The 144,179-nt window shown below is 37.6% G+C and overlaps 5 protein-coding genes across 10 annotated transcripts; 1 reads left to right on the top strand and 4 right to left on the bottom strand.

Moving 5' to 3' along the window:
- The first annotated feature begins 18,498 nt into the window (after window positions 1-18,498).
- On the top strand, window positions 18,499-37,928 carry hectd2 (HECT domain containing 2). 2 transcript variants are annotated; one of them, XM_048179479.1, is made up of 21 exons: window positions 18,499-19,098; window positions 19,767-19,896; window positions 20,714-20,852; window positions 20,937-21,039; window positions 21,866-21,955; window positions 22,096-22,160; window positions 22,271-22,316; window positions 24,068-24,177; window positions 24,556-24,704; window positions 24,831-24,954; window positions 25,708-25,804; window positions 26,193-26,300; window positions 26,588-26,720; window positions 27,164-27,252; window positions 30,867-31,025; window positions 33,226-33,300; window positions 33,430-33,517; window positions 33,634-33,740; window positions 36,615-36,730; window positions 36,819-36,962; window positions 37,046-37,928. In XM_048179479.1, exons 1-21 carry the CDS (start codon window positions 19,021-19,023, stop codon window positions 37,164-37,166), a joined length of 2,271 nt encoding a protein of 756 aa, XP_048035436.1. In that variant the 5' UTR covers window positions 18,499-19,020; the 3' UTR covers window positions 37,167-37,928. The 2 variants fall into 2 exon arrangements, with proteins under 2 accessions (XP_048035436.1, XP_048035437.1); XM_048179480.1 differs by having other exon boundaries at window positions 18,500-19,098; window positions 19,770-19,896.
- A 20,302-nt stretch (window positions 37,929-58,230) lies between these two features.
- On the bottom strand, window positions 58,231-62,229 carry ppp1r3cb (protein phosphatase 1, regulatory subunit 3Cb). Its single transcript, XM_048179488.1, has 2 exons — window positions 61,957-62,229; window positions 58,231-60,808 (listed from the first exon to the last, which is right to left on the bottom strand). Exons 1-2 carry the CDS (start codon window positions 61,968-61,970, stop codon window positions 59,869-59,871), a joined length of 954 nt encoding a protein of 317 aa, XP_048035445.1. The 5' UTR covers window positions 61,971-62,229; the 3' UTR covers window positions 58,231-59,868.
- Window positions 62,230-65,334: 3,105 nt separating this feature from the next.
- Window positions 65,335-87,110, bottom strand: mpp3b (MAGUK p55 scaffold protein 3b). Of its 5 annotated transcripts, none has more exons than XM_048179482.1 (20): window positions 86,854-87,110; window positions 82,013-82,139; window positions 81,452-81,570; window positions 81,299-81,376; window positions 79,704-79,784; window positions 77,593-77,730; window positions 77,343-77,424; window positions 74,754-74,839; window positions 74,563-74,637; window positions 74,276-74,472; window positions 74,012-74,076; window positions 73,278-73,298; window positions 72,651-72,692; window positions 70,973-71,044; window positions 70,500-70,661; window positions 70,327-70,407; window positions 69,981-70,074; window positions 68,772-68,880; window positions 66,394-66,522; window positions 65,335-66,290 (listed from the first exon to the last, which is right to left on the bottom strand). In XM_048179482.1, exons 2-20 carry the CDS (start codon window positions 82,035-82,037, stop codon window positions 66,111-66,113), a joined length of 1,836 nt encoding a protein of 611 aa, XP_048035439.1. In that variant the 5' UTR covers window positions 82,038-82,139; window positions 86,854-87,110; the 3' UTR covers window positions 65,335-66,110. The 5 variants fall into 5 exon arrangements, with proteins under 5 accessions (XP_048035439.1, XP_048035442.1, XP_048035440.1 ...); XM_048179485.1 differs by having other exon boundaries at window positions 70,973-71,038; XM_048179483.1 differs by lacking the exon at window positions 86,854-87,110 and adding an exon at window positions 86,663-86,847.
- Window positions 87,111-89,554: 2,444 nt separating this feature from the next.
- Window positions 89,555-134,776, bottom strand: lrp2b (low density lipoprotein receptor-related protein 2b). The gene is given in 77 exon segments (XM_048179481.1): window positions 89,555-90,000; window positions 91,133-91,198; window positions 92,165-92,278; window positions 92,554-92,685; window positions 93,426-93,495; window positions 94,243-94,390; window positions 94,556-94,620; window positions 94,724-94,811; window positions 95,059-95,178; window positions 95,367-95,549; window positions 96,298-96,518; window positions 96,776-96,904; window positions 99,288-99,453; window positions 100,486-100,629; window positions 100,701-100,826; window positions 101,026-101,157; window positions 101,266-101,394; window positions 102,356-102,478; window positions 102,659-102,796; window positions 102,898-103,014; window positions 103,360-103,476; window positions 103,576-103,695; window positions 104,681-104,809; window positions 104,893-105,138; window positions 106,567-106,763; window positions 106,888-107,065; window positions 107,146-107,369; window positions 108,975-109,123; window positions 109,125-109,146; window positions 109,245-109,397; window positions 109,493-109,566; window positions 109,568-110,010; window positions 111,622-111,917; window positions 112,027-112,228; window positions 112,319-112,450; window positions 112,530-112,649; window positions 112,795-112,920; window positions 113,138-113,366; window positions 113,368-113,381; window positions 113,478-113,681; window positions 114,211-114,385; window positions 114,387-114,501; window positions 114,605-114,763; window positions 115,744-115,909; window positions 116,004-116,150; window positions 116,153-116,923; window positions 117,019-117,207; window positions 117,911-118,147; window positions 118,466-118,679; window positions 118,775-118,952; window positions 119,040-119,149; window positions 119,288-119,431; window positions 119,677-119,843; window positions 119,942-120,070; window positions 120,158-120,316; window positions 120,319-120,334; window positions 120,443-120,671; window positions 121,286-121,470; window positions 121,605-121,813; window positions 122,017-122,265; window positions 122,378-122,617; window positions 122,620-122,754; window positions 123,134-123,250; window positions 125,236-125,358; window positions 125,549-125,788; window positions 125,873-126,151; window positions 126,607-126,744; window positions 126,900-127,030; window positions 127,249-127,374; window positions 127,626-127,818; window positions 128,207-128,416; window positions 129,787-129,927; window positions 130,030-130,232; window positions 132,894-133,100; window positions 133,194-133,417; window positions 133,512-133,681; window positions 134,235-134,776. Coding segments are annotated over 76 exon segments (12,609 nt in total). The 5' UTR covers window positions 133,638-133,681; window positions 134,235-134,776; the 3' UTR covers window positions 89,555-89,958.
- Window positions 134,777-136,114: 1,338 nt separating this feature from the next.
- Window positions 136,115-137,069, bottom strand: LOC125260932 (suppressor of tumorigenicity 14 protein homolog; the record flags this gene model as incomplete). Its single annotated transcript, XM_048179457.1, has 3 exons — window positions 136,115-136,469; window positions 136,701-136,814; window positions 136,931-137,069. Coding segments are annotated over 3 exons (462 nt in total), but the record flags the coding sequence as incomplete, so codon positions are not given.
- Between the last annotated feature and the right edge of the window lie 7,110 nt (window positions 137,070-144,179).

Here is a 144,179-nt window from a genome sequence, read left to right as displayed (position 1 = left end):
ATAAAGATTGGATGAAAATTTTAGGGTCCTACACCTTCCACAGACAATATATATCTATAAAAATACATATAGACCATTTAACATAATGATTGCTATAAGGATATGAAGACACTTTCAGCCACTATAACAAAAAAATGTTTCGTTAGTGAATCACCTATTGCACCTTTAATGAACTTTCCATCCTGTCATAAAAAGTGATCTGTTTTCTCCAAAGAGTTACTCAGTGAAATTTCAGTGCTTTTGTCAGTGGATTTAGCATTCATATCTTTGTTTTGGCACAGAAGAGAGCAGACAATCGGAGAGCAGACGATCAGATGGAAAGTACGTTTTGTACTGACCTATATTATAGTCAAAGGTGCAAATACTACACAAGTGAATTCCAGCAGCGATTCTTAATCTGCTTCACTATGTTTGGTATTAAGCAGAAAGGCCTGTGTCAGAAGTCAACATGCTAAAATTTACAACATGGATTTCTGGTCAGTCTTATATGTGGACCTGCAGGACAATAACTTCTTACAAAACGTCTGTTCTTAAGATTTGACTAGGCTCTGTTTTCTGTTTACATCTGCTATTGCATCTCAGTTGCATCTCTTTTGACCACTTGTGGCTGGATTTTATATATGGGAAGTCTCTGATGTTTATATATCATTTACTACATCAAAACATACTTTAATTTTCAATATCAGCTCAAAAAGGTGATGTTCGGTGTAGAATGCTCAAAACTATTTTGGTCAAGCAGCTAACTCAACTTCAAATGTGTATCACATGTTGCAGATACTGAAGATTTTTTATGACATCTTGTGCATGTGTACAGTATAAGTTTTGGCTGTTCCAATTTTTCAGGGCCTAAAAATAAGAGTGTACATCATCTGTTCATTGCCTCAAGAAAATCAGCCTGTTTTTCTTCAGCTTAGACCCTCAAATTAAGATCTCTTTGCAATCAAAAATATTTAGGCCTAAATTTAAGATTTATATCTTTGAATTGCATATACAAGTTCCATCCATTTGCACTAAAGTTTTAATATAAACAAATATGTGATGTCATATTTGTCAGTCATACATAAATGAAATGGGTAAGAAACAGGAACTTTGATGCTGCATCTTGCTGTTGACACTATGGGGAACGCCATCAGCCTGACCAGTGTCTGAGGCACATGTAACCAGTTAGGTAGGTTACTTTTAAAATGTATTTCACTACAGATTACAAAATACGTGCTTTAAAAAGTAATTTGTAATGTATTTCGTTAGATTTACTTTGAAATACTAATAAGTATGTGTTGTGTGAAGCAGATGACCCAGAAGTGAAAGAGCAGATCAACCAGAATTTCTTAACAGTTCAGATAACGTTCAACATAGGCAGACTGCCAAGCGTCGTCTTCTTAGACACTTGCAGCTGGTTAACAGACAAAACAAATTGAGAAACAAATCTGGCGATGGCTCACAGTGCTCAGTAGCTCAGTAGCTCAGTCTCGGTTCTGGAAGTGCCACAGGTTGTAGAGGGAATGACAATGCCTGGCAGCTGGCAGAAACCAGGCTTGAAGTCCAGAGGGCTCAGAATGTCGGATTTCAAGATGGCTAATGGGACTAAGACTGAGAAGGACACACAAACAACGTTAAGGATATCTGGATGCGAGCAAAGAGATAACGCCACAATATGGTAATTAATCATCTGACAAAGAAACGACAAAACAGCAGGGAGAAATAGCAAAGAAAATCAGAGAAGAAGTGAAACAGGTGTGAAGGCAATTCAGTGCGAGCGCTGATAGTAATGACAAACAGCTGAGTCTAATAGGCAATGAAGACAGAGGGAAAAGAGGAAATAAGGAGAAAATCAAACACGGCTCATGACAGTATGTAACACACACACACACAAAAAATGTAATTGCAAGTTTTAATCTCACAATTCTGACTTTTTCTCAGAATTGTGAGATATAAACTCGCAACATTAGAATAGAAAAGAAATACAAGAAAAGAAATCAGAATTCTGAGATATAAACTCATAATTTCTAGAAAAAAGTCAGAATTGCACATTTTTATCCTGCAATTCTGACTTTATAACTTGCAATTATGAGCTTATATCTCAGAATACTGAGAAAAAAAAGTCAGAATTGTGAGATAAAAAGTAATTTTAAAGGTGCAATACTCGGTCCTGCTCTTCATCATACTACAGTAACGTTAATAATCACATTCATGAACATGATTTCTGATCTCAATTCTTTTCCACCGGCCGTTGAGGTAAAGACCAATTGTCCCAAGATTCTGCGCTCAAACTTGCCGTCATCAAGTTATGCCTTCGTTTTGATTAGGCCTCTAGTGACCTCTAGCGGACAAAATTCTTACATACTGCACCTTTAAGGTCACTCTTTTTTTTTTTTTTTACAGTTACAAGGGACTCACAAACAACTATCACAAAACATAAAAACAGCCGTGGATCATCCAGGTAATGACAGGACAGTTAAAATTCAAGGGTATATAAATTATTGAATGAGGCAATTTTTATAAATTTAGTCATTTTTTCTTGTGGAGTGTATGTAAACATCTGTTATGTGAAATAACTTATTCAAGACATGCAATATAAAAATAACATGCAATTTTTATGATCTGTCTTATTTTGTTAAAATTATTAAAATGTTGCATAACCCGCAAGGGAGGGGGTCCCCTAGTGCTCTGCGTGGTGGGTAAACATGCTACTGCTTAGGATGCTTTTGCAGACGGTCAGAGTCTGAGAATTACCAATTGCTGTTCACAGTAATTGCCCGTCACAGTTTACATTCATTCATGTTTAGATTGAAATAAATGACATTAAAATTCAAAGTAATCATTTTGGTAATCTAAAATACTTTTCTAATGTAACTGTAATTTGATTAACACCCATTTAAAATGTAACTGTAATGAAATACAGTTACTCAAATTTTATATTTTAAATACGCAACTAAGTTAGTATTTCGTTACTCCCCAACCCTGGAAAATGAATAAATATGGATAAATCAAGCAGCAATTGCTTTAGAAAGTGCATGCCTCAGTGTACACATTTTATGACACCTGAGGATACCCACAAACTTTACGTTGTTTGCTTGGGAATGGAGCTGAATGTGTTCACTATGAAGAAGCTCTGCTCATGCTTTGCCTTCTTCTTGAGAAATAAGGTACAAGAGTCTGCACCTCGCGTTTAGGGTCCTGCTGCTGCTGAGGCACAGCAGAGACTTACAGTTGAGCTTGCGGAATCTGCAAAAATGTTAATCATTTTAACAAAATAAGGATCATGAAAATTGCATGTTATTTTTTATTTAGTACTGTCCTGAATAATCTATTTTACATAATAGATGTTTACATAAAGTCCACAAGACAAAATAATAGCTGAATTTATAAAAATGGCCCAATTCAAAAGTTTACATACCTCTGATTCTTAATATTGTGTGTCGTTACCAGAATGATCCATGACTGTTTGTTTTGTGATGGTTGTCCCTTGTTTGTCCCGAGCAGTTAAACTGAGCTCTGTTCTTCAGAAAAATCCTTCATGTTGTTACATACAGAAGGGGATGGAGACACAGGTAGAATATAAACAGAGTTTACTGAACAACCAGAAACAGCGAGCAGAGTGCAGGTGAGTGATGGCAGGTATAATTCGTGGCAGGAGTGATCGTAGAACTGATACTTGTCTTGTTTTTCCCAGGGATCGTGGATGGCAGGCAGATAAGGAGCAAATGCAGACACAGAGACACTCACGGGAGACAAGGAGAACACTAGGAGACCAGGAAAACGCTGGAGACAGGTAAGTATTCATCAGAAGAGTCCTTGAGGTAAGCATAACAGGTAGGTATGCGTTAACGAGACCGGACAGTGACTGAGTGTGCTGCTGTGTCTTAAGTAGTGCCAGTGATGATGGTGCTGATGAGTGTCAGGTGTGGATGGTTAGTATTCTGGTGAGGGAGTGCGTCGTGATTAGGTGACTGTGGAGCCTGGCGTGTCTGTGACATTACCCCCCCCCCCCCTCCACGGGCCGCTTCTGAGGGCCGCGGACCCCAACGTTGTGGTGGTCGGACCTCTGACACGCGGAGCTGGTCTGTTGGGATGACTGGCATGGAACTCTTCAAGTAGACTTGGATCGAGTATATCATTCCTAGGGACCCATGACCGTTCTTCGGGACCGTACCCCTCCCAGTCCACCAGGTACTCCAGGTGACCACCACAGCGCCGGGAGTCCAAGATGTCTCGTACCAGATAAGCTACTCCGTCAGAAGGATGGTGAGGTTTTAACAGGGAGACATGGAACGTGGGATGAATTTTATACTCAGGGGGAAGCTGCAGCTGGTAGGTGATGGGGTTGATCTGTCGGCGGATGGTGAAGGGGCCGATGAATCTAGGACTCAGCTTCCTACAGGGCAGGCGCATCCTGATGTCCCGGGTCGACAGCCAAACCTTCTGTCCCGGCTGGTAGTTGGGTGCTTTGGAACGTTGAAGGTCAGCTGTCATTCTGCGCCTGCGTAGGGCTCGTTGGAGTTGGAGATGAACTGAGTCCCAGACCCTCTCGCTCTCCCGGAACCAGTAATCCACCGCAGGGACATCTGACGGTTCCCCGGTCCAGGGGAACAGTGGGGGTTGATAGCCAAGTACGCACTGGAAGGGAGTAAGTCCAGTGGTAGGTTGTCGGAGGGAGTTCTGGGAGTACTCAGTCCAACCCAGAAACTGTTTCCAGGAGTTCTGGTGGCCGTGACAGAAGGAACGTAGGAAACGGCCGATCTCCTGTATCTTCCTCTCTGTCTGCCTGTTCGTCTGGGGATGGTAGCCAGAGGAGAGGCTTACAGTCACACCTAGGAGCTTGAAGAAGGATTTCCAGACTCGTGAGGTGAACTGTGGTCCTCGGTCAGATACAATATCTTCGGGCAGTCCATAGTATCTGAAAACACAGTTAAACATGATCTCAGCAGTTTCCATTGCTGTAGGAAGTCCTCGCAGGGGAATCAGACGACAGGACTTAGAGAACCAATCCACCACCACCAGGACACAGGTGCATCCGTCGGAGACTGGAAGGTCCGTGATGAAATCCATTCCTATGAGTGACCAGGGGCGGTTGGGAATGGGCAGAGGTTGTAGTTTCCCGGAGGGAAGACGATGAGGGCTTTTCGAGACGGCACATTCCCTGCACCCTTGCACGTCAGCTGCCATGTTGGGCCACCAGAAGCGCTGTTTTAAGAACGAGAGGGTTTCATTGACCCCTAGGTGGCCAGTGCCCAGTGACGTGTGTGATGCGTGAATGAGGGGAGTGCGCTGTGTCCGGGTGATGTACTGCAAACCTTGGGGACAACCTGGCGGGGTGTTGGTGGAGGCATTGGACTCGGGCAGTATTTCTTTGGACCAGGCGATGGGGTTAGCAAATAATTTCTCGGGGAGTATGGGCTCTGGGTCGTCGGTACTTTCGTCAGGTCCATGAATACGGGAAAGAGCATCAGCTTTTACGTTCTTAGATCCAGATCGGTAGGAGATTATGAAGTTAAACCTGGTGAAGAAGAGAGCCCATCTCGCTTGGCGTGGATTCAACCTTTTGGCGTCCCGTAGATACTCTAAGTTTTTATGGACCGTAAGAACCACAAACGGGTGTTGAGCTCCTTCGAGCCAATGCCTCCACTCCTCCAGGGCGAGCTTGATGGCAAGAAGCTCCCTGTTGCCGATGTCATAATTGACCTCAGGGTTCCCCTGCTGCTGGGAAAGGACTGCTCCCACTCCTGTGGTAGAGGCGTTTACCTCAACGATGAAAGGAGTATCGGGATCAGGATGGACCAGGAGGGGAGCGGAGGTGAACGCTTTCTTGAGGGTGTCGAAGGCTTGGGTGGTGGCTGTGGACCAGGACAGAGACTTGGGCTTGCTGCGTAACAGGTCCGTGAGAGGGGTGGTGATGATACTGTAACCTTGGATGAATCTTTGGTAGAAATTGGCGAAACCCAGGAATCTTTGCAGTTCTTTCACAGAAGTGGGAATGGGCCAGTCTTTGATCGCGGAGACCTTCCCCTCGTCCATGCGGGTGCCACTGTGATCGATGTTGTAACCCAGGAACTGCACTGAGGGCTGGTGGAAGATGCATTTCTCGGCTTTGAGGAACAGGTTGAAAGCCCTCAGGCGTTGCAGGACCTCCGCAACGTGGCGGCGATGGTCAGCCAAGCTGTAGATCAGAATGTCGTTGATGTAGACCAGAACTGACTTGTGCAGGAACTCCCGGAGCACCTCATGCATGAAATCCTGAAATACGGAGGGGGCATTGACGAGTCCATACGGCATCACAAGATACTTGTAGTGGCCAGTAGGGGTCACAAAAGCTGTCTTCCATTCGTCCCCTCACATATTCGGATGAGGTTATATGCGCTGTGGACGTCCATTTTGGTGAACACAGTGGCACCGCGGAGATGTTCCAGCGCTGATGGGACGAGAGGAAGTGGGTATCTGAATTTGATTGTGATCTTGTTTAAAGCTCTGTAATCTATGCAGGGCCGCAAGCCTCCGTCCTTCTTCGCCACAAAAAAGAAGCTGGAAGCAGCAGGGGAAGTAGACGGACGTATGTAGCCTTGAGATAGAGCTTTGGTGATGTAGTCCTCCATGGCCTTCTCCTCTGGGAGGGAAAGGGAATAGATTTTCCCTCTGGGCACTGGCTCACCGGGAATGAGGTCTATGGCGCAGTCCCATGGCCGGTGGGGAAGCAGCGAGGAGGCCTTCTTAGGACAGAAGACATCGCTGAAGTGGGAGTAACATGCAGGGATGTCTGTTGAGCGATTTTCGAGTGGGCTTTCCACAGACATAGCACAGACTTGGACTTCTTCGGAACATGGGAGACTTGGAACAGGAAACTCGGGAAAATGTCATTAAAACATTGGTTACCCCACTTCAGGATCTCTCCTGTCCTCCAGGAGATGATGGGGTTATGCTGCTCTAGCCAGGGGTGCCCTAAGATCACGTCAGCCGTTGAATCCTCCAGAACCAGCAGGTGGATTTCTTCCATGTGAAGAATGCTGACTTGAATGGGGCCGACACTATGGCACACTTGACGTAGGGGTCTTCCTGTTACCGAGTGAATTTGGTAGATTTTCGGCGTGGCTGTTCTTTTGAGCTGAAGCTGGCGGCAGAGGGCTCCGGAGATGAAATTCCCGGCTGATCCAGAGTCGAGGAGAGCATTAACTGGAAGACAGAAGTCGGCAGCAGTAAGGTTTTCAACAATGGTGAGTGGTTTCATCTTATTCAACATAGGCATGACAACACTCACCATGGGTCACACGGGGCGAGTAGGGCATTCCGCAATGTAATGTCCAGCTTGACCACAGTACAGGCAGAGATTCTGGGTCAGCCTTTTCTGCTGCTCAGCAGAAGAGAGACGAGAATTTTCAATTTGCATGGGTTCATTGGCTGGTTCTGGGAGGCTGACGGATTCTTTATGGTGGAGGATGGATGGAAAGAGTGACTGGCCCTGGTGCTCTTCAAGACACGACTGCATACGAGTGGCGAACCTGATGGAGAGTTGGATGAATCGCTCGAGCCCAATGGAATCCTCGTATGCAGCGAGATGCAACCGCACACGGGGGTCCAGACCATGATGGTAGGTGGCGATGAGGGCTTGTTCGTTCCAACCACTTGATGCGGCTAGGGTTCTGAACTGGAGAGCATAATCAGTCACAGACATGGAACCTTGTTTGAGTTTGCATAATCTCTCACCGATTGATGAATCCCAGGTTTTCCAAAGAATTCCTTGAAATGAGCAGTGAAGCTTGACAGTGACTGAACAATGGGATTTTTCTGTGACCAGAGTGGTTCAGCCCAGCGGAGAGCCTTTCCGTCGAGTTGAGAGGTTCTGAACGCCACTTTTGAGCTGTCGGTGGGATACAGGTGTGGTTGCATCTCCAGGACCAGCGAACACTGCAGCAGGAATCCGTTGCAATCCTCCGCCGAACCATTCTGGCTGTTCAGGCGGTTAGGTCCGGTCTTCTGTTACATACAGAAGGGGACGGAGAAAGAGGTAGAATATAAACAGAGTTTTTTGAACAACCAGAAACAGCGGGCAGAGTGCAGGTGAGTGATGGCAGGTATAATTTGTGGCAGGAGTGATCGTAGAACTGATACTTGTCTTGTTTTTCCCAGGGATCGTGGATGGCAGGCAGATGAGGAGCAGACCAGACACAGAGACACTCACGGGAGATGAGGAGAACACTAGGAGACCAGGAGAACGCTGGAGAGTATTTGTCAGAGGAGTCCTTGAGGTAAGCATAACAGGTAGGTATGCGTTAACAAGACCGGACAGTGACTGAGTGTGCTGCTGTGTCTTAAGTAGTGCCAGTGATGATGGTGCTGATGAGTGTCAGGTGTGGATGGTTAGTATTCTGGTGAGGGAGTGCGTCGTGATTGGGTGACTGTGGAGCCTGGCGTGTCTGTGACACATGTCCTGCAAATTCTTTGATTTTCCAGCATCTTTTGCATATTTGAGCCCTTTTCAGCAGTGACTGTATGATTTTGAGATCCATCTTTTCACACTGAGGACAACTGAAGGACGCAAACACAACTATTAAAAAATCTCTAAACATTCACTGATGCTCCAGAAGGAAACACGACACAGTTGTTGCTGGCACCATCTAGCTCTAAGGAGCTGGATGTAGTTGGAGGGTGCAAAGAGAGTGAATTTGTTAAGCACTCTCCTTCCATCAGCCCCGCATATAGGGAATTGCTGGATGTAATGCCCCGTGCCACAACCAGGTTGAATCTACCTTAGTCATGTGAGAAACAGGAGAAAATGATTTGGTGAAGACTCGATGAGCAATTCCTGGTGGGCCCTCCCCCGTAAGCCTGCCGTTTCTTCCGGATCTGCACGCTGAGGTGGAAAGATCCTGGAAGAAACCATATTCAGCCTGTATTTATTAGAATATGGAGGGTTTATGTGAGCGAGGATACGTAAAGATGCCCCCTGTTGAAGAGACACTGGCTAGCTACCTTTTGCAACATGAAGCATCTTTAGTAGCTACAGACCACCTTGCACCTTTTTGAATTTGCACAGGGAGTTTGTTGCACCAGGAAATTTTTGTCTCTGTTCTGTCAACAGCAATTTTCATTGCTATTTTTACTTACAGCTTGTGGGTTCTACTCGGCTGGTGTGAAGACGCATTCCAGCGGTTTGTGTGTTCAGCGCATTTGGCACTCAAGATGAGGATCTGATTTCAATCGGTGCATCGGAGAGTGGGCTTTTGTCTACTGGAAAGGATGAGGAGGCTAAGTTGCCCCCATTCGGGGTGGTTACTCATGACGAATCGGATTTGGAGCCGATTCAGGGATGCACAGGTAGATCTGTTTGCCTCCCAGGAGTCCACTCACTGCTAGTTGCTCTTTTCCCTGACCAAGGGGACCCTCAGAACAGATGCACTGGCACACAGGTGGCCCTGGGGCCTACGCAAATATGTGTTCACACAGACACTGTGCAAGGTCAGGGGAGTCGAGGAGTAGGTCGACAACAGCAACAGCCCCTCCCTGCTTTCTCAGAGATGGGGCACAATGCGGCACCCGCATCCAGACCTCTGGACGGGACGAGGAGGACTTATGTGGCCTACCGCCAGCGGTAGTTGACACTATCACTTTGGCTAGAGCCCCCTCTACGAGGCGTGCTTATGCCTTGAAGTGGAGTCTGTTTGCTGAGTGGTGTTCTTCCCGATGGGAAGGCCACCGGAAATAACCAGTCAGCTCTGTGCTTTCCTTCCTTCAAGATGGCTTGGAGCAGAGGCTGTCCCCCTCCACCTTGAAGGTGTATGTGGCCGCTATCGCAGCACATCACGATGCTGTCGATGGCAAGTCACTGGGAAAGCACAACCTGATCATCAGGTTCCTGAGAGGCGCCAGAAGGTTAAATCCTCCCAGGCCACACCTCTTCCCCTGCTGGGACCTCTCTATCATCCTTTCGGGCCTACAGAGAGCACCCTTTGAGCCACTCTTTGAAGACAGTGCTCCTGACCGTGCTCACTTCCTTCTGGAGGATGGGGGATTTTACACGCTAAAAGATTTAGTGTTTTAGATTTCCCTGCAGTGTTTTAAATTTTAGATTTTTAAATCTTATACGATCTTCAAAATGTGAGAGACCACAAACATGAGGACAAAAAATCCTACATTTAACCATTTTGCTTCCATAGTGTGTGGTGTGCCATGATTTGACAAAGACACACACAAACAGATTTTCAACTAGAATCCCGAACAAGGGAAATCTCGCAAAATCTTTCAAGACTTCAGAACAAGCATGACAGACTATAGGCAGGAAGAAATTGAGATGATAGTGTTTGGAATGATTTGGATGATTGTTTTACAGGACACGTTGTCTAAACACTTGTGCTGTTGCCACAAATTGACAAGCTGATCCTCCATCTCTGGTGTCCAAATCCATTTAACTTTGTGCTGTGCCATGATTGTGTTTGTTATGCTTCCGTCTTCTGTCAGCTCGCTTTCTTATTGGATATTGTTTAGTTTCATGTGATAATCTCCAGAGCGCGTACGCGTTTGTCCTTGGGGTTCCCCCACACATCAGGATTTCTGATTGTAAATATTCAACATGTCACTCTTAACACACCACAGGAAAATCTCACACCACAGGAAAATCTGATAAGATAATCTGTAGAACCATCAAGATAAACGGGACATGACCTAGGGTTGTCGGAAATCAACCCAAAATCAACCCAGTTGACACTTGTGGTGTGTACCCTGCATAAGGGTTTAAATACACAGGCAATGGTAATTAACAGAACAAGAAACAGGTGAAGAACTAATGTCTAAATAAAACTAATAAGGAACACAGGCAGGCAGGCAGGCAGGAAAACCTAAACACTTGTGTTTATCAGCTTTAATATATATATATATATATATATATATATATATATAAATTAAAGCTGATAATAATTGATAATAATGAGAATAGTTAAATCAGCATTATTAGTGAATGATCACATGACACTGAAAACTGGAGTAATTGCTGCTGAAAATTTAGCTTTGCCAATACATAGATATATTTATTATATAATATATATTTAAACAGAAATTTTATTTCATTGTAATAATTTTTCACAATGTTACTGTTTTCACTGTATTTGTGGTCAAATGCAGCATAAGACACGTCTTTCAAAAACAATAAAAAATCTTACTGGCCCCAAACTTTTGAAAAGTAGTGTAGATGTTTGAATTGGCTTGAAATGTACACCTGGTTAACTTTTGATCAAATATAATTTAATATTATTTAATATGTTGTATTTGCACTTGAGCTTGGTTGGATGGGGAGGAAAAGAAGGATATAAAAAAGGCACTGGTTTTTGGACAAAGACCTCCATTCTGCAGCACTTTCAGCTGCTTGCACTGTGAGGGCTGAGAATGAGCCAAGACACTATACACTTCACACACACACACAATCACACCCAAAGCCAAGTGTGTGAAATGTGCCTTTGTGCTGCAAGTCAAAAAATGATGCCGTACAATGCTGAGAATATGTTAAAAATGTGAATCCGGGGCTACTTCGGGGAAACGATTTCTCTCAGCATTGTCATATTTGTAGTTCCCTTTCGAGTGAACTCCCGCTGCGTCAAGGACACTTTGGGAACGCTTCTGTGTGATTGCGTCTGAAGCACGTGTGTAAAATCAGTCCAATGGTGATACGGTACATCACGGGTGGGTGACCAGGAAAGCATAAAAGCACATCTGGAATGACCAGCTTTAGCTTCTATGTCTTGGCAAGTGCTTTGTGTATGATCTGTTTGTCCTATTTATTGCTGTCTGTCCCGAAATAGTACAGCTCAATTACTATGGTGAGCACACAAACATTTAAGTCATTTGCTTCTCCCTGCCCTCGTTTCATTACAGGTGGGGATACGCACAATTTATGTGTTATGTTTTTGGGAGCAGAGCACACTCAGTCAGCTCTCGAGGGGGCTGACTGTGAACATTGCGAGAGACTACCACTTCACATGCTCCGCTCCCACCTATCACTCTTTGAGAAGAGTGTTCAGGTTCGTTCCCTGTGGTTCCAGCCCCACTGCTTCTGAGGCAGCATGGAAGCTGAGATCGTGGGGTTTGCAAATGGATCTCGTGGAGGGGTTAGAGGCAGGCACTGCTTTTTTTCTGCCTTCACTTCAAGGATCTAGCGCTCTCTCACTGGGATCAGAAGGCCACAATGCAGCTTCTTCCACCTGGGGAGAGAGTCTGGTGCTTCAGCTATCTAGCTCTGGGGAGGTGGATGTTCTGACTTCACCCCAAGGAGGTGGAGCTCATATGGGGAATGTATGGCCAAGCAGAAGTGGATCTGTTTGGACCTCAGGATACGACACACTGTCCACTTTGGTTCTTCCTCTGGATGCCATGGTACAGACATGGCCAAGGCCTTTGGATATTCCGGTCAGGAAGGACCTTCTGTCTCAGGCAGGAGGCACAATCCTTCACCCCTGTCCAGAGTTATGGAACCTGTGGGTTTGGCCTCTGAGGGGTGCTTTGAGGCTGAGGCCTGCAAGTCATACCAGAGTTCCAGCCTCAGACCTGGCTATTGTGCTAGAAGGATTATCCGTGGCTCCCTTCGAGCCCATTGAGACTGTTAAAGAAAAGTTTCTGACTTTAAAGACACTGTTTTTTCTACCCATAACATCTCTTGAAAGTGTTGGAGGCCTCCAGGCCCTGTTGGTATCCCCTATGTGTCTTGAGTTTACACCGGGGATGGCCAAGCCATTCAGTTTACTCAAAGCCGCCCTAGGTCACTAAGGTGCCAACCTATGTACTGCAGCCTATTGTCTTCCAAGCCTTCTGCCCTCCTCCCTTCAGAGATCAGGACCAGGAAAAGTTGAAACTTGTGTGTCCAGTGAGAGCGCTGGATGCTTATAACTACAGAGCTGCCCTGTGGAGGAAAATTGATCAGCTGTTTTTCTGCTTAGGGTCACCTAAGAAGGGGCTCCCTGTGTCCAAGCAGACAGTCAGCAAGTGGATAGTCGAGGCTATTTCTCTGGCTTATGAGGTTTCTGGCCAGCCTTCAGCTTTGGCTGTCAGAGCTCATTCTAGAAGGAGTATGGCAGCCTCTAAGGCCTTACTTTCGGGTGTGTCCCTTCAAGATGTTTGTGATGTGGTGGGCTGCTCCTCTCCACTCACATTCGTGAGGTTCTACAACCTGGACCTGGGTTCTTCCCCTAGGCTCACAGTATTCACACTGACAGGCACTTGTAAGCATGTGCCTGTCAGTCATTCCCAAATCTCCTTGATGCAGCGTGAGTTCCCTCGAAAGGGAACGTCTCAGGTTACGCCTGTAACCCTTGTTCCCTGAGAAGAGAACGAGACACTGCTTCACCCTGCCATACTTCCTTCATCCCTGATAGACATGCTTTGGCTAACTGAAGCTAACGCAAATATTTTGGATGTGCTTTTATGCTTTCCTGGTCATGACATCACACGCCCGTGATTTGAGTCAAAAAGAGTGACTTCTTGTTTTTCTCCCTCAAAAAAATTCATGAGCAGCTCAGCCATAACATTACAATCTTCAGACAACTGATAGCTGTCAGGATGTGTCCTTGACAGAAGCCTCCTGCTGGGTTTGGCTTGCTCGGCCAGGGTCCAGCATGACTCTGGAATGGCATCCAGCCAGCAGGATACAGATGAAAGTTCAGTGTGCTCATCCACGGTGTGAGATTCCTCATGTGATGCAGTCAATGAGCGAGGCCATCGGTCACCCTCAGGACTCTTGTGACACACTCATTGTGTCATTAATGATGTGTTCACAGAGACCGTGTAAAACAGCTGTGATGCATCACGCATGGTGTCAGAATGTGAAGGACACAGAGCTGAAGTCCTCTTATTGTTTCCATCCACATATTTTTTCACTTTAACAATAGATCCTAAAGGAAATGGTATGAGTATCTCAGAACAGTAAGTTCTGGGGTTATTGAAACTGAGATGACTTCTATGTTCTTTTCCTCACAGTCACATTGATTACTGAAACATATATGGGAGGTGTTGTAATGGAAGATGTTTCTGAAGATGGCATTTGAAACTGATGCTGTCTGGGACATACAAGAGTAAATCATCAACCTTCTAAACAGTTATGTATGTTACGTCACAGCAGTGAGTCATACTCCCATACAAACTATTATTTAGGTAAATTATCAGAAATTAACAAAATATTAAATATGATGAGATGAGAACTAATGTTTCATACTGCAGTTGAAAGAATCTCAGATGCTGAATGAACATTTCAAAATGTACTTTTGTCCTATTGTATTTTGGTATTGATTTTGTACAATTCTAATAACATGCAAGAGGTTGTGTAATTAAGAGATAATAGTCAGAAAATAGGGACAACCTATTTGCATAGAAACATTGTGCAGAAAGGGTACTTGCTGTCAACAAAAAAGGTTTTATTTTTAAATATAAAATGTGTTTCTGACAAGATGATGCAGAATGCAGAATGAATGATTTCAGTGAATGTTGTGTTTAGGGGTAGGGAATAGAATATACAGTTTGTACAGTATAAAAATCATTATGTCTGTGGCAAGTCCCAATAAAACATGGAAACCCAACATGTGTCTGTGTGTGTGTGTGTGTGTGTGTGTGCGCGCGCGTGCGTTTTGTAATTTATGAGGACACAAATTTGTATAATGACATGGGTAATACACTGGTATTACAACATAAACATGAAATATGAGGACATTTTAAAGTCCTCATATTTAAACTAGCTTTAAAAACATAATAAACAATGTTTTATTAAAAATGTAAAAAAGCAGAATGTTTTCTGTGATGGGTAGGTTTAGGGGTGGGGTAGTGTAGGGGGATAGATTGTACAGTTTCTACAGTATAAAAACCATTACGCCTATGGAATGTCCTCACTTTGACAGCAAAACAAACCTGTGTGTGTGTGTGTGTGTGTGTGTGTGTGTGTGTGTGTGTGTCTATCTGTCTGTGTGTGCATCTCTGATGGTAAACAGACTTGGCTCTCAGAAACAGTCTCAAAGGCATGTTTCTGAATGTTTTTGAATTTCAGAGTTAAAATTTGAGTTTCTAAAGAATACAAAAGGGCTGGATGTGCTTATTGGGAGCCAAATCAATTGTGTCCTAAGTGATTAACCACATTAAAATAGGACACTGAAGGAAAGGAGCAAACTCCTCAAACATGTCTTTCCTCAGTCCATATGCTGAATGTATTAATGGAAAGCTTGTACAAACTGTCTTGTTAATTAAGACATTATGATCTGGTTTCAATGTCTGTTCCATCAGTGAAGAAGAGCGTTTTCAAACGTGGTAATCTAAAGACATAAACAAATCAAACAGTAAAGCATGCTGTTAGTCTATGGCTTAATGTCATGCTGTCAGGATCAGTTGTAAGACAGGTTGTCTATCCAGTTCTAAGAGCTGAGCCATATTAGTCAATTCCAACAGCAGAATCCAAGTCGTGTACTCAAATACTCATGTTACTGTACAGGAATGTTCGTCTGACTGGCGGGAGACAGTGAAGGCAGATGCCTGATATGGGCAAAACAAGTGGTGGACATATATCACATTTAGAAATCTAGCGATGGTTTAGTCTAAGTTGAATACCGGAGATTATTTCAAAAGGAATATGCTCTTGTGTGGTTTGAGTAATACAAGAAGAGTCTTGTGTTCACTTCAAAATACATCATTTTAACTGTGTTCCATTGAGGAAATAAATGTTGCCAGGTGAATGTTTTTTATGCCATTCTGAGAGGATTCATTTTAGTTCTATTTTATGTTTTTTTTTTTTTTTTTTTTTTTTTTTTCAAAAGGAATATGCTCTTGTGTGGTTTGAGTAATAAAAAAAAGAACCTTTTCACTTCAAAATACATAATTTTAACTGTGTTCCATTGAGGAAATAAATGTTATCAGGTGAAGGATTTTTATGTCATTCTGAGAAGTTTTATTTTAGTTCTGTTTAGTTATATATTATATTTTTTATTTCAAAATTAATATAGTCTTCTGTGGTTTGAGTAATAAAAGAAGAACCTTGTTTTCACTTCAAAATACATAATTTTAACTGTTCCATTGAGGAAATAAATGTTGCCAGGTGAAGGTTTTTTATGCCATTCTGAGAGGTTTATTTTAGTTCTATTTAGTTCTATTTTATATTTTTGTTCTGTGGTTCTCCAACAATGTTTTGTGTGTGTGTGTGTGTGTGTGTGTGTGTGTGTGTGTGTGTGTGTGTGTGTGTTTAACTGAATTATGTTAATATCCTGTTGAGATAGATAAATAAATAAATAAATAAATAAATAAATCCCTTAACCTGTCAGTGTTATTCTGGGTTAGAATTATACTAAGATCCATATCATTTTAATTGGTGAAATCATATACTCTTTGAAGAATATGGTTGTATATACAGACTGTGCACTGCAGCCAAATTGTGAGTTTTCACGTTTTACAAAGACAGATCTCTTCCTCCACCTACTGGCTGAGTGTTTCAGCAGTGTAATATCCTCCTGAGACCCAAATATAGACTTTTTATAGACTTTTTATATTTTAGCAAATTTCTCTGACATGGTACGTGTCACAGTTTTAAGTCTTGATGTCCTGTAAAGAGCAGGTTCAGGGCCTTTCAGAGGTTTCACCATGACAATTCCCTCTCCTTGGTCTTTAAAAATGACTGACATTGATTGAACGATGAAATGTAGCACCCTTATGGAAATATTTTGTAATTATCATTTAAATCTGACTAATTTTCAAATTGTTTATCATAAAACAACATCTCAGGAAATTGTTATGGGGTTTCAAATCAGAATATGACTTTCTGTTACGAAACAGGACATCGATTTTATACATCCACTGTAATGGACACCAGGACTAAATCAGGCATTTTGGGAGAAACAAGTGAATAGGGAAAGAAATGATATATTAATATTCCTATAATATATTAGATATTCTTATGAAAATGTTGCCAATTATTACACCCATTGTTATGCTTCTTTTTTCATTACATGTTGCCCCAAGAACACATTAATATGCAAATTAGATATAATGTAGATGCATTGTATTGAATGGGACTACCCATTTATGGCCATTTTACACACATTTTAGCAAAAAGTAAAATAGTATATCAAATCATTCTGTTATATAACATAGTTGATAATCATATTTATACATCTGGTTAAAATCCTAAAACCTAAAAATTAATTGAATGGAATTAAATGGGAATGGGAAAAAAAATCCATTGTTTTTGCCTCCACATGTCTTTTCATGCCTTGTTATTTTTTAAATAACTGAGCCCTGATGTCCACTACAGTGGACATAGCATAACATATGAATAAAATATATTTTTTCAAAAATGCTTTTTTCCCCTTTTGCTTCTTATGCGCCAAACAATGTAATGACAATAAAAAAAACTAAATTCACAAAACTTTTTTCCCTCGTTCTCGGGAGGATATGTTAAGTAATAGAGCCAAGATGCAGACCTAATTATTGGTGGCCAATACGACTAGATACATTTATTAATTGTTGTTTTATTCATCATTAGTTTGACTAATAGTTTTTCAAAATATGAAGACTTCCATTGCAAAAGCCTCTACAAGCCACCTCAGTCAAAATTGAGATAATGATACTGAGTAAATGCTCTCCGCACATTTACGTTCATCAAATTCTTTCTTTTACGTTCATAAATCCCAGCCTCAGCCCAATCAGAAGTACCGGTACTTAGGTAGAAACCTATACATAGGAGCCTGATAAAAATGCTAATTTTTAAGAAAAACGTCAGATGGACTTAGAGGCTTTTGCACCTTAAAGTCTTCATTTACTGTATAGCCTACATAAAGCATATCTAAATATTATTTAGATTATAACTTTAATATATGTTTATGTAAGGCACTCCTATTCTCTGGTCTGTGGCAAGTCCAAAAATAATAATAGATTGGGGAAAAAAACAGAACTGATGTAGAATATGTGGTTTGTTCATTCCGACACCTCTGATCAAGGTCATGACAAGAGCAAGCTGATGCACAAGAATCTGACAATGCCCAGATTTCCCCATTGAGACATGAAGCTCTTTCACTCAATTCACACAGACACAGAAAATTTTACCTCTGTCAATATATTTCTCTCATACCATATTTTTGGATGCATAATAATACATAATAAAAATAATACATGTCCTAATATCTATATTTTTAACAGTCTATGCCTAATATGCTTTAATATAATAGCCTATACATAATCATTATACTAGACTACATTGTTATTATTTGTGTTATATTATATTATATTAATCACAGTTTCATCTTTAGGCCATATTTTTAGCACATTTGGCCACACCCCCAAAAATATGGTATGGAAGAAAAGATGAGAATGTAGATTTCACAAACACAGAGACATGCATGGTCTCATTTATATTTAAAAAAAAATCATACATATCTACTATAGTGGGCAGTACACATAGGCCTATCTTTCACCTTTCTGTGCGCTATGATAATCCTTAGTTTTTTTTTTTTTTTATTATTATTGTTCGACCACCAAAATGTGATTTTGATGTTAAATACAAATATAGACTTTCGCTGGGTGTATGTTTACTTCTAGGAAAGATCTCTCAATTAGAGGTGTGCAATAAATCTGACTCAGCACAGCCCCAGTGTTACGTCGAGGCAGAGGCCGTATCCAAGTCCGTAACTACAAACCTCATTATCATCATCCTCAACAACATGGCGCCAGCGTACAGCTGGACTGCACACAGACGCCACGGCACTTCTTCAACAAGTTACTTCACTCACTAAACGCAGCGTCGCGAAGATTTTTGTAGCTTTTCTTTTTGCTTTTCGCTTTTCTTCTTATCCAGTTCGTTTGTTTTCTTTGACGAGCAAAAATCAGCCTTTTTGGTCATCGTGGTCTCCAAAACTCACCTGCTTAACAGCAGAAAGAACAGACAGTACTGGACTCACTCACTGTTGCTGTATTTCTCAAAGTGAAAGGAAAGTGAGCACCGAGATTACGCGGACGGGAAAAGTACTTTTTTCCAGAAAAAATAAGACATGTAACTGTGCTCGAAAAGGCTTTTCTTCAGAGGACATGCATCTAAACATGAGCGAAAATAACTGTCCACTTGAAGAAAGGGATAGAGACAGACTTCCTCCTATACTAAACAATGTAAGTATTTTTCTGCGTTTCAAGTAGGCTTTTGCTGACTATGGTTAATATACTTTATAATATACAAATATACAAAATAAAAAAAAAATAAAAAATAACGTCATCATACATGAATGCAGTTTTTTTTTCTTTTTTTTTTTTCGTATTTTTAAATCACTGCTTTTTAATTGGAATGACATCAGCTCCTACGTAAAAAAATAGCCTACTGCTGATATAACACTTTTTGTAGTGTAAAAAGTCAGTAAAACGAAATATTCTGCACATGCAGCGTATTTTCTCCTAGTGATTTTGTATTTTCTTAGTGTTTAAAGCACAAAGAATACATCAGCCATTAAAGTTTCATTTCTGCAAAACAACCCTGATGCTTCTGGTTATGCAATGAGTGACAATCTCAATTAACAAGGTTTTGTTTTCCTCCACTATTGTTTAAATCTGTTTTAATATGTTTGCTTGTTTGTTTGTTTTTTTAAACTGATGCTTCTTTTTATTCAAATATTTGAATAAGAGGGATGGGTGGATCTTTAGTCCAGTTAGTGTAGTATAGAATATATAGTTTATTGTGGTATCTATTTTGCCATATGTGCACATTTTTATCAGTAGTGTACAGGTGTACTGCAGCACAGTTTTTTTCTAGAAATATTATAATATAACATGGATTGTTTTATCAGCAGAGCTTGGATCGTGGACCGAAGCTCCCTTTCCCCTCTTATGGAAGTTTCATCTCCACCTTGAATCACAAAAGAGAGTCAGGCAGCCAAAGTCTCTCTTCTCCATTCCTGCTACCTGCAGTTAAACAAGGTCAGACCCCTTCCAGTGTTGCCACTTTGGGCTAATTCTTGTTAGATAACTTAATTATCAAACAAATTGTATACATCCACAGTCTGTGCTTTAGGTCTACAAGCTGGTAACACAAGCAAAGGTTCTATGGCTTAAAAATGATATGCATGAGGGATTTAAAGGTAATTCCCTTTTACAGCAGAGGGAAAAAAATCTCATTGCATTTCAAAGCTGTCGATTTGGTTGGCTTTGAATTAATAACCACTTCACTGTTTTAAGCAGATGTTTTCCTTTCTTTGTCTTGGAGATCAAAGATGTTGTCTATGTGATGCATTCATCTTCAAGTCTCTGACCAGGCACAAGTGTGTTCACGCCTAACATGTCTTTAGCACAGATGAGCTGGGGTCTCATTAGGAAGGCACTACACAGGCTAGGGGCCTGACGCAGTGCTAAAGCTTGTTAAATATCTCACTTTACCTTGTAAATTCACTGGCCGAACTCGTGAAAAAAAAAAAAGTTGTTCCTACTCTAGTCCACAAGTACGAATCGTTTTGTGAATTTTAACTCATCAGCCTTTATCAGTGCATTTGTTGAGAATGAAAAGACTAGGGTGCCTTTAAATAAAATAACACTCTCTGCTGATGGTAATTGCATGTTACCAGGTAATTGTTGGAATGCTGAGAGTCATTGTTTAGATAGTTGTTTTTGATAAGATAATGACAAATAATTGTTAGCTGGAGAGTGATTGCAAAAATCCCTTTGGAGAGCATGATGAATGGCCCACCTTGATCATATTGTGAGCTGCTGTCTGATTCATTTTGTGTGTGTTTGTTTTCAGTGAGAGAGCTTCCACCAATATGTCCAGATGTGAGACAGAAGCATCGTATCTCTATTGATGTTCTTCCTCCAGAAGTGAAGGCTCGTTTTGTCTCAGAGCCCATTATTCCCATTCGGACCAAAACCACCAAAGAGTTTCAGTACGTACTTCTCCTTCCCTCAGTCACCCGCAGTATTCCCAGATCAGTTACAGTATGTTTAACCTTGTATTTTTCTGGCCATAGGGACGATGTTGAAAGAGCAACTATCTCAGGGGATTGGAAGCAAGTCCATGATTTCTACTTGACCACATTTGACTCCTTTTTGGAACTCAATGGTGCCTTTAAGGTGTGTTGAAGCTCCCAATACAGTGTATTGTTCATGTTTCAAGTGTTTTTTGTTGTTGTTGTTGTTGTTGTTGTTGTTTTGGTCACACTTTACACTTGGTGTCTTTAACTACAATGTAATTGTTAGGTATATGTAATTATTGTGTATATGTAAATATACAGCTGTTAGCTGTAATTACATGGTACATGGTATTAAATACAATGTAAAAACTTGCACAGTAAGTGCATTGTGTGAAATGATCAATTTAAATGTTAGTACATAGTAGTTAAAGACCTTTTTTAATTAGGTTGCTGTTGATTTTCATATTGCTTGAAAACTCTATTGCGCATAAGCTTACTTTGCTAAATGGCCCAAATTAATCACAGCCCACTGTAAATTATCTGTTAATTTATTGTGTGTAAAATGTAACAACAATTATTTAATATATAACAGTTTCAAAAAATATTTCACTAGTTTTCACTAATATCAATATAATTGACTTGTCTAAATGTGTCTTTATTTAGATTTTTGAATAATGGTCATTTTATGATTGAAACATCCTTTTATGTATAGCCAATGTTTTTAATAAGAACTCTTGGAAGTCAGTGGAAAACATAACTCTGAAAGTCAGGAAAGGAGGAAAACTGAACATTTTGGTCTCCAAATGAATCAATGAGCTCATTCAGGGAGAAAAAGAAACATCTGCATATGGTTTCATCAGAAGATTTCATTCTTATATGAGGTGAATGTTTTGCGATCAATTTTATTTGGGAAGTATATATAAAATGCACCATGTAAGTGGATAGAAAGTGTGCTTAATATTTTTATGTTGTAATGTTCTCCCTAGAAAGAAGCAAATGCTCCCTTCAACACTATTGAAGACTCAGGAATAAACATCAAATTTGTCAATATCGTTTATGATGCCTTACTCCACACGGTACGTAAAGAAACTTTCCATTTCAAAAACTGACTGAAGTTCTTAGTTCTAGTAATTGAATTACACAGTAAGCTATTGTGCTCTGTCTGTTATTTTGAATTTTGTTCTAATAAAATTGGTTTAATCTGGCTAATTTGCAGCCCGCAGACACACAGAAATCAGTCCTGAAGGGAATTATTAATAGCTTATTAAGAGAATGGAAAGGGTGAGTAGTGCATTGTGTTCTCTCACTGAAGCACTAAAAGAGGACATGAAGTCTTTGCAGAAAATTGTGATTAAAAAAAATCACTATCAGCTTTGTTTCTGTATTTTTAGGCCCCGCACAAAGGATGACCTTAGAGCATATTTTGTTCTTGTGCAGGTAATGCCATTGTTTTTACACACTTGGGTTTTCTTTTTGTTCATAAAGAAATGCATGAATTTTTGTTCTTTTTATCTCTTAAGAAAGCAATGCTTTCTTTTACTATAGCATCCTAGCTTGATGACTGATCTTCAGTTTTAGTGAAGGTAATTTGAAATTACATTAAAGCTATCAGAAATTAAGTTAGAATACAGTCAAGATACAGTACTTTTTAAAAGTAGCTTCAAAACAAGCTACTAACAAAAAAGAGCTAACTACATTGTAGCTATTTATTAGGACAATATTCTAAATGTATACTATAAGATAATATTGTTTCTTGTTGTAATCAGAGCAATATTCTCTAGTTTTTATTGTCATTACGGTGGGAGATTTAACATAATGTTCACAAAAATGTATTTAAAAACATACAACTAATAACATTTAAGAACATTTTAAAACAAATTGATATCAGCATGTAACTAAATAATGTGCAACAAAAAAAGATGTGGGAACTGCACTGATCAGTGATTCATTTATTTAATCAGCGAATCTTAGTCGATCTATTGATTGATTACGTGAATCATATGAACAAACTAATTCACCATAATCAGTCATTCTCCCAACACTAACTAATATACGAGAGTGAGAGAAGATCTTTTAGGAGAGTGTGTCTGAATATTGCCTCAACTCATTTTTGCACAGTAAAATGCAATTAACAAATATAGTGTTGTTGAGTTTCGATGTTCATTAGAAAAATTTGTTTTGAGAATAGCTGAGCTACTGTCACGCTACCGGAAATTTAGTTAAGTTAGCCTCTTTTAGTTACTTTTTAGTCTTTTAGATACCCCAACACTGCTGATCTCTAAACTCCTCTTACTAGTGACCAAAGCCATGCCATTAATACAAAATTGCCTTCATTACACAGAACCCAAAGACATGTGATACTTTTCTGTAATACCTGTAATTTCCCTTTGCAAACCAAACCAGTTATCTGTTTGCGATCCTATAGATGTGCACTTACACAGCAAAATTGCTCTAATCTTTCTTTGAGTTGCCCTTTGTGTTGGCAGCCATGTTAAACACCCCAGGCTGAGTAAGAGGCGAAACGGAGTTGCAGGAAACTCTTGATCTCCTCTCTCACCACATGGCCCATTGACTCCAGCCATAGCTCTGCTCTGGTGCAGACAGATCGTGAGCTAAGTGTTTACTTCACACATGACCAGTACAGGCTGGCCTGGGACTGTCCAAATAAGGACACAGCAACTGGATTTAAGCCTGGGAAGCCGTGGGCAGAGAGAGAGAGAGAGAGAGAGAGAGAGAGACGATGGCTTGGTTAGCTGGGATTCGGTTCATTTTGGGGTTTCAGCTTTATAAAACATTTTTTCTCTCTCTCCATTTGATGGGGATCAGTGGTGGTGGGAGTTAGACGTTTTCATAAACAGAAGCATGTACAGATGTCATTCTTCGCATATAGCGTTATTCATCCCCAGACTGTTGATGGGCTCCCTGACCTACATTTCTCTGGAGGACATGGTGAAATTGAAAAGCAGAGGCAATTACTGGGCTGATCTGTCTGCCACTAATGTCAGGCAGCCTCTGTATTATTTGTGTTCACCATGCCTAAGGAAGGGATGAGATCATGCTGGAGAGGAAAAGAGCTGGTTTCCGCTACAATGCCACTTCTTATTAAAAGCCAGACTTCTTTCTCTGCTCCTAAACGAAAAGTTATATTTCCTTTTTGAAGTTTGCTGAAATGCTTCTCTGTGTTGCAGAACCCTCAGTACACCAGCCCAGCCACATATGTCATCTATGCACACTTACTGAGGCAAATAGCAGCCCTGGCTGAAGCGGACCACCATTTTCTGATGCACTGGTTTAAAAAGTGAGTCCGACGCAGCTAGTCTTTTTAATCATTTATTTATTTTGAATAAAATGTGTGCAGTTTGTACAATTTATGTGTGAAACTTCATTAAAATACAATACCATTCAAAACTTTGTGGTCAGTAAGATTTTTTATTTGTTGGTGTTGTTGAAGAAATTAATGCTTGACCTCATTTCTTGCCTCATTTCAGCTACTTGCCTTTGTTAATCTTAAGTAGTTGTGATTTTAATTGTGAAATATATAAATTCAACAAATAAAGTTGAATTGTTCACTATATAACAGCCAAGGCAGCCGGTGTCAAGGGATTACACAAATTGACAGTAAAGACAGAAGTGTGTATGGATTATATCTTTCTGTTTACGATGTTTCATCTTTCAGGCTGCCTCAGAAGCGTTTCAAACAGCTGGTGGAGCGCTTGCAGCTCTTCATCACCACCCGCCTATTTCCTGCCAAACCAGAAGAGTTGCCGCCCATGGCCAAATGCTCTTGGTGGATTCCCTCAGCCACTAAAGTCCTTTCCCTGCTTAGTGAGTACCACTGTAATAGCCACTAGAGAGGGCTTGGAGAAAGTCAAGATGCTTTCCCATAATATTTTACGGCTGAATCTTAACAAAAACAACAAAAAAAATTTAACATTGATCTTGTTTTAACAGATGCGGCAAACAGCATTTCCTGTCCCCCTATCGTCCCTTTCACTGATTTCTACAACCTAACCCTGGACCACATAGACTTTATGGAGGATTACCACACGTGGCAGGCTCACGGAAATTCAAGCAGGTGTGACAGCAAAAATATCTTTTCAAAATAAAATATTGTCTTAAACCAAGTCTTCTTGTTCATGCAATTTTGTGTCTCAAGTAAATTTTCTTGTTTTAAGGACGTTTTACCAAACAACAAGGCGAAAGTATGATTTATGTGTGAAACGTCATTAAAATAAGGTTTTTAATAAAATTCATTTTTTCAGTATGAATGCATTAAATTATTATTAAAAGTGACAGTAAAGACATTTTGTCAAGTGAAGTCACCTTTATTTATATAGAACTTTTTTACAATACAGATTGTTTCAAAGCAGCTTTACTGTGATAACAGGAAAATAATGCAACAAAATTTGTTTTAGAGCTGCTAGAAAAAAATAGAAAAAAATAGTGTCATTGTCCAGCTTAATAATTTCATTTTTGATTAATTTCTGTTGTAAACAAGTTATTAACTTACTCAACTTAACAATGTTTTGATGTTATAAAAAATATTTTAAATAAATGCTCTTCTTTTGAACTTTCTATTCATCAATCCTGAATCCTGAAACAATGTATCATGGTTTCCACAAAAATATTAGTACAACAGTTTTCAGCATTGATAATAATAATAAGACAAAATGTTTCTTCAGCACCAAATTACCATTTTAAAATGGTTTGTGAAGTATGATGTGACGCTCTCGATTAATCAAGCTGGCCGATGTATTGGTCTATCACTAGTGTACACTTTAAACTCCTCCCCCCAAAAAAAGTAATTTCTGATCTATATTTTTCTCAGGTTCACCTTCTGTCAGTTCCCTTTCATCCTGTCCACAGTGGTGAAGAAGGCCATCATCCAGAGAGACTCTGAGCAGCAGATGATCAGCATGGCCAGGGTGAGAATTCACATGCACAAAGAGCTCTCACTATAGCCAAAACTGTCTTAAGATGAAAAATCTAGTCTCTATTTGAGAGAATATTTCTTCTAGTCTGAGAGTATTTTCTGATAACAATCCTAGCATGGGTGGGGCAGCATAATCGCCATTCCTATGGCTCTCTCCCAAACATATGTGTCCAGACTGTAGGATAAACAGACATGTGGCTAGAGAATAATATCATCATACACCGCAAATAGACAGACATCATCTGTCTAAGAAATGTGTTAATCAGAAACAAGACATCTAGAGTCATGGAATAAAATCTAGATATGGCCATGTTCTGTAAACTTGTTTCTTCCAGGGGAATGTTAACTGATAAATGCATTCCTCTCTATGTCTAATGCAGCAAACTCTGGTGGACAAGGTCTCTCGCAGGCAGAGGGTGGATATGAGTCTGCTGTTTCTCAACATTAAAGTTAGGCGTCTGCAGCTGGTCAGTGACTCACTGGATGAGGTAATACTGCTCGGTCCAGATCTCTAAACGTAGAATTGCGTCTGTTCCTGGAGATGTTACCATGAGTTCCTTTGAACCACTGAAAACTATTTAGCTCTATAGTAAGAAAGACTTGGGTATGGGCTGCATTGCTCTGGATAAAGTAGCACAAACCTACATTTTGTTTTCCTAGGCTGAAAGCGTTTTCAGCCAAAAGCATTTACATTATGTTCTGGAAAGTTCTAAGTCTGGCTAAAACTTAATTTGGAAAAATGGCCCCTCCATAAATGTGTTCCCTTTTTTAATAGCTTTCGAGAAAGCGAGCAGACCTGAAGAAAAAACTGAAAGTGACGTTTGTTGGGGAAGCAGGGTTGGACATGGGTGGACTCACAAAAGAGTGGTTTCTTCTCCTGATTCGACAGATTTTTCACACAGACTACGGTAAGATGGTCAGGACAAATAGTGCCAGTCTTGGATGAAATTCAGCTGGTAAATGCTGCATAAAAGCAGTCTTGTTTCCCCATAAAAATATCAAATACATTTTCTTGAGAGGCAAAATGTTTACTCTTAACTTCTTAACAAAGATGTCTCCTCACTAACAAACTTTAGTAAGGTTTATGTTGAAAAAGAAATCACAATAGTTGAGCATTGATATAAAAAAAAAAAAAAATCAGGTACTTTTCTAATGGTATGGCACTTATTAACATTTTAACTCTAAATTATTAAAATATCTGATTCAACATGGTGCTCTATAAGAAAGTACCAGTGTCTGGGACAGACTTCCAGTCGTTAGTTGTTACTTCATTTGCCTATTTTACTTCATTTGCCAGGTGCTTCTCTTTAATGTTAATTGTTCTATTCGTTGTCTGTGTGTCATGTTACAGGCATGTTCACATATGTGAAGGAGTCCCAGTGTCATTGGTTCAGCAGTTGGAAATGTGACAACTACTCTGAGTTCCGATTGGTTGGAGCCGTATCCTTTCATTTCCCTGCAGTTTATCCAGTATAGGTGGTCACGTGTGGGTGTGACAAACTTAAAATAGTGCATAAATATAGAGTCAGCTCCCACTTGGCACACACTTCTGAGGTTCATTCTTGTCCTTCTGTTTTCTGGTGGGAAATGTATTTTCTGCCTCCAATCTGTGCTCTGATGATGTGAAAATTGAGCATATGCTATTTTTATGCCATGTCATTTCTAAATGTCAGTTACACAGGCTTATAATGCAATATGACACTAATGAAAGATTCACAGATATAGTTATGGTTATGAAATGGTTTTGTAAATTATGTGGTGCGTGGACGGGCACGTGTCAAGACCTGGTCCGCACGGTGCTCTCGGGAATGTGTGAGGAGAGACACGGTGGCAGCCAAAGACTGCCATGTCCTGCTGTTACCCCTCTAATTGTCCCCTCTGGCTCAGGCTTCTCGATACATGTGGCTGTCGGTCCAGCGCATAACACAGCCTCTGAGTTCTCTGTTCTGCAGCACAGAACTGCTGTGTCACATCAGTAAAAACTTATGAAATAAAGATTCTTTTGTTTTGCCCTGTTAGGAACAACCGTGGCTCGGTTTGTGTTGTCTCATCACTCGGTTTGTGCAGTACTCATGGAAACAGTCCTGCCTGTCTGCTCTCTCTGTTCTCTCTCTCCTGAGCTGAGGACTTTTTTCCATCGCCCTCACTACACATATGGAGAGCACATGGGATTGAGTTGTCAGCTACAGCTGAAAGCACTTATTCGCAGGACTCTTCACATTTTCCTCTAAATGTATTATACACCTGTTGGGTGTTCTTCCATGCATCTTACTGTGATGCTTTAGTTGATGTTGTGATAGTAGGAAATATGAAAGGACTTGTGTAATTTCTGCACCAGTAGTGGCACCAAAGCGTTTCATCTGCTCCCTTCATCTCCAATTTGTATTCAGTTGGGCCGCTCAAACAGATTACAATTCCATTTGCTGCCACTAGTTGCACAGAAATTACAAGTTGTGTCCCAAATGCAAACTATACATTATGCACTTATACTATGCACTACTGAACCATCTAGTGTATGGTTTTTTAAAGGTGCCCTAGAACTAGTTTTAACAAGATGTAATATAAGTCTAAGGTGTTCCCTGAATGTGTCTGTGAAGTTTCAGCTCAAAATACCCATAGATTTTTTTTAATTAATTTTTTTAACTCCCTATTTTCAGCCATAATTACATATGCACCGATTTAGCGTGCGGCCCCTTTAATTCTCGAGCTCCCCCCGCCCCCGAGCTCTCGACTGCCTTAAACAGCATTTAAACAAAGTTGACACAGCTAATATAACCCTCAAAATGGATCTTTACAAAGTGTTCGTCATTCATGCTGCATGCATGCATCGATTCCAGTGAGTACAGTATTTATTTGGATGTTTACATTTGATTCTGAATGAGTTTGAGGCTGTGCTCAGTGGCTTAAGCTAAAATTACACACTGTTGGAGAGATTTATAAAGAATGAAGTTGTTTATGAATTATACAGACTGCAAGTGTTTAAAAATGAAAATAATGACGGCTCTTGTCTCTGTGAATACAGTAATAAACGATGGTAACTTTAACCACATGTAACAGTAGGCTACATTAGCAACATGCTAACGAAACCTTTAGAAAGACAATTTACAAATATCACTAAAAATATCATGGATCATGACAGTTATTATTGCTCCATCTGCCATTTTTCGCTATTGCCTTGCTTACTTACCTAGTCTGATGATTCAGCTGTGCAGATCCAGACGTTTTGCCCTTGTGTAATGCCTTAACATGGGCTGGCATATGCAAATATTGGGGGCGTACATATTAATGATCCCGACTGTTACGTAACAGTCGGTGTTATGTTGAGATTCGCCTGTTCTTCGGAGGTCTTTTAAACAAATGAGATTTACACAAGAAGGAGGAAACAGTGGTGTTTGAGACTCACTGTGTGTCATTTCCATGTACTGAACTCTTGTTATTCAACTATGCCAAGGTAAATTCAATTTTTCATTCGATGGCACCTTTAAAGGTTATTATGCCATCCAACAGCTGAGTCTGATAGCGGCGACAATTGATTGCATGAAGTGTCCAACATCCACACTTTTTTTTTGGATAATTAAGTGCATCATCTGGGTATTTGAAAATTGAAAAAAAAAAACAAGGCAGGGTTCTATCCATCAATTGTTGGTTAGATAGAGGCAGATCTGAAGCTGATTGTAAGAAAGGGACGGGGTGATCAGACAAAATTATTTGAGAAGTCCGGCATACGTCAGCAGGGAGATAGAGTTATGAAATATTGATAAAAATGTATAAGGACAAAATATTAAACATGCATGAATGAATAGTTCACAATATGATCAAAAACATGCATTTAGAAAACAGATATGATGAATTTTCATTTTATGCCATCAAATTTAAAGGATGTATCAAGATTTCTTTCTTATGGTGACATATCAAAGAACTTTTTTTTTTTTTTTAAGCCAGTAAGCTTAAGTTTCCATTACAGCCATGAATCATTATTTTCAACTTGCTATTGAGTCAGAAGTTTGTGGGTTTCTTATTCAAGTGAGCGCTAGTACTTTAGCATATAGAGCAGCTCTGGCCTTCAAGGTCCACTTTCCTGCAGAGTTTAGCTCTGACCCTAATCAAACAAACCTTTGAAATCCCACAATCCTGTGCATATACACTACCGTTCAAAAGTTTGGGGTTGGTAAGAATTTTGTCTTGCTTAAAGTCTCTTATGCTCAGCAAGGCTGCATTGATTTGATAAACAATACAATAAAAACAGCAGTATTGTGAAATATTACATTTTAAGATAACTTTTTTATTTTAATTATAAAAATTCAATTAATTCTTGTGATAGCAAAGCTGAATTTTCAGCAGCCATTACTTCATTCTTCAGAGACACATGATCCTTCAGAATTCATTATATTAATATATGGATTAAATCAATATGCTAATTTGATGCTCAAAATCATTTCTCATTATTATCATCATTGTTGAAAGCGATTGTGCTACTTATATACTTATATTTTTGGTCAAAACCATGATCTTTTTTTTCAGAATTATTTATGAAATATAAAGTTCGAAAGAGCAGCATTTATTTTAAATAGAAATCTTTTGTAACATTATAAATGTATTTACTGTCACTTTTAATCAATTTAACGTAATCCCCATGTAAAAAATAAAATGATTTTTTATATTAATTATATTTAAAAAAAAGTATTAAATTCTTTAAAAAGTCTTACTGACCCCAAACTTTTGAATGGTTGTGTAGTTTGGTAGTAAACTAATTTATAGATGTATGTTTTTGTATTAATATTTTTTTTAATTTATTTAATTTCTGATCATTAAAAAAGCATTGCGGCCATTAAATATTTGCTTGGTTTTGACTAGCGCTCGCTTGACTTTGCTTTAGATCATTAGACATGACAATTAAAGAAAGCAGACTGTTAAAGGTGCCTTCATACAAACCACTGCCTGTTAAATCATTGACCGTCAAGCAGTGAGGAAGCTGCCTTTGGTTTCAGAAGGCTGGAGGTGTGTGTCAAGTCTTTGAATCTGTCCAGCTGTGTGCACTTAACCCCATCTGTCAGCTTATGGGCTTGGCTGTGTATAACAGCATCACACTGGACATCCGCTTCCCCCCCTGTGTCTACAAGAAGCTGCTGACCCCGCCCATTGTGCCGTGTGACCTCGACACCCCCGTTGGCATGGCGACCCTCACCCTGGAGGACCTCCAGCAGATTATGCCTGTATGTACACAAGCTGTGACACACCACATGGCATAACATTCAATCCAGCCAAATCCTGATGAACAAGGAGTTTGTCAGTCGCTGATGGGTGAACCAACAGCTGTTATTGTGCAGTGTAACACATTATTCCAATATAAAGTAATGATATCCAGCAGCCCATATAGCTTATATGTACTATTTAGATGTGTTGCTCTTTATATGGTGACAATGAGCTCACTCAGCCATATATGGACAGTGTAGATGGCTGACAGAATAACACTGAGTCACTGGAAGCAGAAATAGCTTTTGCGTTATCGTTTGCACTTCCAGGGTGTTACCCAGCCATCACAGGCTCACACACTCCTGTTGTCTAGTCTCCTGGATGCGATTAATAAGGCTCAGATGGTGCATTGTTCTGAAGACAGCAATAATAGTGCTCTGTTGGCTTTCAGCTCTGCTGATAAAGTCATGCCTGTCTTGTGAATCTCACAACGGCCTTTGAAGTATCGTGTTTTTTTTTTTTTTTCTTTTGAACTTCATAACCCTTCAAATGCTAGTTTCTCGTGTTCTGTTTCTAATATAGCAGAATATCAAGTACAAAATGTCCCATTAATGTCAATTATGAAACAATGAAGGTAGCAAAAAAATCATTTGAATGTATACAAGTCTGATTTTACTTACAAAAGTTTGGGGTACATTTTTTTTTTTTTTTTTTTTTTTTTTTTTCAGCAGTGATACATTAATTTGATCAAAAGTGACATTTATAATGTTGCAAAATATTTCTATTTCAAATAAATGCTGTTCTTTTGAAGAATACTGAATCCACATGATCTTGAAAAAACTATTATCATGGTTTCGACAGAAATATTAAGCAGCATAACTGTTTTTAACATTTATGTTAATAAGAAATATTGCTTGAGTATTCATCCAAACATCTAAGAAATCTAAATCAGCATATAAGAATGATATATGAAGAATTATGTCACACTGAAAACTGGAATAATGGCTGATGAAAATTCAAAATTGATTTGCCATCAAAGGAATAAATTACATTTTTAAATTTATTAAACTAGTTATTTCCAATTTTAACAATATTTCACTATGCTATTGTCAAATAAATGCAGCCTTGGTGAGCATAAGAGACTTTTTTTTTTTTTTTCCCAAAAACATTAAATATTTTTAGCAACTCCAAACTTTTGAATGGTAGTGTAGTTCACTTATTTACCCAACAGAATTGTACTAGGCATTTGAAACCAACATCTAAATCCACCACTGAATAAAACGCACATTTGTGCTATTGGACTTTTGACTCAAAACCTTTTTAGTTAATGAGATACAAACCTTGTAGCAATCAACTTCACGGTTTGACAACTAGCCCTGGTCTCGCCTATATCATTACAGTTGTTAATGGTATATTATTAAATTGAGTAAGATCACAGATAGATTTTAAATACATTTAATTAGAAACACATGGGGTAAATCATGATTGAATGGTTCCAGTGTACTACTAAGCTAGGTTTTCTTTGAGGACATAATGATATGCCTGTTCAAATTCAGCAATTGCCTCTCCTGTGTCCAGCAGAGGGCGCCCAATATTAGCTATTTCTTCTGCAGCAAAACACTTTGTCATAATACAGACCAGTATGTATGCTGAAATATAATGTACAAGAGGTTGATTGTATTTAGAAAAATTAGTTAAACTCCGCTTTCATATTGATTTTCCTTCGCTCTCCTGTTACTGCAGAGTCTGATTTAAATGAGCCAGATGTTCTGTTTTAACGGTCTCTGGCTTCCTCCAAACTTACATAACTGCCTGCGGGCGTTGTTTGCTTCCTTGTTTCAAACTTTTTTCAAAGGTAATGTGGACGTGGAACCTCTAAAGCTACTTTCTTAAAATGAAAAAAAAAAAAAAAGCATGATTTCCACCATTTGCCTCAAACAGCACAAACATCCCATCTGCTTTTATTTTATTAGCCGCACAGACTTTGAACAGAAAATGAAGTGCAGCCATATAACATAAGATTTAATGCTCTCACAGTCACAGATACCTCACACAATGTCACATATGCTGAGACATTAGTCATCTCTACTTTATTGAATTGTTAATGCAATTTTTTATGATTTGTATTGAAAAGTGTTCCTTCTACTGGAAAGTAGAAATATACATATAAAAGTTGCAAATTCAGAGTATTTCTCTAAAGTGCTTCTGTGTGCATTTCAGGATCTTGCACATGGGCTTGGGGAACTCCTCAGCTATGAAGGAAATGTTGAAGAGGACTTCTACACCACGTTTCAGGTGAGTCCCCTTTAAACTTGACCTGTACAATCAGGATGTTTGCTCTCGTTCCATGGTATCTAATAGATAATCATGTTTGTCTGATTGAACTAGACTATAAGCAGGTCATTTCTGTACATGTTTCTCTAGGTTTTTCAGGAAGAACTTGGAGTGGTCAAGTCATATAATCTGAAACCAGGAGGGGACAAGATCCCTGTAACCAACCTAAACAGAAAAGGTGAGAGAGTCTCCACTCTCTAGTTGTGTGCATGACTGGTTTTTCCCTTTTCAACATGAATTGCCACATTGTCTTGTTTCTGCTACTGAAGGATTGATCTGTTTGTCCTTGCACAGAATACACCCAGCTCTACATTGATTTCCTGCTGAATAAGTCCATCTACAGGCAGTTTGCTGCTTTCTATCATGGTTTTCACAGTGTTTGTGCCTCAAATGCCCTGATGGTGAGTTTGCTGTATAGTTTTTGTCAAAATCCTCATTGCATGGTAATTGAATAAGAAATTCTGAGGGTAATATTCTACTCAGCAAATGAGTAGAAGCCAAGAAACAGCTTGACATTTCACTCTAGCTAATCATTTTTAACAGTTAGTGCTGTTGTGAGGCACAGCAAGCTCTGGAATATTCTTCTAGTGGCTCTCAGACAGAGAGACTTTCAGGGGCAGAGAGAGGGCAGGGTCTGTGGGCCATTTTGTGTGTGTGTGTGTCTGTGTGAAGGCTACATCTGTGTATGGGCCATCCCTTCCCCCTCTGTTGGAAGGGTGCCCTGTAACTGGGCCTGCTTTGTTTGTTCAATCTCCATACCGTATCCAGGCTCTTCTGCTACTGGCTGGGAGAGACCTCAGACTTCAAGGTCGTATAGAATGAATATATAGAGACCCCCAGAAAATTGCAAGTCTCTTGCCCTGCTTAGCATGTCAATTGGAATCTGAACAAAGGCGCAGTTTCTTGCGGACTTTGCACAGCTCATGAGTATGTCACATAACATGCTCTCCTCCATTTGTTTAAATACAGCCAATGCTGACTCAATGACCTCGCTAGTTTATGATTTCTGTTCGTATCTGTATATCCGTTTCAATTTATATTTTTTCTGAAAGAATTTCCAGCTTAATTTAAAGAGACCAAAACTGATAAACATTATTGACTTCCTTCCTGAACTCTTTAGACTCTTTTATTTTTTGTCAAGCTTTTGTATGGTGGGAAAATGTCATTATTGTGATTTATGGATAACAATGTTTTGTATCAGCAGAAGTTGAAGTTGTTTTGTTGTTGCTTGTTACACATGTTGGCACTAGTTGACATTCCCTGCAATTTGCTGAGTTAATAGTTCTTAATTAAAATTCTTGTGTCTTAACACATGTTGAAGGAGTGTGTTTCAAACTGTGTGCTGGAATAGCCTGCATAAGAAACCAATACACATTTTCTGTCTTACAACACTGACTTTCAGTGAACCTAAAACTATAGATGATGTGTTCAGTGTTCAGGATCATGTGTATTTGTTGGATATTTTTCTCTGTGCACCAGGGAAAATAGTAAATTTCATGTTTGTTTATCTTGGCGATGATTCAGCCTCGATTTAGACTTCCCAATATGGTGCTTCTCTCTTAATCAAGAGATGCACACAGAAAAAAAAGAAAGAAAGCAGAGAGATTTCATCAGACCATTTTAAGAAATAATCAGCCTGTGAGTCACTAGTTTCTCTCTGGGTTCACTGAACTGCACAATCACTGGTTGTTCAGTTTTTTTTCTCTCTGTATGCTGTAGGATCAGCTGTACATGTGTCTGGTTGGTTAACAGACTGACAGTGGTGAAATAGTGTTACAATGAGGAAAGATAAACATAATTTCAGACCTCCTCTGGCCTGATTCCACTAGCCATGATCAACTTTATACCCTCCCCTTCTTAGTGATTACGCAACAATTGACTGTGTCCCTGGCTGCTTATGTAAGAGGCTCTGTAACGGTAATATCAGACTCGCTGGTCCTGGTGTGGTGTGAGGCGGGGAGGGGGGAGGGGAAGGACGTGGCAGATTGATTTGGACCATTGCTACCTATTTTGTGGCTTAAAGACCTATCTTTATCTTTCGGTCTCTCTGTCTTTCACACTGTTTCTCAACACACTGCACAGCACAGTCTGTGTACTTGCAGGGTGTGGCAATAGAAAGGGATGTTAATACCAACATGGAGTAATTTTACTTTACTTTGTCCTTTTGGTGTGAATGAAAAGTGTGACCCAAAACATTATTTAATGTGCAGATATGACTGTTTCTTCTAAATAATGTTTGTTTGTTTTTTTGTTTTTTGTTTTTCCCCTAGGGCTATCAATCAACACTTTGATCAAATCTTTATTTTAACTGAAATAAAACTTTTTTTTTTTTTTTTTTTTTACTTTTTTTTCTTGTTGATTGATGAACATTTATTTTGTTGAAAATTTAATTTGGTTTATTTTGTCACGTCTTAATGTTTTTCAGCATCTAGCACAATTTTTTAAGATGCTGTGTCAAATTAAAAGTGCAATAAAGAATGCAAATGCTAGAATTGTGGTAAACATAAACTGGTCAGTTGATAGAATACTTTATTAACCCAATTTGTTAACATTAGTTAAAATATTAGGTATCATAAACTAACAATAAACAATCATTTTTATAGCATTTATTAATCTGGGTTGACAGTAATTAATAAATGTACTATTGTTCATTACTAATTCAAACTCATATTTGTTCATAATACACTACACTGTAAAAAATACTAATTGTCTGTCTTAAATTTTAAGTACAATCAACTTGGCTGTACAAGTCATTTCAACTTAAATGATATTAAACTGACTTTAAAAATTAGTTTAAATAAATACTGTTCATTTGAACTTTCTATTCCTCAAAGTATCCTGAAAAAGTTGTGCTGCTTAATGTTTTTGTGGAAACTGTTTTCAACATTGATGATAAGAAAAATCAACATATTAGATTGATGTCTGAAGGATCATGTACAGTAACACTAAAGACTGTAGTAATGGCTGCTAAAAATTTCAGCTTTACCATCACAGGAATTAATTATATTTTAAAATATATTAAAATAGAAAACAAATTATGTTCATTTGTAATTATTTTTCACAATATTATTGATTTTACTGTATTTTGATGAAAAAATATATAAAGTGTTACCCATACTTTTTTGTTGCAAAGTTTTTGTGCAGGTTAGGGGGCAAATCAAATGAATTATTTTTTTAATACTCTATTTATATGAACATTTTTTCTCCCACCAATATGCATGTAATTTCAACAATAGCAGTATTATAAGGACTCATTAAATCTATCATTTATGTAGCTCTTGAGGCCAGAAGAGGTTGAGATCCTGGTTTGTGGGAGTCCTAATCTGGACATGGGCTCTCTGCAGCGAGTGGTGCAGTATGAGGGCTACAGCAAGACTGATCCCACCATTCGGTACATGTCTTGTTTACAATTTGTTATAGTCATGCTTTCCCATGCATGTCTATCAGTGGAAAAATGACTGTTTGCTCTGGTGTTGCAGGGCCTTCTGGGATGTGGTTCTGGCCTTTTCTTTGGAGCTGCAGAAGAAACTGCTCCACTTTACCACAGGAAGTGACCGCGTTCCTGTGGGGGGAATGGCCGACCTCAACTTCAAGATCTCCAAGATTGATGTCTCCACTGACTGGTAATCATCACAAAGGCTGAGTTCAGTGAAACAACTGCATGCATGTTCATTCTCTACAGTTTATTTATTCAATTTCTTTGCAGGCTCCCAGTGTCGCATACATGCTTCAACCAGATCTGTCTACCTCCATACAAGAGCAAGAAAGAATTAAGGCAAAAGTTGACTATTGCCATTTCAAATGCAGAGGGCTTCGGATTGGAGTAGATTACAGTTGTAGATCTAATAATCTAAATCGTGACTGTATTCAGCCTGCATTCACTGAAAGGTAATGGGCAGTGATATTATTTTAAACAGCCAACAGGGTTGTGCATCAGTTGAGTTGAGAATGCCTTTTAAAATATTTTAACAAACAGGACTCAGAATTGTAATTCAATTATGTAAGGAAGTAGAATTAAAATCAAAGTTCATGTACACTACTGTTCCAAAATTTGGGGAAGAAATTAATACTTTGAGCATGGATGCAATAAATTGACCAAAAGTGACAGCAGGGACATGCACACAGCCACTGACCCTTTGCCCTCATGGGCTGAGGTGCCCCTCCAGCAGGCAGATTACAGTATATGAGCGGAGTGGACTTCAGTCCACGCTAAATGCATTCTGTAATGACTCTGCTGCTCCATTTCTCGCTTGCACCCTGGCTGCACTCCTAGTTCTCTTTGCTCCTTTATCGTGTCGACATAAATTATAGGTGTAATTTGCAGGTGGGACGGGTGAGACATGTCCCCATCACTTTTTGAAACATCTTGCGGTATAGATGTATCTAATACAAATTAAACAGAGTATTAATTTTGTTAGTTTGTGTTAAATAAGAGGCGATCTGGCACTGGAATGCGTTGTTTTTGAAATCATGCTGAGTGCTCCTTTGCCACTGTTATCAGTGGCTAGTGCGCAGACAAGTGCTTCAATCTATAGCTAACCATTGCGGAGACTCTTTATTCGTTCCTTTGAAATCACAAAACAAAAATGCACACAGATGTGTCCCTGCTCTTGCTATACAATCACGGATGAACATCTTTTGTTTTAATGAGAAAAATAAATAAACTATATGTGGGCAGATTAGAACCCAGAACCTCTGACATGCTTAACAAAAGTTCTACCACCAGACCCTTAGAACTCATGAACTATATGTATTTATTCACTAATGTGAACAATCTCAGGACTAACAACATATTGTATTATAGTAGATGTAAGGATGACACTATCACATTAGGCTAAACATGAGTTCTGTATCGATAAATTAAACTCAATGTACTATTGAAATTAATTTCTGGACGTCGTAATGTTATTTTTTGTGCCCCCTCACACTCAGTCTGTCCAACCTACTTTTTAAAACAAAGTTATGCTATTTTTACACTCTAGTCTATGGTGAATCTGCAGAAACTCATTGGTGGAGATTGTTTTTGTTGGCAGTGTTTTTCTCCTTTTCTGATGTTTATTGAACTTGCTGTCCGTGTCACAGATCGACCCTTTTCTTGGTTTGGGCCACTGCCCCTCAAAATGTCTGTGCATGTCCCTGAGTGACAGTAAAGACATGTTACAAAAGATTTATATTTCAAATAAATGCTGAACATTCTATTCGTCAAAGAATCCTAAAAATGTATCATGGTTTCAACAAAAATATGAAGAAGTTGCATATTTAGCATATTAAACTGTTTTCAACAGTTGTTTCTTGAGCACCAAATCAGCATATTAGAATTATTTCTAAACAGTTATGAGACACTGAAGACTGGAGTAATGGCTGCTAAAAAATTCAGCTTTGCCATCACCGGAATAAATTACATTTTATAATAAAATAGAAAACACTTCTTTTAAATTGTAATAATACTTTACAATATTACTGTTTTTACTGTGTCAAATAAATGCAACCTTGGTGACTTCTTTCAAAAACATTCAAAAATCTTCCCCAAATTTTTTGAACGGCAGTGTAGATGTATTTATAATTGTAGCAAACTTTCTTGAAAGATTGGTTGGGAGGCGCTTTGGAGTTGTACGTTTATAGACTTCATTTCCCATAATGCAATGTCTGTGTTAAATATCAGTCAATTCCACTTCCTGTCATGCCAATTCAAATTCCAAATCGGCTACCTGTGAGTGTGGTCAATTCAGTTCACATTCATTCTCATGAAAGTATTAATAAGGAGACCCTGACAGCCACATCAGGTAAGCATGAGGATAACGCACAGCAGTGATAATGTAAGCTCTAGATGTAAAGTTTCAGCAGAATTACTTATTGTGGATTGTGTGTACAGTGTAGTATTATTTCTTGTGAACCAGGGTTCTAAGATGAACCCAGTTAAGCTGTTCGTCTTCAGTCGTTATGTAATTTGGACTCCTCATTGCTGACTGCTTGAATGAAGGTCCCAACATTTTGTGTGGTATTAGAATATGTGGATTTTATGGATAATATAGTGTATATCTGTTTAAGAAGCTCAATTTGCTGCAACATGAAATTAAAACTAAAATGTTTAGGATTTTTCTCTTCAACATGGGCCTGGTCTAATGTCCCATGCTTCTGTTGAAAGTAGGTCAGTAAGGGGCTTGGTCTCAGCTAAAATAGCCTGGCAAACAGGCTGTCAAACTTACCCAGCATTCTTAAAGAGACAGCGCTTTGTCTCCAGGGTTACAGAAGCCCACAGTTAATAAAAGCTTCTGTGTGAAACGTTCCTTAACTCAAGCATTTCCACCGGTTCTGATGGGCTTTTAAAATGTAGCTGTTAATAAACTATAAATTTAAACTGAAGGTTTGTGTCTGAGTTCAAACTTTGTGGTTTTGTTGAGTGTAGTTTAGCAATTGTCGACAACCCTTTCTCAACCTCTCTTGGGCATGAAAGGAAGATTGGTAATGTGATTTTTGTGTGTGTGTCAGTGAAGTTTCATGTTTGTTGACTAGCCATAACATGGATGAACAATTTTTTCTTTTTTTTCATGGTTATTCTTTAAATAGAGTGGTTGACAGCAGTATTTGTCACAACAAAAAACATAATTTATTTTACAAAAAATTCTTTGCTTTGTGCCATCAGTTTCATGATTCATTTAGGACTCAATCAGAGGTCTAGTGATACTGCAGTATGCTAGTAGATGACCTCTAACCTCAGTCACCCTTCTTATCCTGGCTTGGCTCGCATAATTGGATACTTGTATGTGGTGTGTTTTTGCATATTTGTGGCTCATCATGTCATGTGATTTTCATTGGACTCATGCAGTGGCTTTATTTGTATTTATATTGTCTGTTAATGAATCACTCCAGTGTTAATGCTATGGTTTTATGTTCTCCAATGACTGAATACAAATGTATTTACCATGTATTTATTTCAACTTTGCTCATTCATTTTTAATGAATAAAGTTATACAGCAAAGTTTTTGTTTTTTTCTGTAATGAAAGTGAGATCCCTTGACTTGAATTTTTATTATCCTGGAGTTATTGTCACCTCCTGTCTATAATGTGAGCCTAGAGCATTTCTTAAAAGTCATAAGAAGAATCTGAAAATCAAAACAACTACAGAGAGCACAGCGAAAGCTACCTACATTTCACCTCAGGCTCTTTAAAAGAACAAATTATTATTTGCTATATTTTACTGTTATATTTTCTGCTGTTATGAGTGTTTTATGCATATTGTCATTTTATTCAATCATTTATTTGTACAAACAAAGAACAGGGGTAATTAATGACTGTATCTTCACTATGAAAATACGGTTATATTAATGAATGTACCAAACAACACTATATACACTATTATTCAAAAGTTTGGTGTCAGTAATATTTTTGGTTTTTGTTGTTTATGTTTTTATAAGTCCCTTATGCTCACCAGCGCTGCATTTATTTGATCAATATACAGTAAAAACAGTAATACTGTGAAATATTATTACAAATTAAAATAATAATGTTAATATTTTTTTAAAATGTTCATTCCTGTGAAGGCATAGCTGGATTTTCAGCAGCCATTACTCCAGTCTTCATTGTCACATGATCTTTAGAAATCATTCTAAAATGCTGATTTGATGCTCAAGAAACCATTATTATTATCGATGTTGAAAACAGTTGTGCTGCTTAATTATTTTATGGAAACCATGATATATTTTTTAAATTCTTTAGTAAATATAAAGCTCAAAACAACAGCATTTATTTGAAACTGAATTTCACATTTTTTCATTTTAAATGCCTTTCATGTCAATTTTTTTTTTTTTTTTTTGAATGGAAGTAGGCAACCAGGTAGTCGCGCCCCCAAACTAATGCTGTTTGTTCAGCCAATGATGCTAATTGCTAATGCGATGTTTTAGTTTACTTATCACAAAGAATGACTTTCTTGGTACCTACTGTATATCAGTCAAAATGAGCCTCCCTGCTCACAATTTTTCAGCTTTTTGATTCTGGTTGCACACTTCTGAATATCAGTAGATGCGGACAGGTCATCCGGGTTTGCCTACTGTATCATAAATACTGAATATTTAACCATCCTACTGATTTGGTATACTGTATAGTAGGGAAATACACATATTCAGATATAGGCAGTGACTACATATTGGTTTAAAGCATGACCAAGCAGACTAATATTTGAGAAGAAAACAAAAATATCAATAAATAATACATCATGAGATTGTAAATATATATAAAGTATATTAAATGTGTTTTTTTTTTTTTTGTCATCTAATCTTTTTGCTCTGTAACCCCTGGTGAGATCAGTGCATAATCTGCAGCTGCTGCAGTCTAATGGTGCTCTAGCCCATGCTTTGGGACACACTGCTACTCAAAACAATGACCCGTTGCTATAAAGATTCCGGCACTAAAAAGTGAGAAGTGCCGTGCAGTGCAACCGAGGCTATTTGTCACGTCATATCACAGGACTCCAGCTGTTCTCACCTGAGAGAAAAAAACAGCTGAAATAAACACTCCTGAAATCTCAGAGATCTGATCTCAATTGCACTAAGGTCACAAATGTATCAGGTTGTCATATTAGGAAACTAGGTGGGTAATAATATAACTTGTCAACATACAAGACATTTACAAAAGATTACCAGATATCTCTGGCTGCTGTCCAGGATGGATGGGCTGACAGTCAAGGGGGAAATGGGCCCCCATAGTCGTGGTGGCAGTTGAAGAGCAGAGGGGTTGGGCAGACAATAAGTTGGGTTGACAGGTGTTTTCTGTGTTGAGATATTAAAAAAGGTACACTGACATGTGTCAATCAATGAAAACCTTTGTTTAGGTTTCAGATGTACCATGCACACAATAGTGGGATCAATTCATCTCTCCTGTGTAGGTTTACTGCATAGTTATGAAACATATTTTTAAGCATTCCATCATGGATAAGAAATTAATTAAAGTGATTATTGGCCCCACTATATTTTGGGTGTCTTTAACTGCAATAAAAATACTTTTGCCAGGTCAACAGTTTAATGTAGGTGTAATTACAGAAATGAATTACAAATGTAGTTACATGTGTTATAACATACAGGTATTTTTAAATGCAAGTAAAATGTAAAATAGGCATATAAGAACACAATAAGTGCACTGTATTAAATGATTAATTTAAATGTTTGTACATAGTAGTTGAAGACACTTAATATAATTGGGACCTGATGTGTCGTCATTCAACATTATTTTTTTGTTTTTCCTCACGGGGTTGTCGTTATATGCAGGCATGATCTTTGCTTGGTAGGAGAACACAAAGGAACGTGCAGTAAAGTGATTTAGCCTTCGGTTACAGCAGACCATGGAAAACAAACAGAAAACATGAAGGAAATGACCACCTATTTCCCAGTGTGTCCAAGGCTGCAAGCTCATTACATAATACAATAACACACAATCACACAATGAGGTAAACAGAACCAAGGCGGAGATTAAAATAAAACATGAGAATAAAGCATTTTTCCATAGACAGTTTTTATTCCAGGAGCAAGTGAAAAAAAATCAGCATTTAAAATGATAATTGCTTATCTTGTGTACAACGCTTTGAGAAGCTGCTTTTAAAGGTGCTTTATTAAATAGTTTATTATTATTATATATTATTATTATATATATTATTATATTAATCTAAATTGTATTGCCATTTTTATTATATATACATTGTTAGTGAAAATACTGTAGGAAGTCATTTCAATTTATATTTTGCTTGAAATTTTTTTGTATATAAAGCAAATAACGTTTTTTAAGTAAGTTGGGGCAACTGTGCAATGTAACATTGTACAGGTCAGACCCATTAAAGCACACATTTGTTAAATGGAAAGCGTAATCTGTCTTTCATGGCACAGCTTAAATGCATGGATTGATTTTCCATGACAACAGGGCATCGATCAAACCCCTGATCTTCTGATGACTCATCTTGAGTATGTAATCAAAAGTTCTCATCAAGCTTAACTGCCATCTTATTTTAAGGTATGATCATCACCATTATAGTTTTAATAATCAATACTAAATACTCAATACTATCAATACTACAGCTTGTGGTTTATTCATGGCTCGATGCTGATGTGAAGTGTTGCTGACATCCCTGCTTTAAATATCCAGCACTGCTGTGGTGCAGTAAAAACACTGGCTGCAGTACTAGAGGGCTTATTAGTCATCCCAAAATGTAGTGCTGTGTGGCCTGGTTCTGTCTGTGACACACAGCCTTCCACAGAAAAAGAGTGCCCAGTTCAGCACAGATTCTGTGTTATTTGCAGCACTGAGATATAAGCCTTAAAAGCATAGTTCATCCAAAAATTGCAATTCTATCATCATTTAATCACCTTGTGCTGTTCCAAACCTGTATGACTTTTTTCTTCAAAGGAACATAAAAGAAAATATTTTAAAGAATGTCCAAGCTGCTCTTTTCCATGCAGCGAGGAAATATATCTTTTGTCATTTAATAGTATGGAAAAGAGCAGTTTGGACATTCAGATAACCTCTATATTCCACTTGAAAAAGAAAGCCATACAGGTTTGGAACAACATGAGGGTGAGTAAAGGACAACACAAATTTCATTTTAGGCTGAACTGTCTCTTGAAGACCAGAGATTATGTTCGCCTCATTAGGTGAAAAGGGTGCCATTACATTTTTTAATGCAGCTTTTAAAGCAGCTGGTATGACTTTATACCGAAGCCATCATTTATTTAGAATCATCTTGCCTGGTTCACCTGTTTATTGAGGCTTTAGTGTAGCTCTTTGCTCAAGGGTGGCTTTAAAGATAACTTCTCCTGCAGATATGAAGGGTTATTCTGAAATATCAGTCATTCTAGCTCAGTCAGAATAGACTGCTTTAAGTCTGGTTTGGATTTCTGACCCTAAAGTCCACTATTGTACAATATATTAGTTAAATATAATATTGCCATTACATCAGATTAGAGTGCAAATTATATTTATAACAGAAACATGATCTACTGTGGCCATGATGATCTGTGCTAAATGAGCACATGCTTAGTCATCACATGGTTCTTTTGTGAGAATGTACAACCATACGAATCTGCTCCTGTGCATGTGAAAGTGATACTTTAGAGATCATTTAGAAATATTTTGAGATGAAGATACTGTATCAGAGTATAGAAAATTAAAGTAACCTTTTTTTTTTTTTTTTCTTAAATATGTGCAATGAGAAGAGTGGCCTGCTTGGTCACGACAAATACAGCCTACAAATATGGATATAAGGGCATTTGAATTCTTTCCCTTGGTCCTAAAGTATAGTTAAAGTATTGACCTTTACATATGATTAAAGTATAGACCTGTACATTATGTCAAACATGTTACTCTTTGGCCGACCACCCAGCCCTGTCCGAGTCTAAGTTTAGAGCGAACTTGTATACCCTCACTCTGCTACATGCCAGTCCCCACGAATTCCAGTCTAAAATTTTGCAATGGTTATATGCCAACACATGCAGAGCCTCGTGTTGGAAACCTGTGACATTGTGGTCGTTCTATATAGGGCCAATACCACCTTCACCTCAGTATGTATATCCATCTGATGCAGTATTGTATGTGCTTATATGAAATGATTGATTGATAAATTGATTGTGTGGATACCAACTGTTAAAACAGATACTTCTTCCTGATTTTAATAATTTCTGTATATTATAGAATCTCTGTATAACTAAAACTGTCTTCCCAATTCTTGTGGAAAAAGTACACTTTAGCATACTTTTAAAAAGAGTACTTATTGTGGTAAATAAATAAGCATACAAGCAAACCTTTTTATAATGTTTCCTGAGACTCTTAATTGCATGTTATTTGCAATAAAAATAAAAATGTTTTATAGCTTAAAATTTATGCTTAATGCAATTAGTTGAACTCAAGATAGCTTTTTTTGAACTTGAGGACTTAAATATGTCTTTATATGTAATTTCATGTTTATTTCCATAGTCTTTTAAATATGGTTAAAGTGTAGTGCCGAATGTACTGTCAAGCATTTACTGTATGGTCAACTAAAATATCCTTTATACTTGTTTGTCATATATTCAAATGTATTCATTACACATATGTAATGATGTTCCAATGTATTACATTTAAAATATATTAACTTTAAATGTAATATATAATAACACACTACTTTACATGTGCTTTTAGTTTTCTAGTCAACACACCAAAATAATTATACTTCTTTAAAGCACAAGAAAAGATTATAAAACTTAATGATATAAAATGTAAAACTTTTAATTTGACAGTATTACAAAGTGCACTTTTTAAAAGCGTACATGTGTTAAGGGACATTTTATTTCATTTTATCACAAGTACAGTTTTTTTTTTTTTTTTTTTTTTTTAAGACTTTTAATACTTATATTTTAATACTACAAGTGCATTCAATCCAATTAAGTGCACTTCTTTCTCACAAGGGTGTTAAATCAGCACGCTTTGAAAGCATCAGCCATGGTTTCACACCATAATAGATGCATCTGAAAAGAAATTTATGCTTGAATTGTGAATTGCATTCCTTCAAAGCAATGTCCTTACAAAACATCTTTGTCATTTGCCTCTGGCAAGGTGGGGATTTTGAACACATTTCCTGTGATATCATATGAAATATGTCCAAAAGCTTGATATTGGTAAAATCAACATGGCAAGACAGAAAGATGCAAACAGGTGAAAGGTTGTAAATGCATTGATGTTACTGATATCTTACTTTATAATAGGTGATTGCAACATTTCCATCGGTCTATCAACAGATAGTAAAGGTACAGGGTAAAAAACTTAATGTCTAGGTTTGGAGAGGTTAGTGTCAAATTAAAGCTTAATGCTGCAAGTAAACTCTTATTTTGCTAATGCAAATGGATATACAATCTATTCATTCAGAATAAACCACACTGTGTGATTATTTAAATATCTCTAGTTCTATAAAACATTATTTTATTCTTATATACTGAGTCTTGTAAACAAATACCTTTGTCAGGAGGAATCTGTGTTGATGGAGCTGTTGTCATCCCTCATTCATCAGCTCTTTTGAGCTCAGTGCTACAGTCAGACTCAATCATGTACTGGTGCTTAATGAAGCAGCATATTTTGGCCGTGTCAGTGCCGCAGGCACTGAGGTGGCGCTGTATACAAACCAAACCCTCCCAAAAAATAGGTTAGGCTACTCTGTCACTCGTTATAAAAAATCCAGGATGTTCTACTCAAAACTATTCATGTCCCAAGACTTGAATTTATGAGTTTCTGTGGTAACACATAATGAATTAATCTGTGTAATTTGAGTAATCAATAGACAAAACAACAATACAACAAATACTGTAACAGTTATGTAAATGCATTATTAAGAACATTTATTTAGCTGGACATTAGATAGTTATTCAATCTGTGCTAACTACATTAAACTGTATTGTATGTTTTTCATTTATTTTCAGGTTATTTTTGCACTGAGACATTAACAATATTCAAATATAGCTGCAAGCAGCAATTAAGGGGCAAATCACAAGAAATGCATGATGAGTTATGCAAACATGACTGGAAGCATCAGACCAGCTGCAGTAATGAGTAATGAAAGTAATTTTTAGAGGATTTTAGTCAAAAGAGCTGAGAAATCATAAATACAATCACTAGTTAATATCATTAGGAAGCATGGCATTAGTTTTCACTGTTATGCTGATGATACTCCGCTTTATATTTCTTTGCGCCCTGACGAATCTTGCCAATTCACAAAATTAACGGAATGCATAGCTGATATAAAAAATTGGATGACAAGCAATTTCCTACTACTTAATTCTGAAAAACAGAGATTCTAATTAATGGACCAAAAACCTCCACACGTAATTACCTGTATGTTCTGTCAAGTCTTCAGTTAGGAACCTGGGTGTGCTCTTTGATAGCAATCTTTCATTTAAAAACCACATTTCTAGCATCTGTAAAATTAAGACATATGCTCTCAATGACAAATGCGGAACAGTTAGTTCATGCGTTCATGACATCAAGGCTAGATTATTGTAATGCTTTGCTGGGTGGTTGCCCTGCACGCCTAATAAACAAACTCAGCAGCTAGAGTTCTTACTAGAACCAGGAAGTATGACTATATTAGCCCAGTTCTGTCAACACTGCATTGCCTTCCTATTAAACATTGTATACATCGTATAGTTTTCACCCCCCAGGTCTTAAAGCGTCATGTTTCCTTCTGGAGCATCAGTGAATGTTTGAAAGTTTTTGTAATAGTTGTGTTTGAGTCCCTCAATTGTCCTCAGTGTGCGAATATGGATCTCAAAATGACACAGTCACTGCTGGAAAGAGCTCAAATATGCAAAAACAAAATCCTTGAAAACTGAAGAATCTGCAGGACCGTAATACAGTGTACATTTTAGGACTTCCTCACACCTCAGTCATACAATGAAAAGGCGTCATGCCTCAGACTAAAGGCTTCAGTCACTGGACAAAACGGCATCATGACTCAGACTGAAAGGCTTCAAGTCTCAGGAAAAACAACGTCAGGTGTCAGGTCTCGTACAATTAGGCATCGAACGAAAAAGCTTCAGACGAAAAGGCATCGGATGAAACGGACTCAGACTAAAAAGCATCATGTTGTTTTTTTATTTTGTATAGCCTAACTTTCGATTGGCTTTTAACCCATCATAATGCCGTCCTTCAGTTGTCTTTTTCTTTACTGTTACTATTCCCAAATTGATGTAAGGTGTGTGTGCGTGCATGTTAATTATGTAGAATCTATCTGTTGATGGTATTCATGTAGGCTATTTATGTAATCCCTTGGCGAACAATAGTTTGCAATGCAAGCTAGTTGCAATGTGTTATTTTGCTAATTTTTTATACATGCAAATAAAACTAGTGAATAATACAAATTTACAAAATAATCTCAGTGGGATATGTTTTATACAACTTAGTGTAACATTTAACAGAAAACTGCGTGCACGTGACATCACATTGAGGCGGGGCAATTCGCTTCTTTCTAAGTCTATTTCATTTGATGCCTTTATGTCTGATGCCTTTTAGTCTGAGTCCGTTTCGTCTGATGCCTTTTGGTCTGAGGCTGTTTTGTTCGATGCCTATTTGTACGAGACCTGACACTTGACGTTGTTTTTCCTGAGACCCGAAGCCTTTCAGTCTGAGGTGCGATGCCGTTTTGTCCAATGACTGAAGCCTTTTAGTCTGAGGCATGAAGCCTTTTCGTTGCATGATTGAGGTGTGAGGAAGTCCTAAAATGTACACCATACCTGGAGGATTTTTCTGAAGAACAGTGTTCAGTTTAACTGCTCAGAACAACAAGGGACTCATGAACAACCATCAAAAAAAAAAAAAAAAAAAACCCATAGAACCACCAATGGTTCCCAGACTTTTGAGGGGTTATTTTAAAAAAATTCAGCTATTTTTTTTCTTCTATTTGTTTCTTCTATGTGTAGAAGAACATCTTTTATGTGAAATATCTTACTCAGGACAGTAGTAAATAAAAAATAACATGCATTTTGTATGATCTCTCTTATTTTGTTAAAATTATTCACATTTTCACAGATTCTGCAAGTGGTTCCCATACGTTTTCATACAACTGTAACTGCATTTTAGCCTACTGCTGATACTGCTGCTATTTTGAGTGTTTCTGCATGATGTCGCAGCACTCAGTAGAATCACAAGTACAGGTAGAAATCTCAGTTCTCAGAAAACTTGAATTCTGAGTTTACAAGTTGTAATTATGATTTCTACAAGGACATGAATGCTTTTAACATGAATGCTTTTTTAAGTCAGAATCTCATAATTACATAATTCTGAAATGAACACTCTTTGTGTACTGTTAAAACTTCCCAAAACAGCAACATAACAAATGAAATATTGTGTGCACAAATTAGTATGTTGTTAATACTCTATTCTTATTATCAGCTATTTACAGTCCTTTTGTTGAAAAAAAAATAAAATAAAAAAATCTCAGGTCAGTTTTTATAATGTTTATATATGAGTTTTTAATGTTATGCAGCCACAGATTTAATTATGTACGCATAACCAAAGTGTCTGTGTTTAGCTAGCCAGAAATAGCAAAGAAGTGATGCCAGGCAAAATAAAGTTCTTGTGTGCAACAACTTGGCATTTTTTTATTAGCAAAATCCTGCAGAACTGCTTCTAATCTTCATTCATACAGAAGGCAAAAGGATACTAATGACTGCAATGTAACATTCCTCATTTGTTTATATTTCAGAAGGTCAAGTACGGTCAGTGATAGTTGCTGGGCTGGAATATGTTGTCCTGGGAAAAAATACCTTGACCTTTTTGGTGGGCTTGATGTCAAAACATGGTATGTGTCACATGTGATATGGGTCTGCATTTCAACACTATCCCTGTGCTATATGCAGGAGGTATGAGAAGAGTGGTTTCTTTTGCCTTTTGCCCCAGTTCACAATAAACAACACCTTATTTTGTTTTGGTCAAGTTCTTTATCCCATCTCATGATATCCCCTGGCTAGGTCGCAGTGCCCTTGATTTGCTGGAAGAAACAAAAGGATATTGTAGAATAAGTTTTGAGACAGGTTTCAGGTTTGGTCAGTTTTCATGCACAACAAAGTTTGGGGCAGGTGTGGAAAGTTTTGACCTCTGTGTGCCCTGCCATCAAGTGCTTTTCTTTGGCATGGCTTTACAGGCTGCCATGTGTGTAAAATACTAGGGTGATGGAGAAAGATTTTTTTCCTCAAAGTAAGGATTTGGGAAGCCTCTGTGGAGCGTGCGACTAAGATAAGAATTCAGGAAGGACTTTTACCGCCAAACTTTTCAATTTCCGTCTCATCTCCAAAAGATTACAGTGGCTCGCCATATTCAAGGCCTTCAAATGTTTGTGTTTGTGAAGGAATGGTGTGTTTTCTATTAAGGCCATGCTGTTATTGTTATGAACTATGGTTGCATGCTGGAGTAACCTCAGTATTGGAAGGGGAAAAAATAATATCACATTTAAACACACTAGAAAGGTTCCAGCAGCAATAGTACATAAAAAAAACTGCCCAGAGCATTTCATTCTGTTGGATTCTCTAAGTCCAATTTCATGCAGGTTTCACTGAGATATTTCAAAAGCAAGTAATGCAGGTTAAGTTTCTGGGATTTGTTCTTCTCGTTGCTCTGTGATTGTACTGCCATAGTTTAGTTGCACAGTATTTGTGAGATAAAATCTACCCTGAGGGGCTCTTGATGGCAAATACAGATAGATATTGATTTTAATTGGATCTCAACCACATATGCGATCAAAGAGTACATGAGGTCAGAAAGTGCAATATGTAAGAAACAATGCCAGGCAAAATATTTTTCTTTCTTTCTTTCTTTCTTTCTTTCTTTCTTTCTTTCTTTCTTTCTTTCTTTCTTTCTTTCTTTCTTTCTTTCTTTCTTTCTTTCTTTCTTTCTTTCCCTGAGGAAAGATACATTTAATTCAAGGTATATCCTTGGAAAACAACTCTTAATAGCAAATACAGTAGCTAATGTAGTAAATATTGTATTAAGGATCTATAGATATTTTTTACTGAAAAAAAAAAAATTCTGATAAAGAAAAAACATGTTTGTTGTAAAAATCTGCTAATGTGGGCCACATGATGATGTGTGCTTATATATGACTTTGAATTGTGCAGTATTTCGCACACAATGTCTGTGACGTTTGTCAGGTATATAGGCTTCATGAGATAAACACTGGCAATAATATGACTGTAAATGTGTCCTACTTTAGAGGCCCGGCCCACTGTCATGTGTTATATTTAATCTCTTCCTATGCAGCACAGCTGATGATCTCTTGATTTCACAAGTACAGATTCATCTTTTGCATTGATGAAATGCAAGAAATAAATACTTGTATATTTTAGCTAAATACAGCAACAGTGCCTGACAGGTCAGAGTTATGTTGATTTAATTGATTTAGACTTTTCTGAACCCTGGATCATCACTGTTTATACAAAGATCGTTGACAGGTATTTGATTTAACTTTACTCCACAGTAACCTTTCATGATTACAAATCATGATATGACATTGCAGTTATTTTCCATTTCTCTCAATACTAACAATTGCTTCACTGCATTTGCTAAAATATAAAATAAAAAAAAAATAAAAAATGTATCTCATTTGTGTTTTTGCATTAAAAAAAATGTTTTAATGTATAAAATATTTATGTTTATGTATTTATTTATGCATTTTCTTTTTGACTGTTGTGTTGAATGTGTGAGATTAAGGGTATTTATGTACAGAAATGTCTGACTAGCTGTGAAAATCAGCAGTTCAGTATTCAAGCTAACATGACAGACATGTCTGTTCATGCCTGTCATCTGTTAAATCTGTTGAACTCAAATGCAATAATAGTTATGGCATATACCACTGTGGTCAGCACCTCCCTTTATTCATTGTAGTCATCATTCCAGCCTAGGCACTTTACATACTTCAAAATGTATGCAGTTACATAGTTTAATTAAAGTTTTTATTAAATTTTGGTTCATGGCTAAATATACAATTTTTTACAATCTTCATCTGACAATAGTAATAAAAGTAATAATATAATAAACATGCTAATTAATTTTGAAAATTTGAAAAAAAAAAAAATAATTTATGCATTTGGCAGACACTTTTATCCGAAGCAACTGCAATCAAGATATAGCCTACATTTGATCAGTTCATGCATTACCTGGGGATCGAATCCCATGACCTTAGAATTGTTAACATCATGCTCTATTGTTTGAACTACAGGAATACTTAAACTACAAAAGTTTTTTTGGAAGTTAAAAAATCCACTTGTCTCACAAATCAAAGCTCTCAGATGGAAACCAGTGGATAACCAGACCATTTTCCTCTTCTATTTGAGTTCATTAGGGCCCGAGCACCGATGGTGTGAGGACCCTATTGTAATTGCTTGGTTAATTCTTCTTCTTCTCTGAAATGGATCGCATTTTTGAGGGCCTAAAAATGCTCGAAAACTCATGAAACTTTGCATACACATCAGAAGTGGTGAAAATTTACGTCTGATATTGGTTTCAGAATTAGGTGTGGCAAAATGGCTCGATAGAGCCACCTACAAAAATTGAAAAAATTGGTGCAAAATCTGAAAACCCAACAGGAAGTGAGATATTTTGAATTTTTTCTGCAATTTTTTTTTTCCCATTTCCAGTTTTTGCCATTGTTGTACTTTAACGAACTCCTCCTACAGCTTTAATCATATCAATATTCATTCATATTTGGCCAGTCTAATCTTAAGACCTTAGCGATGTTAAATTGCAAAGATCTTGAGTTTTTGTTGAAGGATGTATCCGTGGAGGCCTGACAAAATTTGATGTTTCGCCATGAAACAGAAAGCTGTTGTAAGTCAGGCATACAATGTTCAATCTGTCTGAAACTTCACATGTTTGATAAAAGTCCTGGTCTGAAGACATCTACATGCCAATATAATATTACTCACAGCCACACCTGCTGGTAACAGGAAATGGCATGCTTTACACTATAATTCACTCCCAGAAACACATTTGTATTTTGCCATGAAGTACCAAACATGTGAGAAACACTTTATATCATGCAACACTTGGCTAAGTGCTAATGCGATTAACGCCACAAAACAGGAAGATGTTGTAACTCAGGCATACAATGTCCAATCTGTCCCAAACTTCACATATTTGATAATAGTCCTGACCTGAAGACATCTACATGGCAGTCTTCAGTCACAGTCAAAAAGCCACCTGCTGGCAGCAGGAAATGCGGCACATCAAAATGACTGCTATATTTCTCCAATATTTATCGCCCACTGTTCACTGTTTTCCTAAGGCCACCGGGTGACGGTGGCTCTGGGTGTGAGGGCCCTTTCAATGCTGCTTGCAGCTTTAATTTTATAACTTGAAGAAATATTTAGTAATATCTGACCCAAACCAATTTTTTTTTTTTTTTTTTTTTTTTGGATGTGTGTCACAGTCTCCACAATCCGTCCCCCAAAAACACACATACACTTTTAACTGCAATTTTGCCCCGGGGCCAGCGGAGGTCTGTGCACTCCACTGAAGGTATTTTAACACTCAGAGTCTCAGAAGATACTTGACATTTAGTGCAGTTGCCACACAAGTTTATAAACACAACCAAATCTAGAACATGCATGTCACCTTCTAGCCTCTGGCTGTTTTGGTCGGTATACATAGGGTCCTGCATTCATTAAAAGCATAGATTGAAAGTATATCTGTTTAACTTCTGTATCATGAAAGATGCTTGACATTTAGTTCAGTTGCTGGCATGTGAAGTAGAAGAGGTATGAGCTTAGGACCTAAGAATAGACATGATAAACAGGGAGGAACGGTTTCTAACTCTCCCTGTGCAAACACTTACCCAGCAAGCCAATCAGTGATACACATATGCATGGGATTTCAAGTACTGAGTAAACTTGGGCTCGGTGTCCTCAACTGGGATTTTAAGCTTGAGCTAGACCCTTGAAGTCATATAGGGGAGTGGAAAACTCTGGAGTCCTTCCAAAAGGTCATATGCTACCCAGTGTTGATATGTTTAGTGCAACACTGAAAATAAGAATATTCAAGATCACAGATTAGGAAAAGCTCAAGATTCAACCAATTACTGTACTTGATGTGGCCTTTTTGTGCTTAATGTATCCTTTCCTCTCATTAATGGAGCAACTGAACCACGCAAAAGCGACCTTTTGTATGTTTCACCAGTTTCACTTGAAATGGGCCTCGCAACAGTAAGGGCCTCCGCTCAAAAAAGAGCCCCGGCCCCTGCCATCATGCCGCATACACACCAGGGTCGGATATTATTGGGGCAAAAATGTCACCAAAATTAATACAAAAATGCCCCCAAAATTCAAGATATGGGGCAACAAAAGTTAAGCAATACCACATGAGCAAGAGTGCTATTTTCCCGAATATCAGCACAATTTCAAATAATATGATATTGATTTTTATTTTTTTTTATTTTTTTTTTTTTACAAAAGTTCAATAAACAAGAAGTTAATATTAGGTGACTTACATTTTAGAATTAGAATATTGTCTATTTTTGCTACTTTTGCCTTCCCCAAGAAATTCTCCATTTGCTCACAACTTTTGCATTCTCTCAGAAGAACATTGCATTGCTCCTACATTTTACATTCACTCTCTAAAGCATTGAAAAAGTTTTTTTTTTCCCCCACAAAATTTTTGTTCACAAACATTCTGAGAGAGCACAAAGCTTTTACAAAAGCATTGAAATATAATTTTTTTCTCCCATTTCACATTTTTTTCCCCATCACCATGTCTCTTTAGAGGCTTCGTAATTAACTCAACAAAAGTAGCCAAACAGCTACACTTTGTAGCCTCAACTATTGACCTGGTTTATTATCATTTTTATGCATTCTCTCAGTGAAGAAATAAACTTGTTTACTTGAAATGATTTGTGGTAGACAACAGCATAATGAAAGCTGGAATTTTAATCAGCCACTTGTTTGCCAGTGTGTCGTGTTTAATCAGAGATCCACAATGCTGTCAGTTTTGAACAGGCATACTTCCGAAAACTCTCTACATTAAGTTTTAAGACCTGTTACAGATGAGAGACTCTGAGAGAGGTTGACATCTAGTTGGCTGAACTCCAGGCACATATTAGGATATGCTAATATACCTTAGTATACATTATTTGAATCGTTATTCTACATACAGTATAGACCAAATATGTATGTTAATAAAGAGGCTTTGTTACATATAGGTGCTAATGGTGGTGTTTTTTTATTTGATTTTTTTATTTACTGTTAAATCAACAGACTGATCTGTAGTTATTTGCAAAATTGTCAAGTAAATATCCACAAGACTATAGACCTTATTTACCAGAAAAACAAGCGCGCCGCCATCTTTATAAAATTGTCTTTGAACTTCCGTTTTTGCCGTAGCTCTGTACATTTCTATGGCATAGCTGTCAAAGAATAATTAGTTGGTTAAGTGGATTTACGTGTTGTAGAGTTAATGAAAGTTATCATGAGCATTGTTATGTTTAAAGCAGATGTCTTTACAAATGTCAGTAGGTTGGGAAGATTTTAAAACGAGCAGTTCATTCATAAATCTAATATCGCTGTGGAAATACAAACCGGAAGTCAAAAAACAACGAGCGCAACGCTGAAAAGAGGCAGGGCTACATAAGGTCTATAGGGTATAGGGTAGCAAGATGTCATAACGATAGGACTAGAATGACAGGACTAGTGGGTGTAATGTGGAGGGCTTGTTGCCATTAATCAGGTCTGTATGTCTGTGATCAACCTATATAATTAGCTTAGATTAGTGTTTAGTTAGCAGTTGCTTTTATCCAAGGTGACTTACAACAGACTTATTATGAGGATAATCTTACAACAAATTTATTATGAGGATTATCCCCCCTGAGCAGCCTAGTGTAAAGTGATTGTTTGAAGGGCATATGGCAGGAACTCATAGGTTGATCCTTATGTTAAACCAGCAATCTTCTGAATATTAGCCCTGAGCTTTAACCTCTACACCACAATATCTTTTATAATGTTAATATGTATACCATTTTTTTGTGTACATAATAAAGTAACTATTGTTCCATCTTGTGACAGAAGTTTAATGATTCTGGATCAGGAGATTCAGCTGCTCTGGTTTAATGGCTGAAGTCTGGTTTGCTGTGATGCTTCTAATGGAAGAAGCCTGTAATTCAGCACAGTGCCAGCCTTTACTGAAAGGGCCCCTTTCCACATAGACTGCCTCCCCATAATTGTTTTTTTTTTGTTTGTTTTTTTTTTTTACTTGTAACACACGATTTGAATTACTGCATCACCTTCATTACTCTGAACACAATACCATGATTGTGGAATAATGCTTTGCTGCTCGTTTGCAATTTGGTTCAAACCAGTTTTAGAATTGTAAGCCCTCTAGGACTGTGACTTCACATCATTTTAAGTTACAAACTGACTATAAAGCTCGGCAAATTCTTTTTTTGATTTCAAGAATCATAATACAATGACTCATTAGAATGCACATACATCCCAGCATCACAGATTTTGCTTAAAGTTTTGATGAGGTGATGCATGTGAAAATATGCAATTGCAACATATTTTGCATAAAGCTGGTTAGAGCTGGTATAGTGCTGTTCTAGCATAGTCATGTTGTTCTCAAGCAAAACTGAGCTGATGTAACTGGTCCACCAGCACTCTCGTTCCCCATGCAGGTCACCAGCAAACCACTTACCAGCATCCCATGCTGGTCGAAGCATACAAAATACATCTTATGCTGGTGACCATCAATGCAGGATTTTTCAGCAGGGTTAAAGGGTTAGTTTACCCAAAAATGAAAATTCTGTCATTAATTACTCACCTTCATGCCGTTCCACACCTGTAAGACCTTCGTTAATCTTCGGAACGCAAATTAAGATATTTTAGTTGAAATCCGATGGCTCCGTGAGGCCTCCATAGGGAGCAATGACATTTCCTCTCTCAAGATCCATAAAGGTACTAAAAACTTATTTAAATCGGTTCATGTGAGTACAGTGGTTCAATATTAATATTATAAAGCGACAAGAATATTTTTGGTGTGCCAAATAAAAACAAAATTACGACTTATTTAGTGATGGCCGATTTCAAAACACTGCTTCAGGAAGCATCGGAGCGTTATGAATCGCGTGTATCGAATCATGATTCAGATCGCGTGTCAAACTGCCAACGGCTGAAATCACGTGACTTTGGCGCTCCGAACAGCAGATTCGATACACTGATTAATTTATGCTCCGATGCTTCCTGAAGCATTGTTTTGAAATCGGTTTTGAAGTCGTTATTTTGGTTTTTTTTGGCGCTCCAAAAATATTCTCGTCGCTTTATAATATTAATATTGAACCACTGTACTCACATGAACCAATTTAAATATGTTTTTAGTACCTTTATGGATCTTGAGAGAGGAATTGTCATTGCTCCCTATGCAGGCCTCACGGAGCCATCGGATTTCAACTAAAATATCTTTATTTGTGTTCCAAAGATTAACGAAGGTCTTAAAGGTGTGGAACGGCATGAGGGTAAGTAATAACTGACAGAATTTTCATTTTTGGGTGAACTAACCCTTTAAATATTAAATTTAATGAACTCCACAAGTTTGTGTAAAAGCTGATCATCGTGTTCTCCAGCATGACTTTTGTCTTCTGACTTAGAACAACTGACTGTCTTTATCAAAGAGTCACATGATTAACGTCACAAATTTACTTATTTGATTAGTGACCAAGAAATAGTGCTACAGAATCTAGTTTATTTCTAGGTTTAAATTAGATTTTAAATCCCAGATTTAAAATGTGGTCTCAAGACTTTTTAACCCCATATATTTCCCCTAGGTATATCATTCTTAATGTGAAAAATTACATACCTAGTGGTATATCATTAGTCAGTTGTCAGTCACATTAGTAAGCAAATCATGTCCGGACAAGAATGTAAATTACTGAACACCAATACCAAAACTAAACATTTGACTAAACACTGCACTGAAAACATTTTCCCACAAAAAAGTTACATATCACTAAGTTATATAACATCTGGTAAATGACTGTGTATATCAAGAGGAAACAATTGGTTAATTTCCAGCTGAAGTTCCCCTAGCTATGGGAGCAAATGTTTGTCAGCGATCTTAACAGCTCTCAGTACGTTGGGAAATGGGCTCTACATTCAAACAACTTTGTGCTCATTGGCCGTCTGCTCACTACACTTTTTTTTCTCTCACTTTTTTAAAGGCAAAACAATTTATTCCTCTCACTCAGAACTGATAGACCATAAAAGGTCAAAACATTTATGGTCATTATAACAGAGGCCTGGAAGTTAATTCTGAGTCACCTTGTATTTCCCTCTTATATTGAAGTGATAATATTAATCTTAAGCAGTGGAAGTAAAACATGACATATTTGCAATTAAAAAAAAAAGAAGTTCACACTTTTCATAGAAACATTAGGTTTTATTTCTAACGGTAACACAGAGTATAGTACAACATTCTTTCAAACAAACATCTTTCTTTGCAGTAGAAAAAATATGTAGGCATACACTGTGGCTTGTGTAGGCCCCTTTTTACATTCAACCTACATGATCCCTCTCCGCAATTACAGCAGCTCACAGTTCATCACAGTCCACGATCACCTTTGTTCAAGGCATCAACCTCAACCTGTTTTTCTATTTCAGCGGAAGGGGGGGGGGAACAATCATGAAAAAGGCAACAATCTCATTCAATATTATCGTTCTCTTTAGCCACTCTTCCTCACATACTATGACCTCCTTAAAGTTACATCCAAAGTCCCTCATCTTCCATCCTCCAAATAACAGTGGAGAGGTTCCACACACCATGGGTCATAAATCACAATGCAGCACACACAGGCACGCACAAAAACCATAGCAGCAAAAATGTTGTAGGAAAGAAGTGTAAAATACATCAAGAGTGCATCTTTACAAAAGTAGAACAGACGTAGGAAAAATCGGAAGTGCAAAAGCAGGGATTTAGCACTTAATGGGCATCATTATCTCTCATGGACTCCCTTATAATGCGTCATGCTTAGTGCATTCACTAGAAAGTGACCGATAAACTGGTACTATCAAATGAGATACACAAACTTCAATATGAAGCAATCTCATATTGTACCAGATTATTCCACATCCATAATCTGAGGATTACGTGTTTTATGCAGTGCTGCTCTTAAAGGGACAGTTCACCCAAAATTGAAAATTCTGTCATCATTTACTCAGACTTATGTTGTTTAAATATTTACAACTTTTTTCTTCAGTGGAACACAAAAGAAGATATTTTTAAGAACTTTTTTGTCCATACAATGACAAAGAGAGTCAGTGGGGTCGAAAACAATATTCGACCCCATTTACTTTTTATATTTTATCTTCTTTTGTGTTGAGTTGAGTAAATGACAGAATTTCCATTTTTGGTTGAACCATCCTTTTAGGGATGACTTAAATTATTACATATTAATGTCCAGTTGCATTTCAGAAGCAGGATTCCCAAAATTCAGTGACTTCAGATGGGTAACAACAAAATTATTACCCTTCAAGGTAACAAAATAGTGTATTGAAGAATCTATTTTGGAGTAAGTGCTAGTTGTTCACTTTATACAAGGACATATGGAAAGATATCCGAAATTATGCCATTGTATTACAGTTAGTCTCAGAACAACACAAAGAAAGGCATCTATGTTATGAAAATTATTGGTTTACCTCATGTCAGATCTACAAAATAGCGTACATAGTGTGCTACAAAATTCGAAAAATAACATAAACCAACATTTTTCATTCTGAGTAATTGCCATATGGTTAACATGGTTAGTCTCAAATTTGCATAATTTCAGAGCCCACACATCTCATTTTAAGATAAACGAAATGTGTATCTCAAAAACATACACCAACGATGAATTTATTTGGACAACCATGGCCAAAAAGGGTTTTCTTTTGAGGGCGTCATTGCTAATTTCTACTCTTCAGACTTTTCAGAAGTCATTTCTGAAACGAACCAAGCGCTTCATTTGCATTTGTCCTTGTTACAAGATTTACTTCAAATTCATCAGAGGGTCTTGAACTGTCACCAGTAGGGGGTGTTGTTCTCAACATGACCCCAGCTCTGCCACTCGGGGAAGAATCCACTAGATGTTCTCGGGCTCCCGAACTGATCAAACTCCATCTCAGGCCGTTTGCCTTGATTCTTAAAATCTGCTGTCATCGTCTGGGTGACATTGGCCTGGCTGGGGTCGTTCTCTGTATGTACCAGCTTGTAATTTTTCCCGTCATTATTGTCCCAGTATGTTGTTTCATGGGTTTTGTAGGATATGCAGAACTCCACCAGCTCATGTGGGGCCACAGAACTTGGAAGGTCGATGGAAAACGAGAAGGTGTCAACATCCTCACATCCATAAACATTATTCATGTACGTACAAGGAATGTCAGCATAGCTTTTCCATGAATCAAATGTTATTCGCACATGGACGACCTTCTCGAAGCTTACATTGCTCACTTTGACCGTGCCAGTGAGCGATCTCTCTTGCATTATACAGTTTTCTAAGCATACCAGGTTCTTCTTTAGACGGTTTCGGAAGTCCAAATAGTCTGCAGCAGGCTGAGGAAAGTCCAAAATTAAATTCTTCTCCTTCTCCGCCTTTAGGCCCACAATGGCATCCTCCAGGTCTGATAATTCAAACTGCAGGTCTAACATGGTGTCTTCCTCGAATTCCTTAAACACATGGACTGCTGTCAGAGACATGCCTTTGGAGTCAGCAAACACCACTTTCTTTTTAGCTTTGGTCTCGGGACTCTTCCATCCTAGGTTGGCAGTGTCCACGTCGGTCTTGGAGCTGATGCAGGATCGCAGAGGTTTGTATCGGTTGACTAGGTTCCTGGACTTGCAGTCCTCATATGAACTGAGGAAACTGCGAAGAGGTGGCGAGTGTGCCAGACAGATTCTCATTGCCACATCCACAGGCATAATTGGACTTGGCATTGGCCTGGGGTTCAGTATCTGCAGAACCCTGTCATGAAGACAATAGTGAAAAACACTAAAGTGACCAATTAAGCAGGAGATGTGACAGTCACATAGATACAGATTTGCCCAGAATTTAGAGATTGAGTTAACAAAACCACTATTGTTGCAGCTAGCTTGAGCTATTTGAAAAAAAAAAAAAAAAAAAAAACATTTTAGAGCCATAGCTACTGATTTAAGCTTTTCAAATCAATTTTTATGAAGAAAATTTATTTTTAGTATTTGACAAAATTTCAGATGTCGATTTACGAAATGGGATAAATCCAAAAGCAACAAAGTATAAAATTTACAAAACTCTAAAATATCTATTCTAGTTTTCCTAGCACTAAAAGTACCTTGTTAGACACTAGAGTGCATTTCAACTGTTACTAGTAACATTTTTTTTTTTTTTTTTTTTTTTTTTACCTATAATGTACACAATCTGGCTAGTCATTACTTCAAATAAGAAATATTACTGGTGACATTTGGGATAGATAGTGTCTCATAAACATGTACTAGTATCCACTAAGTACTAGTAAAGCCAGTAAACAGAGAATAAGTATAGAATAATATAGAATAAGTATCCATATTCAATGAACAGATACTAGTAAAACTGAAACAGTTACAGTCTAGGCAATAGTGAATAGAAGTGTTATCTGTACAAGACCTCACTAGAATTCACTGGTAAACTTAGCAAATATAATAGAATAGTTACTTTGTGGCTATAGGTTAGTAACTAGTCTCATTAGTAGTAAAAATATCAAATAAAATATGAAGTAGGCTACTAGTGACAAATTAAATAGTAGCGGGCTATTAGGTACTTTTGGAACAAATAGCCTACTAGTTCTGATGAATATACTAATATCTATAGATACTAGAGAAATTAAAAAAGACAAGTCAACATTATCACTGTTGGACTAATTTGTACAATTACAAAAAAGTACTAGTAACAGAAACACATACTACGATGTTTCAAAAAATAGATGCTACGGCAGCTTGACATTGCCAGTGTCCAAATAATAATTTAAACAAGTAAAAATATTATTTTAAAATGAATCTTAAATTAGTGATAAACAGAGGTTATCTTTACACTTTTCCAGCGCTCAGTGAGCAGTGATAAACCCCCTCGCTGCACTATGACGCATTCTGTATTCTTACCTGGTGCAATTCATTGAAACTCACGGTTGTTTCCCAAACGAAAGACCGTTTGTTCTGCTATAGTTTGAACAAGTAGAGTTTTTTTCTACGTGCTTTTAAACTTCATTTAAAAGCGTGACGACCACCATAACTAAAAACCCGCTGATGAACAGTCGTTTGCTGCGGCACGCCCCCTTCGAGGTCCAGCTCTACTGCAAAAGCCAAGAGAGCGTTCCGCCGGTACATCAAGCTTCTGCCCGCATTGGTTCACGATAACCCATCCCGAGAGCCAATGGGAGAGCACGAGAGAGAGGCGCTCCAGCAATCAGCGCGCAGGAAAAAATCAGCCATGGCGCGCGTGCAAGGCAGATCAACCCAGCCGTGAGCTGAGCTGCAAGAGAGGCGGGTGCAAAGCGTCACCCAAATTTAGATAGCCCGTATATCCCAGTGACGCGCTATCTGTGGATCAGAGTAATTTCCTTTCTGCATTTCCTTTCCTTTATTATTATGCATAGGCGAGTCTGTCATTCTATGACTGTAAGTATTATAAAAAATAGTTTTAAGTTCTGCGGTCTTCTCATATTCAGATATAGCCTAATAAGGTCGCTAGGTTGTCACATTTTTGCAAGTCTAGGCTTGGCACAAGTAAAATGCTGCTTGAGTTGTGGCACAGTGGGTAATTCATATGCTCATTACATTCAAATGGGTCATGGCGATGCAGGCTTGAATCTGGCCTGTGTGTTAGAAATGGCTCTTTTTTGAGTACTTCACTTTAAAATGATTTTTTTTTTCTTTACTCCATAATCATGAATGAAAAACATGGATAATCATTGGTCAAAATGAGTGGGAACACTTTTCATAAGTTCACAAGGCATTGGTGTTAAAGATTATGTCACAGAGCATTCATACCAATGACAAGCTGTCATTTGTGGCTGTTAAACATTTATGAAGCTGTCATGCTCTATTGTTGTTACAGTGGATATTGTATGGTGCAATGACAGCATCCTATTGAGTAATGTGACCTACATTAACCAGATCCATATCGCAACATTTTACGGAGTGTATAATTTATGATTATCACAAGATGACTATTATTTATGATAAGAATGAACAAAATACTTACAAAACATACAAAACATATTTAATTGTTGATAAGGTTAACTTATAAATGTATAAAACTTATAAAATATATAAAATAAACTCTATCTCTCTCTCTCACACACACACACACACACACACACACACACACACACACACACACACACACACACACACACACATACACACACACACAGGTTTGTTTTGCTATCTTAGTGAGGACATTCCATAGACGTAATGGTTTTTATACTATACAAACTGTATGACACTGAATTTATGACATTATGGGGTCCTTTAGTCAGAGCCCACAAAGACAACATCTTAAAAATCATATATAAGAATGTTTGACAAAATCTTAAAAGTCACTGTCACTGTAGTATAGCCCCTCCCTACACTATACCTAAACCTACCCGTCACAGGAACCTAATGTAATTTTAACATTCTTTATATATATATATATATATATATATATATATATATATATATATATATATATATACACACACACACACACACACACACACACACACACACACACACACACACAAGTAAAGGACCCCACAAAGTCAAAGATTCTGTATCTTTCATACTTTGTGGGGTCTTCTGGGTTGGAAAAAACAAGTACACACACACACTGTATATTTTTATACTGTACAAACTGTATAACCAAACCAATATTTTAGAAGGCAATTTAGCTATATATCTGAAGATTTTTTTGCTTGGTCAACAATTTATTATAGTTAAATGCTTTGGATACATTCAGGAGACAGAAAAAAACTAATAAAGCATACATAAGTATATAAAGTTTTTCACTATCCATTGTGTAATGAAACACTCATAAACAGCAAATATATTAAGTTTTCACAAGATGAAAATACCTTAAATTTGAGTGCACTTCCAGAATATTCATTCAAAAAAACGACGAAATATAATATATTTTTACCTTTTAAGAAGGTCTTCTATTCCTTTTAAGACATCTGAGACTGTTTTGCTAGTCTAATCTAAACACTTTAGTTGCTATCTCAAAAGTGGAAACTTCAAGCAACTATTGGTCCATTAACCACACTTGCAAAACAGGAAGTGCACAGACAGCCTTCTAAATCAATTTAGCTACAGCTGGCCATCAGCAGAATGCTGAAATACACTAATTAAATCACATTTTGCTTACGCTGTTAATGACAATGGTCCAAGGTGACGGTCAGTGAGAATTTACCTCTGTATTTTGGAATTAAGGAGAGCGCTTGCTTTTTCATTAAACCAGGTGTTTTGCAACCTTCAGCTTGTTAGTGCAGTCACAAATCATTGAAGTATGCACTTTCACATAAGCAGGACTAAACATTTACAATGTTTAGAGCTTTATTTTTTTATTATAATTGGATTGACTATTGCATTGTTTTCACAGTGAGTGGTGTTGGTTATGGATGATTTCCTGAGATAGGTTGAACAACACAGGGTGTGTGCTTGATATCAGCAGTCATGCAAACATGTATTAAGGCAAAGAGAGTCCAAAACAAGACAGAGCTTGCATTGCAAGAGTTTATTCGTGTCATTTTTTTTTTCCTTTTTCAAAAATGACTTGCATTGCTTAAACTGTGCACAAATATGATTGATTATGATGCATGATTGTGTATACAGTATTTTTACCGTAACACCTTTTTACCATACCGTGCCAGGTTTTTACAAGTCACTTCCTCGGTGGAAGTCTGACTAAAATGTGGGTAGTTTTGCATAGTGTGGCAATATTTACAGAGCTATTGCAAAAATAGCAGTATTTAAAGAACCAGACAGTGAAATCGAATCAGAATGTGCTACAGTTCATTAGATACTTCCAAAATATTAGAAATAAATACATAAGTGCTTAAAAATATTGGTTTCATATGGTCTTGTTAATTCAGTTAGAACAATCCCTCTTGTTAAGGAACAGAAGATACTTTGGTATCTTTGAAAAATTGTAACTTCAACATTAAACAAAAAAGAGGTATTTAATGGCCCATTTTTACTAGTTTTGTTTTGAGAGGTTTAAATATAGAACTAACAAGTCCCCTAAAGCCTGTTACTACCATCTGCTGCTGGATGGCTGTATTAGCAGTCACTGAACTCTATATATATATATATATATATATATATATATATATATATATATATATATATATATATATCAAGACCAGAGTCTTTCCTGATAAGAGAAGTTGTAGATTCTCTATCTATCTATAGTATCTCACAGAAGTGAGTACACCCCTCACATTTTTGTAAATATTTTATCTATTGTCATGCTCTCTAATAAAAGAGTTAAAAAAGAGATGCAGTCTGTATTTTTTATTATAACAATTCACATTCAAAAATACTCCATATATTCTAAAATGGTACACATTCATAACATTCTGAACAGTACTGTATATCCCTAAAGACACTGACATGCTCCATGACTTTAATGTGACATTTTCCTAATGAACTACACAGACATCAACAGGCATCAGATTGATAAAAACATTGACAATTACAACCAAATTAGTACAGGCGTGACCAAATACGAAATTTTATTTTACACAGGTATAAACACTTTTGCAAATATACAGTATGGTATCTTACATCATTCCCATTTACATTTGATTAAATATACACAATCAGCATAAGATGAAGATAACAAAACAAGAGACCTTCACACTAGATGGTTTGCCTGACAGAAACCAGCTTTGACACAGTGAGTAAACCTGAGTCAGCGTTGTCCTCTTTCAAGTGGCACAGTTTTATTGATGTTTATTTGTGCAGCTCATTTGACAGAAATAAGGACAACTATTTTTCCCACAGAAAATAAATTCTTTCAGCTAATACTGATACGTTTCTCGTCAAAGCTACAGTACTTCCATGCAAAATCTTATGAACAGAAATCTTCACCACTAGCGCAGAACAACAGACCTCACTTTCAACAATTCAGATGGCACTTTTATTTTGCTTTGTATAACAAGTCGAACAGGATGAAACAGAAACTGGCAGACAACAGACTCAGAAAGAGGCAGAGTGGTCTATGTTTTCAATACACCATATGCGAGTGTAAGAATTTAAGGAAGTAGGGAAGATCAAGTTCGGACCCAGCTGACAGGCACCCACTGTGGCTCCCTCTCGAGTCGTTCCAGAATGTTCCTCAGCTCTGCACAGGCACTGGCAGAGTCCTCCTTTACCAAGACCCTGTCCACTAGATGGCCATATTGCTGGTCCATCTGCTCGGCTGACTGCCTCATGTCCTGCAGGTCTTCATCCTTTTCACAATGGGAGAGAGAAAGAGAGTTTTTGTCAACTGTGTACAATATAAGAGATTTACTAGCTACATTTGGGTAGTATGGTGATATAAATCAGTCTCACCGTGATGTGTCCATTGTCACCCCTTCCTGGTGATGTGGGAGAGCTACGTTGCCGACGAATCTCAGGGATGCGTGGCTTTACAAAGATCACATAGGGCTTAAACTCTGCCGTACGGAGGATTTTTAGGGCCTGAGAATTACAGTAAAATTAAATATAAATCACAGCATGGGTTTCCAATTATGCGCTCAGTAAAAATCAAGACCAGAGTCTCTGCTGATAACAGAAGTTGTAGATTCAAATCCAGATTAGGTTGAGCAGAACGTTACCACCGTGGAAGAGATCACCATTTACACTGACATTTATTTATCTAAAGTGACTTATAAATCTGACTATACAATAATCTACCCCTAAACTGTATGACTTTTCCTGGTTGCACTTTATTTTACAACACTGTAAAAAATAAATCCGTAAAATAACAGAAAAAGTACTGACAGCTTATTACCCGAATATTATCAAGTAATTTTACAGACATTTCCCTTAACCCTAAAACACAACTCAATGAACTGCAAAATTCAAAATACAGATAAAATACCCGTAAAACATAAATATGGAAAATTCCATTAAATTAATACAGTACAGTGTAAAAATTTTTTTTAGAGAGTGTATGTGTACTTGCGTGTACTTACAGTATACTTACCTAAGAAAATACTGGGTAATATAAGGTAACTACAGGGGTTAGGGTTAAGGTTAGGTTTAGGTTTGGGTTCAGGGTTAGTACCTAGTTATTACCCAGTTATTGTAAATACTGTAAAAAGTACATCATATGCACATGGGGAACAGGACTGTAAACACTTTTTTCCCATGAAACAGGGAGTTATCAAGTTTGGTGCAATTTCTCTTGCTTATTTAAACAAAATTATGTATTAGTACTGTGGTGGAAATTATTGGTGGAAAATGAAATGTTTTCTTTCAAAAGATTGGAAATGGAAGTGTTACAAGTAATATGAAAATTCTTATTTTATTATTTGATTTATATTTTATGCTCTCAAAATTATATACTTGTATTGTAAAGTGAAATGTTGATATGTTTTGTGCTTATGCTTTTTAGGAAGGTAAAGGGTACGATAGGCCCCAGAGGAAAATGGAACAAATGTGTTAGAACTTAAAGACCCGCTTTGGTGAAAATCAAGTTAACGTTTACATGTCTATGTGGTGTTTTTAATGTGCTTTAAGAAAACCATGTGCAAATTCATCAGTCAACACCACTGCTGAACTGTAGAGTCCCAAAGACAGTCTCAAAAACAGGGTTTGAAACCGCCCCTAATTCCTTCCATCAAGAAACATGTAACCAATCCTGTCAACGTGCGGGGCGGGGCCTTTCGTATAATTATTTCTAATGATGTTGATTGTTAGAAGGCAGCTGTCTGACTGTGAGATGGCGAATGGAAACATGGTTTGTGTAACATTAGCAACACATTATTAGCTGTTTGATAATGTAGTGTGCGTCTCAATCAGCTTCCTAGTTCAGTAGTCAGGGCACTGATCAGGGAATCAGCCACATTTATTAACATGATATACTGATTCACAACCTAGGGAGCTGGGGAGCTTATTGAGACACAGGGGTAGTCACACCAAAAGCTAATATCAATTACCGTTATGTTGACTTTTATTCAAATTCTGAATGGATAATACATAACCTAGAAAGCGTGCAAAGACAGCTCCCTTTATAATCACTAAAAAGCATATTCATGGATCTGCATATACTAAATGAAGCAAGGGTGTGGTATCACATTGAAGCTCTTTTAAAGCATTAGGAAATTATTTTCACAGGAATTTTTTTTTTTTTTTTAAATATGTTATTTTCATTATCAAAGATGAGTTTCAAGAGAAAAAAAAAAATTGACTGAAGGGGGACTTTAAGTGGCCAAGGCCATGTGCTATCTTTATGCATATCACATGATTAAATAGTCTAGACATCAGTGTTTGACACCAGGAAACTGCCATTGTCAGCCCAGATGAGAATAACCAATCAAATTGAAGAAACTGTTCAGCTTGTGCAAACCGTGTGTAGGTATAAATGTGTGTGTGTTTTTCTGGTCGTAGAGCTGCTCTGCTGTGTCTAAAGTGACTCCCAGCTGGTCACTATTAAACCTTATTACTGCAAAGAGTAACTTGGGAGTGGTGTCTTGATGTTGCACAGCTAAGGAAGGGAAGCAATAAAGAATATAGCAGACACTTTGGAAGTGGTAAGACGGTGATAACCACCCCCAGGTGGTTAGAGCCCAGCATAGGGAACTGGGTTGCTAAGCACCTCAAGTCAAATAAGATTAGTTAAAAAATTTCTATGACACTGCACATTTCACAAGAGCTAAGAATCAGAAATACAGAGAAAATCAAGTAAACTGACAATAATAACAATAAGAGAACACTATATTTACCTCAGGTTGAACATCTACCAGACACACTTTATTTCTCGCCAGGACACTCCGGATTGACTCTAGACTCGTCCCATATTGGTTATTCTTATATTCACCATATTCAATAAACCTGGACATGCACAATATGTGTTTTTCGTCAATTAAAACAGCAGTAAAATCAAATTTTATAACACTACTAAAGGGAAAGTTCACCCAAAAATGAAAAATCTGTCATCATTTACTCATCCTCAAGAAGACAATTTCCATGCAGTTACAATAGCTGGTAGCCAAAGTATTCAAGTTTTGGGGTGAACTATGCCCTTAACAAAATACCACACAGCTGTGTTACAATACTGACCAAAAGTGCATTCAACATATTAAAACTACACTGTAAAAAATTACCGTGATTTTAACAGTAAAAGACTGTAAAAATGCTGCGGTGAAAAACTGTTAATTGGTTTACAGAAAGTTTCCGTACTATATACGGTGAATAACTGTAATAGATCTAACGGTACATTTAATGTAATTTTACGGTAAAATACCGTTAAATTCACAGTTTTTGAAAGTGAAAAATAACAATTCATTGTAAAATTTAGTGAAAAACCGTAAATTGACATTCCCACAATTCCCTGCGTGACACTTCACATTTGATATATTTTTGTTGAAATAACTCTGTTTCTTCTTAGTTTTTCTCATTTTTTTCTAATCAGTTATGTACATTAGGGTTTTATTTTACATCTAATGTTGTTAAATTAATGTTTATTGCATTTTTAAAATTTCATGCATGTTACCATGATGGTGTTTAGTGTGTGTGTGAATGACACTGTGTGCACCTTCTATATATTAGTATTGTGCTTCTCAGCTTGTGGAAAAGCTGCTTGTGATGAACTTTGATTCATCATGTGACTCTCATCACCACTGGGTTTGGTGACTGTCAGTGTATTATAAAGATACAAAACAGATATTAGTACTTCATTAGGTTGGTAAATTAACATTATATCAGTTAATGAAATATGCTATTTTTCCGTAAATTTTACTGGGATTTTTTTTACAGTGTACTGAAATCCAATGTTAAATATACATATTTAAAATGTAAAATTCACATGTAACTCCGTAAGTATGTTTACGGTTTGATGTCATTTTTACAGTATTGTTCTGGTAACCACAGCTGCCGGTATTTTTCCGTAGAAACAACAGGATTTTTTTTACAGTGTATTTCATAAAACATACTTATTAGATTGTATGTCAGCCTCAAAGGCCTGCTTGGAGATGAAGTGATATTCTACACCCTCCTTCTCATGGCTCTTCCTGGGTCTTGTTGTGTCTGTTGGAAAATGATTATACAAGTCTACAATCATTTCAGTTAACATCACATGTGATCTTGCAATGTACGACATGTAGTTGACATATACATGTAACATGATTTTGCAATATATGACATCCAATGAGATTAGAAGCTCTTCAACTTCAGGTTGTCAATTTGAAGCAAAAATAAGTTCTTTGATTCAGCTTCTTCATGTACCAGGAAGGACTTCCCCAGTCTCTAAAGTATAACTAATGGAAAAAGTAAACTCACGTGGCACAGCAACACCATACCGATGAGGATTCTCAGCAATCACTTTCTGCTTCAGCTCATTGATCCGAGCACCAAGACATCCTGAAGAGAATAACAAAACAAAGAAAATGACATTCTGAAGGCAAACAAAAGACTGGCTCATTTAGATTGCTCTGAAATCCCTCGAGTCTTACCTATCAGAACCACAAGTCTTGGTTTATCTTGAGGTCTCATCTGATGTAGGGTCACCTCTTCATATATGAGGAACTCATTCTCTGTGGACTCCACTGGGTGAGACTCTTTGGTCGAACCCTGATGATCCTTGCGGCTCAGCCTGAAGCTTCTTCTTAGACCAGCTGAGAGAACAGAGAGATTTTCCAATAGATCAACAAAGGAAAAGACCATCTAAAAACAGAGAAGATCAGAAATAGACATGACAGAATTACATGATAAAAAGATCAGACAAAAAGACAAGGGTGGAAAGAGGGGCATCCTCCAGACTAAAAATATCATGTCTCTCACACGGCTGATGATTTTATGTAACTGCTGCATCTCAGGGGGAAATAGCAACACGCTGTTCATCTGCTTTGTACTATTTAATATGCAGTGAATAAGTTAAAGCAGCAATGCATCTATTCACCTTACAAGTATGAATGAAACGTGGTACCTGAGTAAAATTCCCAGGAAAAGGCCTGGCCACAGGACGGTGCCACCGCCTTACACTTTGGAGAAACTACAACTAATGTTAGACCATCACACATCCAGCATAATTCTATAAAGACTATCACGAGCTATCAGCCATGCCAAAGCCTGCGTGAGCCATCAGCCCAAAGCAATAGTTCCCTGGCTATAGCAGGGCACCTGTGCTTTATACTTAAAGAAAGTTCATCCAAAAATAAATGTTTCAAATCGTATGAGTTCCTTTTCTATGGAAGCCCATTTCCATCACATAAGAAAAAATATCACGCTTTGGTATATCAGAAATATGAGATAACTTTTATGCAATAATCATGACTTTGATTTGATTTCTTATGTGGTGGAAATGGAACACTTAAACAGAAATGCTGAAGAATGTACTGGCTGTTTTTTTTCTCCCCGTAAAAAGAATAGTGAATAGCGACTGGGATGGTCAAAAACTAAAATGACAATAAAGCACCATTGTTCATGCTTTGAATCCACAATTTTATGTCAAAGTGACATGACAAAACATTGAAATTTGATTATGTGGAAGTGCAAATGAGACATGAGATCTACAGTAAAGGGGAAGATTATAATAATTACTGTATATTTATATTATATATGTGAATAATGACTTAAAGGATTAATCCACTTTTAAATAAACTTTTCCTGATAATTTACTCACCCCCATGTCATCCAAGATGTCCATGTCTTTCTTTCTTCAGTCGAAAAGAAATTAAAGTTTTTGTTGAAAACATTCCAGGATTTTTTTTCCATATAGTGGACTTCAATGGGCACCAAACAGTTGAAGGTCAAAAATAGTTTCACTGCAGCTTCAAATTGTTCTACATGATCCCAGACGAGAAATAATGGTCTTATCTAGAGAAACAATCACTCATTTTCTAAAAAAAAAAATGTATACATTTTAACCAGAAATGTTCATCTTGAACTAGCTCTCTCCTATCCTCGTCTGGGATCATGTAGAATAATTTGAAGCTGCAGTGAAACTAATTTTGACCTTCAACTGTTTGGTGCCCATTGAAGTCCACTATATGGAAAAAAAAATCCTGGAATGTTTTCATCAAAAACTTTAATTTCTTTTCGACTGAAGAAAGAAAGACATGGACATCTTGGATGACATGGGGGTGAGTAAATTATCAGGAAAAGTTTATTTAAAAGTGGACTAATCCTTTAAATGTATATGTGTTAGGTACCACATGACTTTAGAATATTTGAGAAAAAAAAACAGCAGGCATATTCTTCAATGTTTCTCCTTTTGTGTTCCACAGAAGAAAGTTCTTTGATACAGGCTCAAATGAATAATGTGAAGATTTCATTTTTGGGTAAACTGTCCCTTTAAGCAGTAAGCGCCACAAAGAGTAAGTGCAGAAAAGTCTTCATCTTAGCAAAGAGCACACACTAAAAACCACTGAGACTAAAACTCAAAGAGGGAGTTGTTCAAAGCCAGCAGCAGAGCAGTGGGCTGTCAAGATGTGACCAATGGCTGGGGTCTTAGGATGTGCCAAGCGCATGAGCTCTGTGGTGTATCAAAGAACTCACAATGAAACCAGATGATATTTTTAAGTGATTAACACCACACAAAAAAAGCATCATCCAGAGCCAAAGCCATGTGGAGTGCATTTCAGTGTGTAGGGTGCATCTCTCACCTACATGCTGTCCACTGAGACTGCCCTCACTGTCACAGTCCTCTGGAGGGTGGGTGGGTCAGGAGAACACAAGAGATGAAAGGGTACAGGGAGGAGAGGAGAATCAGTGGGGTAACGGGATATATACACTTTACAAGGATATTTTGTAGGTCAGAAACTCAGAGGTCAGAGTTAATGGAGAGGCCAAGAGAACCACAACAGCAAAAAGAAGCAGCAAGCACTGAGCACAGGGATTTCAGCATTTGTACTGGGTATTTAAATGTTGAGGCTTGTAGTTCTTTTCATGGACTAGCAATGATTTTAAGTTAGTAACAAATACCTGAAATACCCATTTAACAGATTTAAGAATAAATTTAAGAATAATTTATAAATAATTGAATTTTTATTAGGTTATACTTTACTTTAAGGTGTCACCGTTACAGCGTAATTAGACAAATAAGTAATACTACTGAGTAATATTAATTATTTAACAACTTACTGGGTTAGATTTATGGTAAGTTGCTTGTAATTATGCAAAATTTACTGTTACTACTACACTAAGTAGGTTACAAGTTTGTAACAAGGACACTGTAAAATAAAGTATTACCTTTTAATATTTCATAATGACATTTTGTCAAAATCACCTACCTTTTTCACAAGATTGGTCACCTGGTGTAAGCAGAATGAGGAAACAAACACAATTGCTGCAACATGAACAAGTGTGGAAAAGCAAATGAATATGGAATATTGCAACTAGTATCAATTCTGACAGTCCTGGTCAAAAGTATAAATGCCGTGACCAGCGTAGCCCGATTCCAGAAACGAAAGCACTATGCGCCATTTTTTTTTTTTTAAATCGACTGTTAAAAGGACTGGCCTGTATAAATTACATAATTACAGAGAAAGAATATGTAAGCAAAATGAGCTTACATTGATTAAATCGGAAATTGAATCAAATTTAGAACTTGTGAATCTGAATCAAATCGAGAATCTGCATCGATACCCGGGACTCTTTGGAAACATTTGAAAATGTAACATAAACAACATAAACATAAACAACATGTTTTCTTGCAAATAACACTATATTGCCTGGGTCATTTAACAGGAATGGGTTAAAAAATGAGGAAGCTCTGACTGAACAGAAGAATTAATCTGAATATACCAGCGTTCTTCTCCATTTGTCTTTGACAGGTGCGCTTTCATATTTTCTCTGAGGGTTTTTTCAGCACACCTCAAAATAGATGCAAGATATCCACCTGTCTGCTGAATAACTGCTGCATTTACAGATTTTTTGTTTTAATTTTTATAAGCAACTCACATCTAGTTAAGTAGTAGGCACCCTACTTCCCTCAGCTTCCCAGTAGTAGCTTCTGAGAACTTACATGGTGTTGCTCTGGGAGATTTAGGGCTCTGGTGTGTTCCCATTTTCATCCTATACAACAGTCGTCTGCAAATTTAGGACAAAGAAACAGGATATAGTTACAATAAGAACTTTCTTTTAGAAGAATCATAGCAGCCGAATGTCAGAAGAGACAAGAAGAGGATGAGAGTGTCCTCAAATATTTATTCAAAATGAATAAATCAACTGTTGTTTTAATTTATTTACATACTAATGTTCAACTGTTGACATGATTTTTGTTGTGTACCTCTCCTGGAACTGTCTTGAAGGAACAAGGCCGGCACGCAGGTTGCTGTCTCCCACTCTTTTGGCCTGCCACCATGTTGGGTCGTCCTGGCTTACCACCTGCAGGATGTCCCCACGTGTGAAAGGCAGTCCAGCCTCCTGGCAGGGTGTGGCCTTGTCCTCATATGGCGTGTAATCAAACAGGGCTCTTAAATAGACCTTAAAGAGACATAAAATAACACTGCATACATTACCTGCATCAGCTATCTATTCTGTCCTATGACTTTCAAATAAAGTGATTGCAGTCACCTTACTCTCCTTGAATCTGTCCTCCTCCTTAATGGCAGGGATAATCTTTAGAGTGATCGAGCCCTGAGACTGAGACTGCAGCCCGACAAACAATAATCAAGGACACTAAATCACGCAAGTGCCTTTTCAGATAAGAAATCTTATGGGAATGACTCAGGTTTTGTAAAAGAACAGAGGAATAGTGAACACACCAGAATCTGGCTGATCTCCTCAGGACGTTTGTGTATAATGAGATTTCCATTGACTTCCCTCAACTCATCTCCAACATGCACCAGACCTGAAGGAGAATTCAGTCAAGAGTCATCATGGTGCATTCAAAAAACTGTCATAATACACACACTTTTTCATGTTCTTTTTCAATTGATTTTCAACCTGCTTGGTATTGTTACAATATCTACTTTTTTTTATTATAAATGATAAATTATTCATAACATTATACTATAGATTATATTACATACACTGAACAAAATTATAAACGCAACACTTTTGTTTTTGCCCCCATTTTTCATGAGCTGAAGATAGTATATCATATAATAATATAATGTATATATATGTAACATATATATATATATATATATATATATATATATATATATATATATATATATATATATACACACATTATACAAACACACACACACACACATATATATATTATGTACATATATACATATACATGTATATATATGTACAATATGCACTGAACAAAATTATAAACGCAACATTTGTTTTTGCCCCCATTTTTCATGAGCTGAACTCAAAGATCTAAGACTTTTTCTATGTACACAAAAGGCCTATTTCTCTCAAATATTGTTCACAAATCTGTCTAAATCTGTGTTCTCCTGCACTTCTCCTTTGCCGAGATAATCCATCCACCTCACAGGTGTGGCATATCAAGATGCTGATTAGACAGCATGATTATTGCACAGATGTGCCTTAGATTGGCGACCATAAAAGGCCACTCTAAAATGTGCAGTTTTACTGTATTGGGGGGGTCCGGGGGGTCCAAAAACCAGTCAGTATCTGGTGTGACCACCATTTGCCTCACGCAGTGCAACACAGCTCCTTCGCATAGAGTTGATCAGGTTGTTGATTGTGGCCTATGGAATGTTGGTCCACTCCTCTTCAATGGCTGTGCGAAGTTGCTGGATATTGGCAGGAGCTGGAACAGGCTGTCGTATACGCCGATCCAGAGCATCCTAAACATGCTCAATGGGTGACATGTCCGGTGAGTATGCTGGCCATGCAAGAACTGGGATGTTTTCATCTTCTAGAAATTGTGTACAGATCCTTGCAACATGGGGCCATGCATTATCATGCTGCAACATGAGGTGATGGTCGTGGATGCAATCTCTGAAACGCCTTTGGAGACGGTTTATGGTAACGAACTTTCAATTCACAGGCAACAGCTCTGGTGGACATTCCTGCAGTCAGCATGAAAAATTGCACACTCCCTCAAAACTTGCGACATCTGTGGCATTGTGCTATGTGATAAAACTGCACATTTTAGAGTGGCCTTTTATTGTGGCCAGCCTAAGGCACACCTGTGCAATAATCATGCTGTCTAATCAGCATCTTGATATGCCACACCTGTGAGGTAGATGGATTATCTCGGCAAGGGAGAAGTGATCACTAACATAGATTTAGACAGATATGTAAATAATATTTGAGAGAAATAGGCCTTTTGTGTACATAGAAAAAGTCTTAGATCTTTGAGTTCAGCTCATGAAAAATGGTGTTGCGTTTATAATTTTGTTCAGTGTATATTGTACATATATATACATGTATATGTATATATGTACATTATATGTATGTGTGTGTATAATGTGTATATATATATATATACATATATATATATATATATATATATATATACATTATATTATTATATGATACACTATATATTCATTATATTCTATTCTATCTTCTATATATATATATATATATATATATATATATATATATATATATATATATATATATATATATATATATATATATATTAAACTTTTTTTTTGTTAAACCCTAAAACTGTCATTTTTTTTCTAGGATTAGATCCTAGATCCTAGATTAGTCTCAGATTTTTGGACCCCACTATATATATATAGTATATATATATAAAAAAACAATTATTAAGATGACACATGACACATTAATAACATTTCTTAGTCATATTTTTTTATTTTTCATTGAATGTTATATCATTGCATGCATACTAAAGGCATTATTCAATAGGACAACCTTGCACACAATCATATTTCAGCAGAATTTCTATGGCAACCATTACATCTGCTCTGTATATTTCCAGTATAATCTGTAATCCCAAAGCAAATCATAATCTCAAGGATTTTAGTCAATATTTTGCATGTGATCAGAAAAATCCGCTATGAATGCTATTAATATCAAGAAAATAATGATTCTGCTGTGATTACAGTCTCCCTTGTAGCTGACATGTACTTTTCATTTTATTTAATTTGTAACTTTTTAAAAATCATTTTGGATTTCTAACAGGAGAGATTCTCAATAAATTCTTTGCATTACACTTGAATAAATGGTTGTTCAATTCCCTCATTTTATCTCTCCATTGAGAATTGAGTCATCTGTCATGGTTTTACAGATTGAACAGTTTTTGACTTGGATGGTCCCCGATCACGGGATTATGTTACATCAGATCTGATGAGAGAGATTTTGCTTTTGTCCAGCCACAGTGTAAAAACACACAGTTGGCACAGAAGAAAAAATTTTATGCTGACAAGGGGAGGGACCAGGCTGTCACTCACCACTGCGGTCTGCAGCCCCGCCCCTCATGATCCTAGCAACCACCACCGCTCCAGTTACCTCGTCCCTGCGGATGGTCGCACCCTAAAAGCCATAATCAATTGCAAGAGTTATATGAGCCTATATTTCACATGTCTTGATGATGGTGGACAAAATAGCCATTTTATACACAAAACAGCTCAACCGTCATAAATACATTTAATATAACCTGTTATGATGCATAAACTACTATATTTGTTTGCTGAAACTCACAAGAGGCTCCTTGTTCTTCACCAAACGTACAATCTTCACTGATTCCTCCTCCAGTTCATCGTCTAGATCATCTGGTAGAGGGGGGAGCACAGGCTCAAAGTTCTTCTGTGCCACCGTGTCATGTACTGTTAGTACTGCCTGATGGGTCATGGAGAGAATAATCACAATAAAAGTTGACAGAATGATTCACTAGTGCTGTGGAAGAAGAATGGAGGAGAATAGAAATTAAAAAAAAAAAAAGAGAGAAAAAACGATGCCTGTGGCACATGGAGGAAATCTGATTCTATTTTGTAATGCCACACACTATCAAATAAAAATCAATTAAGCTTATTTCGCCAAGATTCTTTTAAATAGCCTACTGATTTAACTGGATTTGTGTCAGCCTCATCTGAAAAAAATTTTAAAACAAATGTACAAACCCGATTCCAAAAAAGTTGGGACACTGTACAAATTGTGACTAAAAAAGGAATGCAATAATTTACAAATCTCATGAACTTATATTTTATTCACAATAGAATATAGATAACATATCAAATGTTGAAAGTGAGACATTTTGAAATGTCATGCCAAATATTGGCTCATTTTGGATTTCATGAGAGCTACACATTCTAAAAAAGTTGGGACAGGTAGCAATAAGAGGCCGGAAAAGTTAAATGTACATATAAGGAACAGCTGGAGGACCAATTTGCAACTTGAGTGGCAGTGTCTCTCAGAAGTCAAGATGGGCAGAGGATCACCAATTCCCCAATGCTGTGGCGAAAAATAGTGGAGCAATATCAGAAAGGAGTTTCTCAGAGAAAAATTGCAAAGAGTTTGAAGTTATCATCATCTACAATGCATAATATCATCCAAAGATTCAGAGAATCTGGAACAGTCTCTGTGCGTAAGGGTAAAGGCCGGAAAACCATACTGGATGCCTGTGATCTTTGGGCCCTTAGACGGCACTGCATCACATACAGGAATGCTACTGTAATGGAAATCACAACATGGGCTCAGGAATACTTCCAGAAAACATTGTCGGTGAACACAATCCACGTGCCATTCGCCGTTGCCGGCTAAAACTCTATAGGTCAAAAAAGAAGCCGTATCTAAACATGATCCAGAAGCGCAGGCGTTTTCTCTGGGCCAAGGCTCATTTAAAATGGACTGTGGCAAAGTGGAAAACTGTTCTGTGGTCAGACGAATCAAAATTTGAATGTCATCTGGACTAAAGAGGACAAGGACAACCCAAGTTGTTATCAGCGCTCAGTTCAGAAGCCTGCATCTCTGATGGTATGGGGTTGCATGAGTGCGTGGTGTGGCATGGGCAGCTTACACATCTGGAAAGGCACCATCAATGCTGAAAGGTATATTTTTAAGTTCTAGAACAACATATGCTCCCATCCAGATGTCGTCTCGTTCAGGGAAGACCTTGCATTTTCGAACATAACAATGCCAGACCACATACTGCATCAATTACAACATCATGGCTGCGTAGAAGAAGGATCCGGGTACTGAAATGGCCAGGCTGCAGTCCAGATCTTTCACCCATAGAAAACATTTGGCGCATCATAAACAGGAAGATGCGACAAAGAAGACCTAAGACCTAGCTGAGCAACTAGAAGCCTGTATTAGACAAGAATGGGACAACAATCCTATTCCTAAACTTGAGCAACTTGTCTCCTCAGTCCCGTTTGCAGACTGTTATAAAAAGAAGAGGGGATGCCACACAGTGGTAAACATGGCCATGTCCCAACTTTTTTGAGATGTGTTGATGCCATTGAAATTTAAAATCAACTTATATTTCCCTTAAAATTATACATTTTCTCAGTTTAAACATTTGATATGTCATCTAGGTTGTATTCTGAATAAAATATTGAAAGTTGAAACTTCCACATCATTGCATTCTGTTTTTATTCACAATTTGTACAGTGTCCCAACTTTTTTGGAATCGGGTTTGTAATTTTCAAATTAAAGAGGCAAGTGTTTATGTGCATCTGTTTCTAAAAATATTGTAAATTATACTATAGGGCCAGATATACAATTAGGAGAAAATTTCTTCACTGCATTCACCACAAAGACACACACAGTTAGGGAAATCTCTACAGAAAGCACAAGTGTAACTTTCGCACCTTCACATGTGGAGTGGTAAGAAGTGTTAATAGCTCTCTCTCATCGTCTTCCAGTGGTCCGTTCTGTAGCTCCTCTGCGACCTGTCAGTGCAAACCACAAGACCAGTGTAATCAAAAATGCAAAAATTTACGAATCTACCTGCCACCCTAAGAAAAAGCATTGCCACCCCAGATTATTCCAAGAATAAAATATAAATGTAACCAGTGTTTTCTGCTACCGCATTGTACCAGCTGCGCTTTAATTCATGATGACATAAAAAGATGTAGGCCTACCGCGAAAGAAAAGACGTCTGCTGCATTCATTAACAGGTGACTCATATGTTGCCCAGTTCAATTGTTTTTCCATTTGTGTTCGTAAATCGGAAATTAGAGAAAATTGTGGTATAGTTTTCCACAACACTTCACATTGTTTATTTTGAACTGTAACTATTTGTGGCGCGCAGATTCTCTGACTGCCCGCTCCTCTTTCATCATGGATATAAGCGTATTTATAGGCCTATTTACCATCTGATACGACTAAATAATGAAAACCAATAAGACGACCCTGATCACGGAAATTATTTTACATATATATATATATATATATATATATAATAATTTACATATTTTAAAAGACAAACTTTATGTTAGCTTATCAAGGTCTTTTCTCTTCAGGAAATTTGGACTAAACCACTCAATTCATATGGATTCGTTTTACGATCTCTTCATGAACTTTTTGAAGCATCAAAGTGATAGTTGTGTAGACTGTCAATGGTGGGACAGAAATCTTTCAGTTTTCATTAAAAGTATCTTAATTTGTGTTTTGAAAATGAACAGAAGTGTTATGGGTTTGGAACTACATGAGGGTGAGTAGGCTAAATGAGGGTGAGTAGGCTGAATGTTCATTTTTGGTTGAACTAACACTTTAAGTCTCAGTCCTTTTGTAACTTGAGGCACTAAAACATGATTTTTATGTAATACATAAAATTAATAAACTCTTCTTTATGTAGTAATGAGAGACATTTAGAATATGTTGAAAGTGTTTAATAGACACTGTCTTGGTGCCCTGGATATTGATATTTTGTTATTAGGGGTCCAAGCACAAAAGGTGAATTGGACCCCAAATGAATTTATGATTCTGAACTGTCTGCCATTTCAACTGAAAGATGAAGGCTGTGATATCAATGTTCCCTACTAGAGGGAGCTACAGGATAGAAAATCTTTTAATCTGTTTTTCTATCATTTTCCATCCCTTTGAATGGAAACAAATGTTTTGATCTAGTTCATTTGTGTAACTATAGTGTACTGACAGTATAGTTTCATATAATTAGCATAGGCTACATAGAAATCTGTGAAATGCTTATAAATCATTAAATGTTAATTTAAAATATAGACCCCAATAAAACATATTTTTAAAGTTGCCAGTCATGATTAATTATATTGATTGATTGATTGATATTGAAATATATTGCTGTCCATATATATATATATATATATATATTGTAAAGAGACCATTTTATTTGTCTTTTTCAAGATAATGTATATTATACAATTTCTATAAAGACACACTTATTTACTGTTGTGGTATGAATAATAAAATGATGACACACACTTACGTCTTCGGCCAGGCAGGATGCGCTATGGAACACTGGAGTCGGACACTGGAGCTGGAACTGCCTCAGTCGCTCATGGATCTGCAGGAAAGGTCAGTATAGATGGATAATCATTCACAAAAACACTATTAGACATTTTTATCCAGCATTACGCACTTTCATAAGATAGCTGAGGCTCCTCTCACTGAAGACCTCTCTGAGGAAGACCAGGTCCTCCTTATGATTAGCATCTGGATGCAGCTGGGAGGTGAGGAGAGCTAGCATCTCATGTAAACCTGCAGCATGCAAGAAAACAAAAATAATTAACTTTTTAAATCATGAATAATATAATAATGTTGTTGTGTTGACCGATACAGCAGGATTACTGACACCTATTAGTGTGCATGTACCGTAACATCACATAAAAAACAAATATTTTTAGTCACCAATACCACTGAAAAATACTCTAGCCATGCTTCAGAATGTAATGTTTCATAATATTAAGGAAGTTGTATTAAATTGGTCATGTGATCTAAACATGGCAGCTCCTACCTAAAATAAAACAGCAACAGATATGACTGGAACCTCATGTACATGATTTTGAACATTTTGTTTTTCAATGTTCATTTCTTTATGTGTAAATAATTTTTTAATTAGGGAAAAAATACTTGTGTTTCTTTAATATGATGATCAAATGAATTTATTTTATGACAGCATCACAGCTGTTGTATAAAGTACCTGTGGTAGGTGAGAGAACAGGCATGGCTGCTCATGAGACAGACAGAGACGCAGAAAAAATGGTTCTCCTCTTCTCTCAGGTCACTCAAAATGTGGGCTCATCTGAAAAGCCTGTTATCCACAAAACCTTAAGAGAGAAAAAGCAAACAATTGGCAACTTTAGGAAACCATTAACATTTTGTCTGTTCCTTTCTGTGGATTGCATGGTAAATAGCTGTTCAATAATTATGTGGCACATCAAATCAGTGAGGCGAATCCTGTATGACAATTAGAGGGTAATAATATTTTATGCTCATTTGATCATTTCAGTTTGAAATGGCTTTAAATGCCATTGCTGTTTGCATGGTGAGGTTTGCTAATGACATACCACCATTATGGTGAAATTTTGCTTTTAAAAAAAAGATGAGACAAGAATAGATTGGGGTACACAAAACGAGGAGAAAAAAGAGGGAGAATGAAAGATGTGACGATCGTCATTAGGCATGGCATTAAATTCAATTACACTTAGTCATCTCATTTTAATCCGGATAGAATGTTGCTGTGATGAGTCAATTGAAGAAAAGCATCTCTCTTCAGAGGGGATATAGATTCTGGTGGTCTGCACAGTTCCCTGTAAATGAGTGAAGTAAGTAGAAATATGATCACTTAACTTGAAAAGAAGTCCCCAGGGAAATAATCCCCATGGCAACAGGAATCAATACTTTATCACTGCTTTTCATCCAGAGAGACACAGGAAACAGTGTACTCTGCACTACTTTAAAGTCCCTTTAACCAAGTCTGAAACTGATGCTTTTCAGTTTTACTGCAAGCATAGTTAAATCGTTTAGCCCATCTACAAAACATATAAAATAGCCATAAACTTTCCTGAGAATGTAGTGCTCAAAAACAGGATTTCTTGAGAATGCAATGCACTTCTAAAACAGATTCCATAGATGAACATTTCCCATATTCTCATAAAATAACCTGCTAACTCTTCATAATAACTCACACTATGAATCATTAGTAAATATTTAATACATCATTTATAAAGCATTGTCCTTATACATTAAGACATTAGTATGCAGTTTATAAATACAGCTGTACATGCTGTACATGTTATTCTTGATTTATAAGCATATCTATAATGTGTTTAGTCACACATTTATTTTTATACTTTATTAATGATCAATTTATCATTTCTATATTATTCTATATTATTATTACAGTATTTACTAAAGCCGGGCACACATTTAACGACTAGCTAAAACATTCTAAGACTGAGCTCAACATACAGTGATTGTTTCCTGCGACTGAAGCAGATTTATATACTTACACATGGAATTTGAACACCGACTGTAATCTCAGACTGAACGCAACTGGCTCTGACTGGACGCGATCAGTCGTAAGTATCAATTTACATTCATAATCGGCCTTACAATGGTTAAGTGTGTGCGCGGCATAACCAGTTATTTAGGAGTTGTCAGTGGTTCATAAGATCATTTAGAAAGTGTAAGTAAATGATTAATAAACTTTTTAAATATACATTTATACATCTTATTTTGACATATAGTAATGATTTATTAACACCTATTCATACTTTATTTCATGATTAATTCAGGTTGTAAAACATTTAGTAGTTGTCAGTTAACTATTTTTGTGAAAATCTAAAGTGAGGGCTATTTATGTCTTGTAAAGCTTTCACAAAAGTGATTTAAAGGCTCAGTTATCTTCTAAACAGAAAAACGAAGCAAACAAAATGAAAAAAAATGAACAAAATAAGCAAGAAAGGGAATATAAATAAAAAAAAATAAGCAACAAAATTAATATACAGCAACAAAATGAAGAAAATAAGGAAAATATTTTGGTTTTCTTGTTTCAGTTTCATGGCTGAGTGAAAGTTCAGTGCAAATAGTCACAAATTAGGGCTTTTCACACTTAAAATAGTTAACCCTGGGTCATTGTAAACCCGGGTAAAGGAATCCTGAGCTTTCTTGCATTACGTTTCACACTGCTTATACTTTACCATTCATTGCACTCAATCACTGCATGGTGCTCAGAAAGCAAACTCTTAGTCCGATTTTATTTGTTGTATTTTGGCACTCCTGTAATCAAGTGTTGGCGCTGGTACATTTTTATTCAGCAATGTTTACACTTTACAGAAATTTATTTTTATATCAGATTGCAAGGGCCAAGTTTCATTTTACTGCACAGTTACGTTTTCTGGAGGTGTACAGGAATTATTATTTTTTTATTTTTCATGTTATATCAAGTGTGCAGTTGTACAGTTTCATTTTTTTGCAGTCTGGAAATAAATATTTCTCTGTTCTGTATCACTCTGTGTTGTGCTTGTTTCCTTTTTCTATTTAGAAGATAACTGAGCCTTTAAATCTCCTTTGTAAAAGCTTTATGAGCTTTATACTAAAATCTGCTTTGTTCTTAAAATGTACTGATATCCACCATTATAATACAAGTGGTACAATAGAAAACATGACACTAAAATAATGCAATCAACATTAACTGAATAACAGAAAATGTAACATGCAACACCACAATGTACATTACTAATAATAACAAAAATTATTTAAATAAAATATAAATTCCAGGAATGTCCTATTTTTCACAATCAATGAAATACTTGCAAATATCATTACTTTAACAGTGTTTTACCAAAAAATGAAAGTGTTACTAATGCTAATACAACTCGTGTTTTCCCTAGACATCTACATTTAGAGAACATATTGATGTATTCTATTCCCTTAATATTCATTACTTGGTTCTAAAAAGGTCTTTAAAAAGTCTTACATTTACCTTCATTAAACCTGCAGAAACCCTCTATATGGTAAGGTAACTAACTTACAATTAACCAATGAACAAGTTTTACTGTAGCATTTTTACTGTATTTTTCTGTAAAAAATTAAAATATCTTTTTTTTTTTTTTTTTTTTTTTACCATGAGAGGACCAAATATGTATTGACACTTTAAAGAACCCAAGAGGGCTTCACTTTTTTCTTTTGCCAATAAACAGATCCAGAAAACCTATTTAAGTTTGAAAAGAATTATACAGCCAACTCAAGAACATATGAAAAAATATGGTTCTTTATGAGAGATTCTTTGCTGAACCTAAAGAAAGAACTACTGAAGACAAGAAGACATTGAAGACTGTACATTGGTAAAGACAGGACAGAAAATATGTGGTTTGATTGAGTATATTTGTGGTTTTAGATTTCAGCAAAAATTAAGTTCTCAGGCCCTTTATCATACAAACAGAGGCCTGTGGTTTCAGAAATCACAACCTTGTGCCAATGAAAGATTCAATTCTGAGAGACATTTTGAATTTTGAACATTTCACAGAAGGAGCTTAAACCCTCAGTACAGGTGATGAAATATTGAGGGGTGTCATGAGCTGAAATTTTGGTACGGCTTGTCCCAGACCAGCTGTAACCTTACTACAGACTTTTGGTTTTCTGAAAGCCCTCTAATCCATGCTGATTCTCTCAAAAGACTTCCCATTCGCTCTGATTATGACGTGTGTGATGGAAAGATTACACTGCTCTCTATCTCTCTCCATCATTCTCACATGCTGCAGCTGCATTGTGAGGATTCTCACCAGACATATGCTCAAATCAGGGTCATCTTGCTAGTACTTTGCAACCCATCTTACCATCTGAAAATACCATCGGTGAAAGTGTCATATGAAAAACGCCACCCAAAACCGCCAAACACAAAACCTAACTGTCATGAATGCCAAATTGCAAATGGTTCTCCCCAGCGAAACCACCTTTTGGTTTGCAGTCTGAAGACCTTGGGCCTGTTCTGTCTGACCTTTTATCATCCTCTCTTTCTCTAGAAGAACAGGGGTTCTTTCGCCCAGTTCTCGCCCTTACAGAATGATTCATGTAAGGCTGAAAACGTGTCCTGCTGGGGGACAAGGTCATTCAGCCACCCTTCTGCCACCATCTGTCCCTTTCACTATCACGTACTGTTAAAGGCCACCATTAGTGCTGACAGCTCTCTTGGTGTGTGTGTGTGTGTGTGTGTGTGTGTGTGTGTGTGTGTGCATTGTGCAAATAAACGCTTGTATGGACACAAACATGGGCGGCAAACACGTCAAATTAAATCTCTTTGGAGAAGATTATCATAAATGACATCAGCAGGAGTCACTGAGCCCTATGGAGTCTAATTCATTCAAATTCAGCAGATTATCAGAAAACAGCCTGTCCATCAAATCAAAACATGTCATAATACAGTATATGTGCCTGAAAATGTGTTACAAGCAGATTCATTAGTTGACAGGTTGCACATGATCATGCATGCCTGTACTCACACATATGCTGGAGACAATTTTTTTTTTTTTTTGACTTCTATTGGTCAAATGATATTTTCTATCCTCTACACCTCATATAAACCTTTTTTGCATTTTTATATTGTCACTAAGATATTGTTTAGTATGTTTATTGAGATATTTTTGTCATGACAACACAAATCACAGGTGCACAGGAATACCTTCTAAAAGCAGAAGCTCAAGAGGAACAAAACAAGAAACACACAAAATACATCATTTACATAACTATTTTTCAATTCTCCCAATTTAGTAATGCTTTCTGAATGCATTTACTGTGACAAACTAAAGGGAATCTGAGAAATATTAAGAGACACCCAGCATCCCTCTACCTCATTCCAGCGGACGTGCATCCTAGAGTCTCTCCGAAACTGTCCGTCACGGAATGTGGCCAGTGAAAAATGCATCACTGGATGCTGAGATCCTTTTAAGTGCTGAATCCTTTCCCCCTGCTGTTCACTCTGTCTGCAGAGCGGATTATACAGCCAGCATGCAAAGGAGAGAACGCCCCCGTATCTCTTACCTTTCACCGCCAGTGCGTGAGTGAGAGCGTTTCCGCTTTCATGGAAAGACCCTCGGCATCTCCGTGGCAATTCCTTCTACACTGGCTCAGTGTGTCTCGGTTCTTCGTTACCTCCCCCCTTTCTCGCTCTCTCTCACATACAATCTTCAGCCCTCCCTCTTCAATCTCTTGCTCTATCACCATCCCCCCACTGGTCCTCTTCCTCTCTCTCCTCTAATGATGCTCACTGTGATATGGCAGGAGCTGATCGGCAGCGCCTGAATCTGGACAGTTATGTACTTACAGTACAAAAACCTGGTGTTCAGAACTTTTCATTATAACGTGAGTTCACAGAATGGACACAAGGATACAATAGCAACAAAAAACAGACATTTCTGTCAGGACCACTATCGTCAAATATGATAGATAATGCATAGAGTTTGTATTGGCGGTATGGTTCTGTTCTGGGCAAGAACTCCCTGAGCATCCATGCAGCCTAGCATGGATAAGAGCAGGGAGAGCAGCAATAAACCCCCCAGGGTAAACAGAACAGGACCAACATGCAGATATCATTAAATGTCATGATTTAGCATACACATTTTTCGAGAATTAGTCTGATTCAGGGGAAATAATAAGACCATCCTGACTGAAGAGAGGAGGAGCTGGGGATGGAGGAGGGTAATTTGCTCCTGAGAAATGCAATAGCTGCTGATAATACTGAGGAGCTTATATATAGATGCCGTAATAGGCGTCGTATTCCTATAGGTAGACGCAAGTCACCTGGGAGTCAGCTGATGCAAGCTTGACTGACGTGACCTGCCAGAACTGACGCTACGCTAGATTTTAGCATGTTCTTCCTGACATGAGAAGTCAAGTGGATCAGTTGTTACTCATGAGGATCTGGGTCATAACTTTGCTTTTCCTTAACCATTTATTAGATCATACTATATCTCCTTCTGGCATTTAGGTACAGTGCACAGCATAAATGAGTACGTACCCCCACTGAACAAATACAAAATATGTATTTTCTTTATTATCACTTATAAAATTCATGGAAAGATGGCAAAACTAAAATGTATTAAACATAATAAAAACTGAGAAATATATGTCATTAATGGCCATAAAATAAGTAAATTAGCCAATTTTGTTTAAATTAAGGACTGCAGAAATTAGTACACCCTAGATTTAATTCAACAAATGTATAATATTCTAGTACTTAGTATGCCCTCCATAATTTTGATTATACTGCCCTGACCCTTCTTGGCACGGAGTGTACAAGTTCATGACAAATTGTCACATCTGTCCTGTTTAACTCCTGGATGATGAACTCCTTAAATGCCCTGATCTTTAATGGGGAGTTTTGCTCAACTCGTCTCTACAGAATCCCCCACAGGCGCCCAAGAGAGTTAAGATTGGGGTGCAATACATGTCCACAGAAGGCTTTTCGCCTTGGACGAATACATATTCTCACTGTCATGTTGGAAAAAATGCCCAACAATGCAGGGAATGAGGAAAGGGTAACATCTTCTGTTTCAAGTTTGTGTATCAAATTACACAAAGGTGTGGGAATTCATGACAGCATTGATAAAGCACAACTCCCTCACACCTTCACCAATCATACATCCCTATAAGAGCTTTACTACCACTGAACTTTACTGTGGGAACCAGGCACTTCTCACTGTCCTCCTCCTCTAGCAACACCATAACATTTTGGATGCTGTTATATCCAAAATGATTGATTTGGATTCCCAGAATCTATATTTTGTAAATATGGGCTTTGGAAATGGCTAACTGACTTTATTATGCTTTGGCTACAGTAGGTAGTTCCAGTGAGAACAACAACCATGCATGTCATTTCTGCAGGCTGCATCTTACTCTGTGAGATCAACAGTCACTCTTTTCATAGCTTTTGCTGGTTTTGAGACACTTACTTGGTATTTCTCCTGCTCTTTGTCTAGCAAAAAAATCCCTCATCACTAAATGAAAGCTTAAAACTAAGGCCTGATTATTTCAGGGGCCTTGTCACAAGTCCATTGTTGTTGAATTGTTACTTTTGCTATATTTTCACACTTAAAACAATGATTTGGTAATCCTCTTGTACCACTCTCTTCTTTTGTGCTAAGAAAGTCTCCTGACAGTTCTCTCCCAAGTGGTTCCATTGTTGTCAGCATTAAGTCTGAGAATGATTCAGTGGGCTATATAACACTTTTAATTGTCAAGAAATTACTCTCTTTAAATGTTTTGGTTCAACATACTTACCTATTGATCAAACATTGCCTTAAACTTACACTAGAAAGAAATGCTCAGAAATGCTGTTACAAAAATATTCTATTTCAACTAAATGCTGTTCTTTTGAACTTTCTATTTATCACTTAATCCTGAAAAAAAAGTATCACTGTTTACAAATAGTAATAAGCAGCACAACTGTTTTCAACAATGGGTAATAACAAGAAATATTTCTGACCAAATCAGCATATTAGAATGATTTCTTAATGATCATGTGACACTAAAGACTGGAGTAATGGATTTGCCATCTTTGCTGTCTAAGCATTTAACAAATTACATTTTATATTCAAATATTTCACAGTAATACTGTTTTACAGTATTTTTTTATCAAACAAATGCAGCCTTAATGAGAATAAGAGACTTTCAAATACGTCTAACCAACCCCAAACGTTTTAAAGGTACAGTATAATTGCCATGCACAATTCGATTTTTTAGGATAATTTTTTTTATTAAATTTAGGAGTAAACAAAAATTCCATTTTGCAAGATATAATTACACTTTATTATTAAAGTGAGACCAAGCAGAATAGGAATCGATCATACAATACTGAAAACTACATGAAATCATTCAAAGTGTTAGTATCTCAATAATTACAGAGAATCATTGCACCAATTAACAGACATCTGTAGTATTTATAAAACATATACTGAAAAGAACAATCAACAAAACTATTCAAAGTTTATGGCATGTTTGTCATCCAAAACATCATTGTGACTCCGTGTAAATGCAGATCTAAATCACAAGTGAGTAGATGGATAGTGTACCACAGCCATAATTTACCAGCCATACATCCTAGCTGCCAAAGTAAGAGCCGATCCTGCAAGATGATCTCAAACTGTTTTAAATTGTAGATTCTCCCTGGCTGTGTATGCGTGTTGCATCCTGCCAAAACACAAGAAATGTCTATCAGGTGCCTTTCCTCAAATTTAGACAATTTTGGCCAATTTTCCCCACATATTTGATAGCACAGGAACATTTCAATTTTTCTTTAATCACTAAATATCATTATCTACCAAGCCATTAGGTGCCTTTCATTTCTGCTTAGGTGGGGAAAATATGTCATGGTAGATGAAGGGAATGATAAATGAGTGGAAACTGAACATAAAGAGAATGAATCTGCATTTGCAGAAATCAATCTCCTCGCAGGCCTCAACGGAGCAAATCAGAGCTAGATCTGTGTCACAGCCATATTTTAAGCATCTGAGAGGCAGGTCAGGACCTTTCATTAATCTATTTCAAATTAAGTATTTTGAGCTAATTTTACGATGATATAATGACAGTCCATGCCTCACTTGCTAAATGGTGCAGTATATAGATATTTAAATACCACAAAATATGAGAACAAGAATTCTCTGATAGCTGTTAAAAATATGACCCAAAAGTATCATATTTAGACAACATAATAGCAAATTACATTAATAAAAGGTTTTTATTTTTAGTAATTAATTTATTATATGTTTTATATTTTATACCATACACAAAATATATGATAATATTATTATATGTATTGATAATCTGAAATATATATATATATATATATATACAATATATAAAATATATAATATATATATAAAATATATAAAATGCAATATGTCCTATTGTGCTCTATTCAGGAAAGATCAGTTTGCTTTTTGCCTGCAGTATGCCTAAGCACAGAATAAGAAGGATGCTTCTCTCAATCACTCAGTTGTTTCAAAAAGGAGACTTCCAAGGACTTTCTGTGTCTTTATTTGCCATCTTCACCAGTGAGGGAAATTCTTTTTCCCCAAGAGGCCTTGACATGCCTTCATGAGCTGTTAAAATGAGCCCCTCCTTCATGGCACACTTTCATTGTATTACAGCATTCATCTTCCTGCTTTTAGCAGCATAAGGAGAGAGAGGATGTCAACAGGGCTGTGTGCCTCCATCAGTGAGCCAGAACCATATTACACCAAGTCATGGTATTTACCCCCATCCCATACACATTCCCTCACTGAACACATTCAATCTTTAGCTCTTTTTACATTTATCTCACCGTATACAAGGGGTTGTCGAACATATCATGCATATCCACCTCGCTCTGTAGCTGTAAATTTTCAGCCTGTGTAAAGGAGGAACAAGAAATTAAGACACAGCTTAATGACAGACATGCTCAGAACTGACTGAAATAACAGTTTTGACCAAAACACATCTATCTGCGCTAGCATGCTGTGAGGTATGAAGGTCGCCTGTGGGTTTGTGCTGTTTTTTATTGATGTCTCTCTAACTCCTCTGTGTCCTCTTCTCCCACATACTCTATCTTTCTTCCTGTCACATCTTCAGAATAACTCCTGGTGTGTGGGTGTGTTTAGGTTTTTTTTTTTTTTTTTTGCTGCCATGCAAACACTGTAACACTATATTGATATTCCTCAAACATTCTTGGTAGGGTTTGCTTTAAACCCCAATACATTTCCCCCTTTACAAGCCTGAAACCAAATCTTAACTAAAACTTTAACACCATTTATTTTTGAGGTGTAACGGTACACATACCAAAAATATTGTATATATTGATATATTTGTATATATTGTATATATTTATATATTCGTCTAACATTTTATACCATTTATATCGATATGCTTTGATGTTGCAAACGCAACTGAAAAGGACAAAGGGTGAGCTGTTACAGAAAAAATACACAATCCTAAACACTGTCCTAAACATGAGATATGCTTTATATTAAGCACTTCAAACTAACTCAGAAGCTGACAGAAAAAAAGAAATAAATAGAAGACATTTTATATGTTGTTTTTTTCCCTGCTGTACTAAGTATGACTTTAAAACTGAGGTACATAACGAACCACCATTTTCGTGTACCGGTATAAACCCTAATTTATTTGCAGCCATTGTGAAAGCTGCTATTTCCTTTAGCAAATCTAGTTTTCCATCATATTTAGGCTGGGCTGGTTTACTAAAGCTAAATGAGTGGAGGAGCTCATGGTTTTTAACTGACTAATCAGCTGGATTCACACAAACAAACAAAGCGAGATCATTTCCATGCATCATGTGGTTACTGTGACCATGGCTAACCTTATCAGGCTCAGTGTTGGCTGGTCTGTCATCTGCTTTGACAGGGGTTGCAGCATCAATTGGCTGGGTCACAACGCTCATTTCAGCAGCATAAAGTGGGTTTTCAACACTCTCCTGAAAGTCAGAGAATTTAAAAAGAACAATGAGCCTAAAAAGCTTTTAAATTATTTAATTCACAATTTCAGTCAACATTTGAGAGAAAGTTCACCCAAAAGTCTGGGTGATAGTTGATCAAAAATATCTGTGTAAAATAAGAGCTGTGTAAATGCTCCTTTTATATTCCATAAACCAAAATAAGGGTGAGTAAGTGATGACCGAATTTTCATTATTGAATGAAATGATTCCTCTAAACAGATGCAGTAAATTCTTCAAACCAGAAGAGGTCATACTTTGCCTGGCCCGTTCATGACTACAGTGGCTACAGCAGTAGGGGCAGCAGGAGAGACCTCTGTGTCATCACTGTATGCTGGGTTCTCAAAACTTTTTCCTGTTTTCTCCACTTGTACTGATGTGCTGGATTCCTGGTATTGACAAGGGCAAAATTGGAGATATTAACAAGACAAACAAACCTAGATCTTCACAATAGCATGAACCTTTTTAATTGTCTAAATATTTCCATTCTAATTATTTCAATTATAAATATGTCATTTTTTTTAAAAAATTGTTTCAAACACAACATATAATAAATTTAATATAAATATAATAAACTACTGTTCAAAGGTTTGGTGTTGGTAGGATTTTATGTTAAAGAAGTCTCTTATGTTCACCAAGGCTATATTTATTTGATAAAAAATACAGCAATATTCTGAAATATTACTACAATTTAAAATAACTGTTTTCTATTTTAATATATTATAAAATGAATTAAAATAGTTTTAATTAATAAAAGTTTCAGCAGCCATTACTCCAATTTTCAGTGTCATGATCCTTGAGAAATCATTCTAACATGCTGTTGTGCTGCTTAATATTTTTGTGGAAACTGATCATTTTTTCAGGATTCTTTGATGAATAGAAATTTCAAAATAATAGCATTTATTTAAAAAAACAACAACAACAAAAAAAACCTTGTAACATTATAAATGAATTCAATCAATTACATGCATCCTTTCTGAATAAAAGTATTAATTTATTTATTTTTTAAATCTTACTGACCCCAAACTTTTGAATGTTAGTGTATATACATATCTACAGGCATATAATAATAAAAAAGGCATATAATAATACATGCTTTGGATATGTTTGAAATACATGGAGTACAAACCTCTTTAGGAAGGTTACTGCTTTCATTCTCAGATTCCGGTGGTTTGTTAAAACATTCAGAGTTACCACCCCTACTTACGTGAAGTAAAACAAAATCAAAGCTTTAATGTGTTGAATACTGCAAATGTATTTAACTGTATTAAAGTACCCCTTTTATGCTATTTTAAATGTTTCTAATTTTTACAAGCATCCAAGGTAAAAATCATCCTGTTCTGATTGGTCAGATGACCAAGTCTGTTTTGACTGGTTTACCGCTTAAAGCGCATAATGGAAAATGCTATTATTATATCTGAATTTCAGCTCCGGAGGCTTCCTCAGAGCTTGATACACAGTGATACGAATAGTAAAGATGGCGCAGGTTTTTCCGTATCAATTCCTGTGCAAGTCCTAATCCTTTGGAAGTGCATGCAAAATGAACTCTGTCTTCTCGACATGTCGTCAACACGAACCAAACTCTTCCAGGCCTCAGGTTCAACTACAGTGTATGAGAGCGGGTCAAAGTAGACGTTGTTCACAGACAGCCAATAAAGACTATAGGCTGGCATTGTTACATTGTTTACGTAGGTTTGTAACAGGAAGTGAGACTGGAATTGCTGATGGCTCGTTTCGGCAGTTCAGAATCGATTCTTTGTTTTAGGAGACAAAAACATTATCTGTTGTGCAAATTGATCTTTAAAACTTTGCAGACCTTTTACATTTCACAAACAGCTATATACACGCTGCATGAAAGGTAATATTTGAAAAAGCATAATAGGGGCACTTTAAATATGTAATATCTGCATTAATTATTTTCAGAAGCTTTTTTTTTTCATCCTCACCAGAAGCTGGGCCTACTGAAGTTGGATACACTAACAGGCAGATTAATGTTATGCAGCGTGTTCATGATTTTCTCCTTCTTTTTTGCAGAATATATCAAGCAACCCAGGAAAAGAATCACAACAGCTGTAACTCCAAGAGCAATAGCAACTGTGGATGGACAGAGAGAGACAGACAGGATGTGGGTCATGGGGTCTTTGTTGTCCATGTGGTTTGTTTGCATAAGAGCTTAAAAATGACAGCTTGAAAAGACATCTTGAAATATTGCTGCATGATAACTTCAATGCTGATATCATGTACTGCCATAAATTTTACCTGAGGTTGTGACTACACCATAAATACTGGTCTCACATAAATCTCCTTTCCATTCAGAGGGGCAACTGTAGGGACGAATTAACAGTCAGCATTACCCCATCCATAAGTTTGTTCATCCCTGCTTTTTAGTTTTGAAAGATATGTGTCAATATCAGATCACAAGCTTACATGCAGAGTGCCTTATTGTCATCAAAATAACAGGTTCCGCCATTCTTGCACTGGCATGGAGGGGGCATGGTTGGTTCAGGCTCAACCCCTAACAAATCACAAAACAAAACAACAATCGGATGTGAGGAGATTACCTATTTAGAGCTGAACATTAAAATGTGCCTCACTCACATTTTCTTAGTGTAAGTGCCCTCTTATATACTTTATTATTACTGGAAACCAGAGATTGACGTCAGCAGTGTTGGTTTTCACACAGTGTTCAGCTACAATGAATTAGTTTATGATCATATCATTAAGATGACTATAAAGACAGAGATAACGAGTATGAAAGGTACCTGCGTCACATTCAGTACTGCTGCCAGGGAAAAAGCTGGTGCCCTCTGGGCAGGCGCAAGTGTAGCCTCCCGGCCTCAGAAGACACAGGTGACTGCATGTACCCTTACAAGGGTTATTCACTGTTGGGGAGAGACAGTTTACAGACATTCAACCCTCTCTATATCTATGAAATCACTTTAAGTGCCTACTAACCTACTTACCATCATTACATGTTTTACCGGCACAATAAAAGTTAGCTAAAGTTTAAACACAGATTGGATTTATATATAGATCATCATGCAAATCTCACTTTACTGAGGTTACTCACTGGTTATAGAGTTGTATTTCTGCTGCTGGTAGACATTGATTTGGGTGAGCCAAGGTCCTGCTATTAGAAGTCTGGTTTTAGTGCCTTTGCCAAACTTGTCCTGTCGGAACACTTCACCCTTCTCCTGCGTGCTCCAGTACACATGGTCCTCAAACACATTCACACTTAAAGGATTTCTTACATCTGAGAGGAAAGAAACATGGTAGGAGATACAGTATGAATGTCCCTTGTGAAAAAGAAGTACACCTTAGCATACTTTTAAAAAGGGTGCTCATTACAGAAAAAATATTCGGAAAGAGTCGGTACAGCAGAGATATGTTTTCAGAGATATGAAGGATGCAATACTACTCTATAGGTACTCAAGATTAACATGAGATTGGCGGAAACCATGTGTGTTACTGTATGTACCCTTTAATGTTATTTCTATTGAAACTTATGTCATGTATTTGAATATTTTTGTAATTACACATTTGTAATGAAGGTGCAAATTATTACATTTTAAATATATTCACTTTAAATGTAAAATCAACTACAGGTAAAATATTCCAGTGTGAAAGTACTTTACATGTGCTTTAGTATGTTAGTCAACACATCAAAATTAGTGTAAAGCATGAAAAAAGATGAAAACAATCATTTAAAATGTACTTTTAACTTGACATTATTACAAAGTGCTCTTTTTAAAAGTGTACTTAAGTGTGTTAAGAAAGTTTACTATCTTCAGGTACACTTGATTGGCCTTTTATTTTAATATAATATATAATATAATATTATCTGCAAGTACAGTTTTTTTTAAAATGTACATTTAAGATTTGAGGTATACTAAAAGTGCACATTCAAGACAATTAAATGCACTTGTATTTCACAAGGAGTATAATAATATATAGCTGTTTCTACTTAGGACAATTGATTGTTGAATCAATTGAACCCTTACCTATGAAAACTGAAGTTTGTCTGTTCTGTCCATCTGGCAGGATGGACTCAATGCGACTCTCCTTTGCATCTGACCAATAGATTCGGTCACTGTTTGTGAAGTCGATGGACAGGCCTGTAGGCCAACCCAAAGCACTGTCTACCAGAATCCTTCTCTCTTGACCATCCAACCAGGAGCCTTCGATACGGGCCGTGTTGCCATTGTCAATCCAGTAAAGCATGCTGCACCACAACATGACAAAACAAAATTCAAACACTGGCATTTAAATGGCGAGCTTGAAGAAATAGTTAACTCTTTACTGTTATGGTGTAGTTTCTAATTTTTTAGAGCTGCCTCTTTTTGGAGAATCAACAAAACTTTTCCTTTTATGTTCCAGAGAAAAAATAACAGCATGTGATTTGGAATAACATGAGTATTTTTACTTTGGGGTTAACTGTCCGTTTAAACAGACCACAAGCAAACAGGATGCAAGTCTCACCCTAAACGAGGGTTCACGGCCACAGAGGTGGGTTGTTCCAGGTCAGTCTTAATCAGATGCTTCCTATAACGTCCATCCAACATGGCCACCTCTAGACGTTTGAGCTGTGCATCAGCCCAGTACAAATTCCTACAAGAATTTTAAAGGCTCATGAGCTGTTACAGACTGATTCATCAACTCCTGTTGCCAAAACTATTAGTTATTATTCAATTTCATTGAACTTCAGGGCAGAGTTTGAATATTTAGAATATTTCAACAAATATAAATGTAAAATGGTTCCCACTTTTTATTAGGTGTCTTTAACTACATACTATTCAATTTCAATTATTTCAATTAATCATTTGATACAATGCACTTTTATATATTATATATATATATATATATACATACATACATGTTTTTACATTGTACTTGTATTATTATAATTACTTGCATGTAATTACATCTGTAATTACATCTAACTACACTGTTCACACTTCCCCTACAATCCACCCTTAAACCTACCCATACCACCAAACTGTTACATCCACGCCTGTCCCGAACTCCGTTTCCCAGAATCCTCCTGTTCTGCACACCTGTCTGCACTTCCCTCATCAGTCTTCCCGCCATCCCTGGATTCCCTGCACCTGTTCCCTGCACCATTGTCATTAGCACTCCCTTTAAGTTGGACTCACTCCTAGCACTCCCTGTCCGTTCTTATTGTTATGTTGTACGTTTATGTAGATACTGATACTTGTGTTGTAGTTTATCTGTTCCTTGTTTATATTAAAGCCTATATTATTATTGTGGATTTCCATGCCTGCCTCGTCTCTACAGCACAGTGTGAAACAGAAGAACGGACCAAACTGCTGGAGATCTGCAATAAGGATGGGCTTATTCTTCATCTCTGAAGTTCCTGTGTCTCCCGTGCCTCCCAAGCCTACGTCAGCGGCGGATCGCCTTTGTGGGTTCCTGCAGGACGGTTGCTCGCTGGAGAGGTATGTGGAGGAGTTTGTCGAACTTGCTTATTTGGCGAATTGGCCAGATGCCTGTTTGAACGCCTGTTTTCTGGCGGGGCTGGACAAGGACATGATCCGTTTTAAAGAACCTGCCTGCTATTTTTCCCTAGTCGAAGCAATTAATTTGATTTTGTTTCTAAATTGTTCTGATTTTGTCATTGAGGAGGTTCTTGATAAATCGTGTAATCCTCGTCCAGTCCCCGCAGAAACACAGGCGGCCTGGCCAGTTCGCCAATCGCCGCTTTCCTCCGCCTATCCCTCCAGTGGCCATCCCCCTGGTGTCCTGCCGGACCCAAACCCTGTGAAGGCCGAAGATAGATCTTCCTCTGGGCTCAGACGGCCAAGGAGAAAAAAGAAAAAGGCCACAAAGCAATCCCAGTCTCCTGAGTTTTCTGCCTTCGTGCAGCCCCAGTCTCCTGAGTTTTCTGCCACAGCCCGAGGCGCCAGCCATTGAGAAAGAGGACTGGCTAATGGGCTTTTGGGCTGAACCAGCTCCCAGTCTCTTCGACCTTGCTCGAGCTTTCGCCGAACCCGCTCCATATTTCCACGAGCCCGCTCCATGGCTCCACGAGCCCTTCCCATGTTTCCACGAGCCCACTCCAGACTTCAACTAGCCCGCTCCAAGCTTCAATGAGCCCGCTCCAGGCTTGGACGAGCCCGCTCCAAGCTTCAACGAGCCCGCTCCATGCATCACCAAGCCCACCCAAGTTGTCCACGTGCCCACACCAGCCCACGGGACCACACCATACCACGAGCCCTTCCAGGCACCCCTGAGTCTCCCGAAGAAGCCCTGAGTCTACCCGTGGGTGGGCAAGATGTGGGTGGGATTGGTGACCTGCCATGGCCGCCCAGGCCCCTGACCCGCCACGGCCGCCCTCAGCTCCAGACCTGCCATGGCCGCCTACGGCTCCATAGACCCGCCCTGGAGACCTCCGCACCCGTCTGCACCCCCCGCACCTGCCTGTAGGTCTCCAGGGCGCCCACCCCCCCGTTGTATCATCTGAGGCGCGAGGACGCGCCTACCGGGGAGGGGGAGGTAATGTTACATCCACGCCTGTCCCGAACTCCGTTTCCCAGAATTCTCCTGTTCCGCACACCTGTCTGCACTTCCCTCATCAGTATTCCCGCCATCCCTGGATTCCCTGCACCTGTTCATTGTCATTAGCACTCCCTTTAAGTTGGACTCACTCCTAGCACTCCCTGTCCGTTCTTATGTTGTACGTTTATGGAGATACTGATACTTGTGTTGTAGTTCATCTGTTCCTTGTTTATATTAAAGCCTATATTATTGTGGATTTCCGTGCCTGCCTTGTCTCTACAGAACAGTGTGTAACACAAACCTGTCATAAACACATCTGTATGCCACCTCAACTCAATAGCAGCAAAAAGTGTTTTGCAACACAACAGGAACACAATAAATACATTGTACTTATTTTTTTTTTTTTTGCAAGTACATAGTAGTTAAAGACACCTAATAAAAAGTGTGACCCTAAAATGTAATATGAGTGCTTTACCTGCTGACCCAGTCCACTGCAATTCCATAGGGCTTTGTAATGTACTTGATATCCAGGTCAACAGCAGCAGCAATGTTATTATTATGATCATCCACAGCTGGCAGATATGCTCTTTTAATAGCACCAGGCAATGCACCACTCCCTTCTACTGTAAAATACACCACACCTGAAACACACAAGAAAGGGGACATAAATAATAGGTTTTATGAAGTGGTATCTCATTCATCTACAGATACTAAAACTAAAGGTTTTTAACTAAAGGTCTTAATATTGGTGTGGAAGACTTTAAATATCACTATTTTGGATAAAGGCTGTGACTCCGATGGTAGAGTAGTACATATATAAACAGCAGTGGAGAATATGAATATTGTATTTCTTTCAGTTTATGCACTGATACATTTGACTCCATGTTTTTTTGTCTTTTTTTTTTTGAATGATTTGGGGACCTAGCATTATCCACTCAACAAAGATGTTTACTGTTAGCCACTCTTAGAGCAGCAAAAAAACTGTTAATCACCCATTGGAATCTCCTCACACAATGGACAGACGAACATGGAGTGTCTTTGTTGGATATTATTTCAATGGAACTCTCAACTAATCGTATGCATGGATCCAGTGTTAAGACTGTGAATTTATGGCATGCTGCTTTTGATATTTTCTCAACTTTTTAAACATCTTTGTAAACCTGAATTATTATTTTTTTATATTTATTTATTTGTTTTATCTTCCTTTTGTGTTTGTATTATATTTCTATTTTCTTGAAGTCTACCAGGGGTGGGATGGTTTGTACAATTATATTCTTGAATTTCTTTGCTTTTAAAAAAAAGTTAACAAAAAAAAAAAAAAGAGAGAGAGAGAGAGGGGACATACCACATTAATGCATTATTGTATCTATGAAAATTATTAAATATGATTAGGAATATAAAGATACATAAATGATGATAAAGGAAGCCCACTTCTGCCACAAAGGGGAAAAAATCATGCTTTGGTAAACTGTGATTAATTATGACACAAAAGGTTTAATTTAATTGTCTATTTATATCATAATTATAATTTTTTTTCTCATCATTATGATTTACCAAAGCATGATTGTTTTTTTTATGTGGCAGAAACAGGCTAGGAATAATTTTTGGGTGAGAGTACACAATAGGTGTAATGTAATTTTTGAGGGGCTGAAGGGTACATTTTGGGTACATACTAAGTTTGGTGTTGTTGTGGTCCCAGTCGTAGTCCAGCGCCACAATGCGCTCCTCTTCCTGCAAGAAGTCATGGTACTCCTCTGTCTGGAGGTTGAAACGACGGATGCGGATGTTCTCTGGCAGCAGGAGCAGCGGTTCAGGACCTTTAGAAGGAGAAGCTTTAAGATTCTACACATGCTCAGAAATGCCTTGTTCCTTACTATTTCTGTCCTACCTTCAGCCTCACACTGACTTCCTGTGCCCACTTTCCTGTAGCCCTGGGCACACTCACAGTCATAGCTTCCTTTAGTGTTCTTGCAGGCCTGCGGGCATGTGCCATACACTAAACACTCGTCTATATCTGCAGGGAGCAGACAGACTTAAAGTCAATTGAGGCAATAAAAATTGCAAGGGATAAGGTGGTGATGCATTAAGTGTGGTACCATACACATCACAGGTGAAACTTTCTATTTACAGACTCATTAAGAAAATTTAAGACAAAATTTCTCCACTGTGAAGGGAATTTTGATAAGGTGCTTAATATGGGTGCTTGTGTGTACCATTGCAGCGGAATGTGTTATCCGGATCTACGGCATAACCTGGTTTACAAGAGCAGATGAAGCCAGTGCCGTTCAGGTTTGTACACTCGTGCTGACATAACTTCTCATCACAGTTGCGGTCATGGCCAAAATCTGAAAAGAGTCACTCATCATCAACTACCTGACAGAAAAAAATCTAACGCATTTCTTAAAGTTCCATTATTAGCTGCTGATCATATATGGAGATATTTGTTGACTTACTACAGCCCAGTTCATCAGTAAGGTCTCCACAGTTGTCGTTGTGGTCACACACATAAGGCAGAGCCACACAGTGGCCATTAGTGCATTTAAACTCATTGGGCGTGCAGGGTGCAAGAGTGGGTTCCTGACCTGATTGAAAAACGCAATTCATACCGTCATCACTGACCATAACAACAGCATGAAATACATTAGACACATAATAGAATATGTAGCCACACTGCACAAATCATTTTCTTAATCAGTATATTTGTCTTGTTTTCCAGTAAAAATATTCTTTTACTCCAGAAGCAAAAATAAACTACCTAACATAAAGTTTATTTTATTAAAACATTTGGTAACACTTACAAAATGGTTCCATTTGTTAAAAGTAGTTAACTACATTAGTTAACATGAACTAACAATTAAAAATACTTCTAAAGCATTCATTAATCTTTTAAAACATTTACTAATACATTATTAATATCAAAAGCTGTACTTGTTCATATTATTTAATGGCCCTGAGTTGACTTGAACTAACAATGATCAGTTGTATTTTTTATTTACTAATGTTAACAACAAATACAACTTTTGATTTTAATAATATATTAGTAAATGTTGAAATGAACATTAACTAAGATTAATACATGCTGTAGAAGTCTTGTTCATTCTTAGTTCATGTTAACTAAAGTAGTTAACTAATGTTAACTAATGAAACCTTATTGTAAAGTGCTACCAATTCTCTTTATTGCCAAATTGTCTTTTATCTTGTGTTGAGAAAAACATGTAACAAAATTTAGGTTTATGCTTAAAACAAGGGACAAAGTAGAGTGAGAAAAATAAACTTAATTCTAGATATAATTTAATATATTATCCCACACATTAGCAATAATTAATAATAATCATAATAAATGTTTCTTGAGCACCAAATCAGCATATTAGAATGATGTATAATGCATCACATGACACTGAAGATTGGAGTAATGGCTGAAAATTCAGCTTTGCCATCACAGGAATAAAGTTATATTTGTATATTTATGTTCTATAAATAGAAAAAAAGTATATAAACATTCTGATTTTAGTTGTAGCAAAAAGACATGGGTGAATCTCTTACAGTGGTCCTCCTTTTCATCACTGCCATCCCCACAGTCATCTTTTTTGTTGCACATAAGACCACTATAAATGCAGTAGCCATTGTCACAGCGAAACTTGGCTGGCATTTCACATGTAATATTCCCTGAACACAAAACAATTGTGACAGTAAGACACTGTTATCATATTCCTGCTGAAATGACCAGCTTAAGCCAATATGACCTAAGGACTGATAATGTACTATAAAGAGACAAATGTATTATAACTGTAATGGTTCAAATTATCTGTAAAAATAGTATAATTTCAGTTTTCTATAATGTCTTACAGCAGAGGCTGAGTTGCTCATCTGAGCGGTCTCCACAGTCATTGAAGCCATCACACACCCATTGCTGGTTCACACACAGCTTGTTGTTACACTGGAACTGGTGTGATGGACACCAGCGTCCTCCAGGATAGCGAGTTGCTGTTGGGAAAACAAAATGTACATAACCATTTCAACATTTCCAGTATATGGAAGACGTAAATTTATATTACTCATATTTATTTCAAGCCCAGCACACTCACGGCAGGTGGACTCATCAGAGAAGTCCAGGCAGTCAGCATAACCATCACATTTCAGAGCTTCTGGGATGCAGTGTCCAGATGTACACTGGAATGTCCCAGGATGGCAGGTCCGCAGCTCTATGAAGAAAAAATATATATACTTTGTAAATCTCATAGCAATCTAAAAAAGATATGAAGGAGAATCTCCATGTATCTTAACAGTTTTAAGCATATTCTGCTTATATGTTGCATTTAGTATGTGACGTATTTCTGAGTTAAAGTTTACATTCAACAAGAAAAAAAAATGTCAAGAGGGACTTAATGTTATCCATCAAGAATTGTTTGAATCATGAAAAGTGGTCTTAAATACCATGTGGTTGCAGGAGTTGAAAAATAAGGGTGCCGTTTTTGACAGTCAAAAAAGAGATAAGAGCTAAGAGAGTAAATTGGGTTTATTTTTATTTAATTTTTACTTCAACTTACCGCAGTCCCGCTCGTCAGAATTGTCCCCACAGTCATTGTCATGGTCACAAACCCAAGATCCTGGAATGCACTGCTCGTTGTCACAGCGATACTCACTCTCAGAGCAAGGTCTGGGTTCTGTGAGCACATACACAAAAACTGTGAGCTACAAGGACAGATATATGTTAAGGTGACCTACATGCGTAGAAGGAAATGGATGACAAACACATTACTCACCACAGTTTCTCTCATCAGATCCATCTCCACAGTCATTGTTCCCATCACAGCGCCAGCGAATGGGCACACAGCGGTGGTTATCACAGCGGAAATCTCCCAGAGGGTCACAGGTCAGTTCATCTGCATAAAATAAAATGTGAGGGTTAATTTCATTTATTTTATGTTCAATATTAAATTATAATCCTTTTATATGACACATCAAAGTTGATATTTATTGGGGCAATCTTTGTTAACATTAAGTCAGGGCAGTTGTGGTTAGAGAGTCAGACTGGTTAGAGAGTCAGACTGGTAACCCAAAGGTTGCAGGTTCGATTCTCAATAATGGGAAGAAATTACTGAGGTGCCTTTGAGCAAGACACCTAACCCCCAGTTACTCCCAGGGTGCTGCATTATTTGTTTATTTGTTGAATCATGACAAAGGAACTTTGAAGAAAGAGTACAGGCTCTGATATTAGAGTGTTTGGTTATTGTTTATATTTCAAATGTAATATTTAAGATCTTATGCTAGAATCTTATATATCACATGAAACAGACCTGTAACAAAAACAGTCAAAAACTTAGACACACTTAATTGTTTGAAATTAGTTTTGTAGATAAAGTTTAAACATAATTTCCTATTTTTAAATGGGTAAGCAGCATCAGTGTCAAGCATTCTAGGGAAATCCTTCAATATTTTTTAAAAATCATCCCAGGATACGCCTCATGTCTAGAAAAAGGGTCACAACTTATATAAGAATACAGAATATGGAATAAGATTTTTTTTTATTTTCTAAAGATACATTTTTTATATTCTACAGCATGAAAGATATTGTTATTTAACATACAAGTTTATTTTATATATTAGTTTTGATTTGTTATTTTTGCTCACACCTAAATTATCATACTTCCATTTTGTGTTTTTTCTTTCATCACTTTCATATTAGTTTCATTAATAATATAAAATGAGTAAGTGTGTCCAAGCTTGTGTACAGACTGGCCATTATACTAGCCATTATACTGCCTCAGTTTTTATATAAGAGAACTGGATTGTGTATTAAAAGAATATGTTTTTGTGTTGAGTTAGCCCATCTCATGCATATATTTTAAATCATTATATAGGACTTACGGCAGCTCTGCTCATCGCTGTTGTCTAGACAGTCATTGGTGCCGTCACACACAGCCCACTGAGGTATACATCGATAGTTCGTCTTGCAGGAGAACTCAGTGTCTGCATCACACTTATGATCAGGACCCACTACAAAAAGAGATGCAGGAAAGAGACAAATGTCAGGGATCAAGCTATTAAAGAAAAGCCAGTTTTCCCAAAAAGATACTCACTGCACACATCATACGGCTCATCTGAATTATCTCCGCAGTCATCCTGTGCATCACACACGTAGCTTGGTGGTATGCAGCGTCCGTTTTTGCATTGAAACTGTCCAGGTTTGCAGGTCTTCTCTGCACAGCTGTCGGCTTCTTCATCGCTGCCATCTGCACAGTCCTGCACGCCATCACAATGCCAGGATATTGGGATACAGTGCTTATTTTTACACTGGAACTGGTTCTCGGTGCAACGGTGGTCACCTGGGTTTACAAAGAGGATTTTTTAAAAAGTTTTTAAAATATCAAGGGCCAGATTTACTAACAGCTTGCACCAGTGCAAACCCTCTTTTGGCATTAAAAAACTACTGTCAGGATTTACTAAAGACACGCAGTGAGAAATTAGCGTTGAAAAGGCGTGGACACGGTTATTTTTGTGGCTGAACTTATTGCATATGCATTTGTAGGAGTTTTCCTTTTCAGATGCAAAATTTATGGGAGGAGAGTATTTAAATGAATCATGCAAAGGTGATTTGCGCTTGTCAATTTACTGGAGTTTGTGCCATTATTTACTGCCCAAAAAAAGCCCTTCTTAAACATAGACTGTAAAAAAATTTGGACGTAGTTGTCCGTGACGTCACCCGTGGTTTCTGAAGAGCATTTTTGAAACCTAAAACTGGCCATTGCCATCTTGGCAGCATGTCACAGCGCGTCACTCCCAGATAACAGAAAATGGGCAAAGAGGCGGGACATGGGTGGAGTTGAGGTGACGTGACGGCAGCAGACAAACGGCTAGTGGTGACAGCAGCGGCAATCCACCTGTCGCTCAAGTGACCGTGCCCTTAATTATGAACTTTAAGGCTTAATATAATTTAATTTGATGAGTTATAAAAAAATTCACTACCCTAAGAGTTGTCATGAAGGGCAAAATTAGCTATAAAGACCAAAACCACAATTTGTACCAGGCTGTAAACATGTTTTTTTCTGTTTCTGTTGTGGGCATTTTAACATGGGGCTCAATGAGATTCTGCTGTCTATTGGAGCCTGTCCCTAGCGGCCAGTCGATGAATTGCAGTTTAAGTCACTTCCGTATTGGCTTCAAGAGAAACGAGGAAGGCTGCCGCTTGGTCTTAAACCAGACGCTAACCGGCAGATCGCGTTGGTCATTATGTAAATGATCCGGCTGCGTCTGTGTTCTTTCATTTGCACATCGTCAGTAGATCACGTGCAGAACTTTCCACTCCCATCAATTTCCATTTGAAATTATGCTCTATTTGCCCTGTTTAGTAAATCTGGCCCCAAGTGGGATGTCAAGCATGTAACTGTAAAAACGAACAACAGGAATCAACTATGCAGTTAAATTCCCAGATACAATAGTCAACCACAAACTGCTCTGTTGATACCAACTTACGTAAACTTAAACATTTGTCTTAAAACTATGTGTCTCATGTTTTTAAGAGCAAAATCAGGTGGGTAAAGAAAATGGTGCAGTGCTTTAAGGATATTTCCAATGACTGACCTCACAGAGTTTTCCGGTAATGTGATACTGATGTGTGAATTGTATCTTAAAAAGATGCCACACCGCTGCTTGTGTGAACAGCACATTTGTGTGTTTACCGGTTTTAATGTGTGAAATGGGCTAATGCGGAAACAGCCATGGTTAAGATAAACTAGAATATAAGTGTTGCATACTGCAGAGTGCAGCATCTTCATCAGATCCATCAAGGCAATCATTGTGGCCATCACACAGGAAAAACGGATAGGTGCAGTTCCCGTCCTGGCACTGGAAGCGTCCAATTGGGCAGTAACGTGGAGGACATGTCTGAGGCTCATCGGAGCCGTCCCCACAGTCTGACTGACCATCACACTTCCACCATATGGGAATGCACCTGGAGACAAAAGGCAGACAGAGAAGAAAAGCAAGAGAGGAAGAGCACAAGATCATCAGATTATCATCCTGTGTTCTGAAAAGTCCTCATTAAAGCATCACCAAAAGAGAACAGATTCACTTACTTCTCATTGTCTCCACAACGGAACTGAGTGCTGGAGCAGTCAGCCACACATTGGATCTTAAAGCCAACAGCCAGACCAATGAAGTGATCCGGACACTCACATCTGGCCGTTGTCCCGCCCGGGCCAATCAGACACAGGTGACTACAGGTCAGGTGATGGTCATTGCAGGGATTGTCACCTAAGATAATGTTAATAAAACATTCAAACAAACATCATGCATTTAAAGTTAATGATGAAATTAATGATATATTGTCTTACTGCGTGGCTGTCTGTAAGGGTGATAGACGTGGATGTCATTAGGGCGGTGTGTGTTGTTGCCCATTACAACACGGTTAGCACCAGTGTATTTGTGGGCTCTCTCTATGGTGTGGGTGTTCCAGTCAGTCCAGTACAACAAATCCTCAAACAGGGTCAGAGCGTAAGCATGAGGCAAGGAACCTGTTATAGCCCTATGTCTGTTTTGTCCATCCATATCGGCATAACTGTAGGAAAAGAGACATTAGAAAAGTAGCTTTTAGGGTGCAAAATATATAGTAATTATATCCATTATCACTTATATTTCAAAATTTCTATTTATATACTTGAGATTTTATTAATTTGTAGATCTTTATCTGTAGTCTATTTTTATATTATTTTTATAACACTTAAATGTCATATCTGCCACATCTCAAAATTAATATCATACTGTACATTATGATGTGATGCTAAAAATTTTGTAGCATTCTAAATGTAAAAAAAAAAAAAAAAAAAGTAATAGAGAATTTTATTTGGGTTTATTTTGGCCATTTATCAGTTAGTGAACGTAAACGGTTTAATGTATAATATTATAATTTTAATGTCAGTGCGTCCCTAATACTCTTGTTATTAGCTTGCGATGAATGTTACCAAAACAACTTAAAATAAGTATTTTGCATGATATTGACCAAATTCATAATACTCTATGTGTTACATGAAGCAGGCCTATCTATTACTGCCTGGAGATCAGATTTGGTTTGGGTACAATTAGGGATGTCCAGATCCGATCACGTGATCGGAAATCGGGCCCGATCATGTGGTTTCAGACTCGATCGGAATCGGACGTTACCTCCCGATCAGGACTCGGATATATATGTATATATATTCTCATTATTTTTAACACATCTATAGTGATGCGGTGGCACAGAGTTAGGCCTGTTTCACACTGCAAGCGTAAGCGGCGCGTGAGTAGCGCATATTTTTTTCAGCGTGCATGTCAACCAACGGATGCATTCACACAGGCAGCAGGAGCAGCTCGTAAAGCGTCAGGCAGGAGCGTCGCGTAAGCAGCAGTGCCGCGATCGTTTCGGCACCGAGTCTATCCCTGTGTTTCAATCAGCTCACTAGCTCTTTAGGTCGTGAATCAGTATATAATGAAAGTGAATGTGGTTGATACCCTGATCAGTGCCCTGACTACTGAACTAGGGAGCTGATTGAGACACACGCAGCGTAATTAAAGTGAAAGCACACTTTTGATGGACAAAATAAATATAATTTCACACAAAAAGTGTTCAAAATGCACACAATACACATGTCTAATGTGTTTTAACACGAATTTGAGTATGACAGAAAAGAAAATTAAGAATCAAAAATAATAATAGAAGATTTACCCATTTAAACTTGTTTTTTAGTATTCAGTTTGGGTTAAAGTATGATGTATTATAAAAAACTAAAGTAAACTAGCCAGAAAATATGATATATATAAACATTATTTTAGTTATTACACAGACTGCAGCATACCCAAATCAAACCAAATATATTTGTTTTTATATTAGCCTTTTTTATATTTACTGTTGCACTAAAGTGAAGTGAAGTGAACAATTTATGTTATTTATTACTTGATTGTTCAAGCTACCTCACAGAAGTGCTCTGTTTGTAATTAAATAAAAAATAAGGAACGTCCTGGATCTGTTTTTTTTCGCTCTTCTTTATTCTTTTTTTGATGTATTATAGAAGTATCGGATCGGGACTCGGTATCGGCAGATACTCAAAATCAAATGACTCGGACTCGGACTCGAGGGCAAAAAAACCTGATCGGGACATCCCTAGGTACAATACAGGACACAACTTACTCAAGGAAATTTAGGTGAGCATCGGCAAAAAAGATTTTGTTATTGGTGTAGTCGATGGTCAGGGCATGAGGCCACACTAGCTTGGTAGTAATGATAGCTAATGTGTCGGTTCCATCCATGCCAGCCCTGCCAATGAAAGCCTGTCCGCCCCCAGTCTGTCCAATATAGCCATCTGACCAGGAATGGGAAAGGGAATGTTTACACACATAAAAATAGCATATTTTCAACTAAACAAATAAAATAAATATCTGCTGTTATTTTTTAACTCACCCATATTTAGGGTTAACAGCGACAGCTCGAGGACTGGCAAAGCAGTATGTAGAGTTGGCATCAACACAACCTTTCAGGAGTTTTTTCCTATAACGTCCATCAAGTTCAGAGACATGAATGGCTCCCATAGTCCCATCTGTCCAGTACAGCTTTCTGCAAGGAAATATCCACCCATAGATTAGCCCTGTCCAGTTGTTTTTAGAATATACTTCAAGTAAATGAGTGAATCAAGCTCCTCGTTAACCTACCGGCCCACCCAGTCCACAGCCAGACCTTCTGCTCCACCCAGGTCATTCTGCAATATGACTTCCCTTCCTGTCCCATTCTAAATACATTCTCTCAATGTGCAGTGTCCCAACATCCACCCAGTATAAACGCTTCTCAGTGGTATCAAAGTCTAGAGCCACAACGTTTGACAGGCCCTGCAGCACCACCGACAAGGACGATCCATCAGCGGTCAGGTTACGGATGTAGTAACGGTTGCTGTAGAGGAGGTAAGGTGCGATTCCACTGTTCTGACGGCAGGTGCGTCCATCAGGCTCCCGCAGGTATCCCGGGGCGCATTTACAGTAGAAGGAGCCCACAGCATTCTCACACACCTGACTGCACACTCCCGGTATTTCCTTGCACTCGTCTATGTCCTCACAGGCCTTGCCATCTGGCATGAGTTTGTAGCCGTCCCTGCAGGAGCAGTAGTAACTCGTCACTGTGTCTGTGCAGTTTTGAGCACACTGGTGAATGGCTGGGTTACTGCACTCATTTATGCCTGTGGAGGGACAGAAAGGCACATCATTACCTAATTCATTCAGCTCATTAGATCCATTGTAATTGTAAATGTGCTATTTATATATTTATATATATTTTAATTTATTTGTATATGTATGTGCTGCTATGACAACATGATCTGTATTTGTATTCAGTGGGTGAAGCTTAAATCAGAAATGTGTCAAAACTAAAAAGTCATTTCAAATAAATGCTGTTCTTTTTTACTTTCTATTCATAGAAGAATCCTGAAAAACATGTTTAATGGTTTCCACAAAAATATTAATCAGCACAACTGCTTTCAACATTGATGATAATAATAAATGTTTCTTGAGCACCAAATCAGCATATTAGAATGATTTCTGAAGGATCATGTGACACTGAAGACTGAAGCAATGGCTGCTGAAAAGTCATATTTTTTCCATCACAGGACAAAAATTAAAAATTTAAAATGCATTAAAATAGAAAACTTTTAAATAATAATAATATTTCACATTATTACTGTTTTTACTGTATTTTTGATCAAATAAATGAGCCAAAGAGAGTTAAAAACTTAAAAACAAACAAAAATTCTTTCCATCCCCACTTTTTTGAAAGGTAGTGTATTTAAAGGGTTAGTTCACCCAAAAATGAAATTTCTGTCATTAAGTACTCACCCTCATATCGTTCCACACCCGTAAGATCTTCGTTCATCTTTGGAACACAAATTAAGATATTTTTGATCCGAGGATATCTGATCCACACAAAGGCATTCGGACTTAAACAAGGAAACCTGCACTGAGTTCACTACGTATGACAACGGTTCAAATTATTGAATAAATTCATTATTTTTGTTTTGTTTTTGCACGCAAAAAGTATTCTTGTCACTTCATAATATAGGTTGAACCACTGTAGTCACGTTGACTATTTTAACCATGTTTTCAACTACCTTTCCTGATGTCAAAAGGTGAAATGACGTTGCTGCCTATGTGTGGATCAGATACCCTCGGATTTCAACAAAAATATCTTAAATTGTGTTCTGAAGATGAACAAAGGTCTTACAGGTGTGGAACGACATGAGGGGGAGTATTTAATGACAGAAATTTCATTTTTGGGTGAACTAACTCCTTTAAGTATATATATGAATATTTCAATCATGACAACTCTCACAATATTTTTACCATGTTATTAAATATGGCATCATGTAATTAGTCTTGGTGGATTAGATCAGCTGCTGCTGCTGTTGATTATTGCTGTTGTTGCAGAGCAAATTTGGACTTGTTACAGCCAATATACGCACAGACATGCTGCTGTGAACATGTAAGATATGCTGCTGCATAAATAGACATACATAAATCACGTAGCAGATCGAGGCAGGTGGAGCTGGCGGAGGTGGAGGGTTTCAGAGGAACTCTGATAGCGCACTGCAGGACTACCCTACAGCAAACACTGAACCAGACTATTTAGATGCTGAGCAAGCAATCTCTTTGGCTGCTGGATCAGTAGAGGACAATCAGCTTGTGCCATGCTGTAATGATGTGAAAGCTTGCAGTTTGTGCCTTTCTAAATAATTCATTTGCTATTTCAGGCACATCCATAAAGTAAGCCTTTTCCCAAATACAAAGTGGTGTCTTACCGCAGCCCTTCTCATCACTGTTGTCAGAACAGTCCCTCTGCTGGTTGCAGACCTTGTGGATGTCAATGCACTCCCCAGAATTGCACATGAAATCTCCAGGTGCACAGGTGGGTTCTGGGCTCCTGCACAGGCCCTCGAGTTCATCAGAGCCATCCTGACAGTCTGTATAACCATCACATACATATGTTGATGGGATACACACTCCATTCTGGCAGGTGAACTGCCAACTGGAGCAAGTGCCATACATGCAGCCGATCTCATCACTGCCATCCCCACAGTCATTTACACGGTCACAGCTGAGGAGGAGATTTACACACACAGTACATATATGTATTTTTTTTTATATTTTGAAAAGCATTTGATCTGATGTGAATTGTTGGATACTGCCAGAGAGGAAGAACTCACTGGAAGGGCACCAGAATGCAGCGACCATTGGCGCAAGCAAACTCGTTCATGTGGCATGTGCGGTTGGGGCAGTTGTGCAGCTCATCTGCGGCGTCTACGCAGTCCTTCTCACCGTCGCACACATAACTCCATGGAATACAGCGCGGAGAGCCTTGGTACCAAGTGGGGCATGTGAAATCACTGGGTTTGCAAGTCCTTGATCCTGAAATACAAAACACAAGTTAGACTAGCAAGTAATATGTGCATTGACTTGCAGGTTTATACAATTTTGAAAATAAATGACAGGCCTCACCACACTGCAGTTCCTGGGCCTCATCACTATTGTCTCCACAGTCGTTGTTACCATCACATACCCACGTTTCCAGAATGCAGTTTCCATTCGCACAGCTGAACTGCTGAGGGTTACAAGTATAAACCTGATCCTCTGTGGAAAGAGACAAAGAGTGCATAAGATAGTGATTTCATGCTCTGCTTTGCAGACAGGAAAGGGATTCGACATGTACCGCAGGTGGGTGGCTCATCGGTGTCGTCCAAACAATCTGGGATGCGATCACACACCCATGACTGGGGAATACACTTCCCGTTATCACAGCGGAACTCGTCTGCAGAGCAGGTCCGGCCAGCTGTTGACCACAAGCAGTACAGAACATGACATTAAGGACATGCATGAGTATTTTTTCATATTAAAGGGACATTTCACTCAAACAAAAAACTTGTCATTAAGGACATCTGCAGGCAACAGCTAAAAGCTGAGACCCTGTAACTCACCACAGAAGAGAGGATTTTCATCACTGTTGTCCCCGCAGTTGTTATAACCATCACATAGGCTACTCGAAAGAATGCAGATGTTGGTGGTGTCACATTTTACTAAGCCAGGTGCACAGGTTCTGTCCGCTAATAAATCAAATAAATATGATAAGAACTGAAATTACTAAAACTAAAACAAAAATAAATTAAAGCTAAAAAAAATACATTAAAAAAACTAAAAAATGAAAAAAGGAACATAACAAAATTACAAAAAATTTTAATGAAACCTAAAAATATAGCTAATTTATAATATTAATTAATACTATAACAGTATATAAAAATACTAAAATAACACCATACTCACGGCAGTTAACTTCATCCGTGGTGCCATTGTCTCGGCAGTCATTCATTCCATCACACACAAAAGCCGCACTGATGCAGCGTCCGTTAGCACAGGTGAACTCTGTGGTTGGGTTACAGGTTGGGAAGGGACAGCCATGCTCATCGCTGTTATCTCCACAGTCATTTGTGTAGTCGCACACATAGTACAGAGGCACACAGCCTCCGTTATCACAGGTGAATTCCGTCGGTGAAGCAGGTATGGAAAGCTGAAGAATTTTTACAATTTTCATTAATTCATGTATAAACACAAAAAATTATTCAAAACTAAATTAAACAATTTTTTAATTGCCAAGGTCACTTACCACACACTCTTTCAAGCTCATCTGAGCCATCCAAACAGTCCCTGTATCCATCACACTTCCATTGCAGGTACAAACAGTTTCCGTTCAGACAGGTGAATTGATCCGCATGACACCGTTGCCCATTGTCAGGGATGCAGTCTTTCCCATCATTGGCCAGATACCAGTTACCAGTGCTGGGACACTGACACTCTGGACCAGATGGACCTGAGAATGTGATAAACAAGAGACATGAGACATAAGCTTCTCAAAAAAGAGAAAAAGAAAAACAATAAAACGCACTAGAATTTGTATAAGTTTGGGTCCAAAAGTCTGAGAACACATAAAATGGAACCATGTTGCATATATATATATCTTGAACTTCAATTGAAGAATATCTGAATGTATGTCCAAAATCACATGATCAATGTCACAAATTTACATAGTGAAATTTACTTTGATGATTAGTGACTTGTAGTGCAGAATCTGAAATATTTTATCAATAAATATTGTAACATTTCTTTGCTTTCATTTTTTTTAAATCCTAAAATTATCTGTTATATTTCAGGTTTCTATTTTAATTTCTAATTTAACCACTAATTTAATTTAAATTAATTTAAAGGTTGTAATTTAAGTCTCAGACTTTTGATGCCCACTGCATGTATGTTCAACAGTTTCTTAGAAGTCAAATTGGTGCTTTTTAGATCGATGTGCGCGGATTATAACATGCATACTTGGCATGGGACACTAGACCGACCTGGGACACAAACATGGCTGCATCCTCCGTTGAACAGCTGGCAAGGACTCGAGCAGCTCTCCTGCCTACTGGCCGAGAACACATGGATGTCATTGGGTCTATATTGGAGATCAGTGGCCATTATAGTCAGGCCAGTACCGTCGTCCTTGTTGGCGCGGTACACAATCCAGTGTGTTCCAGTCAGACCAGTAGATATCCTGCTCGAACACTGTTAGAGCAAACGGGTACTGTGTCTGACTAAGAACGACCTCCCTGTTTTCTCCAGACAAAGAGGCACGCTCAATCTTATCCCTGTGAGTGAGAAAGTGAAACATTAGTTTGTCAGTTGAATGTTTCTTGTCTTTCTGCACTAAAAATTATGTAAAATGACTAGTAGGTTAGTATAAAAACTCACAGTGTTGCATCAGCCCAGTAGAGCAGTCGTTCATCATAATCCAAAGACAGAGCATTAGGCTGAGAAAGACTTGTGTTTATGATAGGGAACCGGAAGTTTCCACCAAGTGTGGCTCGTTCAATTTTTGCAGGGGATCCCCAGTCGGTCCAGTACAGGTATCTGTGTGAGCAAAATCAGTTTTCAGAGAGCAATTCTTAATTTTTTTTAGACTAATCTGGCTGGAACTTTCTGAACCAGTGTCTTTTAAGCTTGCAGGCTTTCACACTTGTAATTTTGAAAGAGGGTTAACACAGAGGGTTGACATGTTTGCATTTAACAGCAACAAACAACCAATTACATGAATTCACTATATATTCATAAATATAAAAACATAAATGTTTTTCATTTCAGCATTTAAGGGCAAAATCAAAATTGTCATGGAAAACACAACAATTGAAGTGAAAAATTGAAGTTATAAGTGTGAGTGTGACGTGACATGTAGTCAAGTATGGTGTCCCATACTCTGAATTTGTGCTCTACATTTATCCCATCCAAGTGCACACACAGCAGTCAGCAGTAAACACACACACCCGGAGAAGTGGGCAGCCAATTTGCTGCGGCACCTGAGGAGCAGTTGGGGGTTCGGTGCCTTGCTCAAGGGTCGTGGTATTGAGGGTGGAAGAGAGCGCTGTACATTCACTCCCCCCACCAACAATCCCTGCCGGTACCGAGACTCGAACCCACAACCGTTGGGTTACAAGTCAGACTCTTTAACCATCTCATATTTGGTTTATATATCAGGAATATATAACCAAATCAAAGTGCAAGAGTGAGACAAGGCATTATAAAATTACAAATACAAATAAAACTGTTGACAAGGGGTTTACAAATGTACAGTGTGAAACCATGAAAATGAATATCAGGATTAAAGGCCAGAGCATACTTTGATTTTTACGTGTATGCCTGGGTATGTGTGCTTACTGTACACACACAGTCACATACTCTCCAAGTCGTACATGTGCCTTGAATTTTTTACACTCTCAGTTTGTGCAGAAGGTGGCCCATTGTTTCACAGTTGAAAAATAATTAAATGAGATGTAACAACAATAAACTGGTGATGGCAACAACAATAGATGCCTGTGATGAATCTCCATGATTACCCATAGCAGGGATCCACTACGATAGCTCTGGGGCGGTCACCATGTGCAATGAAGGAACGGTTTTGGCCATCTATTCCCATAGACTGCACACTCCGGTTGTAATAATCTGTGAAATAAAGACGCTTGTGGATCCAATCGTAGGCCAGACCTTCAGGATCATCCAGATCTAACAGATGAAAAGAAAGCAGAGAACTCTTTAACATTGTTATTGGCTGGTTTCTGCTTATTCGTTCGAAGAATGTCAAAGCATTAGACTGTACCGCTGGCTATGGTGATCGGTGGGCTAGTGCTGCTGGTGGTTGTGATGTATCCTATTTTACTCCTGCCTAAACCCACATACTGGGTAAAGAACACTCTCTTGTCTTGGAAGTCAAACTCTGTGGCTAAAACGCCGTAGCCCAGGTTAAAGTGGGAAATGGGGTGCTGTGGTCCTCTGGGTCCAGCCTCATGCTGTTCACGGTGTAATCCGTGGTGAAGATCAGGTACTCATCCAGACCAAAGCCACACGAGACTCCATTGCTGAGCAAAGAGCCATGGGCACAGCCACATTTGGGCTGCTGCTGCTCAGGCATTGCAAAACAAAACTGTTGGCAGCGCCCATTGTCCTCTTGGCACGGGTTGAAGCCCACCAGGTTGGCAGAAGTGGGCTGAACATGCAAGTCAAACACTCCAACATCAGTCAGATCCTCAATGCCATCTCGGATCACCTCAGGCGTGTCTGTATTCCCAGGAAGCTTACTAGCCTGGAAGAGTTTACCCAGTTTGCGATCCACCCACAGCATGTATTCACCAAATATGGCAACACTGTATGGCGCGGGGTAGCGACTACCGTAGCGTACAATCTGCCGCTGAGAACCATCAGGCGCCATGCGAGATATCATATCCAGAGTGTCATCAACCCAATACAAGAAGTCACTGGTATAGTCGATTGTAAGGCCTCGGGGGGATGACAGGCTCTCAGAGGCAAGAACTGTCCGATTGGTACCATCCAAAAGCGCGCTTTCAATCTTAGGTGACTGGCCAGCATCAGTCCAGAAAAGCAGACGCAATTTGGGGCTGACGGCAAGATCTAGAGGACGATCCACTGAACTCTTCAGCAGGGTCAGTTGAATGCTTGTGTTCAGACGTAACACCTCAAGGTATGTCTGAGAGGTGAATGCATTAGTGAAGTACAAGTTTCCTGACAAAAAAACAAGGATCAGCCTAATGTATACAAACACATAAAGGCATTTTCACAAGTATATATGGTGTCACTTCATTTCCACAGTAATTTACCTGCGATCCAATCTACCGCCAAACCCTGAATCCTTCCAGTGCCCAACTGACTGATGACAGTAGAATAGCGTGAGCCATCTGTCTTGGTCCTATAAATGCCTCTGTAGGATGAGTAGGTGCTGTTGTCAGTCCAGTACAGGAATCCAGAGGCGATGTGCATGTCCAGCTTGTCAATAATTGAGTAAGTAGCTACAGAATAAAAGCACATTATATTTTGTAGTATGCAATACTACATCATAGTACTAACCTACGGTGTAATTTTTATTATTATTTATTAGCTATATTTAAATATTAATTTTATATATGATTTATTCCATTTATTATTATTTAATAATACATTTTCTCTCACAACTTTTCAGTAAGCATTAAGTAAGTTTTAACAGTGAGACAATAGACCAAATCAATAAACTATACAATAGTATACCAAATCTGTGAATAGTTTTATGAAAACAAAGTTTCTTTAGAGAGTTTTTCATTGCCACTCTCTTCCTTGGTGTATCTTATAGAATTTTATTCTATAAGAAATTTATTTATTATTTATTTAATTTGGAATTTTTCTATATAATTCTATTTTTAATTATTATTAGTTATACAACATTATATCTAATAGGAAAAATATTTAGAAAAAATAAAACATTTTATGTATTTATATTTAAATATTACTATTAGTATTTTATTCATTGTACTTTATTTATCATTATTTACACAACATTTATTTTTAAAAAAATCTCACTTTCTGAAGTGTCTAATATTTTCTTTTATTTTCAAATATATTTAAGAATAGATATTACCATTACCATTGCCATTACCCATTAAGCTATGTTGACAGGGTTTTCAAAACTTTCTCTCTAACAAAAATCAAAGCGCTTAGCATACTGTAACCAATACTCACTTGCTCCTACAGGAACCATGGCCTCAGAGTGGTCAGAGCTGTTGATGTGGAATCCTCTAATAAATTTGGAAGAGGACACTATAGCATAAGAGTCATACTGCTCACATTGAGACCCATCCTGAGATGGGATAAAACCTGTGGTGCAGGCGCATGTCTTTTGTCCATCAGGTTTAGGCAGACACAGGTGGGGACAGCCTCCGTTGTTTGTACTGCAACCATTGGTAGTGCCAGCAGAGTCTGGATTTAATGAATTGATGGTGAACAGAAAATAAATTTATTAAAGGTATTATCTTGTTTCTGAAAAGAATAGTTGTTTTTCATTCGTCATACTGGCATTTAGAGAATAAATATTTTTTAATAAATGCTAGTCTGAATATTGGACCACCATCCATGGCAACATACAAGATCAAAATATTGCTCCTTTCAATTATCTTTTATCGCTCCAGGGTTACTCTTTTTTCATACCAACACAAGTTAGCAGAGCTCATAGATGACATCTTCTATGTCAGTTATCCTTTACTTCAAATAAGGAGCAAATTGCACTGCATCACTCACTGTCTCTGGCATGCACTTTCAGTGCCCGCAACCCTGCCATGCCGCTCCTCATCACCACCATGTCTGCGCCTGTGTTTTTGTCCACTCTCTCAATGACCTCATAGTCAAGGTCAGTGTAATACAGGTAATGTTGGTAGACAGTGATGCCCCAGGGGTGAGACAGACCACTCACAATGGTCACCCTGCTTGCACCATCCATGGTTCCACACTCAATCTGCCGATCACAGAGAAATAGCAAAGACAGGAAAATAGTGCAAGTGCATAATGAATTATTTCTGCATGTGGATTTATGAGCAAGTGATGTCTCACCATTCCAGTTTGAGGGACACCCCAGTATATCTTCCTGGCCTCTATGTCTGCAGTGATGAACTCAACGTTGCCCAGGTTACCAGTGTAGAGGTTTCTGAGGTTCCCACCATCCATGTCTGCACTTGCCACCTTTGGTGGAACTCCACTGTCTGAACCTCTGTCTGTCCAAAAGAGTTTCCTGCATGGGTGAGTGGATGATGACAATACATTAATAACTAAAGCATGAGTACAGGACCAATGTGTACTAGTCACAAAAAGAGTTTACCCCCTGGCTGGATCAAGAGCTATTCCTATTGGCTCTCCAGCTCCCTCTGGTTTCCCTGTGTTTGTGATGATAGTCTTCCTGTAATGTTGAGATCCATCGACCCTGATAACCTTTTGGGGGAGAAGGGAAAAAATAAAAATAAAAGATAAAATAATTAAATAAATTATATGTTACATATTAATTCAATCAACTGATATGATATAATATGGTGATGTGTGTTAATGTTCTTAAGAAATGATGATGTTCACCTCAATGGCCTTAACCGAGGGATTAGTGTAGTACATGATTCGTGTTATCCAATCAAAAGCAAGACCAGAGGGGGAACCAATGATAGCAGCTGGTGCAAACTGAGTTCGATTGGCTCCATCTGTATTGCTTCTATAAATTGAGCCCTGGAGGAAAAATTCAACATTAGTTTCATGATAAACACTAGTATCCTTTTTTATTTTCTTTCTTATTTTTTTTTTTTTATTATAAATTTTCCTTCTCATTATTTTCTCTTAATCTTTCAGTATTATTTTGTAGCACTAATTTGACTGTAAAATATTGTTTAATAGTTAAAAATAGCGTCAGTTTATGAGTAATGTTTTGAGTTAATTCCAAAACAATGTTCTAACATATTGACTGATTTACTGACAGTGCCTTGCACCCAGTAGACAAACTGCTCTTGGTCATCAAAATCAATATCTCGGCCCTGTGTGATCCCTGAAATTGGTGCCATGGCATTGTTGGACGTGTCATTGGGGTTGAGCGGGATTCCCATAATCACTGTATCTCTCACGACCATCAAGAATGGTGTGTTATCTAGGAAAAATAAGTATTATAGCATCATTAAGACAAGTAAAGGGCCATAAGACCTCAAGAACTCAAATGGCACACAGTAATTTTGTCAAGACTCTGACCTTTAGTACAGGTACGACCATCGCTGGCAAGGGTCCAGCCAGACTGGCAGTCACACATGTAGTATCGGGGTCTTAAGGTCGATAGCAGACACAGCTGACTGCATGGATGGTTCTCACAGGGGTTAAGTGCTGTATGGGAGCCAACAGACTATGTTAGTCAAGTGAAAAAAAAAATGGCAGAATTCCTTTCATTAATAACCTGAGTGAAAACCTAACCTAAAGGCTGCTTGACAGGGTGATCCATGACGATGCCCATGCACTGGTACACACTGGTTAGAAGGGTGGTGATGTTTCCTCCATGAAATTTGTTAGTCCTCATGATTTGACTTGTGTAGCGGTCACTCCAGTAGATGCTGTCTTCGAAGATGGTTATGCATGGGGTTGCTGAAGAACCTGCAGGCACAGAGATGTGTGATGAATCAAAAATATGACACCAGATAAACTCAGACTGTGCCCTTATACTACATGTAAAATATAGATGGTTTTTAACCAGGAATTTACCATGTCACTTGCAAAAACTTGATGCCTGTTTTTGCCATCATAGTCACAGTAGTCAATATATTTCAGGTAGGCGTCAACAAAGTATAGTCTTCTAGTTGTGTAATCCAGGGTGAGTCCATTGGGCCAGTATACCTTGCTAGTCACAATTGCTCTTCTTGCAATTCCATCCATACTAGCCTGTTCTATACGAGGGTTCTGGCCCCAGTCTGACCAGAACATTAGATTGGTACTGAGAAAAAAAAGAAGGAATTATTATTTTCTGAAACAAGACTCCACCTTAAGTGATCTTAAAAGGACTGTTTACACACAAATAAAAATTCTGTCATCATTTACCTCATGTCATTTCAAAACCGTAAGACTTTCATTCATTTTCAAAACACAAATGAATTTATTTTAATGAAACCTGAGAGATTTCTGGTCCTCTACTGAAAGTTCAGAAAGTCCATAACGAGATCGTAAAAGTAATGCATATGAATCAAGCCGTTTAAATGAAGTGACACAATCACTTTTATGATAAACATATTTCATTTAGGATTGTATTCTCACACAAACATTGATTAACACACATACATAGAGCACATCAAATATGGTTGACAGAATCTCAAATGTGCTTGCCTGACACAAGAGGTTTGTTCTCAAACATCAAACAAATACATTTGAGCTTCTGTTTACCATCCTGTGTATACCATTTCTGTTTATAAAAAATGAACAAAAGTCATTCCAAACCCATAAGACATGGTGAGTAAATGATGACAGAATTTTCATTTTTGGGTGAATTTAAAATTTAAAGAGTCTCTCAAAATATATTAAGACAAAAAATAGCAACAAATCAGTAATGCTTACTGGTTGCGGGGATCTAGAGCCAGTCCACGAGGGCTGGTGACATTCTTGGTAATCAGAATCTTCCGGAAGCGGCCATCCAGAGTGGCAACTTCAATGTTCTCCATGACGTAGTCGGTCCAGTAAATGTTTCTACCAACCCAATCCACTGCTATACTCTCAGGCACCATCAGGCCTGATGAGAACACCTAACATATCGGCATTACCAAATGAATTAATCCCAAACTGTACTTGATGAATGTAGAAGCAATATATCGATAAAATGAAATTCATAAGCCCTACAAGATAACTAGAACAATCTTTATATCTTCTAATTACTTACCTGTTTTTTGTCTGTGCCATTCTGGAACGAACTATAGATCATTTTCTCTGATGAATCACCCCAGTAGACTCTTTTATTGACATTATCAAAGTCTACAGCAACGATGCTCACGCCACTGACTACAGGATTGACAAGGGGTGGCCTGAAGTAGATGCGGTTGGCGACGATCTGACTGCGTCTGGCCACCAGAAGTAAGGCATCACCTGGGGCTGGAACAGATTACACATTTTCGGCAGATTTCATCCTTATACTACTTTATAAAAACATTTTTGAAGCTACTTTACAATAAATGTTTTAGATTTGGAGTTAGTTGGAGCAGTGTGAACTAGCCTTAAAACTATTGAGTTCTTGGATATTTGACTAGTCTTAGTTCATTCATGTTTGATGTGTAAATGATAGAGATGTTACTTACAGGTGGCTTTGCATGTACGTCCATCTGGCTCCAGCTGGTAGCCATCTTGGCAGTAGCATCGGAAGGAGCCACGCTCATTGAAGCAGGTTTGACTGCAGAATCCAGGGATCAGACACTCATCTATGTCGTCGCAGGTCTTTGAGTCGTTCAGCAGCTGGAATCCTGGGTCACAGGTACACTGAGCTCCAAATGGACCCTGAATACATCCATGACTGCAGCCCCCATTATTCACCTGACAGTCATCTTCATCTAATAAGACAAAAAATGACAAAGAAAGAGACAGAATAGCATTCTGAGGAGTTCATCAACAACATATTGCAACATTTAACAACTGTTTTACTCGAGCAGTAGTAGTACTCACTGCAGAGGGGAGACTCGTCAGCTCCATTGGGGCAGTCTCTCTGGCCATCACACACCTGAGCCTCTGTGATGCACACCTGGTCTGTGGGACACAACCACTGACCTGATGGGCAGCTGAATGGTGGCGTGGGACAGTTTGTTTCATCGCTCATATCCCTGCAGTCATTATCCCCATCACAAACCCAGCTCTGAGGCACACAGTTTCCATTAGCACACTGGAACTGTACAGAACTGCAGGTACGGGTGGGCAGCCATTGTGCTCATCAGAGCCATCCTCACAATCTGGATGGCCATCACATTCCCACACTTTCGGAATGCAAAATCCGTCAACCTGGCACTGGAACTCATTGTCATGGCACAGACCTGGCCCACGTGTGGCTGCACATGAAATACCAGTTATTAGTCATCACTAGCATTATTTTATTAACACTAATTGCTAATTATTCATTGAAAAATCAAAATAGATACATATTTAGTAACTTATAGTTTCTTATATCCATATTAAGATGATGATGAAATATATGGCATATATAATCCCATGTCTGAAAACTATTAGATATGTTAGATGACAACAACAATTAAAATCATACATTTTTTTTAATTATTTTTATATATGTGTATTATTTAATTTTGATGTTTATTTAATGTTTATTATTATAAAATTTAAATGTCATATTCAAATGTCAATGTCAAAATTGATGTCATATGATCCCCTAAAACCAAGCTGAAAGAGGACTTCTAAACACATATAACTTACGACAGCCGCTCTCATCTGAGTGGTCCCTGCAGTCATAAACCCCATCACAGCGGTAGCTCAGACTCACACACTGGTCTCCACTGGCACATGCAAACTGGTATGTTGCACAAGAGTACACTACCCAAAACACACAAAATTCATGTCATTCATGTTAATTAAAGTCACAATAAAACAGAACTGTCAACAGATCTTTTCTTCCGTATTGTGATGTACAGCCGAGTGTAACATATTATCAACAAAGAAAAAATGTAGGGTGGGGACATAGCTCTATGCATTGACAGTTGATTTTAATTTAAAAAATGGTCATTGCTCTCAAAAGTGGAGGAACAAGCTTGGAGGGGCGGGGTTTAAGTGGATTAAATGATTGGAGACATCCTGCAATACGTCACCAGAGAAAAAGGTTGTTTTCATTGAAAGGTCCATTTATCACTTTTTATTAAACATTACAAGGTGAAAAACTTTTTAAAAAAAGGAACAAATGCATGGATGAATTTTTCACAATAACATCTACAACATGCATTTAGAAAATAGATTTTCCATTTCATGCCGACTTTAAAGGTGCTAAAGAGGATGTTTTGTTTTATACATTTTTGCAATATTACATGAAACTGTCTTTACTAACTGATAAAAGACTATTTATTAGGTGCACTGAAAGGAATAATATTAATATACATCATCTGTGCACAAGGTAGGGCCTTAAAAACATCAGGCAATCGTTTACGCAATCATCGTGTAAACGGTTGGCCCTCTGGCTTGTCAATCACTGCCATTACATTCCTTGTGAAAGACGTGCGCGGATTGGCCCTCTGGCTTGTCAATCACTGCCATGACGTTCCTTGTGCAAGACGTGCGCGGCTGCGCGCTCCAGTAACTTTCCACACTCTACAGGCGCCACATGCAATGTTTTTGTCAGGAGACAGGAGTAACAACTGCAGATTATGAGTTACCTGCGGTGAGTCCGACATAATGAATCCACTAACACGACACAGCGAATGCTGGTGGTAAACACTCGTGTTCCAATACTCGTGCACTAGTTTTGGGAGGCGCTCCCTCAAAATGAGCTGTGAAGGAGGGGGGTTGTTCTTACGCATGCGCTCATTTCAAAAACTCACTAACAGTCTTTGGTTTCTCAGTCGACGAAAAGATAATCTTTAGCACCTTTAAGTGGACCCTTTGAGTTCAAACCAATACCTTAAAGGGTTAGTTCACCCAAAAATGAAAATTCTGTTATTAATTACTCACCCTCATGTTGTTACACACCCATAAGACCTTAATTTATTTTCGGAACACAAATTAAGATGTTTTTGATAAAATCCGATGGCTCAGTGAGGCCTCCATTGCTAGCACGATAAAAAACACTTTCAGATGCCCAGAAAGCTACTAAAGACATATTTAAAACAGTTCATGTGACTACAGTGGTTCAACCTTAATGTTATGAAGTGACGAGAATACTTTTTTTGTGCCAAAAAAACAAAATAATGACTTTATTCAACAATATCTAGTGATGGCTGATTTCAAAACACTGCTTCATGGAGCTTCGAAGCTTTATGAATCTTTTGTTTCAAATCAGTGGTTCGGAGTATGTATCAAACTGCCAAAGTCACGTAATTTCAGTAAACGAGGCTTCGTTATGTCATAAGTGTTTCGCAATTCAATGGTTCACCACAGGGGGGTGTGACTTTGGCAGTTTGATACATGCTCCGAACCACTGATTCGAAACTTTCAAACCTCCAAAGCTTCACGAAGCAGTGTTTTGAAATCCTCTATCACTAGATATTGTTGAATAAAGTTGTTATTTAGTTTTTTTGGCGCACAAAAAGTATTCTCATTGCTTCATAACATTAAGGTTGAACCACTGTAGTCACATGAACTGTTTTAAATATGTCTTTAGTAGCTCCCTGGGTATCTGAAAGTGTTAATTATCTTGCTGGCAATGCAGGCCTCACTGAGCCATCAGATTTTTAAAAAAATATCTTTTTGATTTCTGTTCCGAAGATGAACAAAGGTCTAATGGGTGTGGAACGACATGAGGGTGAGTAATTAATGACAGAATTTTCATTTTTGGGTGAACTAAACCATTAAAAATCAAATCACTCTCTTACCACAATCCTTCTCATCAGAGCCATCCAAACAGTCCTGGTCTCCATCACAGACATATGAGTTATAGATACAGCGGTGATCTGGACACAGGAAGAAGCCAGGCTGGCAGGTGGTGATGGTGGAATCTGGAAGAGGACAGAGGAGAATGACAGTGGTTATATAATTAACTTAATGCTGTTCTAGGGGTGGGCTTCTAGGACTTTTAAGAATCTATTTTTTTGTCTTTGCCAATAAGCATTTCTGCATATTCACTGACCCTACATCCACCCCTGTTTATGTATTTCCTGAACTTCCTCCAAAATCTTCAATACTCACTGCACTCTCTCTCATCAGAACCATCGCCACAGTCATTGAAGGCATCACACACCCACGCTTTTGGGATGCAGTTTCCATTGGTGCAAGCGAAAAGGTTGGATGAGCAGGTGGTTGGACCACGTGTGGGACAGTTATCCTCATCTGTCCCATCACCACAGTCATCGTGTCCATCACAGCGCCATCTAGCAGGGATGCAGTGCTTGTTCCCACAGGTGAAGGCATATGGAGAGCAGGTTGTACCTGATTAAATAGGTGAAATGAGATGTTTAAGACATGTCTAGGTCTTTATGTGGTGCTCAAGCACACTCACATGCACATACAAACCTGGATCTGTGCAGTTGGTTTCATCTGTTTTGTCGACGCAGTCGTTCACACCGTCACAGCGGTAAGAATTTGGTATGCATCGGCCACCGTCGCAGGGAAAAGCATAGTCTCCACAGTTATCATCTGGTGGAGGCTCAGAGTCATCCTTCACACAGTCCCTTTGGTTCTCCTGCAGCTTCATGCCATAGGGACATCCACACACACGGCTGGACGCAGGCGTAGGGAAACAGAAGTGGCTGCAGCGGCCGTTTGGAATCAGATTGCATCTGCTTTTGAATACTGTACACATCAATGAGATTACAGGAGCTGATTATCACTTACGTTGCATGTGACAAATAACACCATATATCTAGCAAGTATAAGGGTCATTTTTTTTGTCCCATCTATTTATTTATTAAAAAATACAAAAACATGAATACACTTCTTCTATGATGAGCCTGCATTTAATTTCTGAATTAAAATTCATTTTACATTTTTCTTGGGGTGAATAAAGTAAAAAATGTCTGAGTGTCCGGACATCATAATGAAGTAAAATGCTTAGTTAAAAAAAATGACATTCTGTAAAAAAACAACAACAAACAAACAAACAAAAACACATTATTAGTAGTAGTGTTATATTAAAACTGGCATCATGTCAAAACATGTCTAAATAGTGCAGAAAAATGGATGAAATTCCAGTGACACAGATAAGCTTTTGCTTACTAAACTTCTGTCTGTTTATACAATTCACTCACAGTCCTGGAGATCAGCTGAATAGGCCTTGACATTCATTATGCCCGAGATGCCCTTTCGCAGGATTATATTTTCCCCACCATCCCTCTTCCTCATTCGGAAAACAGAATTCGTCCTCCAGTCTGACACAAACAAATGATCTAAAAATGGTGGAGACAGATCAGTCAATGACAAGTGGAACACATCTAAAATATATATTCAGTTGCTGTATAACAGTCGTTGTAGTTTAAAATCATCTCAATATCAACATCATAATGTGGCTGTGAGATGAATGAAAAAACACAGAAGTGACAACCTGTGTGTATCGTAAGCGAGAAAGGGTGAGTGATTTGTCCAATGCTGGAGAAGGCCTGTCGGTCTAGCCCATCAATGCTCACATGCTCAATCCGGTCCAGCTGCGCATCAACCCAATACAGCCTATCCATCCTGTGGAGCAAAAAAAATTTATTATCCTTTGGAGCAAAAAAAAAAAAAAAAATCTTTCCAAGACACATTCCTCTGCCCTCTTTTTTAATAGTCCAAACTGATCCTTGTGTCGGGATGAGATATGAATGGAAAGTGAATAAACCCATCTCATTTACAAACTATTTCAGAAATCAAATGGTTGGTAGTGGAAACTGTTGATTTTAAGAGGACTTCCTTACAGGTAATCCACAGCAAGTCCGTTAGGCCAGCCAAGTGTTGTGTTAATTAGCGGAACAGCATTGCTTCCATCTGTGTATGCTTTGGTGATCACAGCTGGACGGTACCAATCAGACCAGAAGAGGTATCTAAAAATGTAAAAATAGAGCTCTCTATTAAGTTCTATAAAAAATTAAACAAAATAATAATAATAATAATAATAATAATAATAATAATTAATAAAAAAAAACACAAATGCTCAAATCTGAAAAACAATTAATGATTATTTAGGTCTTATATGTAATTATGTTATTCTGTATTTATACTACATTATACAGATGTTTTATTTAGCACAAGATTCTATTCTGAATTATGTATTCTCGCCCATGATGTCTCATACCCTGCACTGGGGTGCACAGCAATACCCCGGGGGTAATTCAAGTTTTTAACGATGTCCCGTCTTGATCCATCTGTTACTTTAAAAGCTGAGACGGTGCGATAGGTGCTGGATGTCCAGAAGAGGATCTTAGAGGTCCAGTCATAAGCCATTGACTCCACAGAGCCCACTCTGTAACCTGTCAGAATCTCATGATCTGAGAACAAAATAATGATTTTATATTTTATTAAAATATTACTGAAATTGGTGAAAATGTATAATTTTATATATATATGAATACATTTTTTTGTAAATATTTGTTATGTTTTATTATAATATTGTATTATAATTATTATATTGTAATTTATAATTGTATAATTTATAAAAAAAAATATTTAAAATTCATATAAAAAGTAATTAATACTAAATTTATGGAATTATTTTTTTCTCATGTTTTATTTGTAATATCAGATTAATTTTAACATCGCTGTTTGGATTCAATCAAAGATGTTACTTGGCCTGAAAATTTTGAAGACCACTGAACAGTTTGATATACAATTGTTAAAAAACAACATCAAAAAGCTGTGTGTTTTCAAGTGACTCACTGGTGCCATTGATGGGTGATTTATAGATGAGCTGCCGCATTCTGTCATTGTAGAACACAGTCTCCACTGACCCATCATACTCCACTCCAGAACCAGAGAAGGTTTCGGCCATGCCAGCGAGCGGCAGGGTGACATCCTCCTGAGAAGACACGTTAAGAGGAATCCCCCTGACCGCTTGTGCATTAGCCACCAGTAAATAATCTTTAATCTCTGAAAGAGAAAGACATGTTTGTTTCAGAGGATCTGGTGCAACTGAAACTGAAAATAAAGCCTGTAAACTGTCATTTTTTCAATGTTAAATACACGTTCCTATGCCAATATCTAGGGATGTCCCGATCACGTTTTTTTGCCCTCGAGTCCGAGTCCGAGTCATTTGATTTTGAGTATCTACCGATACCGAGTCCCGATCCGATACTGCTATAATACATAAAAAAGAATAAAGAAGAGCGAAAAAACAGATCCAGGATCCAGGAACAGTGCTTTTCAGGTTTTTCAGGTATCTAACAGTAGTTTTCACGTACAGAAAATGGATAAAGTAATCAAATATAAAATATCACTGCATATTATCTTTACTGTATAAAATAAATAAAGATTAATCATTATTGAAGTTACAAAAACTATTCAGTCAAGAGCAGTGAGTGATTTCTTTGTTATTTGTTGTTTGATTTAACATTAAAAACAGGCAGCAGGAATAGTTTTTTTCATGCACGATCCAGTAGGCCTACATATACTGTTACACATGTGCCTTTCTTTCTCGACTAATATACGTTCACTTAAGACATAACCGACTATGTTTGCTAGGATACTCGCTAAGACGGGCATGTTGACATAATTTTTGTATGAATTTGTCCGCTGAAGCGCAAGACTTGAAAGAGAACTCAGTATTTGCGCGCTGACTGAAATAAGCGTGTGCGCGCTTCGGATGAGCGCACACAAATCTTCTCACAGCGCGTGCGAGTTCTCTTTCGCGTTTTGTTCTTGAAGGTTTAAATCAGCAAGGCTTAAATGAGTTAGTTTAAACACAGATAGCAGCGTGTGCTGTTCAGGTCTCACCTGCGCTCGCGCTATCAACGGCGATGACGGCGTAAATGACTGGACATTAGAGCAGACGGCACTCGCAGTTAACAGTTTACAAAGACTGTTTTGTCCACGCTTTCTGATTATTGTTGTTGTAACGTTTTGCGCATCCATCGACTGAAACATACATTATCTGAACTCTGTCTGTCTGTTTCCCACGTTGCCATTTTAAACAAACCATATTAACCAATAGATGCGTCCTCATTCGAGATGGACCACGGTGCAAGTGCGTACCGAACCGTAAGTGGAGAACCGTACGGTTCGATTTTTTACAGAGAACCGTTGCACCCCAATACATATATATCCGAGTCCTGATCGGGAGGTAACGTCCGATTCCGATCGAGTCTGAAACCACGTGATCGGGCCCGATTTCCGATCGCGTGATCGGATCTGGACATCCCTACCAATATCCCATGTATATCACCAACTAATTCAGCAAACAAAAAAAACAAAACAAACAGTGAGGTTCATGATTTGCCAGGCTGGCTCTGTCTGTCACTCACTAAAGCAAGTGTGGCGGTCATCCTGGAGGTCGTATCCTAGGCGACACTTGCAGCGGTAACCCAGTCCGTCGTTGTCTGTGCGGTGACTCAGAAGGCAGATTTGCTGACACCCACCATTGTGTCTGCCACATGGGTTTATCACTGCAGTCAGAAAAAGGCAAATTATGATGTATACTTTGAATTGGCCTTGTTATTTTGTGAGCATTTTATAGTTTGTATTATAAACATTCAACTTTGTCTCACCGAAGGGCTGAAGAGCTGGATGGGAAACCACAATTTGTCCAGGCCTGTTAGTAGAGCGGTAGAGAAAAGTCGGGTCACTGCCATTGAAGCGGTTGGTCCGAATCACACCCATTTTGACCCAGTCAGTGAAAAAAGCATGGTTCTCGAATACCGAAATCCCGAACGGGTGGGGGACCTGATGACCTCCATTCAGCACTGTTTTCCTAGTGGCACATTTGAGAGCACATCAACTGAGCCATCAGTTAATAAAACTGAGCCATCAGTTTTATTAAAAGTGCATTATATCAGTGGTTCTCAACCTTTTTTATTACAAACCCCCTATTGTCCACAACAATGTTTGAAGGTGCCGTGACAGTCCAGTTATTACCTGTCTAGTAATTTAACAGACAGGATTATGGCTAAGGATTTTTTAAAATCATAATTTCTACCAAATAAAATATTTTAGAGCTTGGCATTACTCTAAAAATGTATATTCATTACAAAAATGCTGATGGGAGATTTGAAGTTATAAGAATTTACATGACTTTTCCAGGTCTAGAAATAACACTTTTAAAGGTCCCATTCTTCGTGATCCCATGTTTCCAACTTTAGTTAGTGTGTAATGTTGTTGTTAGAGTATAAATAAAATCTGTAAAATTTTAAAGCTCAAAGTTCAATGCCAAGCGAGATATTTTATTTAACAGAAATAGCCTACAATGAACGGCCTGTTTGGACTACATCCCTCTACTTCCTTCTTTAATGACGTCACTAAAACTGTGTTTTGACTAACCTCCGCCCACAGGAATACACAAAAAAGGGGGCGTGGTCTTGTTGCGCTCCCACTGAGAAGAGCAAGAGTTGCGTTTGTAAAGTGTGTTTGTCGCCGAAACGCTGTTATTTTCATCCCGCAGTCCAATCACCTTTGTTTGGCCTTCCCAGGGACGCTGTACTTAGAAATCAGTGGTTACAATTTATGTTTAACTCGGTTCCCGAAAATTATAATCCACATGTTAAACTATGTGCAGCACATTTTTACTGAGGACAGCTTCCTCAATCTCAGTCAGTTTAATGCCGGATTCGCACAAAGATTATTTTTGAAAGATGGAGCAGTTCCCTCTTTGTCTGGAGAAGGCGTTGTTTGTGGACCACAACCGGTAAGTGCATTTTATTATTTACGTTGGTGCGTTTAACAGTTTCTGTAACTTATCACACAAAGGGCAACGCTGTTTAGCTTTGTTAACTAGATGGCAATTGAAACTTATCCGACCAAAACTTTTAAAAAGTGTAGTAATTCAACCGGACACCATCGATTGTTGGTGTTTGTTATGATCAGTTTAAATTATTTGTTGATTATATCTGTTGTTTACTGTTTAACCACATGCTGGTTTAGCTGCAGCCACGCGAATCATTGTTCTATGTTTAGGCCTATGTAACGTTACCTACTGTAAATAAACAGCTTACCATTGTGACACATCCTGTAAAAGACGTTTACAATAACACTGAGCGCGTGCATCTCCCCGTTATGGTAAGAGGCGTGACCTTTCCGGGCAAGGAGCGCTAAGCTGCTGTCGAATCACAACACAGGAACCGCTGGCACAATCAGAACTCGTTACGTATTTCTGAAGGAGGGACTTCATAGAACAAGGAAGTCATCAGCCCGTTTTTATGACAGTGGAAACAGCGGTATACAGATAAGTAAATTATGTGAAAAATACTGTGTTTTTTTACACGCGAAACATGAACACATGTTATATTGCACACTATAAACACAATCAAAGCTTCAAAAAACCACGAAGAACGGGACCTTTAAAATTGGACTACATTGGACTACAATCCAGGTTTTTCTGGAATTCTGAAGCCTCATTTATAAAGACATGCGATGATCCTATGAATGATCCTATGAACGATTGATAAAATGTCCATTAGCACAACAAAATGTTCCTAAACTTTATAAATTACAGTTCATTTTAAATTCAAGTGCAATGTGAACAAGCACATCGACTCCACCTACAGAATTCCATCAAAAATCCCTTTATGGTTCAGAAAAAGTATGCCACTTATCATCTTGGTGACCTGATTATCTATTTATCTTTACATTTTAATGTTGGATTATTTTACTGGTATATGTGACCACAAAACCAGTCATAAGGGTTATTTTTTTTAAATTGAGATTCATACAACATTTGAACGCTGAATAAATAAGCTTTCCATTGATGTATGGTTTGTTAGGATAGGACAATATTTGGCCGAGGTACAACTATTTGAAAATCTGGAATCTGAGGGTGCAAAAAAAATCAAAATATTGAGAAAATTACACTTACAAAAATAATTTTTTGATATATTTATGGTAGGAAATTTACAAAATATCTTCATGGAACATGATCTTTACTTAATATCCTAATGATTTTTAGCATAAAAGAAAAAACGATCATTTTGACCCATAGAATATATTGTTGGCTATTGCTACAAATATACCCATGTAACTTATGACTGGTTTTGTGGTTCAGGGTCACATATATGAGCACAAAAAGTGTGTACGCATGCTCTTCAGTTGGCGTATGCATAAGAACATCTTCACATCAGTTTTTGTCTGCATGAAACCCATTTTGTTCCTCACTTGTGATGTAGGATGAAATCAATGGAATTTTACCAAATCCCATAGAAGGTGCATTTTATAAATATAAAACTATTTTTGAGGGGATGCAATAAAATAAGAAATATTTTAATTTGTACTTGTTTTTTCTTATTTTAAATAATTTTAGGTCATCTTGAGGCCCCTTTGGACTTTTGCTAAGGCCTCCTAATGGGCTCTGGCCCCCTGGTTGAGAACCACTGATTTATATGGCCCTAAAAGGTTTAAAATAGCAACTTGCGGGGTATAATACCTGTCCAAGCCACTATATGTGACAGTCTCTACCAAGTTAAAATGGCTGTCTGTCCAGTAAACTCTCTTGGTAACCAAATCCAAGGTGATTCCAGTAGGGGAACCCAGTCTGGTCTTAACCAACTCAAACCGGTTACTACCATCCATGAAGGCCCGCTCCAATTTCACATCATCTGTGTTATATCCAGAGTCTGTGAAGAACATGTATCTGTAGGAGATGGGATAGAGCAATCAGACATGAAAATAGATGAGTTAAAGTTTCCTTTACAACACACTGAATCACATCCGCACACATAATTACCCCACAGTTGGGTCTAGAGCAAGCCCGTGAGGAGTCACCAAGTTTTCTGCGATCAGCGTGACACGGTTTCCCCCATCATAATCGCATGCTTCAATTCTCTCCACACGTTCCTCAACAAGGTACAGCTTAAAGTTGATCCAGTCCACAGCCACATTCTGGGCATTGTGCACTGCTTCAGACAGAACCTCCGTCTTATCGCTACCATCAAAATTTATGGAGTAAACCTGAAAAAAATGTGGGGTTTTTTGTTGTTGTTTTTTGTGAGCATAACTGTATTCATATTTACATTGTAATTTCACACTATAAACCATTAAACACCTTCTGAGAATTGGTATCCGTCCAGAAGATCCTTTGAGTGTGCCAGTTGTAACCGACACCCACAGCGTAACCTTTACCATCTGATTGGACCAGAAGTCTGACAAACCGCCCATGTATATCTGCCATCTTGATATCACGCCCATCTGTGAAGATCAGCTGTGGTAAACCCCCTGTGAGGACCAAGAAGACAAGATGTTACAATGTCCTATCGAAAATGTAGATAAAATTAAAAAATGCTATGCACAACCTAAAAAGCCAAATAGCTGTTGACTATAATACTATAACATTTGACTATATGACTATATGCCATTTCTATTTTTATCTACATTATACTACTATTGCGATTCTCATATGGTGATGCGTCTGTACGGCAGACAGTGATGTAAAAAACACAAGTAATTGCAAATTATGGAATGCAACTAACCACATAATTATGCATTTTTTAATAGCAAAATATGCTTTTTTTGTATTTGTGGGAATAAAAATTGTACTAAATATTTCCTAGTAGTGCCTTCAGTGTAGGCAGTTGATGTTTAATTGATGCTTTGAATGAGATTCCTAGTACTGTGGGAAGAGCTGCTGTGATCCTGTATTAAAATTTTGAACTCAAACAGTTTGAGGCAATAAAGTAGATTAGAATTAAATTTAGACATAACACTCATTTAGCAATACGTTCAACATTTTAGCTTGTTAAAAGCAGTTTCAGTTCTATGTTCTGCTCACCTGAAATATTGGCCTTGCAGACATGACCCTGCTCCAGGAAGTATCCAGCAGCACAGCTGCAATGATGTGTTCCTGGGCGATCCTCACAGAAATGATCACAGATACCCCAAATTTTACAGTCATCATAGTCTGAGGATGAACCACATAAATGAGTCCATCAAATTTCATCTTTCATCCATCAAATCAAAGTGCTACATAACCAAAATACAGGAAGCCATTTTATTGTCATGTGACAAGAAGCCATTTTGTTGTCATGTAAAATAAAAACACCCAAAATACTTAAATAATAATAATAATAATAATGATTATGTATACTCACATTTTGAGTTGTAAGGTATAAAATTGTATTGCTGTAACACCACTAAATATTAATCAAAAATGTATGAAATCTGAGAACTTGACACTTGCATTTTGAACTAGATATTTAAAGGATTTCTCCTTTTTATAATCTCAGACATCCTTATTAGTCATTAACCCACATGCTAAATCTGTCTTAAAGTGCTAATCCAATAAATTAAGGGTAATTCTGGAAAAAAAAAAAACTGGATTGTATAAACTCACAGGAATTTTTTTGTCCAGTATAATGTGATATCCAGATTTAGATGCAAATATGGTCTGTAATCAGATAATAAAGGGATTTCATGCACTGACCCACACATGTGCGGCTGTCATTGGCCACAGTGAAGCCATCTGGACAGTAGCATGCTCCACCCTGTGGGCTGGGATGACAGCGGTACTCACAGCTCAAAGCAGAACACAGGTTTAAACCTACAGGACAGACAGTGTTATCAGAGGTAGTTAGTTACTCTAAGTATCTAGGGCAGCTGAGTTATCACAGCCTGTCTGTCACATGCATAACTTGATATGAAAGTCACATCATCTGGTCATCAGCTGTATTATAATAAAATGTGACTTTCACCCAGAGACATGTGATTAAAGTAAAAACTCAATACACATAAAAACTCAATAAATTGTCCTGTAATTCTGAGGGTATGATTGAGATTATGTTTAAGGCATATCAGTTTATTATTATAGAAGCTTGTTTCCGCCATGGAATAAAAAATAAAGGTAATTGTGACTTTTTTTCTCAAAATTCTGACTTTTTTTCCTTGCAATTGCATTTACATCTCGCAATTCTTACTTTTTTCTCAGAATTGCGTGATATAAAGTCTCAGTTGCGTGTTATAAAGTCAGAATTGCGTGATATAAAGTCGCAATTGTGAGTTATATCACGCAATTCTGAGAAAAAAGTCAGAATTGCAAGTTTATATCTCACAATTCTGACTTTTTTCTCAGAATTGTATGATATAAAGTCCCAATTGTGTGTTATAAAGTCAGAATTGTGAGATATAAACTCACAATTCTGAGAAAAGTCAGAACTGCGAGATATAAACTCACAATTGTGAGAAAAAAAGTCAGAATTGTAAGTTTACATCTCGCAATTCTTTGTAACTTGCAATTTTGAGTTTATATCTCGCAATCCTAATAAAAAAGTCAAAATTGCGAGATGTAAACTCACAATTGTGAGAAAAAAGTCAGAATTGTGAGAGTCAAATTCGCAATTCGAGAGTCGAAAAGTTGCAATTATCTTTTAATTTTTTTTTATTCTGTAGTGGAAACAAGCTTCCATACATTATAGTTATTCTGGCATCTAGTGAATACTTTGTGACTGCTGTTAGGCTAATTTGATTGACATCTCATGATTATATCAAAATGAATGTGTACATGTGCTGAGCTCAATATATATATATATATATATATATATATATATATATATATATAAAGATACATTTTAATTAATTATTAATTATTATGAATCATTTCATTTCATGTCTTTTAGGTATTTACCACAGGTCAGATGTGCTGTAGTATTGCTCTCATCTGTTCCACCAGGGCAGTCAGGGTGTTCATCACACACTTTGTTTATAGGCACACACATTGAAGAGCCTGGACAGGGCCATTCGCCAGGGTAACAGTCTCGGATACCTGGGTCTGAAAGTATGAAATCCTCAGAATTTAGGGTTAACTAATTAATCATATGTTTTTTACTAAATCTTATATAATAGATGTGACTGAATCTGTTGCATATTGACAGGAGAGAGAAGGTGTCAATCTCACCGCATCCATTTTCATCGCTAAAGTCTCCACAGTCATTGATACCATCACACACCCACTGCTGAGGCATACAGCGCCCATTACTGCAGGCGAACTCTGACCCACTACATGTCCGATACTCTGGCAAAGAAGACGACATAGCAGTGCTTTATTTGGCAGAAAAAACTATAAGCTAGCTATATACATACTAAAAACAAGGTACTTTTTGGTACTTTTATTAATGAACTAATGTATATTTTGACTGATTACAACACATAAAGAACCAAAAATACACATTTACTTCCTGATACATTAGCTTTCTGTAATGCCTGCAGCTTTGGTAGAATAGGTGAGAAGTATTGTGCGACCCACCACAGTTTTGCTCATCACTGCTGTCGCCACAGTCATCCCAATGATCACAGACAAATGGCATCGGGATGCAGTATCCACTGGCACATTCAAACTGATGCGACTGACAGTGCCTCGCTGTTTCAGGGAAGAAAGACATAGAAGGGAAGGAAATTGCCATGATGATGTACATGGTCAAATGTTGTACATTAATCTGAACATGCTTTACTGGTGATTGATACACTCTCACTCACTGCAGTTGGATTCATCTGATCCATCTCGACAATCTAGCATCCCATCACAGTGCTGAGTGTTGTTGTAGCAAGCACCGTTAGCACATGTCTTCTCTGTGCAGGCTGGGTAATCTGGATTCAACAAGAGGAAATTTGATGAATTTTATTGGCATTCCAAAACCTGGTGATGATAGATTTTTTACATTACCCATCACCAGCATTCCCTTGTCATTTTGGTAACTGATTTATCTTGAGATTTTTATGTGTATTGGACAATTAAAAGTGGTCATATGCTTTTTGTCTTGTAAAGATAACACGGCTAAAGACCTTTGTAACAATTATCACAGTCCTGTTTGCAATAAATTTTAGTTTTTGGAGTTCATTCTGGATCAAATAATATCATTAACAAGTAATATATGTTATATTATTTAAAAAATATTAAAATGATTTATTGAAATAATGTTTTTAATTTTCTGACCATTTTTTAAGCTTCTATATATTGATCAGTAAGAGTCTGTATTGCTACAGAAGAATGGTAAATGGCAAATGTCTTTTCATTGTACAGTAGAAAGAGATGTTCTTACAGCCACCATATTTATTTAAATGTTTTATAGGCCTAGGCTGCATTGTGTTGTTTCCGTGATGGAAGTGCTAAAATAAACATGCACATTTGATACTAAACAGATGTTTGAGCCTCATTTAATTTTTTTTTTATATTTACATTTTTTATTTAATTTAGGACTAATTTTGTGGTCAAAAATATGAATTATTTTAACAAAATAAGAGGGATCATTCAAAATGTTTTTAATTTAGGACTTTCCTGAATCAGATATTTTACATTAAAGATATACGCTTGATTCTTAATACTCTGTGTCTATGATTTTGGGATTCATCTTTTCACACTCAAACACAATAATTACAAAAGGTGAAAACATCCAATGATGCTCCAGAAGAAAACATAATGCATTAAGAGTCAGGGGGTAAAAACTTTTTGAATTTGAAGATCAGAGTAAATTCTATTTATTTTGTCTTCAGGGAAACAATTGAGTATCTTCTGAAGGGCAGTACTAAACAAAAATATGATATTTAAACAAAATAAGAAAAATTGACACATCTTCATCCTGTTAAAAAATTTCCCCAGCTCTTAATGCATTATGTTTCCTTCTTTAGCATCAATTAATGCTTTCACCTTTTGTAATAGTTTTGTTTGAGTCCCTCAATTGTCCTCAGTGTGAAAAGATGGATCTGAAAATCATAGTCAATGCTTTAAATATGCAAAAGATGCTGTAAAACCAAAGAATTTGCAGGACCTGGAGGATGTTTCTGAAGAACAGTGGGCAGTTTAACTGTTTAGGACTATTGTGGTCTCGTGAATCATCTAGGTAATGACACACAGTATTAAAAATCAAGCATATGATTACTTTTGAATTGGGTCATTTTTTATAAATTCAGCTATTATTTTGTCTTGTGGACTATATTATGTAAACATCTTTTATGTAAAATATCTTATTCAGGGCAGTACTAAGTAAAAAATAACATTCATTTTGTATGATCCCTCGTATTTTGTTATAAATAATGAACATTTTGCAGATTCTGCAAGGGCTATGTAAACTTTTGACCACAACTGTGTACATTAGATTTTATATTACATATAGAATTTAGTATTTTTTATTTCCCTTTTTGTATATATTTTTGCATATAAATATTCTGAATGTCTGACAGATTTTTAAATTACCATATACTGATAAATATGAGCCTGTTTAACTTTTTTTTTTTTTTTTTATCTTTTTACATTAGAAAGAAACATTCTTACTGCAGTTGTTCTCATCCGAGTTGTCCACACAGTCTGATACATGGTCACATCTGTATTGTTTGGGAATGCACTGCCCTTCTCGACAAGTGAACTGGTTTGGACTGCATGTCTGACCACCTTAGAAAACAAACAGTAGGGTCATTGACCACTTGCGTTAATACTCCAATTTTTATTGCTGAATTAACTGTATTATTTCAGTCATTTAAGGCAAATGTAGACATACTACAGGCTCTTTGCTCATCTGAGCCATCGGTGCAGTCCGGTTCTCCATCACATACAAAAGCTTGTGGAATACACTCCCCTCCTGTCAGGCACTTGAACTCCTCAGAGCTACAAGTTGATAATGCTGAAAATAAGAAGAAGATGTTTGAAAATATGTCCTGTGCATAATAATAAATTGCATTACGTTTATCAATTTGGCAAATGCATTGACACGACATCTTGTCATGGGTTAATCCAACAACACAAGTTACTCACGACAGTTCAGTTCATCAGAGTCGTCTGTACAGTCCTTTGTTCCATCACACCTCCAGTCTTGATTTATACATTGACCATTACTACACTGGAACTGAGTGCTGGTGCACTGACCTGCTCAGAAAAAATAATGGATGCTATTTTTTTCTGACCAGCAATTTAATTTGATAAAACATGACTTACAGTAATAGCACTTGTAGAAGTTGGAAATGTGACAAATAGCCTATATTAATTTATGTGTCCATAATATAGTCAAAAGAAAAAAGTTTAAAAAAAAGTTGCTAGTATGAGGCGTCACTCCTCAGTTCCAGCTCATTACATATTATCATAGATTTGTTGAGTTTAGAAAATTGCCAGAAGCGAACCTACCTAGGTTGGTGTTAAAATAAAATCTTAATGACTCTGACCCTGACTTACGTTTTTATGAGAATTTAGGAAAAAATCTCACTTTGTAAGGACTAACTTATCAATGAGTAACTCTGTTTATGGATTTAGGAGCTACTGTGTAGAACATCTTTACTTTACCTCATGCGATGCCTAATAAAATTTGCCATACTGTTGGGGCGTTACAAACTAAAGCTGCAAAGGCGCTAACTTTTTCAGTGGCCTGCAAGTAGAATAATAATGTAGATTTTGTAGTATAAAGAGCTATTCAACAAGAAGCGGTGTAGCACGTTATTGGGGATAAAATATACGCACTTACCTCTCGTTTGTAGGTGTGTTAGTTAAATTCATTATAGTGAATCGGTTCAGCCTAAACTTCCCCCATACCTTCTCTCATATTATGTAGAAAGTCCGATGCATTCTAGTGAATAGGTCCGTTCAAATGGTTGATTAAATAAGATTCCCAAAAATGATTCACGAATTCGAGCCCAGTTCTATTTCGACTCGGCTGTGTTAGAGTGTTTTGTTTGTATTTAGTCTAAATTCACCTGTTTACATTTTATACTGTCATCCTAATTATTCATTTATTTAAAACCCCTCATTGTTTTTTTTATTTAGCCAACAATTAACTTTGAATTATAAATTATATGATTGGATAGTTAGTTATTTTTTTTGTTTATAAAAACATCCCTTAAGCTCCCTTAAGCACTTAAATGTAGTTGGCTTTTTGTTTGTAAAGTAGTTTTTCCTAAAAGAATGTGGTTTCATCAGTTTAACTCAGAAAAATGTGAATGTATGCCGAATACTATTTTTTGTCATTTGGATGAAGTTAATATGAGTGCTCCAAAATGGACAATATTCTTATTGGATAAATTAAATATATCCTACAAAAGGATTAGTCTACTGTAAAAAAAAAAGAAAAAAGAAAAAAGAAAAAAAAAGCTTCCAAACACTCATATTTTCAAGTGCAAATACCGTGCAGCAAAATACAGAATTATAAATAAAAAAAAAAAAAGCAAATATTGAAATATTTGATTTAATCATTATATTATAATAAACTTACCTTGCACAATGGAGGGTCCTTGGATTAAAAATAGCACTGCTAAAACATAACGATCTGGTCTGACCATTATTGTTTTATTTGGTCAAAGCTCTTGCAGAGTTGGGGATAACTCTACACTTCTAGCTGCGTAACTGTCTCAGTATCCATCCAAGTTGAGTATGTCTCCAGACCAAAAAGGTCCTTGATGAGCTTTTCTCTTAAAAGAAGCAAAGACTGGATAAAGGAGACAAAGGTGCAGCCTTTTATGACCCTGACTCTGTATGACTTTAATCTAATATTAACTTTTTCCAGTTAAACATGTGAGCATCAGCAAAAATTCTTCAGTGTCATTTTTGTATAACAGGAGGACCATGCTTTTACTTGCTTTATTGGTAAGATTTTGCAACTCATGCAGGAATACAGCCAATGGAGTGTACTGAGAGATAAATGAACTATGTCTCAGAATTAGTGTCAGATGCTACTGAAAGAAAGAAAAAACAAACATGTGCCTTCACTCATTGAAAAAGTGTTTTGGGGTGAATATTTACTCATAACGTTTCTATTTACACTACCATTCAAAAGTTTGGGATCGGTAAGATTTTTAATATTTTTAAAAGAAGTTTTGTCTGCTCACCAAGATTGCATTTATTTAATTAAAAATACAGTAAAAACAGTAATATTGTGAAATATTATTACAATTTAAAATAACTGTTTTCTATTGGAACATATTTTAAAATGTAATTTATTCTTGTGATGGCAAAGCTGAATTTTCAGCATCATTACTCCAGACTTCAGTGTCACATGATCCTTCAGAAATCATTCTAATATGATGATTTGATGTTCAAGAAACATTTATTATTATTATCAATGTTAAAAACAGTTGTATACTTTTTTTCAGGATTCCTTGATGAATAGAAAGTTCAAAAGAACAGCATTTATCTGAAATACAAACCTTTTGTAACATTATACACTACCGTTCAAAAGTTTGGGGTCAGTAAGAATTTTTATTTTTATTTTTTGAGAAGAATTTAAAGAAATTAATATTTTTTTTCAGCAAGGATGCATTAAATCAATCAAAAGTGACAGTAAAGACATTTGAAATTTAATATTTTTAATAATTTAATAATTTAATTTAATTTGAAGATTATATTTCAAATAAACGCTGTTTGTTTGAACTTTCTATTCATCAAAGAATCCTGAAAAAAAATATTGTACACAAATATTTTGTACAATTGTACACATTAAATGTCTCTTGAGCAGTTAATCAGCATATTAGAATGATTTCTGAAGGATCATGTGACACTGACTGGAGTAATGATGCTGAAAATTCAGCTTTGACATCACATGAATAAATTACTTTGTAAAATATATTCAAATAGAAAACAATTATTTTAAATTGTAATAATATTTCACAATATTACGTTTTTTATTTTATTTTTAATTAAATAAATGCAGCCTTGGTGAGCAGATGAAACTTCTTTTAAAGACATTAAAAATCTTACCGATCCCAAACTTTTGTTGTTATGTTTACAAAATGTAAAATTATTAGAGACATTTAATGCAGCTGTGCCTCCAGTGACCCCGAATTTGATTCCTGGTTCGAGGGTCTTTGCTGATCTCGTTCCCTTCTCCACCTCATGATCTGTATACTGTCCTATCCAATAATGGCATAAAAAGGCCAAACACATAACTTAAAAAACTAAATGTAATATTTTATGTCTATAATAATCCTCATGGTTTGTGTTATATTTTGTGTTTACTGTAAAATGCTTATTTATAGTGTAATTAAAAATGAAAGATAGCTGATGGGTTAAATCTTAGTGAAGTTCCTAAACATAATTTAGGGAGGAGCGAGCCCATCTAATCTTCCAATCAACAGAGTATATAAGCAGCTGCTTACCTCTCTTCAGTCTCAGCTGTTCCAGCATCCCTCCACCTCCCCAAACTCCACCTTCATCTCAGGTACCTTGCCCTGTAATCACATCCTATATTTATTCACTGGAGGGGGGTAGATAAAGATAAAGATGCTTCATCGAGCCCCTCCTCAGTGGACAGCAAGCCAAATTAGCTAACCTAATACCCTAAAGATTATATGGGCAAACAAACTCGTTAATTGGGTAGAAGTTACATAATTTATGGTGTGAATTGTGTCAGAAAATAGAACGAAATTTCAAATCATATTAAAGCTGCAAGCAGCGATGAAAGGACCCTCGCACCCGGGCTCACTACCACCACCACCCATCGGCTTTTTCTTCTGTCCCACTTTATCTGACGTATATTTGCAAATAGGGCAGGGTGATGCTAAGTGAGAAGTCATTTTAGTTATGAGATATGAGTTTATCATTGACAGCAATTTAGCATTATGATTAAATGACAGTGCAGTGTGTGATATAGTGTATTTAGAACTGTGTTGTGCAGTGCACATGTAATTACATTAATGAAATGTATTTCTGAATCACATAGCAAAAATGATGGCAGGAAAGAAAATTTTAATAGGCATAGCCTATTCTAGAAACAAGCAAAAGTTGTTTGAGCTTTTAATGATCCTAGTATGTGTCTAATTCACATATTAATGTGCTTTGTAGAAATGAGAGCAAAGTTTCATAAGAATATTTCATAATTATTTTTGTTTCCCTTTATATGAAGAGCTGTTCAATGTGTAATGACTGAGACAAATCAGACACAATTATTTGTTAGTTAACCAATAGTTTTAAGCTCACTCTGGGGTCTGGCTTCCATCCCCTGAGAAGTTCTTAGTTTCAAGTTATATTGCACCAAAGAATGTGGCTGCCGCATGGAGAGCAGAGAAGAGACACACAAAAATGTGCATCTTTCCTGCATTATCCACACATAACACAGACTCTCTTGCATTAATGTATAGACAGACTGTTCTATAAATGAACATGCACATTCCCAGGAAATGGTATCCATTATTACTGTTGCTGTATTACAATCATTGTATTCACGTATGTATGTGTGTGTTTTATGATACATTTAAGGTAACTTCAATCATGCCATGTTTAGTGTCTATGAGTTCGTATCGAAAAGATTTAAATGCTTGTGTATGCGGTATGTCCATACCTGTGCAACACATCAGTATTACAAGAATCTTTAATAGTTCTTATTCAAAAACTCAGCTTGTTAATCTTTCTTGGTCGTAAAAGCCCTGAACAGGAGGTGTGTTGTCACCTGGAAATACAACACCTTCATTGGCTACATCAACTTTAAAGGTGATGATACACGGGGCAACTTTTTGAGCAATGTTGCCGGGCAATGTTGGATGAGGTTGGATTTTGACCAGAGGTTAAAAGCTAGAGAACAATGCCACTCCTTCTCTTCTCTTGCTTCTGGACAACCGAACAGACCTCCTTGCTGCAGGCCTCTCCAGGCCAAGGCCTGGAGGCCTGCCATGCCTCGGCCTACAACCAAGCCATGTGCTCATCTACAAGTTGTTTCATAGTACTCCATCCAATGCAGAAGATACTGGCAACAACTTCGGACTGAATCCTCAAGATTTCTCCTCAGATGGCAGATCCGATGCTCCTCAGTCTAAGGCA

Source organism: Megalobrama amblycephala, unplaced genomic scaffold, assembly GCF_018812025.1.
Source record: "Megalobrama amblycephala isolate DHTTF-2021 unplaced genomic scaffold, ASM1881202v1 scaffold201, whole genome shotgun sequence".
Classification (NCBI taxonomy): Eukaryota; Metazoa; Chordata; class Actinopteri; order Cypriniformes; family Xenocyprididae; genus Megalobrama; species Megalobrama amblycephala.
This window is presented reverse-complemented; position numbering and strand designations above follow the sequence as displayed.

Bases quoted from the DNA above. Each gene is read 5' to 3' on its own strand.
- hectd2 (XM_048179479.1), top strand. From the start codon at position 19,021: ATGCATCTAAACATGAGCGAAAATAACTGTCCACTTGAAGAAAGGGAT. The intron at 21,040-21,865 runs GTGTGTTGAAGC...TGTTCTCCCTAG, and splicing joins AACTCAATGGTGCCTTTAAG to AAAGAAGCAAATGCTCCCTT. The intron at 36,963-37,045 runs GTAATCATCACA...ATTTCTTTGCAG, and splicing joins ATTGATGTCTCCACTGACTG to GCTCCCAGTGTCGCATACAT.
- mpp3b (XM_048179482.1), bottom strand. From the start codon at position 82,037: ATGCCTGTTCTCTCACCTACCACAG. The intron at 74,840-77,342 runs GTGAGTGACAGC...ATTCTCCTTCAG, and splicing joins CGGGGCTGCAGACCGCAGTG to GTCTGGTGCATGTTGGAGAT. The intron at 66,291-66,393 runs GTGAGACTGATT...CATTGTGAAAAG, and splicing joins GTGACAATGGACACATCACG to GATGAAGACCTGCAGGACAT.